The sequence below is a fragment of the Phaethon aethereus genome (assembly GCF_964289735.1).
Source record: "Phaethon aethereus genome assembly, chromosome: 1".
NCBI classification, from domain to species: Eukaryota; Metazoa; Chordata; class Aves; order Phaethontiformes; family Phaethontidae; genus Phaethon; species Phaethon aethereus.
Window position 1 is genome coordinate 13828292 of NC_138575.1, and position 121227 is coordinate 13949518.

The following is a 121227-nucleotide window of genomic DNA, read 5'->3' on the forward strand; positions in this document are numbered from 1 at the left end:
TCAGCTCCTGTTAAGAGGGGAAGTAAATCAGGTTAGTATTCAGTCAGGCACTGTATACTTAGAGGTATGATTGTTACCAGTTCAGTCGATTGACCTGCAAATATTCCTATTATGGGAGAGGAGGAAGAAAATACTTTCAGTTAAGGGGATATATCAACATAAACACAGACAAATTCAGTCTGAGTGCAACGAAATCCAGTTATAGCTGTGCATTTATTATTGCCTAGAAGACACTGGTTTGCTTCTGGGTACTATCTACCCAGAAGGTGAATATTAAACATTCTATGTTAAAACTTGATTTCATCAGTTTCAAGCAGTTTGCTGTATTTATTATAAAGCCAGTTTGTATTCATAACTACTTACTGTGATTCATTCAAACTTTTTTTTTTTTTTTTAAGGTTAAAACTGATCCTTAATATCCCTTGTGTTCCCTTCTGAACACACCTCCAGGGCAGCAGTCTGGCTTTCTGTCCTTCCCACTCAGAAGTGCCATTCAACTACTCTGACTACGTCTCAGAGATACTCTTCTTCCTTTTCCACTCCTACTACTGCTCCCGCTGCCTTTGCGACACATAAGCCCTTTCATTCCAGTGCTCTGAAAGCCAGCAAGTCAGTTACTAAACTCAAATTACATTTTTCAAAGTTCTTTATTCTTTTATTGCCCTGCTGTAAGTACAAATCAGCACAGACAAAAATAACAAAAAAGGCTTTATGTCTGGGTCATTATACCTTAGGGTATCCTTGCCAGTGTTTGCAAGCTTTTCTTAACTCGGCTGAACTGCCAAATCAGACTGGGAGAAACACGGTCTTGTTTGCAGTGTGCTCGGTGTGGTCCAAGGCTTATCACCTGCTTAACACTGACAATCCATCCCCTCCTTCCAGCCAGGAAGTCTAAGGCTTAGCTCTCATTTCTTCTGTGATCTAGCAATGAAGAGAATATTTTCAGACTGCAAATATTAATAATAATAAAAAAGCAACTTTTATATTGTTTTTTCCCTGGATGCCACTCATGATGCTCACTTTTTACCAGGTTATGTTATTGCCTTCTTCAACAGTCATAATTATTCTGACCGATTGTCATCAGAACATCTTAAGCATCTTACATTAAGCAGATACATTAATCAGAAGTTGAATAAATTATGAATGGCTACAGCTGGACTGTGGGTGGTCTGCCTGGCACTGGGCCAGAGTCTCAGAAGTGTCCAGGCTACACGGAGCTTCCCTAATCTCAACTTTGCCTTACAACCATCCTCTCAACCACCCTCCTTACCACCCCTCTTATAACCATCTTCTCAATCCTCAGGTACACTGAAGAGCGGATGCTCTAAGATACAGTCACTGACCAGCTCTTCCTTTGCAACCCCACACTTCTGCTCGATTTCAATGAAAACGGCTTTAATTGCTGTACAACTCTCCTTCCACGTCCACCAAACACCACAGGAGGAGCCACTTGTCACCCACAGTACAGTATTATCGAGTATGTGAAAAGCACAGTGAAACAGATGAGATACACTATTGGGTTAAGAGACCTTGAAATAAGCCAGCAGAGGTAATGTTACTGCATTAGAAACATGGAATTTGTACTTGCTATATATTAAAGCATAAGTCACCACTTCATACCAAGTGCTATGTGGCACAGCGGAAATTATAACCTGAAACACACACCTTTAATTCTCAAATGCAAATATTTAAGCATTTAATTGTCAGAAGACTCTGTTTATAGTCAGTATAATCTACAGCTAAAATATTCCAGCAGCATGGGGTTATCACGCTGCCCAGTCACTTGTGTCACACTTGATCCGCATTCATTCTTTTAGAAATTTGTCTCCAAAGAAACCCAACCCAAAATTTGTATATACAAAATCCCAGAGGTAATTCTTTGAGATTTTTCTTTGTTCTGCACAGTTCCTAAATTAGAAACTTATTTAAGGAAAAAAGATGTAAATGCAAGAGGCTTTCCTAACAGATAAATAAGAAATAAAAATGCTAAAAAGTAATGCTCTAACCATGAAAAAGAAGAAAGCTACCTGCCAAATCAATACCCAACTTAAAATATGCTGCATAACAGAGATGAACAATGATATTAGTAGAGGTCAGCTTTCTTCTCAGACTTCGGTATTTACATTTTGAAAACATGGCAAACTCATTCCTCTCTTGATGTGATAATTTACTGCATTTGTTCAACATTAATACATTTAGGCAATTTAATAAATGGAATATTAGAAAAATACTGAAAGAACAAACAAGCCAATACAGTGGTTATTAATAAGAATAGCTGGGTTGAGTAGTGTTACTGGTTTTTGCTATAGTGGTATGTACGTATGTACATATATGTATGGCTTGACAAAAGCTGTTCTTTAGAGACTGAAGTTGAAGACTGCTTTCAGAAAAAAATTATGTGGAAGACTGGAGCTGAGTGAAAGGAAATATTACTCCATGATTGGTTTAAAAATATATATAAAATTACTTGGTCTAGATCTGTATTCAGTGATAATGTGCAATCTAAACCCCTTCAGATTGAATTTCAAATAAACCACAGGAAGGAAAGGAGTTGTTTTTTGAAGAAGCTGTTAGACCGGATAACATTTCGAAGTTATGACATGAAACTATCCAGCATATAGCACCCAACCCTGCGCTTATCTCTGTACCACCCACAAGTGTGGATACAGAAAGTAATGACATTGGGCAGGTTTCGCCTTGCACTTAAAATCGTCAGTTTACCTGATATAAAATAGGTGAAAAACATAAAGCTCAGATGAATGTAAGCAGGCAACAGTAAGACCTTTGACAGGTGTGTCAAAGGATACAGAAATCCATTCAGGACAATTGCAGTTCCCTACTGCTAAAGCAAAGAAAGGCTGAGAACCTTCTGTCATGAACTCAGTCTAGAATACTATTCAAATCCATGCAAATCTTAGGGGAAAAAATATGAACCTGGATGTACTTCAATTAAACGTTACCAGATGGCCTGTATCTAGTACACAGGTTTTTGTCAGCCTTTTGTGCTAAGTGAAATTCAGACATGGAAAGCAGAAAATCTACAATCTGCACAGTTCTGTATTTTCTTGGTAGAGAAATATGGAAATGATCCTTAAAAAGTATGTCCAAAACATATTTGAAAATTTTCTTATTTAACAATCGTTTCAAAAAGTTACACTGATTTGGACTGTCCAGACTGACAGCACATTGTGCATTACAAAACCCCAGGAGGTCTGTAAAAGTGAAAGCCTAAGCTAATCATTGTCAATGCAGGGGAAGGGGAACAAAATTCAGGCCAACTTTATTCTGCCATCTACAAGACATTCCAGCTGTCTGAACTGTTTACAGAGAAGGAATCTAGTTGATATAGATTATCCCAAATGACATATATCATTGAATTGTTTATTTTTAAATTAATAATCGCAAAACTATATCATGGGAAGCTATAAGAATTTATAGCGCGTACAGTTCTTTGAAAGAGCTCCCCAGCTAGGCAGTCTGCCATGCGTACCAAATGCACGGTGATTAATCCACAGTCAAAGACAGTAATGGCAAGTTATGCATATTTTGGAAGTTACAATAGGGCTGCTGCCTGGACATTAGCTCTCTTTTAGCAGAGAGTCCCTAAAGGTACAAATAGTAAGTTAGAAGTAATGTCTCTATGGCTAAAGTTCAGATTAATAGATACTTTCACTACCTAAAATAAACATTTTTCCTCTAAACATTCTTCTTCACTTCTCTGGCATTATTGCTAGCCAGAACTTTTAAAGTAGTTACTAAAATAAGGTCCTGAGGGTCATTTTGTTCAAGTACGAGATCCATAAGCTAAGCCAGACTGCTACAAAATCATAGAACAGTTTGGGTTGGAAGGGACCTTTAAAGGCCATCTGGTCCAACCTCCTGCCATCCTTCACTCTATTTTAGTTTACTTCTGAATATAGGTTTTTTCCTAAGAGTAAAAACACCCATAGTGAGATTTTGACTTTCTTTAATTTAAAGATTGTATTACAGAAAAGTTTAAGTAAGGAATCCTTATAAGGATTAACTCTTGACATAATACATTGCCAAGATACAGTGTAGCTGCAAGGGCTCTGTGTGAACCTTCATTAAGTTGCTTTCTTACATACACAGTCGCTGAACAACAAAAATTGTATTTACCATTTGTAAGAGAAGACAGTGGTATTTAAACAGTCCTTTTACCAGTGTGTTTTGGTTTTCCCAAATTAGAAACACACCATATTAAAACTGTAAAACCCTATTATACAGCAAGTTGATAGAGCGGCATTTTCTAAAGATTGCAACTGATGAAACATTAAAATGAAAACTAAGGAGTGTTGATTATGTAGAATGATTTCTCTTTTACTGGCAGGTCAAGTATACTAGAAATGTACAAATATTTTTGATAATCTAATTCCAGATGAACTCAAAACACTGAAGTAACATACACAGGCTAAGAGAATTCAATACTGTTCCAAGGCACTTACTGAATCTCCATGACTAGATGAAAACCAGAACAAATTAGGTCTGACAATTAAACAGTATATAATATAAAAATAACCTTTTGCTTACAATTTACAAAATGTATTACAATCTTTATCTCTGCTAACCTGAAATTCTGGCTGTATGTGTCCAGCAATTTTTGTAAAAAAACCCCAGAAACTATTTTCTAAAACTTCAGGGCAAATAATTTACAAATAAGGTACACAAAAAATTTAGATCATGCAGAGATTTCTTACATCTTCTGTTAATATTTTATGATTGCAACTTTATCAAATTATATACTTACTTGCCCTGTACATATACAAAATAATGCATACATGGTAATCAAACGTTAGCAAAAAGTAGTCCATAAACACAATCTGTCAAAAGTATTACTATATTAACATATGTCTACAAGCAGCGTGTAACAGGGTTAAAAGACATTAAGGCAATAATACTTGAAGTTACAAAATAAATCATATGTAATACTTTCTCCTAAGTGTAATAAGGCAGGTAGATGGCCCCAGCAAAAAGTTAAGTTGTACTACTGGAATCCACTGTTGTGAATGATGTTTAAGGTTTTGCATGGGATGTACTGTAAGAGTGTACCATTTGGTAGTTAGATCTACACTGCTCTGTGTTAGTCGCCCCCCAAAAGAAGTAGAATACTATTTTTCTAGTTCTCAGTGGCACTTGAGTTTTCCAGTATAATTTATTGATAGTGTGTCCATTGGTTCTTGGATCATGTCCATTCTGAAGGTGGCTCTCTTGGTCCTCTGGGCTTTCCACAGCGGTTACCAAAACCTAAAGAAAAAAAAAAAAACATTTAATACTTCCGTCCCCTCGGACAACACAGTGTCACAAATGTTGGCAGCAGTCAGAAAGATCACTGTAAGACATGCTCCAGCTCTTATGTAAAAGGTTTATTCTCAGGGCTCAAAAATGACTTTATAGTATTAGGAGTTCTAAAGGCACCATGGCCAAAGGAAATACAAATATGAAGAATTTGTATATAAATATAGTTCACTATTTACACCCCTCTTGGAAAGTACTTCTCAGTAAATACAGTATTAAAGTCTTTGTTACAATTTCTTGATTTTTTTCCTTCTCTGTATACCAAAGCAGTTTTCTCAGGTATTATTTCTGAACATTTATTATTGTTATATATATATTTTTTTTTTCACTCTAAAAAACAAAGTGAAGAATAACTGAATCACTCATTCTGGGAAAATCTCTTTCAGCAGTGCTGAAGAGACAAGGCAGGCTCATTTGGCTGGGTTCTGCACCTCAGCAAGCTGGAGGAAGGCAGCAGTAGCAGGTATCCAAACTAGTACTGTTAAAGAATCTTCTATTTACATTATCTAGTGATTATGTTTGGAATGAATTGTAATTACCAGTATCTGTTACTTCTGCAGGAAATTCCGAAATTTGAGCTCTGGTGTCAGTGGAACCAGAAAAAGAAATCTGAGGTAAAACGTCAGTTGGTGTTTTGTTGCTTTTTTCAGGACGATCTGGAAAATACACCCCCCCTTACAGTAACACTCACTTAGTCAGCGCTCTGTGAACACTATTTTTAAGTATAGCTCAGAACACAACTTACATCAAATATTCTTTACAACAATAAAGATTTAAAAGTCAATTTCTCATTTCTTAAAAAAACAGACTTCAAAATTGTTTATGAAGCAGATGTACAATGACAGTGACACATTCCTGTTCACCAAATATGGATTATTGTTGTTTTTAAAGTTTGTATGGATATTTAAAATCCCATGTAGCACTTATAGCAAAAGCTCACAGTACCACTTAATACGTCAATATAAATGCATCTGTTCATGTTCTTTCTAAAGTAAGGGTGCTTAAGAAGACACAGTAAGTAACTGTGTTGTATTACTTGTATAATCACCCTATTAGTAAAGCTGTAATACTTCTGAAAACTAATTTATTTGAAAAAATCTACCACGTATTTAACGTGCAGCTCCAAATGGACTGTATAAGCCCATTCAAGCAGATGCAGAAGAGACATGGCAGACATAAGCTTACAGCAGAAGCACATCGCTGCAAAGTTAAACATCAGCTGGTAGACTACACTTCTTACCAAAGCCTTTTCAGAAGATCAAAAATTAAAGACTTCAATATGCAACATACATACATATACATACACACACATCGTCGCTGAACTTATTTCAGGTTTAGTCCTGTCTTTACGAAATTGAAGAAATTAATTCACTATCTTTTACAATTTCTATTGCAGCAACATGGGAAGGTACTAATTAAGCTGAACAAAATATTGTTTGAACATGCATTTAGATTCAGTATTTTTGGTCTTAATTTTTTTAGCATACCCAAAGTTTAACATTCATTTTTAAATTAGACTTGTAACTTGCTTCCTCAGAAACCCTTATAAGCTTTAAAAACAGCAGACCTTTTCAGAAATGCCAGTGTTTTGACAATATACTTAGATATTTTCAAAGCAAAAGCCAAGTTCAGACAAATTTTTTTCAGTAGGAAAGCAAGAGATGCACTTGCTGCAAGACTACTGTAATTTTTAGAAATTTGCCAATGAAATTAAAGTATCATGGGTTGGAAGTAGCTTTTGAAGGTATCATATGTATACCTTTATTTCATGGTTAGATCATGAAATATTTGTGAATTTCCAGTAGAAAAGTTTCTCCCTGGTAGTTTCTAATCTTTAATAAAAATATTCCCCAAACAAAAACAATTTTTCAGTTCAAATGGTTAGGTTACTTGAGCTTTCTACTCTTATGGGGTTACTGGGCAGATTTAACGAGTGGAAAAAAACATTCCTTTTCCTATTTAAAAAAAGAAAAAGATTTTTGATCACTTACCAGGTAGTACAGGTGAAGTTGTTTTCAAGTCCTGTTAATGAGAAATTTAAAAAATAATTTTATAAAATGCTTCCAAAATATTAAAAGAACACCAGAAATTCAAGATGATGAAAACATCTTCAAAAAAATACAACATTTGTGGAAGTATCTACTTGCTCCTACATTTCCAACTTGCTAGAACACTGGCAAAAAAAATGCTACAGTAGTTAAGAACTTACTATCAGAATGTTACATAATATTTAATAAAAAGTTAAAACTGTCACATTACAAATTATTTGCACACTTTGGTAGTTTAATTGAGTCCCTGAAAATTCACATCTATCTTTTTTGTTAAATTTTTAAGTGCTGTGTAAAGGTGGCTGTAAAGTGTTTTGGGGGTGCATGAAAAAAAGGCACAAATGTAAAGAGGATTTTTCCACTTTTGAAGTTTTGCGAGCTGTTCACACTGGATGACTTTGAGCTACTAGTAGCCTAATGTGAGAAGTGAAATGTGATGGGCAGAAAAGAATTTGTTTAAAATAAATACGGATGTAAGGAAAAACTTTATCAGGCAGTGAAACAGGTTGCTCAAAGAGGAAATGAAGTCTCCGTCTCTGGAGGTTTTCAAGACCCATCTGGATAAAGCCCTGAGCAGCCCGGTCTGAGTTCCTGCTTCATGCAGCAGGTTAGACTAGAGACTGCAATTCTCCTCCAGCTTGAATTAGCTTATGATTGACTAAAAGCAGACAGCAGCAGTCTGTCCATAAAAGCAGCATATTTACACTCTTAAAACCATAATTTAAGGTATATTAAGGATGACTTTTGAAGGTATTGCTGAACTTAAGAAAATGAGATCGTTTTCTTTCTTAACACACCAGTTCAGCAGCTCAGGCAGAGGACAAACTGGCTATTTCTAGATGATCAACAGCTGTAACTTTTCACAAGTATGTTATTTGCTTTTTGCTGTAGCTCCCAACTGAACTAAAAATGACCGATTAGTACAGACTTGTCTCCTATACTTACTGAAGAGACTGTTTGTTCAGGGAGATGCTGATCACGCACTATGCTCCATTCAGACTGTGCAATCATAACTGGCTTCGGCAAGGGTGTGCCTAGGAAAAATTAAATCAAACTCAACATACTTGAGTTCTCTCCATGATGCAGCATTAGAAAAGTTCTATAAAGCAACTTTTTTTTTTTTAATTAAATGCTTGTAAAAACATCAATCTCTCTAAGTTAAGAGCTTTCAAGATAAGGGAAGACTCCGCAACATAACTCAAAACACAAGACTGCAGTGTTTGCATTGTGGATGTTCATTTGCTTCATTTGGGGGTTCCTAACCAATAAAAGAATTAGCTTCTTTTTCATTCTTTTAAAAGTTTGTTATACCAGCTGCGCAGTAATAGTAGATCTGAAAAAGAAATAGTTAGTAAAGAAAACACACAAGTCAGGGCAGCCACACCTATCCTTTACTGACACCACGCAGAAACACAATCAAAATTGAAGTGGTTTTAGTGATTACAGTCCCAAAGAAATGTTTTTGTTAAAAAAAAAAAATTGTTTTAGGAAAAAAAGTTTTGTTTCTTGTGTTCTCACCCAAAAGAAGCCAATCTATAATATCCAAAGAAAGGGTCACTTTAACTCTGAACTACCTATGCTTATGATGCTCAAGGGACATATTTATAAAACTTCAATGTTTTTATACTGAAAATACCTGTATTAACTACTTTGGTCAAAAATTTTGGAAAGTTTCAAAAGGCGAGAGCCTCAGTAAATAACTACACCACACTAGGTTTTTTGGAAGATACCAGACATGAACCTAATTTATCACTTGATTTCAATTATTTTTTTTTTTTTCCAATTCTTCTATTACTGGCTTGATGAATGAAATATGAAGCTATAAGCACATCATTGTAGGCATCAGCTTTTCTCCTTCAGTTACCCTTTTGATGTAGGCAAAGAGTAAACTATGTTAAACTTAAATAAACTGGGCTTGTTCACTAGATGGAGTGCGGTATAAAATTTCACCATCTTTCCTTTGCCCAGGAAAGGAGAATCAGATAAGCACTGTTCATGTGTTTTCCCATTCCCTACCTCGGAGCAGTAGGAAACTACCTAAAATAGTTGGGGAATTCCCTAACTGTATTGCATTTCCCCACTGTATCTCATTTCCATACCCTTCAGGTTGAAAACCAGCTCCACTAAAATCAATATTGAACTCTCCAATATAATTAAATATCATATAACAGCATGCTTCGTCAGGAAATGAGAAATAATTTGACTGTGTTCAGGGCCTTGTGGAAGTTAAATCTCAAAATAAGCCATTGCGCATGCTAGATCTCATGCCATTTTACAATTTGCTCCAGCACTTCAGAATTAACCAAAAAGCAGGGGCACTCAAATACAATACTGAAATGCATTTCACATTCCCAATTACCACAAAACATTAAAAACTCACTCTGTTCACTTGCTAATACAAATGATTCTGGTGTTCTTTCTGGCAGTGGGGGAGAGGAATCTTCACTAGTATCAGCATCTAAATCAAATATGACATTTAGAGAAGTTAAAAAACACACTTAAGTTTTCCTCCTAGATTTTTAGAAGTTGATCTTTTGATACATGATATTATCCTAAACTTGGTATGAAATTTAAAGCAGAAGGAAAATTTGCTCTAAATGTTATAAACCATTTTGTTTTACCATACTAACAATGCTATCTTCACATTAAAAGGTTAAGAACCAGTTTGTATGTGATGGAAGAAAGAAAAGCAGAATACATTTTCAGTCTAAATCCTTTGGAGACAAAAAAGCCTCAGCAACTCCAATCAATACTTTTTCTTCATTCTTTCAGCAACAGAATATAAGCAGAATTAACAGTCTGCACTGGAGGGGTATAATTTGTTTCTTGAACAAACTGTAATTTGACTGCACTTCATGACGTGACTATTTGCAGCCACTGCAAGTAAGAGTTAAGCTCCGCACAACACATTGGCTCCTTGAACTCCTCTGCAGATACTGGTAACTACATGCAGTTTGTGCCTACCAACTAAACCACTGATGAAGCTCCCAAACCATGGTAAGAAGCATGTTGAAAATATGTGTAAGACAGTAATTCACTGCTGATGAGCAGTGATTTTTATTTTTTCTTAAGTAGCTCTAGCCACACTTACATTTGAAGTCAATACAGCACAGCTAGATTGCACAGGTGCAAGGACATTAAGCAACGTTGCTTTTCGGGACTGCATCGTGTGACAGTAAGTTCTAGGGAAGCTCCACATTAACCATTTCTCTGAAGCCCAAAGTCTCAGTTTTGCTTCCCAAGTCCATCTTGGGGCCCACCCAGGCTGGCTCCCACATCATCGATATAAACTAGTTAAACAGTCTAGTGCAAGATGTACTAGCCAGAAAGGTAAATGGGTGCCAGAGGAGATGGCTACCGTTGTTGCCAGTAACACATCCTGTCCCCAGTCTGTTCCCTCTTGCTTCTCAGGAACGCACTAACACAAGCTGTTCTGGCAGCAAAAGCCCCACTCCTGCCTGCTAAGGAATGTGGAGTAGAAATTAAAGGTTTAAGACAATTCAAAGTAGCTGCTGTCGTAAGTCTCATCTGACAACTGTATTCTACGCAGGATTCATAAAAAGATCAAGACGTGTTCTAACAAAGCCATGAAGCTTGCCCCGCCAGCATGCCAGCAGCAGGGACAGAACTCCATGTTTTACAAGACACAGTGTTCAATGCGAGAGACTTGTTCCATCTAGAGTTTACTACACAGCACAAAACCTTAATTTATTGAAATAGCCTCTATAAAAATCCACAAATAAAGTCACTATGGAGTATACACTAACTGAAAGGGCTTTTTTTGGGTTTTGGTTTTGTTGTTGCTGTTTTGTTTATTTTTAACCTCAGGGTACAACTATTTTTCACTTCATTTGAATTAAAAAGAGGATTTAATTATGCGGTAAGATCATGCACACCAACAGTTATGGTTACGCAACTAGGGTGCTAGTAAGTTCATAGGCAAGCTTCATTGATGATTGTACCCACGTGCCCAGCTTCAGACAGAAGAGTCCTGAACAAGTATGAAAATGAAAAAGCCACTGTAAAACATGAAGTAGGAACACTCGTGCAAAGATACTGATATATTCTTGAGCCCAAGATGGGGTTCAAGACCTGCAACCCGAACAAAGTGGGAAGTGTTCACTCTCATACAAAAGGAAACAGATACACCCTCAATAACACGAGATAAATTATTAAAAAAAAAAAAGAATTTAAGCCATTCCTGTGAAATCAACATACCAGCAGCACAAAGGCTGTACTGTTATTTCAGGATGTTTCTCATATGCAGTTACATGAAACAAATTCTTGAGTAACATTTCTCCCATTCTTTATTGTATTTATGACATATCATTTATTTTATTTGCATGTTCTTACAGCATCTACATGAAGAGATGTGTAGAGAGGTAGCAATTTTCTAACAGTGATAAACAATGATTGCCCTGGGAAAGAAGGAAAAAAGCCTGGCTAAAAGCAGTGTTGGAAAAATACTGTAGCATGTAAATCTACCAAAAAGAAATCCAAGGAGGACTGCTCGGTATAAACGTTGAAGTAACTATGACAAAGGGCTTTGTCTGCTATGCGGAGCATTTTTAAAGTGTCGCAGGGTTAAAAACATACAGGTGTGTGCAAGTATTGTTTCGTGCATATACGTAATATCACAAAATCCATAGAAAAAGATTGTTTTTAAAGCTGCAAAATAGTTCATGTTTCTGAATCTCTGACTTTCGGTGAAAACTTAGCTCACAAAGCAAGTATTTTCAGTTCAGCTGGTTCTGTATCTTGCATCATACACTGAGACCCATATCACCTCAGAAAGTCTCATAGCCTGCAGACGCCCGAGGCAAGGCCACCACTGTAAGGAGCTCCTAGCACAAAAGTCTGATCTAAATACTCATGTTCTCCTTTCAGCCCCACAGCCTTACTATGCACTTTGTTGAGCTTTGCACAGACAGCTACCAAGGCCTAATTTGTTCTTCCCAGCTACTATGTCCTTCATCTAAGTGTGCCAGCCAGATTGAAATCTGAATCTGCACATTATAGGACCCTTTTGCTTTCAATAAATAATGTAACTTTTTGCTGAAGCAGTCTTGCAAACTTTCCTTGCTCAAAAAATTCCAAAAAGCAGTAGAAGATTAAAAGCAACTGAATAATTTTCAAAGCACTACTAAAGCAGAACTTGGATTTTTAGACGAATAGCAATATTGCTTTGTCTTCCACGGCCACATACAGCAGAAGAGGAAAATAGGGCTAAATATTTACAATGCTATTAAAATGCAGCAGCCAAATCATGAACAACTTCAAAGACTGATACACTGAAAGAGTTTACAACTACACTTTTAGGACCAGCACATCAACCAGTAAGCATGAAGCCTGTTTAAAATATTTCGACTACCTAAAACTGCCATTATTATAGACACTTCCATGAAATCAGACGCGGAATAAAAAACACGCCAACCAATAACACAGACATCTGCAATTAAGAATTCATTCATACCTCACAGTAAAGCTTTTGAAGCAGCTTATAAGGGTCTGTAGTACCTCGTAGCAGACATAGCTCACACGCAAACTGAAAACTGGGAAGAAAAAAGTTGTGCCCTTTCTGAAGTTGCCATACTGCACTGCTTAAATTTACATTTAGAAAATTGCACTGTAAAGAAATTCATGTTGTCCAACTCTATAGATGCAACCAGGTTAAAGAGTAGCACTTCTGAACCACAATGAAACCTACCTTTGCCATCTTCAGAACATGTTACAGTTGTTAAGTCTTGCCTAGCAATAGACATTGGCAATACTTTTCTGGCAGAAATGTTTTCAGTGTTAGTGGCAGCAGAAACTGTGGCACTTGCGGTTGAAACATTAGATGCGCTTTTGCTCATGGCTTCATCAAAGTTCATCTCATCTGTGTCGGAATCATCTGAATGAAGAGGATTAGTAAAACAGAGGGGTGCTCGAACAGAAATAGTAGTATGATCATTATTATCACTGGAAGGATGTTCAACTGTCATGTTTGATACCAGAGAGAGAGTTTTAACACCATGACAAAAGATGTCTGAAGACACGTCTTCAGACACTGACGTACGCAGTGCATTTTCAGGCCCATGAAGTGACCACGTGGCGTGTCCCTTTTCTGTCAGAGGCAGACGATCTGGTCTTGGTGGAATATCACAAGCCTGCTGACTCTGCAGACTTCCCGGTGAAGGTATTATTAAGGCTGTGTTAGACTGTGGCATGCTGCATTCCATACATGAGTTCTGAGAAGCATCTACAAATGAATCCCCTGAAATCTGTTCCTGTGGCTTAAAGCTCTTATCAATTACACAGGATGACACAGGCTTAATTTTAATTGCATGTCCCCTGTTCAACAGGGAGTTCCCATCAAAGCTTCGTGGTCCCTCCTGAAGAGGTACCTTCTTGATCTCAAAACTTAAGTTTCGCTCCAGCCTTTTCTCTGCACGTTCACTGGGTTCATTCTTCCCTGAATGTTCTGTTGACTTATTATAATTCTCGTTGAGGTCTGTTGAATGCTCTGATGAAACCATGTGCAAAACTGGCTTTGGATGGTATCTGTCATTGTCCTGCCACACAGTAGTGACTGTTGGATAAGCTGATGGGGGAGATGGTGTTAGGATTGGTGGTACTGGCTGAGGCTCTGGAGGCTGCAAAATTTCTTCTTTAGCATCTCCTTCTACAAGGCAGCTGCAAAAAAACCCAAAACACAGTTGTTTAAGTTCTCTGTATTTTGACAAAATTTTAGATATCTATTCATCTACCTCTGCAGCAGTAATGCTTTTATACCAATATTGAACTCCAAGCAGCACTTCTACTGCATACAGACAATGGTGATAAAATACGACTAACGGGGTAGGCAAGAACTAAGTCACCACACTCAAAATGTCTTCCAGAATATCACAGACACATGCATTCAGGCCACAACTAATCCTCATTGATAGTTCAAAGATTGCTCACATCCTTTCCCAGCAATATTTTTTCAGATTCTCTAAGGCCCTCTTGTGGCAGGATTTCAGTTCTTCCTTGCTTTTTTCTTCCCTAAGTGTCTCAGAGTAACTTGACATACGCAATTCAATATTCAGTAAAGTCAAGAAAAATTTCTTCTAAAAAAAAAAAAAACCCTTAAAGTCTGCTTAATACCAAATATCTTCCTTTATTTTTATTTTTCTGCACATGTCCAGGAGGATTTTGTTTTTATATTTGTGTATTTAATAGTTTTTCCATAGTTATAAGGCTAATGATGCAGACCAAATTTAGCTGATATAAGGTGCACACTGTATAAAAACTATTCACAGCAGAATATATGATCCAAATAACAGTGCACATCAGCAAGCTCACAGCACTTACTATTACAGTTCATCTTAAGCTATTTAAAAAGAGAAGCTCTTCAAGTATATGGTCAATTTACTTTCAGATTAGATGCAGAACATTTGACTTCAAACATTTGGTACAAGTCACTAAGGTCTTGCCTGCAAATAAGGAATTAGGCATTTTCATTCAGAGCCTTTAAAAATATTTCATTATGTAAGGCTAGTAACAAATGTGTGACAAGAACAGAAAAACGATGAAATAGTTTAATGGAAAAATACTTTCAATCCAAGCAGATAAATCAAAGCACAGTGGACTACAGTTTGCAAAGGAGTGTGATTTGGCCACATGCTTGAGCTGCAAAACCAGGCCATTTTATGTACAAAGCTCAGATCACATCCTGCTGTTGGCACAGATGTCCTTCATGGGGAAGTAATAAACCCTTTATACCAGCCAGCACATAATGTTCAAGACACTGATATTTAGAAGACAGATGCTCCAATCCACCCATGTTAAGGGAACAGACAGTTCCCAGGGTCACAGCGTCTTTACGGAGTCGTTCAGGTGGTCCCAGCACTGGAATAACCTTGAACAAGCAGGAGTCAGCCAAATCCTCATACACCTTTAGTTTTTGGGGATAATCTGTGTCAGAGGCACCATCAATGACCCAAACCCAGCTCTGCAGTAGACTTGGAACCTTCCCTTGGAGATAAGGTTACAGCAGGACATTCTCTTCCGTTGAAAATTAAGTCACTGGTAGACCTTGGATTGTACCTTCCTTTCACGATCCAACATCCTGAAGAACTGAGTCTATTCAGAGGAGTATTCACAGTACTCTTGTGAAACAGACTTTTATTTGCAAATAAATTCGAGGCTGCACACCAAAAGCCAGAAAACAGAGGCTTCCAAAAAAGCAAAAACTCTTAGTACCTTGTGACAGCATTCTCCTGCCGCATTTGTGTAAAACCTGGGAGATCACAGCATATCTGGCAGGTTTGGAAGAATGTGTACCAGTATTAACTCTCATGTTGTAAAGACCAGCAGGATGATATGCAGATTACATTCTCCGGGCCCTGTGCTTTCAGGCTATTTAAATGAAACTTCCGTGATAGCAGTAGTAGGTAATCATATATTAATAACTCAGATTAAAAATGAGAATATATTTGCAATTTACAGACTTGACAGATTCTGTGAAGGAAAAAGAAATCTCATAATGAGCTATCAACTACATAACGAAGCCACACCTTCAGAGCTTGTAGGTGAAGTCTGGCATCCAAATAGAGGTTGCCATTCAGCTTGGAACAGTTAGAAAGCATCCAACTCTACCACTATCCATCTTGTTCCTACAAACCTTTCACAGAGGAAGCGTAGTCTGAAGCCAGGAGTCTAAACACAGGCCTAATAAATTTCAGCAACTGCAGGGGAGCTCCAGGAAATCTCAGATGGGTTATCACAGTCAGACACACATGTAATATGATCAGAAATAAGAGGCATGTCTTTCACATCCTTTGTAATCAGACAATTACCTAGACAGAGAAAGGCTGTCACTACTGACAAAACATTAAGAACACTGTTAAAAAACCAAAAGACAAGACCAAAGAAAAGGCTTGCTCTTAATACCATATCCTGCCTGACTATAAAGCATCCATCAGTGGGCAAGGGAAGAGCTACATATGTCGTCTGCCTGGACTTCTGTAAGGCCTTTGACACAGTCCCCCACAACATCCTTCTCTCTAAATTGGAGACATATGAATTTAGCGGGTGAACTGTTCAGTGGATAAGGATTTGGTTGGATGGTTGCATCCAGAGGGTAGTGGTCAACGGTTCAATGTCCAGAGGGAGACTGGTGATGAGCGGCATCCCTCAGGGGTCCGTACTGGGACCAGGACTGTTTAATATCTTCATCAGTGACAGACAGTGGGATCGAGGGCACTCTCAGCAAATCTGCAGACGACACCAAGCCGAGTGCTGCAGTTGGCACGCCTGAGGGACAGGATGCCATCCAGAGGGACCTGGACAAGCTTGAGGACTGGGCCTGTGTGAACCTCATAAGGTTCAACAAGGCGAAGTGCAGCGTCTTGCACTTCGGTTGGGGCAACTCCCACTACCAGTACAGGCCGGGGAATAAAGGTATTGAGAGCAGTCCTGCCAAGAAGGGCTTGGGGGTACTGGTGGATGAAAAGCTGGACAGGAGCTGGCATGGCCCAGAAGGTCAGCCATATCCTGGGCTGCATCAAAAGCAGCATGGCCAGCAGGTCGAGGGAGGTGATTCTGCCCCTCTACTCTACTCTGCTGAGACCCCACCTGGAGCCCTGCATCCAGCTCTGGAGCCCTCAGCACAGGAAAGACATGGACCTGTTGGAGCAGGTCCAGAGGAGGCCATAAAAATATCAGAGGGATGGAACAGCTCTGCTGGGAGGACAGGCTGAGAGAGTTGGGGTTGTTCAGCCTGGAGAAGAGAAGGCTCTGGGGAGACCTTATGGCAGCCTTCCAGTACTTAAAGGGGGCACATAAAAAGGATGGGGACAGACTTTTTAGCAGAGCCTGTTGCAACAGGACAAGGGGTAATGGTTTTGAACTAAAAGAGGGTAGATTTCGACTAGATCTAAGGAAGAAGTGTTTCACCATGATGTTGGGATCACCCTGCAAGGACTCGACCTTAAGGAGAAGGAGCTATGGCATTGAGAAGCTGGTAAACAGCTGGACATCTGCACAGCTCAACCTTGAGGAGAAGCAGCTGTGGTAAACAACTAAGAGGAAGCAAAGGAGCACAAGGACACAGAGGCGACCAATCCTGCCTCTGAGAGAGTCGCGTGGACTTAAAGCAATAGCCAACCGGATAGCACTTTTAGGTGCGTGAACAGGCTGTATTTGTATAAAAAGCAAGCTTTACTAACAATAAAGGTCTTTGGCCTGAATCTCCGCCAGAGTCCGTGCCTTATTATTCCACACCATGAGGGTAGTGAAATACTGGCCAGGTTGCTCAGAGAGGTGGTAGATGCCCATCCCTGCAAACAGTCAAAGTCAGGTTGGACGGGGCTCTGACCAGCCTGGACGAGTTGAAGATGTCCCTGCTCATTGCAGGAGGCTGAACCAGATGGCCTTTAAAGGTCCCTTATAACCCAAACCAGTCTATGATGCTGTGATAAAACATTAAAACTTTAAAATAGACATTCTGAAATTTGGTAAATCAATCATTTCACTTTGAAGACTGACAAAGGCTAGCATTGGTCTCCTGCACTTGTTAAGGCATTTGGCTTTCCAAGACAAGTCTCCGTCTTCCTTTTCTTGCCCTTATTAAGTCTGAAAAAGCCTGTTTACTTGAAAGAATATGGGCTCGTAACATAGCTCTAGGGCCAAAGAATCTTCTACCTTCTCAGCCAACATTTAGAAAGTATTAATTAAAAACAACAAGTAGAAAGGGTTATAAGAAAAACGCAGAGTACCAAGTTATACTCCGTATGCCTTCAGTATTGTATTATCCAGCAATCCATGGTCAGGCTCTTCTCATACTGCTCACATATGCCAGCCTATCTTTGTCAGACAGCAAGAGAGGAAGGAAGAATGATTCAGAAGTCTTTCAGAAGTCTTAATCATATTTTCAAAAAGGTTACTGGGGAGCGTAGCGGACAAATAAAGAACCCTGACAGCTACAAAATTGAATTGCTACCTCTTCCCCAAGGGCATTATTTAAGTGAAGCACAAAAAAGCATTAAGTATCAAACACAGTTTCCACTACACTGGAATAAAGCCAACAGCAGGCTTGCTTTTTAAGAGTTATAGGGCTAGAGACCACACAATTGCACAAGAATTCCTGAGTGTCTATTCACAACTGAAAGGCATCATGCAGACAAGTAATGAGAGCCTGTCTGTCATATCACAAATAAAACTGAAGTAATAGTATTATCTCCCCTAGTTGGAAACAAGGCCTTAAATGGACTTAGCCAGTGCAAAGTCTTCAGACTATCATGACCTATGTAAAAGAAATTTAAAAAAAATAAAATAAAATAGGGGACTGCCTCACACTTGAATCTTCTATGGAACTGAAAGCATACCTGTCTTGGGACAAACTACAGCATGAGTTTCATCCTTGTGATTTCATTTCACGCCATAGCAGTATGGGATGAAGAACTAAAATCCTTATACAAGGGATTCCAAACTGAAGAAATTGTTTGGATTTTCAGCTTATGAAATCCCTACCCACTGAAGTACTGCAAGCTCCCCAACCTCCAAATTATCTTTAAAAGTTACTATATCTTTGTATCTGGAAGACCCCAGATCCCCTTGCAGTTCTCCCAGGTGCTCCCTTCCACTCCCTGCCTGTCTGACTCCTGCCACAAAGGGTTAGGCCTCAAATTCCTTCTCTTCCTTCCCTCCCTGCACCTATATATTGCTATTTGGCTTTATATTAAGATAGGAGGACTACAAAGCACATCAAAATAATTTATTCACAAGTAATTTGGGAACTCTTTTGCCTCTAGATGTTCTTGAAAAAACAAACAAGCTTGAGAATAAGTTGTTTGCTTAAATTCGTAAAGATAACCCTGGTTGGTGGGGTGGGGAGGGGAAGCAAGTCTTACTCCAATTTAATACACAGTAAGAAGGACAGGAGAATTCCCTTCTTGGATTTCTCTCTATTCCGGGGAAAGAAAGAGAAGGAGTTCACTTGCAGAAATGTTTACGTGCCCCCTTTACCAGCAGTGATGCTCATCAGTAATCTCCAGGAAATCCTCCTACTGAAAACGAGGTTTTTCCCTTATTGACCTCATTTTCCTGACCCAGAATTATACATGCAATCAGCAAAAGTAATTTCTTATCTGGTACAGACATACCATTAAGCATTACAATTAGCTTAAGAAGCAAATTAGCATTAAACTAGATATAACAAGATTATAGGCCCATACTAGCACTGAAAATTCATGAAGTTCTTCACTGATAACTGTCTAATAAAATCACTCTCCTATTTGATTTACTAGTAAACAGCACCCCACATGTACGCAAACAGCCCCCTTAGAAGTATTCAGAGAACTGATGAGACAGGAAATACTGCACAAGTCAGCAACCCAGAAGTTGTTTAATGATCTTCCTCGTACACAGCTAAACAGAGCTATTAAAATGTTCCCCGTTGCATCTGAAGTTAAATTTCATTCCTTAACTCTTAAATGAGACCTTACAGTGACCAAATGAGAAATTCTTTATTAAAATCATTCTTTGCCTTATTAATATTGAAGAATATCCATCATCATAAAATACGATGCTGAAATAGCATTCTGTTGTAATTTTTTTAAAAGGACATAGATGCCACCTGGGATTTCCTGATTTTCCTTGAATATGTAACAGTTTTTCCGTTTTACTGACATCATAGAATTATTATTTCACACGTTCTGCACTGCAAATAATGTTTTTGTTTCTTTTTACAAAGCAGAAGTAGTAGGATATGTATAATTTAAGAGGTCCTTGGCAGCAGCTTTTTCTAAAACTCTTGCCAGAAAATCTTGGGCATTTTGGGCTGCTGCATAATGCTTTCTTTGGGCACTTCCTTCAACAGCTGTGCTCTATAGACACTTCTCCCCACAGAGCCAGAAAATTATCTGAAGATGAACTACTAATATTACAAACAATGGGAGACAGTATAGTAAAAACAGCTTGATTTAAATTACCAGGAAACTAATAGAAAGCTCATGAGAGAGGATATTGAGACAGGAAAGAGTCAGTGAACCAAAAATGCCAGACCACTTGAGAAAGAGATGTAAGCTTTCCTGTATTAGACCTTTAAATTAACCCTGCATTGCTTTTATATATTGCAAAAGCAAGCATTTCTCAAGGATATTTGTAAAAATCACTGTGCAATAAAAAATAGAAAGTGTTCTCATAACTCAGCCTTGACAGTGTCTCTTCGTATAAAACTGCTACTGATTATCGTGTAATTCCACTACCACTTTCCTCGTACAAAGTTGTATAAGGAATTTCTGTAGGTTATCAAGGCAGCTTTTTCATATGCTTTTATTGCCACACAACCTAAGCAGCTGACACAGTGCCTTAGTGACAAAGGTCTCAGTTAATGGCTTCCCAGCTGTGAGGTAAACCATGCATTAGGTAATAATAATTTCAAAAAACTATTTGTAATAATAAAAATTAATTAAAACTTGTCAAACGTACAATAATTTGTCAAAAAAAGGCCTCCCACAACTTTCCACCAAAAATGTACACATAGGGAAAAATAAACGACCACAAAATGAAGTGATGGTAACACTATTTTTGCTTTTTCTGCAATATATTCTAAATTTTTAGAATGTTTTAAAATCTAAGCCATTCTAGCCTTAATGGAAGAGAGCTATATTATTAAAACAGGGCAGTATGGGTTCAGATTTAAATGGAACTTGGCCAGTGTTCAAAAGAGAAAAAAACCCCACACTTAAGTAATCCATGGTTATTCTACACAGCATACTGTAGGGTTTTATTTTCCAATAAAAGAGAGTGATGCCAAGGCCATGGAATGCAGCTGTTATGATCAACCAAAAATAGATACCAAGCTCTACATCCTCCCTCATAATTAAAATAGGAAAATGAAACTCAACGTAAGCAGGCTGAAGCTAGAAAAGTACATTATTCTACTTAAGCATTAAATCACTGCCATCCACATGAAAGAAAAGCTGGAGTTCAGTGAAGCTGCTACAAAGTATGCTACAGATACTTTATAAAAAAGTATAAGGACTGAATAAAAATAACCAACTGGTGAATTTTTCCGGTAAAATTCAGTTACATGAGGCTTTTTGGTTTTTTTATTCTGACATACAAATCAAACTGATAACTAAGAAGGAACACCAATCAATGTTTTTTATCTTAGCTTTGCAGAAGATGCAGTTCTGCAGGGCTTGAAGTGAAACAGAATTTCACATAACCATTGAGATGGATTTTAACATCATCAGATTGAAGTCCAAGCATAATTGGAAGAAAAGTGAAACTGCTACAGTATTTCACCTTCTCCTTCAGACAGTAGCACATAGCTCTTTATTACACTGCGGACAAAAAAGTTGTTACCTCATTTTTTCTGAGTTTATGTCTCAGTTTCTCCATTTCTTTCAAGTTGTATTTGAACTTGAAAATAAAGAATTTTCTGTAATCAAGCCTGATTAAAATAAACAACCTTTTTTTTCAAATACTTTAGAATGAGCTACTGAACACACAAATATTTCAAAGACTATTCCTTAAAGGTATAAAGATGCTCCCTCTGAATTCCGAAGTTCCAATCATTGCTTCCAGATTTGAAGTAAAAGCTCCAATTGTACACTTAAGTAAAATCATATACAGTCCAAAATTGTAAATTTAGAACTTTGGTTCTTCACTCTTATATCCAACAATAAAGTCAAAACATACTTATGCCCTCTTCCTGTCTTAACCCAAAAATAGTTGAACACATCTAGCAAAGAACGTTTTACACCCCCCAAGTCCTCCAAAGAAATTTAACACAGATATAAGTTCAAGGTGACTTTCACAAGAAGTGATCATAAACTGCAAAGCCAAACAATTTATAGTATAAGGTGCTGATGTATGGACTCATGAGTTATTCTTGCTACCTTTGTAATAATCAAGGAGTATTTTTTATGTTGACATGAAATGCAGATAGGCATTAAGCTGAATGGCTACATTCCCATATTGTACAGCAAATATGAATTACATTAAAGCATTACAAGGCAATAAAAGGTTGGAAGGCAACACAATTCCAGAACCTCTGCAAAACAAGTACAGCTAGATGCTTCATGGTGAGTTAATAAAAGTAAACAAAATTCCAATTTAATATTGACTTAATATCAATAGCCTAAAGATACTTGTAACTTCCAAGAACAGACGGACATAAAAGAAGCCTAGAAAAATACAATTAGAAGTTATACTTTGTAGCACTCCTTCCCCAAGACATCCCCAGGCCAACGCAAGTACTAAAAGGATTAATTATCCCTCTCTGAGTAAGTTTCCTGTCTTACATGGCCAAGGTCTTCAGTGGCATCTCATCCTTACTTAGTACAGACATGAGAATTAACTTGATACTTAACTCCACTTTAAAAGGAAGAAATCTACAAATTTAAAGGTAATACAGAGATGACCTGTCCTACAATCCTGTCAAAAACAAGAGAAGAGACAGGTGAGAAAGCCACCTTTATAGAAAAAATTCTACAATGCACCGATGTGGTCAGCCATATCTCCTCCACTGTAGAGGAGATATCACCATCTCATCCAGCAAACAGCCTCAGGGCTGTCAGAAAACAACTATCAGGAATCATAGGTATTACTATCTAAGCAAACATAACCTGGTCTGATAGCAATATGGAAGACAAGCTCCTGAGGTCAAGAGATGTAAACCAATTTTCCTCCTGCTCAGTCAGGATCATCTCAGGCAAGTTCACCTGAAACCAAGCTGGCACACAGTACTGGTCAGTATTAGTCCCTGTAGCCCTTTTTGCTTTAGGGGAAAAAGCAACTGTTAAACCTTCCTTAAAAAAAACCAAAAAACAACCTGCAAGTTGCTTTACTAATTACACATTCTAGAGCCAACTACAACACAGAATATAAAGACTTTAAAAGTCTTCTTCCTTTTAAAAAAATACCAGCTTTAACAGCATGTAACTTTAACATGCTTGTAACTTCTTCAAAGACAGGGCATGTACAAGTCAAGTACACCTTTGGCTGGCAACCTAAAAATGTTACTGAACAAAGTATTTTAAGCAAGTTCCCTGAGAAAATTCTAAATCAAACTAAAAATGTTGGTTGAACTAGATTATTTCAGAGTGCCTACTGAATGTGAACTTACCTGTAAAGGCAATGACTCTTAGAAATCACTTGAAAACATTCACTACAGAAAAGATATAGACAAATACTTAAAATAGTTGTACCAAGATATTCTTAGTCACAGCAATGTAGAGAAAAATAATAGAAGTGACATGAAGAAAGTGTTAAGAGAATGTTTTGGGGAAAAAAGCTACAGATGCAATAAGGAGATGTACCATGTTTAACAGTTTCCTTCTCCATACAGAGATTAAATCAGGATCTTTCATGGATTCCGCTCTCCCATCCTCCCCAGGAAAAGGATGGCAACCTTTGCCAGAACATCCACAATACGCAAAACCTGGCTCTAAGTCCTGACTGAATCAGGCTGCAGATTTGTAAAATTACCCCCCACATCAAGAAAAAACATGCTCATTAGTGGGTATTCTGAGCAGATATGACTAATAGCAAATGAAGTCTTTCCTGAGAAGTGTCTTCCATAAGGGGTGTAATTAATTGTTTTTCAAAAATAACCTCCATTTGAAAAAGACAAAAGCTTTGCTAAAACCTTCCATTTATTCACCTCTGAGGAACCAATCTTCCTGCCAGTGCTGGCAGATGGGAAAGTATGAGTTTATGGAAGCAGGTCCAAAAAAAGACCAGGTTTTAAAAGCGTAGATTTAGACTATAAATAAGGAAGAAATTTTTCACAATGCGGGTGGTGAAACACTGGCCCAGGTTGCCCAGAGAGGTGGTAGATGCCCCATCCCTGGAACCATTCAAGGTCAGGTTGGATGGGCCTCTGAGCAACCTGATCTAGTTGCTGATGCCCCTGCTCACTGCAGGGGGGTTGGACTAGATGACCTTTAAAGGTCCCTTCCAGTCCAAAGATTCTATGATTCTATGATTTTAACTTAATGCAGCAAGTAAAGAACAACGCAATGCAGGTAAGACAGATGTGTGCTAAAACATGAATTACGCATATATGATTATTACATGAATATATAAAAATGATAAACACCTAGGTACACACCTAAGATGATTTCAATGAACACTAATAAGGAAATTACCTATTGGACAGAAATCATATCTAAGTTCGGTGACTAAGTTTCAAGAGCAGCTTGGAACTCATCATGAACACAGGTTAACAGACTCCTCTGTCATCACCTACATAGTTGAGTACATCACATCACCATCAATCTAAATAAGGTGGAAATGACGTTACCTGCATAGCACAAACTGTGAGATTTGTTTGTGAAAAGCCCCAATTCATTTCCATCTCTCTCTTTCAACGCATTCCCCTCTAATTTCTGCTTGACAAAACTAACGCTAAGTTAACTATAACAGCCACTCATATTCTTATCCTACTGTATCATTAAGTTGTTATCATACATTATTTCCAAAGTTGTCTTATTGCAAACACCATCCCCAGGGCCACTAAAGTAGAGCAACAGGCCCATTTATGATAGTTCTCCAATATCCTCATTAGAATGGGTGCTAAAATCGCATGCAATATTCCAGATCTGGTCAAAATTACTAGTTGATAGCCAAGTGGACCACTTCCATACCCAGTTTTAAACTAAGCTTATTCCTATGACAAGAAGATGTTGCAATATTTAATATACATACACACTGCTGCCCATTCTGAGTCACCAATTTTCAAATGGCTTTCTACATCCAACTACATTTTTTATATGTGTGTGTGTATATATATACACACACACACACACACACACACACACACTTAAACCTCCTCCTTTACCAAACCTATAATATTTTAGGATTTAAAATTCATTTTATTGTGTAGTCACAGCTCTCATCTTGCTAGCCCCTCAAAAATGGGCTCACTTTACCAGATCATTTGTGCTCTGCCAAATGCAGTACTGGAAAGAAGTGTTTAATTCTCATCTTCTACCTTTAACCATTAAAGTATAGAACAAATAGGAATTCCCACTACCAACCTGACCTTGCACTACTCCAGTTTGATTATATTTTAAAGCAGTAAAACTACTTTCCTTATATGACTAAATGTTATGCAAGAACATGAACTGGCTGGTAGTGTCTTATATCATTCTACAACTTCAAGAAACCCAAGTGCTTACCTTAAATGTCTATTTAACTACAGGCAATGTAGCACAGGCAAGATCACCTGCAAAAGGTCCCTATAAGCCTTCCAGAAACAAGCTAAGGAACCTAGGCACGCACTTCATGAGAGTTGCTTCTTTAGCTGTCCAACACTCAGGTTGGGTACCCATTTTAGGCAGATCAATCTGTTAGTTCAGATTTACTTTTGGCTTTCTTAAAGTCACAGAATCACTAGGTTCGAAAGGACCTTTAAGATCATCAAGTCCAACCATTAATCCAGCACCACCATGTCCCCTAAACCATGTCCTGAACAAGTCAAGTCTATGTATTTTAAGAGCTAGAGAGGATTTTCTTTTTCCTCTGGTGAATGAAAGGATTGGTGAGACCAATTTTTCTTTTCAGTAAGAAAACCATTCTGTGAGCATACTCTAGCAGTACTTGTCTGTCAGGCAACATTTTCTTGAATAAATGGATATGTTTCATTATGTTTTTGCCTCCAAAAATGAGAGTTCGGTCATTATTTGAGCCTATTTTGAGGTATGTTTTGCTACTATCACCTAGCAGAATTAGAGCACAAGTAGATCTAACATATCTGACTACTGAAGTGTTATGCTTGTCTACTCACATGTAGTCATTGCAAGATTGGTATATTCAAACAAAGACTTTGCAAAGACATTCAATCTTACATTTACAATTTAGTCAGTTACAAGACTTCCATTGGTATTATTTTTATTCATAAATAGAAAAAACTGCAACTTAAAAGTCTTTATAGTATCAGTAGTTTTATTCTACTTTTTATTTATGAAGCATGCCAATCTGTCAGCTTAAAATAGTATATTAACACAGTTAACTACCTGCGGGTCCGTGGAGGCTTTGGTGGAGGAGAATCCTGTTTCCCAGCATCTGGAGAACTGACAGCATTCTCTGTATTATTTTCATCCTGATTAAAAGAAAAAGTTTTCATTCATGACTGTAAAGCTGATGCACACAATACTTAAACCGTAAGGTCCAAAGATCTAGAATTATAGTTGAAAATAATGTACAACAATAGTACATATTTTTGGCTAGCATATAGAGATCACTTTCAAAATTCTACTCTAAATTCACAGTATTATTTTATATCTTGTGTATCCAACTTCAAATTTTTCTGACTAAACATTTTGTTTCGCATGTCATTGTCCAATCCACTAGAGAAAATTCTCAAAAGTTAATCTTTCAGGTTAATAGTAAGCAAGGTCCCTTATGTCCCCCAAATTATTCCTATTGAAAGCATTTATTCTCCAGTCAGTCTAATTATTTTCACTTGTACAATAACTCCCATGAAGATAAGACTAATCTACAGTGCAGTAAGAAAATGAGGATTTCAGCTACTGTAAAGTGACAAGTGGGTAAGATTTAATGCCTTGTTCTAAAACACTTTCAAATCATCTCCCATTGGTGTACAATGAAGTTTAACTCACTCAGCAAAGCATGAAGATTTTTATTTCATTTTAGGTGGACCATAAATAAGAGGTATTTTATATATGTATATATTTATAAATATATGTATCCATGCACATTTATATGTATATACATATAAAATATTGTTGTGGGTTAACCATAGTAGGCAGCTGAGCACCACAAAGCCACTTACTCATTTCTCCCTCCCACCCCTGGAGTGGGAAGAGGAAAGGCAAGAAAACTTGTAGGTCAAGACAGAATTGTTTAGTAAGCAAAGAAGTGGGAGAACAGAGAAAGAAAACAAACAACTGATGCAAAATGCCTATGCCCAGCCAAGGAGGACCTTAATGTTATTTTGCGTTTAATATGTATTTTACCTAAAGGCTTTTCTTGCAGAGTTTTCTTTTGAAAAGCAATTTTTAAAAAAAACAATCACAAACATCACTGAAGCTGTGTAATATCAAAGCACAACACCAGATTCAGGCAACAGGGTCTACTATCTGCCAGCCTACCTGTTCAGACTGGGTGACGGAGACTGACCTTCTCTGGTCTTACAAAACAAAAGGAAATTCCCTGTTTACTTCTGCTTCAAACATGATAGTTGCATTTGAATTTGGTAAGCCATTTCAGCTTTGGAAGTAAATCATAACTAAGTTATCTCAACAGCTAACTACCCTCACTTAAATTTATATTCATTAGTTACATGTTTTTAATTTCCATTATTAGTCTTCCAACAATCATCGTATCACTGTGTGAAGAGTCTATTACCAAATTCTATTCCTCAGTGTACTGAAGTGAAGCTTTTCATGTGAAGAAAAAAATTAAATCTTTTAATCTTTCTTATTGTTCTTCACTAACCTCCCCCCTTAAGTAGCTGTCCAATACAATATTCCAGAAGTTCTCCAGCAGGAATCCCTATTGTTCCTGTATCAATGGCTTGTGTTAGCCCTTTCAGAAAAATTTCACAGGGAGTTCATTGTCCTGAAGACCACTGGCTGTAACTATGAAGTTTGTTTTGGAGTAAGATTCAATTAGCAGATAAAAGCCACTTACATTTAGATGACCACAACTGAAGCTCCCACTGCAATCAAAGCTTGTTGGTTTTCATACAATCACATAACAGTTCAGCTTGGAAGGGACCTTTAAAGGTCATCTAGTCCAACACCCCTGCAATGAGCAGGGACATCTTCAGCTAGATCAGGTTGCTCAGAGCCCCTGCATTGACTATTGAAAGGCTGCAATAAGGTCTCCCCAGAGCCTTCTCTTCTCCAGGCTGAACAACCCCAACTCTCTCAGCCTTGTACTCACAGGAGGATCCTGTGAACTTCACAGGTCCTCCTCTGGACCGGCTATAACAGGTCCATGTCTTTCCTGTGCTGAGGGCTCCAGAGCTGGATGCAGGACTGCAGGGCGGGGTCTCACCAGAGCAGAGGGGCAGAATCCCCTCCCTTGACCTGCTGGTCACACTTCTTTTGATGCAGCCCAGGATACGGTTGGCCTTCTGGGCTGTGAGCACACATTGCCGGCTCATGTACAGCTTTTCATCCACCAGTAAGTGAACAGTCAATAAGCTGGGAATGAAGGCGACAGATCAGTTGGCCACACTGACTATATTTGGAGCTTAGACGTGTAGACCACACGCAATGCATCCGTTCCAAATCAAACTCTGTCCCTTTTTGTTTCCAGGTCTGAACCTTTACATTTTACAACATTGAAGCACACTCTTGCTCAACTTACCAAACAGCCCAGACCTTTTTTCTATTTGTGTCACAATACATTGTTTCTTTAAGTCTGTGTTGCTTCTATTAATAATGATTTTTATTTTCCTGGTGTAAGGCATAAAAAACTAATAGTCATATCAGGTCAACTGATCATGTTGTACCTTTACTGAACTAGGATTATTATCCATCAGTTGACTCTCAAAGTGAGGTGTACTGTGAACTATGTTTTAACACATTTAATGTACTGGCTTTTGTATCATTCTATCTTCTTAATAAACAACATGTTCCAAGTAAAATACCTTTAGATATTTATTGCATCAGCACTACCTTAACAATCAATCATTCTCAGCAAAAAGTGCTGTCATCAAGACAGTGTCCAAAAAGTCACTGTCCAAAAAAGTAGAATGACAAAAACTGCTAATGAGATATTAAAAACAAGCATGAATGCTATGCTTGATCCGTAAACTGAGTGCAGGACTTCGTTACCTTATCTAGGAACGAAGGCATCCTTTTAAGCCCTTTGTCAGTTTTCTGTGACTTACTGAAAAACATTAAGGGCTCAAGGAACTTTTAAGATCTGGCTGCAAATTATTGCAGACATGCTAATTAAAAAAAAAAAAAATCGTATTTTTTTTCTAGTCATTGATGGAATGAAACATTACCATGGTATTTGGATATCCAACCCCTCTACCCTCCTCAAATACACAGAAAAGCAATTTCCAGCTTTTTTACATCAGGTAATGGGTGACTGTACAGACCATTTTGCCCTTAACATACATGAGAATAAACGTTATTGCCCTTATTTAGGCAGAGTACCCCTCTGAATGTTGGTGCCAAAGATGCTGAGGCTCACAGTGTCCAACAGCAGCAATTCAGTTTCCTGCTCAATGACTGTCATGCTCCTCCCTGCTTCCCCGAGTTGTGCAAAGTAAATTCTGATTCTCTCCCATATACAGTCATTACTATGGATAGCATCAAATGCATTGATACTGTACTAAAAAGCCCCCACTTTATCATAAGTATGAGCAACTAGAATTGGAAACTAATGCAACTGCATCCTGAGAACAGAGCATGCTATTCGCCTTGTTTCAGCACCACAGCACATCCAAGTTTCATAAGGCAGATATTAGAAAGAGTGAGCTCCACAGGAGGAGTTCCTCCTCCTTACCACCAACTTCATCCTACAACAGATCAGAAAAGTATTCCAGTTCAGTTCTGCCAGCACAGAAGTTTTGAGGAACAGACTTATTTATGCACTCAATTTTCTAAAAGGTACTGGCAAGGAAAGGTACTGGCAAGGAAAAGGGTGTGCCTGTTGGCTGTGATGTAGACTAAGTTGTCTCAAAAACAAACCAGCAGCTCCATCCCTGTCCTTCTAAGTTTGTAAAGTGAAGTGTTTGTGAACAGAACGTTTCCTGAGATATGCTTTTCTCCCAGGTGGAAGAAAAAGCCTATTAAAGAAGCTAACATACGTCAAAGTTTTTTTAAATATATGTATACAGTAAGAAAGTGTTTCTAGTTGAGACAGGCAGAAGTAGCTGAAGAGGCACTGCCATTTTTGCTACTAGTAATAAAATGTATGGACATACCTGGCAAAAATGTATATAGATTCAAATATCTGAGGCACATACACAACTACAGAGTTTACAAAACCAATTCTGTTAAAAAAAAAAAAAAAATCAAAAAACAAAACGGAAAAAAAACCCCAACAAACAACAAAAACCACACACACTAAATGGCACTTTTACATTCAAGCCCAGAAGAGAAGTCAGTGGTTACTCCAACTTCATATACTGGGAAGGCTTCCGGCAGATATGTGTTCAAAAGCTTTCACTTCTGCATTAGGTTAAAATCAGGATCAGTTCACTCTGTTCTAGTCACATTAAATCAGGAGGCAGAATGTTACAGGAATTATTGTCACCAAAAAGAGGTACTTCATGACTTTGCTTAATTAGCTCAATGGACTGATGTTTCTGTGACGTCTTCATTTACTTTTAGACAATTTATTCCCCAGTAAGTGAAGGATTTTTACTTCAAGGGCTGAAGATGATAAATGTTTATAGTAGTAACCAAATGCACTAACCCAGTGGCAGGCAAGGAAACAGTGCCTGTATCACCCTTATGCTGCTGCAGTATTTTTAAGTAATCATGCTCAGTTACTACTAGATCTCTTCTTGTTTTTAACTGAAGAAATACCGCTTGCTCAACTCTGAGCAAGTCTGTTATTTGTTCTCAGTTCTGTGTCACAAGAAATAGTGAACAACCAGTATTTTGAGGATGCTTGAGTGATACCAACTCACAGATTCACCCTTCTGTCATATATCAAAATAAGTGAATTGGCAAACATGCAGAACAACTAGCACTGAGCAGAACAGAGGAAGCTCAACTGTAGAAGTGAATATAGGGTATCTCACTGGGATGACCGCATCCGTTGAGAAGAGCAGATGGCAGTATTAAGAAAAAGCCTTCCAGCCTTCCTAATCACAGCTTATTGGCATCAGTCAACACTCTCTTGCTTCAACAGACAGATGTTGCATTCTCAGGCAAAATACAATTTTAAAAAGTATCAGCTTAGAAAAACCAGGACAACATATGTAGTTCACAAGGGTCATCATATAATTTTCTTTTTTTTAAATGGATTAACAAATGTGCAATTCAGTCAAACAAATGTTCAGTGCAGCGCCCTGCTTTCTTACAGAAGATACCTATCCTGTTGTGGCAGGCTTCTCACTATAAGAAAACATAAGCATTAACAATACAAGGATAAAAAAAAAATAGGAGCTTTCCCCAACCTTTGCCTCTACATGCATCAACCACGGAACAGTTCCAATGTCCATGTTGATCTGAAGGAGCAGCTACTCGGATCAAGTGAAAATGCACAGTTAGGCATTTCTAGGTACTCTGTTGAAGCACACATATACATACACACACACATATACGTGAAATGTGTGTTTATCCATCTATGAAAGACTACATTAACAAATGAAAAGACCATAAAGTCAAATTCTTAGAAGTATAGGTTACTTCTGTCTACAATAATACAGAGTAACTCATGTTAATGCAGAGGAACAAGGAATTCTTATGGCGGATGCAGTGTCTGAATTCCACTTAGTTAAGGTGACCTAAATGGCGCTGCTCATCTCCCAAGGGTGGGTCTTTTCCCCACCTACTTCCTCCAGTGGCTGAATCACCAAATGCAGCTGTCACTAACTTGGAGCAAATAGAGGAACACAGTTTCAGACTGTGATTTCACAGGCATTGCCGACAATTCAGAACCTTTTGCCCAAGAATTGCAATGCATCATTTTCTTCTGGAACTCACAGTGGAAATATTTCATGTCATTCAGAAGCTTTTTGTACTGGTAAAGTACTAGAAAATTTAATGCAAAGACTCTTCCAGAAGTAATCTCATGGTTTCCCTTAAAAGGAATTGAGGCATTCCTTTTTCCCTTATCGTAAAGCAGCATGGGAACCAGCTGAGCATCAGCAGATAAATACTTCAGACTGAAACGACACACTCAGATAAAATAAAACTTTCCAAGCATAGGCAACAAGATCTCTCCGAACACATATATGATTTTTTAGAATGTCTTTTCACTTAAGAGTTTCCAAATCACTAATGCTTTGAATACCAACATTGTTCTTACAGCAGCCGATTCCTCTACAGCTTCTAAAAGTGCAATCAACTGCAGCAACAGAATTCTGTCACTTTTACAGGAAGAAATGCAAGAAATAGGAAAGTACTATCAATGCCATATTTTGGGGAAAGTGTTTATTAATACAAGCTTCTATTAGTGGATAAGGGTAAAACAAGGACTTGCAGTACTGTAACTATACATTCTACACATCCACAATATGTATAACTGCGATAGGAGTATATAGTTAATACATTATACTATATCACATGTGCATTTTCCACATGGTTTTGAATCCTTCTATCAAATTCTAACAGAAATTCTAACCCTATTATAAGTCTATTTTAAAACACTGCATGTGTTTTTTTGTTGATTTTTTACAGTATTGTTTCCAGCAGGGCAAAGCTGGCAAGTTCACAGGAACACATGCTCAGGACTGTGACTAAGCTACTTCCCTATGAATACTGCTACTCGCTGCCAATCAGATTAACTTTTTACTGTGATGTTCCTGGCAAACACTGCATGCAAAGCTTAGGTAACTCAACTCATTTCAAACACTGCTTGAAATGGGAAAAGCAATTGGACAACAAAACCATGAAAACAACCCTACAGAGTACTCCAACTCTTCAGAGTACTATCAAAATATAATACAAGAAAGATGAAAGAAAACTTGCTCTTCAGTTCAGTACTATCTCCTATATGGCTAACATTAATATATCCAAAGCCCATCCTTTCATTTGGAAGTTTCCCCTGAACATAATTAAAACCCTTCACATGTACACTATTCCATAGTTGCTGTAGCATCTGCAAGCAGAGTAAGATCTTGGAAGGAACCTTAGGATATTACAGTATGTTTAATAAAGTTATTTGAAAACTTTCTGCATCAGAGTTTGTTTCCCTTTAAAAAACAAACAAACTTTCTGGGATGTATCTTAGTTAAAAAACTAACTAGAACATTTCTGGGGAAAAACAGATGTTATATACAACAGATGCTATGTAACACCCTCAGAGGTAAAATGGGAGATTTTTCAGAATAGCAAAAACACTGTCTCAGGTGAGCCTCAAAGTTTTGAAAAACAGGTTAAAACTACAAGCAGATATTTAACCGGATATATGAGGTAGAAGACTACCTTATAAAAACAAAGCAGAAGCTAAGCCTATGCCAGGAAATTTGCCTTCAGGGAATTAACTAACTAACAAACAAATAGTAGCAAATTTGTTTAAGTACCGAACTTTTCGATACAGGAACTTTTTACCTATGTGATTTTTTCCTCAACCTCCCTGCAAAAATGTTCAAGCTACAATATGAAGAAGCATCATTTCCTAACACAAAAAAGGCTGTACCTAGTCAGACTGAAACATTAATTTTGCCCTGTTTCCAGCCACGACAAAAAAAAAGCAACAACAAAACAAAAACAACCAACTTACAGGGAAGAATAAGGACAGAGCAGGCATGCAAGGATCCTTCCCTAGGATGTTCTCCAACAGTTTGCAACTCTGGAATTTCACAGGTCAGAGGTTGGGCAAATTTACGGAAGAAGATTCCAAGATGATGAGACATTCACCTCAAAGCTACAGGCTTTCAGCTGCAAGGAGCTCTGCAGTTTCATGTTGCATGAAGAACTATCTCCTTTTATATTAAGTCTGCCAGGTCTCACTGATACCCTTTAGGAAACGTTAACAGAAATCAGCTTTTCACTGCTACTAAACCTCTATCATACCTAACTTCAGCCATTTCTTTTCCAGCTCAATCTGGTTGTTCTTTAAATGGAGCCTTCTGACACCTTTGATCCTTCTCCAAATTTTTAATGCTTGAATTCTGTAATACACTTTTGAGATAAGCAGACCAGACCTGCAGACAATATTCAAGTTGCAGGGTATCCACACAATGACATTATGTTCTCTGCTCTTATTAGTTTCCAAATAATTGCTGACATTCAATTTCTTTTAATATTTACTGATTATAACCAAAATCATATTCAAGCAAAACTCACTCACACTCCCACTGATACTGCATATTCAGAGTTGGGATTTCTCCCTGACTCACTCCCATGCACATTATCTACCCATGATCCATTTGCTCTTGTTTTATTATTCAGTCACTCAAATCTCCTAAGATGTGCTACAGACAGCCTTGTTACAGATACGGTGTCACGTCCTTACTCAGATGTTCTGGAATACACATAAATAAGAGAAATTTTTTGATTCTATGTAAGAGTGCTGACACTGGTCAGATCAAAGTCAAATAACCAGAAGATACAGTAGACTGATCTGCCTATTATTTTATGACCAAAACTCAAGTAATTAGGAATCTGCACATTCCAAACCCCATCATGATCATTCCTCATAAATAAAATGAAAATTCACAGACCAGCTAGGCTGAATATCAAACAAACAACAAATGAAAACAGCCTGCCCTATCCATATTCCATTTAGTCCATCAGGTTTGCCATCATGACTGAAGACCTCGGAACTATTGCATGAACTGTTATAAATTCTTATGAGTTAACAGTAGAGTAATATGCCTTTTGTTCAAGAATGAAAAACATCTTAGGCTTCCTAGAAAGCACTGTATAGAATAGCTAAACCCCTAAAATTAAAGGGATGTTTATTAATAAAGGCAGATTTAAAATGCCTTCCAGAGATTTCAAAGGGTCCTGAAGATACTAATACTCCCCTCTGGGGAGCTATAGCACCTACAACAATTAGGTACTGAAGGGACAGATAAAATCAATGAATAAACAAAACACAGTCCGAGGACGAAGTGTGGTACGCAGTTCTGAACTGTGGAAGAGAGAAAGAATATGTTTATACAAAAACCCATTTTTCACCTACTGCCCAGTAATAGCCAAGAAAACATATCTGAACATAAAAAAGGGAAAAAAACCTAGGGGACATGAAATTTTAAGTGGAAGGACAGAAAGACAGACAAATCCTCAAATACCTTGAGAAAAATAATATTCTTCATTGTTTGTAGGGTTTTTTTCCCCTTTGCTAAAAGGGTAGAGTATGAAGCTTTCTGAAAGCTTTATAAATGAAGCTTTAAATAATGAAAGGCATTTTTAAGCTGTTTTTCTTTCCCCCACTCTGTTCGAGTGCAAACACTACTTCAACACAATATGAGAACTCAGTAAGATCATTCACTGCCAGTCCTGCTCAACTCCATCAAGGCTGTGTTGGGCCAAGACCAAAGTACTATGCAACAACATGTAATATCGAAGTCTCAGTTGAAGAGTCAGATCAATGCTCATCTACTGGTTTAAAATTGGGCCCAACACCACATTGCTGGGAAGGAAGAAAAGAAAACTCCAGTGAAGTTTTTCCCTTTCAAGATTTTAAGCTAAACATAGATCAGATAGAAGTCATCTATATACACATATGTCTATATTTATTTATATTTATATGTGTATATGTAGGCTGGAGTTTTGTTTTTAACTTGCTCTTTATCATACTGTTTAATAAGTAATTTGCAGAAGGTCAGGCTTAGACAAAATTTCATTTGCTGCCAATGTATCAGAATTGGGGTAAGTACTGCCAATCAAAGCAACAGATCAGCTTGTCAACTATTGCCACCTCACTAAGGTAAGGTTCACAATTTAAATATTTGAGTCCTGCATTTCACCCATACTAGAATTCCTTCTATTGCTTCCCCCATTGCAACTGCATTTGGTATATGTGGTAAATATCCCTTTAATTATCCAACTCAGCTTTTCCAACCAAGTCCTCAGTGTTAAGTACAGGCTAGCTGTCCCTACTCAGCAAAAACCACTTGTAGTCCAAACAAGTTCTGTATGTGCCTAAACACCACTGAACACTTAACTTTAAAAAACAGACTTTACCGAAGAATCTTGATCAGAAGGTAACAGCTACAACTAATTGAAACTCATACAGGAAAGACACATACCACTCCATCTGCAATCTTCCAGTCCGCACAACTTTCATATTTTTGCAGTTGCTTTTCAAACAGTTGTGCTATGGCTCGATGGACAAGTTCATACTGCTCCTATAGTAAGTTACCAGATAAAAATTAGTGTATGAAATCTTTACAAAGAATGATGGTATATTATCATATGATAAAAATTCCTTTTAAAACAAACTATACCTTTGTCTGCACTGCAGAATGCCTTTGTGTCCTCATTTCCTGTATTAAATTAAATACATTGAATTCTTCAGGTATTTTCTGAAATATAGAGGGAAGTCAATTACAATGACATAACTGTTTGTGAGAACAGCAATACAAAAGCTGTTACACATAAAGTATGTTTAACTTTTGCAGGTAAAGCCCGTCTGTTCTCCACATTGCAGCTATTCAACTTTTTTTTAAAAAGCAATTCCTCTCCAGAACTGGGTTTAAACATTTGATTTAGACCAGATGAGAGCATTTCCAGTATTTTGATAATGAGACATCCAATTAAGGCATTAATACAATACTGCAAAGTTAATGGTGCTTCATAACCTTAAAAAATGCAGAATGAAGTTATTCCTGTGTATATGAAATATCAAGCTTTAGGAGCTGCAAGATTAAGCAGAAACAGAAAAAGTTGAATTCGAAATCACTTCATATTGAAATATGTTAAAAAAAATTAGAATTTTACGGTGACTTTTTTTAGATAAAAACTTGCTGTCAAAGGAAAGTATGTTCATACTGAAGCATGAATGCAATGAATCTAAACATTCAACCTGTCAAAAGAGTTCCCAAACGTCTTAAACATTTCACTATTTTAGAATATTTGGGAGCTCAATCAATCACTGTTATGAAATGACGGAATGCCATAAAATTTCTTCTTCTAAGATTCCTTACCCCAGCTTTAAGCAAATTCCATGTATAATCTATGGCACAGATGGCTCCTGTTCTTCCACACCCTGCACTATGAACATAAACAGTTAGGTGTGTTAGAAATTTTAATTTGTTAAAAACACACTATAAGCTTTATATTTCCAGAGGCCACGTGAAAAAAAAAAAAAATCAAAATCTCTTGACTATCATTTTAAGCTCACTCAATCTGACACTGTAGTGTCTTAAAAATAAAAAAAAATTACCAGTGCAAGATAGAGCTTTGAAGTTTTTTATGCAAGTTTTTCATAGCCAGTTGGAACTACATCATGAAAGTTGCTTCAATGCTGACATTTTTATTGCCTCACACTATTCCTAGTTGCCACAGCTTCAGCAGTAGGAATTTTGTCCAAGTTTAATGATAGATATGTTAAGTGGCAGAACAGAATACATTTAAAGACTTCCCATGTTTTTCTGATTTAGTATCATACTGTATTTTGTTTTTCATCTAAAAAACTTAAAAATGAAATTTATAAAAAAATGGCAAACTATCACATTTATTCTTCCTTATAGTATGAATTTTTCTATTTTACACATAAAGAGTTATAATGCATGCATATTTATTACATAATTATATTGTTGTAAAGAACCAACTTTCACAACTGTATTGACATTGAAGAGAAACAGGACAAAGTGAAATGGATTTCAGTGCTAAGTTAGTAAGACCCAACAATTTAACATTTCCTGGCTTAAGAATTTGAATTCGGTTTTTCCTGACATATAATACATTAACTTTTGTTGCTTTAAAAAGTATCAAATATCATAGACAAGAACTTTACAGAGAGACTGTCAGAAACGGTCAATTCACCAAAACATTTTCACAGCAGTTTAGTTTCAACAGTCCTTCTGTTAGCCAAATTTCAAGTCAAAGACGAGACTGCTGCTCAGAAGAAAAAACTTACCAATCGAAAACCACAGCCTGCTGCTTAGAGATCTTTTTGTCATATTAGAGGACAGACAGAAAAGTTCTTAGGTAGTGATGCACCTGGTCTGTAGTCTCTCCTATTGAGAATGGAACCTTCACTCCCATATGTGATTTGCAATGACCTTCAAAGTCTATTTTGTCTTAATGAGGATTTAAATATCTTAAGAACCACAAAACGGTTTCCCTTGTAAAGACTAATTATTTTCTGACTGATAATCTGGCTTAAACTCAAATTTCACTGTGGCACAAGTTTTAAGACAACGAAGACTATATGATTTTGAGCATGATATATATGATTTTCTGACATGAAGAAATACTCCTTTTTAGAAAACTAAAATAGATAAATAAATTCTGATTTAAAATCAAACTAGTGCATCTTATACCAAAAGTCTAGACAAAAAACTTAAAATGTATAAACTTAAAAAAATAAAAATATTTGATACCTGCAGTGTATGCAAATTGGTACATCTTCATGTTCTTGGTATTCTCTCATCAAGCTGATCATGTCCAGTATAGAATCAAAAGATGAAGGGACATCATGGTCAGGCCAGTTAACATAATGAAACTGATAGACACTACGAGTCTCCTAAGGGAGAGGGAAGAAGAAAGGTGTTAATGATAATACATATTTGAGGAGTTTGTATGAAATAATTAATTCTATGCATCTTTACTTTTTACATGATTAAGCGTGGACAAGCAAAGCCATTTACTGTATAAAAAAAACCCTACTAAGCTTATACCACTTAGAAAAACAAAAGGGAAATTCTGGAGTAGTATTGTGAATCCTGCTAATGTATAGGAGAAAGCACTATGGGACAGTTCACAGAAGTCCCTCTCTATAATATATGAGGACCCACAACGTTGTACTGTGTTAAAAGATGCTACATTCTTACAGCCTTAAACTTTGAAAAAGAAAGAAAAACCATCATGAAAGGTTCTCTTTCCAATTGTACTGCAGTAGCTTCCATTGGAATAAAATGGGTGCGTGGGTGCTTTGTGACATTACAAAATAAAGTGTGTGCGTGCATGTGTGAGCGCACAGAAGGAAATTAAGTAAATGAAAGAAATAATTCAGACCGTATCTAAATATGCAACAACAGTAGGTACACTTTTATTCTAGTTAGCCTATGTTACAATAGTACTGAAGACAAGGCAAGAAGCAGGCTTTAGAACAGCCTAGTTACTCAGCTCCCTGAATCCCTGAAAGACTAAAGCCTCTTTCTCATCATTATCTAAACCATCTGCAGTACAGCTAGATCTACTGCACCCTTCCATGCTGCTGTCACACCTCTGGATTCTAGTATACCCTCAGAGTAATGTACTAGAGAGGTGTATGAATCTTTTGATCAACGTTACAGGTTATAAGTTTCCACACCTATTCTGCCTTCTGTTTAGCTATTTGAGAAGCAACACAGTGGGCCTCTTGAGCATGGAAATTTGTATTGTCTTCCAATGGAACCAACTCTTTTTGACGCTTTACTTTTGCCAGACCTGTGGAAGCACTGTAGCTAGTAAAAACAAGAGAAAATGCATCCTAAGAAAAGAAGTGTTAAAGATCCAACTGATTATGTAAAACCTATGTTATTAGTGAGGAAGAAAAAGTCACAGCTGCCTATTAAGGCCCACCAAGAACTTTCACTTAATTACATTTAAAGATACAAACCCAGTGATTTTTCACATTAGCAGAAATGTCAGGAAAAAAAAAATAATCTGAATTTATGCTTTTTATATGGAAATGAAAAATGAAAAGGGACCTTCATAGTCCTTTTTTTACTACCACTTTTTAAGAAGGAACCTGGTGTTTTAGCTTAAAATAATCTTCAAGTTTCAAACTGGCTTTCTTCCTAGAACCTAGGATAATTTTGTATACTTATATTAATTTTAAATTCTTTTCCATAGTATTTTGTATGATAATCCACTGAAAATTTTACAAAGTGACAAAACTTTTCATTATTCTGGAAAAGCAGAAAGTGAACTTAAAAGAGTATTACTTTATACCACCAATACATATCTTCCTCGCGAGTTCAAGGCTACACCTAGAATGCTTCAAAGTAAGATGAAAAGTCTGTAATTCATTACAAAAACGTGTGCTCACAGAAACCCTGAAGCAAGTTTGCTAGGTAAGGCTGAAGAAAAATCATTTTATCAGCTGCGTAGGTTGAATAGCAACATATCTTGTTAATCCTTTCAATTGTATTACTCCTTAACGGAACACAAACTTTGGGCTCTGCTAAGATCAAAAGCATAATGCAAACTGTAGCTTTTTGTTACTACTGAAGTTTTTATGTAGTACACAGGCACCCTATAAAAATTAAGTGGAACAGAAGTCATGGAAGTCAAGTAGCTAAACATGAGTTGCATGTATAGTATATGCAAGCAAAATATAAATTAGCTACTGTTTCTGAAGTAACCAGTTCTCACGATATTCAGGTATTAAAAGTAATGTAGGTTCTGCTTTGGGGTTTTTGATATCTTTTCCTTTCTGTTTTTAAGTGCACCATTTCGAAAAATGTTGCAAAACCCACATTTGTTATGCAGTTAATTTCTGCTATCTAAAAAGTTTCATAGAACAGTCAGTTATGAGCATTCAGGACACACTAACAGAAATAAACTGATTAAGTTCATGCATCCCACTGCAAGCACCTAGCAAGCTACTGCAGACAAAAATTACACCCCAAAATTACCCCCATCATGACTAACCAGTTTTCGTAACTGGTGTAATATCAGTTGTTGAAATGGAACACAGCATTGCTAAAGAACACATAACCATAAGTGAGACTAACCTGTAATAAATAATTTCTTAAAATAGAATGCCAATTAAAATTACAGGTATTCTGTAAAACAGACTGTCAACTTTCATGTTTTTGCAGGACAGCTCTACACTTATTTTTATTTACTGACATTTGCTTTTCAGAGAATAGTCACCTCAAATCTGACACTTAAGTGTAAGTTGCAAGAAAGGCTTAAACCGTTCATTCTTAGTCACATGAGAATGCAAGTGCTCTTCTCTCACTAAAAATATGACAATTTTCACAATTAACATAACATTCAGTTTATGAATTAGGTCTCATGTTTTACAGCAGTTTGTGTCATACGTTTTCACTAAGATGAATAAACTCCATTTCTTCTATAAAGAGATTAATCTTAACCATTTACAGTTGCCAACTTAACAAATAGTGTAAATGAATTTGTTTACCAGAATACTTGTCTGGTAAGCCACTTCTACATCTTGAACACTAGGATATCAAATCTTCAAGAATCCAGAAGTCTTGAGCTCACTTTTAGAAGTACATTTCTACCTTGACCCCTGAATATATTACATATAATTCCCCCATGCAGAAGTTCTCCAAGCAAAAAGACAATGCAAATCAATTTAATCAAGAACATTCCATATTTTTCATATCTATTTCAATTCCAAAGAGAGTAACTTTACAAGCTAGAGTGAGAAACTTTGGGGGAAAAAAGAAATCATTAAGTTGTTGTCATTCTTGCTTTATTTTTATTTGGCAATACAAGTACATGAACGGGCATCAGAAATATCTTTTAACATTGTAAAACGCTCTTGACAATAAAAGAAAGTATAGGGCAAACTGTAACAAGTACACATACTTCACCCAAAAAGAAGCTAACTACAGGAAACAGGTTTTTTTTATAAGTTTGATTCCGTTTGTCATCATATTTTCAGTTGGGGTATACAGTGAAATTCTCCTGGGGTGACAGAAGCTTTCTAGTTGCTAACACATGGTATTGAAAACCATCACACACCTTTGGCTAACCAAGAACATACATAAAAGGTAAGTAAAGAGATTCACTACTCTTTTCTTATATACTAAGCTTTTAACATCACTTCTAAACTTGATGATTTACATATGTACAGAATCAGCACCTAAAAAACTGAAGATATTTTCATGAGTTTCCTCCACTGTATCATTTGAGAGATCTCTGAGCAACCATTAAGTTGAGACCAGAAGCGATCATATACTTACATTCTGAAATTCAAGTAATAATGTTCTAATGAAGTAATCTGTTCTTGCTTGCTCAGCTTCCTAAACATGAGAAAAGAGTAATGAATTGGAAAAGATCAATATACAGCATACAGGATATAACTAAAAATCCAAACTTTAAACTCCGGTGTCTTTTTTTTAATTTACTGGTTTTGTATCTATGATTTCACCAAAAGATGGGCAATCAAAACATTGATTTTAAACAGCAGCAACTTAGCTTGCTACATAAGATATCTGTGAAAGGTGTTACTTGTACTTAAAATAAAAACGTGAGTTTTCAAACCAATAAGTATACACCCTGCTTCTGAAACCATCAATAAAACTTGTAATAGTACAAGTAAAACCTTGTAAAAGTACTTCTTTTGCTTTATTTCTCCATACATTTATTTAATTCCCAGATTGCCTTCCACAGCCATCCTTCTATAATACTTCTGCTGTATAAACTTCAGCCTCTTCGCACTCTATTCTGTGACATCTCCTTTCATTTTTTTCCTTCCATTATTTTCAATTAAAGGTGCATCTGAATGGATCATTGTGATTATCTTCATTGTGGCCAAAAAGCACAGCTTCTTGGCTCCCAGAATTTTCATATCTGCCTTTGGAACATCAAGGAAAGTTTATACTGTAGACACCAAACAATATTATTGTACTTAAGATATCAGTTATATCACACTTTGAAGATGCCTTTGAAAGGTTAGCATCACAGCTTCTCACAGGTGAATTTAGGAAATAAATTATAAATATTTTATATATATATATATATATATTAACATGTTCCTATCTACTACTGGAAATTTACCATGAAAAATGATTGCAAAAACCTATACTGTATACTGTTGTGTGATGCTGAGATGACAGGTGCCAAAGGAATGACTACTCTCAATTCCCTGCTGTGCTTGGTGTAGCAGATATCCACAGACCCTCTTCCTGCCTATTAATATGCCAGAAATCCTTATGTTACCATTTATAAGCAAGTATCAAAACTGGAAGAGGTTCTCAATAGTTACACTTAGAGATCAGAAGTCCTGATAACACTGACACAACATGCAACGGAAACATTCAGGTTTCCTCCATCTTTCTGGAACCACAGCTTACTTGACAGTTACCCCCCGGGAATCCTCCAGGAAAAGATTGAGACCTCATGGCGATCTGCTACTCATTTTTGTTTTGATTTTAAAAGCAACAATAGAAGCAAAGGCAGTATTTTCATATAAATCTGTATCTGTTACCAACAGAAACAAGCTAAAAAAAAAAAAAATTAGTTCAGTTTCCCTTTTCTTTATTCATGCTAATTAACTTTATGTAACTTCAAGAAAATAACCTAGTCCAGTGTTACTTTCATTCCTCATGCATATCCAAAACGCACAAAAGTAATAACAGAGAGAAACAACTGCTTGAATATTATTTGATTTCTTGAGTATGGTACAGACATCCAAACCTACATCATGTAAAGCTAAAGAAATGACACAAAGATACTAGACCAATGTACGCAGGTTCCTTAAAGAAAAACAATTATGGAGGATTCAAAAAACCACACAGCTTAGATATACACATTGTTTTCCACTGCCTTTGTGCAAAAATTGGTACCAAACAATTAAAAAAAGCATTTGTAGAACAGTTATTTTAAGTTATAAAAGCATTAAATACTTCAAAATTAATTTATAAAGCTTTATACTTACACAAGAAACACGAAATGGTCCAAAAGTTACAGCTGCTTCTCCATACAGAGGCCAGTAACGTTCACATTTTTTCTGTTAAAACAAAGAATCCTAATTTAATTCATGTATAGCACTGAAAGATGATGATTAACAGAAGAAGAGCAGACAAAATTATAATCTTGAATGCCTTATTCTCTCTCTATTCAGTGTTTTTCCTTAACATCTGCCTACTGGTGCCTTGCTGGACTTCTTTTAAGATAGTAAAAGATCTTTTATTTTGGATACCAAAAGAAAAACAAAACTGAAAACGCAGATGATCAATAAATACAGCCAAAATACACTTTGTAAAGTAGGACATGAACTTCATGACTGCCTACTTATGCACAAGCACACATCATACAGAGGGAAGTCATAAGAGCTAATTCAGTTTTTGTGTTTTACTTTGGAGTTCACAATTCTGGACCACATTTTTTTTTTTCCTTTTCAGCACATAAGATTATATCAGACATTTAAGATAGATTGTTTTTGCAGCTGTATCAATTGACAGGAAATTGACAGACTCAGGATTTTGATAATTGGCCTACATGCCACAAAGACAGATTTTTTTTCCATAATGACATGACCAGAAACAGACCATAGGTACAGTTCTGTATACAAACACATATATTCCACTGAGATGACACCTAAATAATCACGTAACACTATAAATGGAGCAAAGAAAAGCAGTCACATTCACTGTTTTCTATGCATACAAATGTAAGGACAGGCATTCACATTCAACCTGGCAGATTATTTTTAGTTATGGATTTGGCATATGAAGCTTCACAGGTATTGGCATATTGCCCTGCATGGGCAATACTCATTTAGTTTTGTATTTAGTATACATACCCTTCCCATTTCAAATTCTCGACAGGCCATGACAATTATCTGAAAAGAAAAAAAGATGCTTGGAGTTAGCTGGTTTTAGATCAAGTAAATTCACCAGCACTTCACTGCTTGTTTCTATCTGGGCAGATACTGGTAGTCCTTAATTGGTTACTACTGAAGAGACTAATTAATACTATTTTTTAATATTAATAGGTTTTTTTACTATTTTTACTACTAATAATTTACTACTGATAAAATAGTCCCCAAGTTTTATCCTGCACAAAATAATCTAATCTAAACACTAATACAACATTTTAAGGCTACTTAATTTGAATTCACTGCAATCCTGTACAAATACCTTATTTATTCAGCCTGACTGTAAAGTCTAGACTTGATCACAAAAATATAGAACAATATTGCCAACTGGAAGAAACACGGGTATATTTGCTTAAAATGACATAGACTACTTAAAATACATGCAAAAACTGAAGGTATTTCAGATAAACTAATGTGAATAGCACAATAAAAATACACTAACAGGTAAGTTATTTGTTACAATAAGTAACTACGATTTAAGTGTCTGATAAAACAAAAAAATATTTTCAGAAACAATATGTTGAACATATCAAATTTTAACAGTACTTAAAAGTAAAAAGCTATTGTCAGGAGTTAAAACAGATATAAAATATATAAAACAATAAGTAACCCAAAATTAGCATAAATAGAAAGGTAGGCTTTTATATTTTTTGTTTCACATGCTGCTTCTGTATCCGATTTCATCAGTCCACATTAAGTCAGAGTTGTACGGTCTCCTACAGGACAGATGTAACCAAGCACCAACCTATTCATAAATATGCATAATTTTATTGAATGAATACAAAATTATTACTTTGAATTTACATTATTAGATTGAATAAATAATATTAATCATATATAGAATGCTATTTAAACTACAAAAAACAAGATTTGAGAAGTAAATGGACTAAATCACTGTCAACATTCTTGATAATAATAGCCAGCTCAGGCAAGACATACATTATCACTGTGCCATGAATTAAGGTAATACCCAATATTGGTTTTTAAGTAGGTACTTACGGCAACATTGTATTCCCATATCATCCTCCAGAAGTCTATTACTGTATTTGCTAGTGGTCCCTGGGTAGCAACATATGCTTTTGGCCCATGTACTCCCTAGGATTGCACAAAAGAACCATTAATGTTTATAAATAAAATTTATCTGCACTGAATAAAAAAGGCTTTAGGTTATAATCATGTAAAATTAGAAGGGGGGGGGCGGTACAACAGGAGGATGAATATGAAATACAAGTCCCATTTACATTAGTGGGAATTTTGCTGGTGATTTCAAGGGGCCCCAAGATTATAACAACTACTATGCTGCCAGAGACTGTAACAGAAAATATTAAGTTTCTGTGTGTTCAGATTCTGAAGACTCCCTTTAAGGCTGCATTTTCTTTGTTACACAAACATTTAATAATGAAAATTTGAAAAATCTTCCTGCTATAAAGCACCCCCTTGAACAAATTTAAGTTCAGATAATACTACGTTTCAAAAACCCCAAGTTTTAAAATTTGTTTTATATAAAGCTTGAAGACATTTACAATCAGGTTTTCAAGCTAAACATTCAAGAAGTAAGATTTACAGGAATACCTGTTTCTGAATAAGCATTACTGTGTAGAAGCAGCATCAGAACAAGGCTACAAGGAAAGCCCAAGACTTTGTTTACACTCCGAAGCAAGTGTAACAGGCTTTTAGCCAAATTCTGGCTTCTCTTTAAGAATGTTAGATATACTTCCATTGCCACATTTCTGCCATGAACAGCAAGAATTGCCTATTAACATACAAGATATGTCAAATGCCTCATTTTTGATCCCTAAAAACAGCCTCTCTTAAAATCTGGTATTTTTAACACTATCAACTGTTAAAATAATTGTAGCTGAATTTTCCCATGGTACAAAGTTCCAGTTTGGTTGCCTGTCACTTCAAAATTAAGTATTTTATATTATATTTACACTTAGAATAATATTAAAACTTAAAAAATTGCTTTATAAATGGCATCATGTTCGAAAATTTATTTCAGCCATAGTAAAGTAAAATCTTCCCTCACAGCTTTAAATTCTTATCTCAAACTGTAATATTAAACTGCACTGATATGAAATAACATCTTAGAAAGAATGTAAGAACTGTAAAGATAGTAATACACACCTTAATAAAGTTTGCATTGATGTAGTCTGAATCTTGGGGGGGAGTTTTTAAGGTCAGTTTAACCCGGCTATGGTCAACTGAAAGAAGAATTGAATTTTATTTTTTAAACAAGAATTACAACACATGTGAATCAATATGTAACAGTAAATATAATATCTATAGTACTTATTATATCTATAGAAGAAATTAAGCATTAAAGAATGTTTCCCAAAGATAAATCACACAATCAAGTCAGTCAATTTAATTTATAGGTAAACCAATGCAGGTCAGGATAAGCAGAGTAGCCCATACTGCGATGTGCTTCTGATGCTCAAGTTTACAGAGTACCAACTACTGGAATTGCAAAAGCGATTCATTAAAAAGGCAAAATTCTGTTGATCAAAAGTAATCAAAATTGCAGTTTTGATTCACGTAGTACAATATGAAACATGCACTGGCGTTTACTGCTCAGGCAGACTGATTTCTATTCCCCAAAGACCAGACTAGGCACTTTGCTGTGGCACTTCTAAACTAGAAGCAGCAGATTCCTTCATTTAGGAGGTTTTGATATTTCAGGTTTCTGCCTCAAGCACTACGGACTGTCTCAAAGAATGCTTCTTAGAAAAACAGCAGTTCTTTGGAGACAAAAATCCTCAGCAGTCTTAGAAATAGCCTTTATTACTTGTTGACAGAATAAACTAAACATCTTGGAATTCTTTTTGGCGTTGAAAAAAAATGAAGCACATCTTTAATACAGAAACAACTGGATGATTCTTACTAAGAAGGAGGGTAGGTCATTGGAAGGTTCACCAGTCCCTCCAGCTCTTGTTGATACCAACACTTCCTTGCTATCACATAAAAATAATTCAAACTATCTCTACAATAGAGGCTGTTTTAGTTGGAAAACCAGATTAAAAAATTATTGATGAACTGGGGAACTAGAGGTATCTCCAGAAACAGCATCTGCTCAAGCAATTTCTGTAACTTTCTGCTCTCAGAGTCAATTACTCAACCACAGAACAGCTGCTAAAACTTTTATTAGAGCTAAGTTCAAGAAAAAAGCATAAAGAACAAGCCTATTTAAAAAGAGGAAATATGATTGGGTTTTTTTTTTTTTGGTCAAAACTTTGCTGGTAATAAAACAGGGAACCATGCCCACAAGAAGTGGGCTCCACTAGAGAGCTATTTTTATACAGAAAGCTCTTCCAAGAAGCTTCCAAGATACTCGCTTCCAAGATGGTGAAACTTTCTGCTACAGTTCTGATAATATGATTAAAATGTTTATGTTACCACATAATGCTTCCTAAAAAAAAGCACAAGTGCAGATTACAAGACATTTAGACCACAGATCTAAAGACAACATACTCTCACATAAAGGCCTAGAGAAACCCTTAAAACATATTACACTCATACATATAATGTTAAAGCAAGAACACCTTATAAGCATGTAATGGTGTCACAGACTTAATAATAAAAACTACTTTTAAACAGCAGATCAAACTAAGTAAAGTGGGAGGCTAATGAGGGCTCCTAGCTTCCCACCACAGTAGATCCAAAATTCTAGAGCAGTTTCCAAGTGTCAACATTTCAAGCCTGCCTGTATCTGTCACAGCTCAGCTCTTTCCGAGTTTCAGGTCTGGAAGAGAATTCTCCAAGAAAAATCCTATTGCAGGTTCCAGGTTCAGAAGATTAAGTGCTTGGATATTCATACATAGCTTAAAGGTTCAGTTCACAATTACTAATTGGTGTCTTCAGGTAACCAGTGAACACCGTATTTCATTTAACTATCATTTAGGATGGCTTAGTAAACTATAATGTGAACAAGCACATTTTTTTTACTATTAAGCCAGTACTGAGTTAATATTGAGGTACTGATCTCTGTTAGCAGTAACAATTTCTGATAAATACAGCACTAATCTCCAGTTAAGTTACATTTCTAAGTTCTTTTCCGGATTTATAAAAGATAGGACAAGTATCATCCCCCTTCCTCCTCCAAAACATCTCCTGGCTTTCATTTCTGTCAAGCTGGTCTCCCATCACTTTATTGCTGGAATCTTTGGATATTTGAAGATATTCTCACTTTAACTGAAAATATACCTTCAATTTTCCTCAGTGTCAGCTTTGAGGTTTCCTCATTTTCCCCACTATGATCTGCGTACCCTTTCAGATCCAATGACGCAGCTTTTATTTTTATGTAGATGAAAAGAAATGCACATCTACCGTTCTGGTTGCAGCAAATCACTACTGAACTAGCTATTGTCTCATCGATTCAGCCTAGGTGCTACCAAGATTTTGCTATATTGTTCATGATCTACCAAAATGCTAGCACAAGAGAAAGCGTAACAACTCTTAACAATAACAACTTCCCCTGCTTCACCCCATCCATGAAACATGCTTCCTCCCAACTAAAAAAAAAAAAAAAAAAAAAAAAACCACACAAAACACAGAAAAAACCCCAATGATAGTTAACTATTTTGCTGCAGTTGACCTTAGTACCACGCTACTCTTCAACATGTGATGTAGGTCATACATATATACTCCAGCAAAATTTTAATACATGTGCCTTTCTTTCCTTGCAGCAGCAAGCACTATGCCCAGCTTGTTAAACAATCTAGGGCCTGTGGCTTTAGGGCACAGTTTACTGCTGGAAGCGTTGCTCCAAGCACTAATCAACAGTAAAAATTCCAGTGCTAGAAAAACAGAGCACACAGGTATACAACAATCTGAAACATGCAGTAATTCACTGGAGTTTATTACTAGAACACATTTTGAAAATGAAAGGTAATGATGCTTAAGATCATTTTCAACTTCAAGTTGGTTATAAACCTCCTAACACTTCTGAGAAAGCTAAGCAGAGTAAACCATATCTGTTGCTTATCTTCTGGGATATGAAAAATGGCATTTGTTAGAAGACTATCCTTTAATCTCACTGTCAGCTGTTCATATTGAGAAACACAGTAAGAGTTGCTGAAATACATGGATGGCCTTATGAGCTACACAAAGTGAGCTTGTAACAGGCAATCTTGTCATTACAGATCACTGATCTGTTATATCCACTCACTGGTGGTTTTAAAATTTAAATTCTGCTCTGGCACTTGTCTTCTGTGTTTGCACATTAAACAGAATTTCATTTGGGCTCTAGCAAAATACAAACCAAAGAATCCAGATGTCAATTTGATAGGGCTTGGGACCTAGCGTACATTTTATCTCTAAGTGATAGCTCTCCTAATAAAATAGACAAATGTTCACTTACTTTGCTTTCCAAGTTAAAAATAAATTTTGTATGAAAGTTGTCTTTCAGCAAATTATCTCCAATTTTGCCTTTCAGTAATAGCTAAACAGTAAATTCAAAATACATTAAGAATAAAAAATATTTGCTTTTGTCTTCTATTAACATGTAAATCAGACTCACATGGCAATATATCCTTATATCTATTCTTTTTAACATTTTCTTCTTTTTCTCCAGTAGCTGTTGGGTAGATCTTCTCTGTTCTGTATTTTGTTGATAATCTTCTTAACCTCTGAAATAAAACATTCCTGTTATATTTTCAAGTCTTAAGACAAGAGAAACATTACTAGGTATTAGCTTCATCAATGAAGTGTAAGATCACTGAAGAAATACTACTTCTCTCCTTTTACAATATTCACTACGACAAAGTTTATAAACCTAATTATTCAGTACTTTTGGCTCACCAGCATTTACAACCAAGTTGAAACCAGCTTTATACATCATGAGACATGGAACTTTGGAAAAGTCACTACAGCAGCAGTATGGAATATGGCTATATTTTATTTAGGAAATACCCTGCCCTGTTAGGGAGTAACAGCTGCATTAAGAATACCTGTAAGAAAGAGAAAAATCTGTTATTGCTCAGAATACCTAGAGGAAGTGCACAGAGCAGGCTGGCTCAGGAACAGTTGTTAACAGATGGTACTTTGCTCTGAAACACATGGCCTCCAACACACTGACAACTGAACAGAAGGCAGAATCTCCCTCTTAACAGGTATCAACTCCTAACACCCGACTCCTGTTGAGTTTCTAGCACACCCAGAGAAAGGAGATCCCTGCCTCTCAGGTACAAGGTATTCGCAAATGAGATGAGTGACAGGAGGTCTGCAGTATTCACAACAATATGTCATTTTTTTCCCCTCAATCTATTCCAAATCTGAGAAATTTAACACAGTCAAAACCTCTAACAACAAAATCCAGCCCATGCCTTCCAGCAACACAGGAAATAAAAAAAGCAATACAGCTTTTATCATCCCATTCAAATTAGGTCTTTGCAACCTTAAAACTGAGGAAGAGTATAAATTCTCTTTATAGAGGAGGAGGAGCCAGCAGTGCTTGTTATTTTAGATTCTGTAAACATCCAGATTTAAAAAGGAACCTGAAGAACTCAGTTAACTCTGGCTTCCAACTAAAGATAGGTGGTCACAAAACCAGCCACTCTACTGACACTGACATGGTGGTGATATATAAGACAATCAATAGGAGAACAGAGCTTCAAAGGAGTTTAGCATTTCCATTGAGTGGTATTCTGCTCAGGTAGAAGGATAGATGTTGTTCTTGTTCCCCTCACTCTATCTTTGATACTTGATAATTATCCTTGAAGAAGCAAAATGTTCATGGATTACTTTATTTTGGGGAAGGGGAAGAATGGGGGATGGTGGTTGCTAGTTAAAAACATAAGTCTTGTTTATCACTGACTATGCAACAACATACAGGCAGAAGGATATCGTGTCAACCCAAGTCCTCCAATAATTCTTCCTTTCCAAAAGGAAAAGAAAAACAACACACAAAATTCAGCATTTGTTACATACAGAAAAACACATTCATAAAATTTGTCTGTATATAGTGAAAAAACAGCAAATTTTATGTGCAAATGTGAATAAAACTCTGCATTTAGTTGAATAATATGCATCTAATAATCTTTAAAAGTGGCATGTACCGAGGAAAATCAATGGCAAGGTACAATTAAAAAAAGCAAATCAAGAAGAACCAGTTTTCAGTCAAGTTATTTTTTTTCTTCTCTGAGGATTTTATCACAGATTAAAATCACTGAACACTAAAAAGAGTAACAGAACTAGCATGCAGGGGATTTTCTTCTTCAAGTGCATTGCTCTTGAAAAACTTGCAATGTTAGTCAATGAAGAAAAAACAGTAAATATTTGGAGGTGGGACAGTAAGTCTCTGACCACACAGTGATTGAAGTGCTAAATATATTATCTGTAAACATTGCTACAATGAAGAATAGGAAGATTCAATTCTTCAAGGACACATGAACAGTTACACGAAGCTTCCACACAGACTACACTCATCTTCACAACACTAAAAACAAACTCACAACATAGCGTGTATACATAGCAGGCAGAGAAATCTGGTTTGTAACGTGGTACAGACATAAAGAATACCACTGCATATGGGAGACATACTGTCCTAGGTAACACTGCCCTTACCTGTGTCAAAATAAAAAATACTGCCTGTGCTAAGACTGAACACAACTAGGAGTCTAGAAATAGCAAAATAAATACACATAATTTAGCTATATCAGCTAAGAATTGCAAGACTGAGAGGTAGTTTGAAATAGGCTATAAGTCTCCAATTTGGGCCAGGGAAAAAAAGGCAAAGAGAAACAATGATACTTTCCAAACATGGCCATCAATATGATTTTGTATATTGTTCCACATCTCAACCTGGTTGTGAGTTTTTTGGATTTTTTTTCCATCTTCCTGATTTTTATGGGACAAATGCCATGACTCTGCTTAGAAAAAGTAACAGAAGTTGAGAGAAAAAAATGACCTCTCAAAACCATGAGTAGAAGCACAGTTATTTTGCATGAGAAAGGATACACTTCCTCAAGTGTATCAAGAAAAAGGTTGGGCATCAAGAAGCACCCTAGGAAGATGATTCTTTTTGCTTTAGCCCATTTTAAAGGCATGCAGGAAAAAACACAGGTAAAACTTGGACCTATCATAAGCCAAAAAGGCTAGAGTGACTAGTACCAGCTTCCATTTTTTAGAAAGCGATGCTATGAGAATTCAGCATAGCCTTCACCCCTGCATGATTCAACAGCTGTACAATCTGCTAAACAGACTGGAAAGTAGGATTAGCATAGCCCAGATCCAAGGGAAAGACAAAATGAAATATAGGTTGACTTCAACACGCATCTGTTCCTAAAATACTTTAGGATCCATGCTTTTAATGCCTGTTTGTCAGCTGTCCTGTGACGTGGGTAATAGAAGATAAGGAAGTACAGTCCTGACAGCAATCAAAAAGAGTAAGTAGTACTCGTTATGATTTGTAGTAGCATCTGCTACATAGAACAGTACCTACTTCATGCTTTGGAAGAGAAAGGATTGGCTAAAGAGTAAGGAAAGAATTCTAAAAACTGAGCTTTGCATGAACTACCACAGGAACGGAGAAGTGCCAGACTCAGCAGAAGATTTTGCCCTATACGCAACAGAAAACTTCTGCAGAAAGCTACTGCAATGTGCACACACAGCCTGCTGTGGGGTGCAAGAGATTCAGAGCTTCCTAGGTTACAGCCTAGAGTGACCAGAAGAAGGAGAATGTACTCAATAACAGAACAGGGGTAATGACAGGGCAGAAGAACAAAGAATTCTGTTCAGACTATGGTGAGTTGATGACAAGATAGCCAGTAAGACCCGTCACAGTCCAGTTTCATGCTAATTCATAATAAACAACTGTCTACAGTACAAAGCAGCACTCATTTGGGTTAAGTCAGTAAACTGCCAAATAGCTTCCCAGAAGATACTCAGATGCCAACAGCAGAGATCCAGCCTGGTGCCTCTGCAGATAACAGTGTAAGTTTCCATGACCCTTGCGTATTCACTGGAACTGCTATTCTGGTACCACAAAAATCTTCATTTATATATTCTTTTAAGAACAAAATGGTCAAAAAGTAAGTGTATATTCATGATTCATCATACTTAAAGAATTACATTCACAAGGCCTTAAGTTCCATTCTCATTAGAAAAGCTCAAGTTTAATTCCGCTTATTCACTGCATGACAGAAGTGGTTTGTGGGATGGTGACAAACACTTACCACATGTGACAGTGTGGGGATAAGCCTTTAAGTTGAGCTTCAGAAATATACTTCCAGTTTCCACAGTGGTTTTACAGTCTGTACTACAAATCTACTTCAGTGTTTTCACAAAAAGACAAACCAGCTTTTCAAACTCAACTTGTGCAATCCTACCATATTAAGAACAACTTGGTCTAATCAGTTCAGGAAACACAGACCTCTGACTTTCGCAGTCAATTTATTTCATCTTTTTAACACTTCAGAAAGCCTGTAAAGACACACTGCTTAATACCACAGAAAAGGTATTAACAGATGAGAAGGCTGAGGTACTCAATGACTTCTTTGCCTCAGTCTTCACTGGCAGTGTCTCTTCCCACACCTCTCAAGGCGATGGGCTGCAAGACAGGGACTGGAGGAGCAAAGTCCCTCCCACTGCAAGAGAAGATCAGGTTCAAGACCACCTAAGGAACCTGAACATACACAAGTCTATGGGACCTGATGAGATGCACCCCAGAGTCCTGAGGGAATTGGCTGAGGTAGTTGCCAAGTCACTCGCCATGATATTTGAAAAGTCCTGGCAGTCAGGTGAAGTCCTTGGAGACAGAAAAAAGGGAAACATTGCACCCATCTTTAAAAAGGGTAGCAAGGAGGACCCTGGGAACTACCAACCTGTCAGCCTCACCTCTGTGCCTGGGAAGATCATGGAACAGATCCTCCTAGAAGCTCTGCTGAGGCACATGGAGGACAGGGAGGTGCTTTGAGACAGCCAGCATGGCTTCAGCAAGGGCAAGTCCTGCCTGACCAACCTAGTGGCCTTCTATGATGGAGTGACCACATCAGTGGACAAGGGAAGAGCTACCGATGCCCTCTATCTGGACTTCTGTAAGGCCTTTGACGCAGTCGTCTTTGACAACATCCTTCTCTCTGAACTGGAGAGAGATGGATTTGATGGGTGAACTGTTGGGTGGATGAGGAATTGGTTGGATGGTTGCACCCAGAGGTAGTGGTCAACAGGTCAATGTCCAGATGGAGATCTGTGAAGAGCGGTGTCCCTCGGGGCTCTGTACTGGGACCAGGACTGTTTAATATCTTCATCAGTGACGCAGACAGTAGGATCGAGGGCACCCTCAGCAAGGTTGCAGATGACACCAAGCTGAGTGGTGCAGCTGACACACCTGAGGGATGGGATGCCATCCAGAGGGACCTGAACAAACTCAATGAATGGGCCCATGTGAACCTCATGAGGTTCAGCAAGGCCAAGTGCAGGATCCTGCACCTGGGTCGGGGCAACCCCCAGTATCAACACAGGCTGAGGGATGAATGGATTGAGAGCAGCCCTGCTGAGAAGGACTTGGGGGTACTGGTAGATGAAAAGCTGGACAGGAGCTGGCAATATGCACTCATAGCCCAGAGGGCCAACTGTACCCTGGGCTGCATCAAAAGAAGCATGGCCAGCATGCCAGGGAGGTGATTCTGGCCCTCTACTCTGCTCTGGGGAGACCTTATTGCAGCCTTTCAGTACTTAAAGGGGGCTTATGAGAAAGATGGGGACAGACTTGTTAGCAGGGCCTGTTGCGAAAAGTTCTTGTGACTCCTTTCCTGGCTTCTTTTCAAGGAAAGCATGACAAATATTTCACCAGGGCTTCACTTATTTAGAGTCTTCAAATTGTCTCCTAAGCCTTATCTGACATTTCCTATGGCTGAAACATCCGTTAGTAAAACAGTGATGTGATGTTTGCTTGAGTCTCCTTTTTGACCCTACCTGAGCAGCAGTACATATCATAGTGTGAAACGTCAGCTGCTAGAATACTCCACGGCACCCACAGTTCATTTGCTATGTGACAACAAGCAACAGCAACAGGTTTAGGAAGCTCTACATGGGCAGCTATGGCAGCAGAGTCATGAGATGACATCAAACACACAAGAACATATTTTGTTTTGCAAAATTTCCTTAGGTATTTTTATACCATCTGCATTTTAATCCCAGGCTAAATTAACAGTACTATCAATTACAGTGGCAGTTAATTTATGTTCAGCATAATAGTTAAACAACATACCTACTGCCAGTGATGGACTAGCTTTACAAGGATAGAAAAAGACCAAAGTATTTGGTCTGTGGTGTATTGATGAGCAAGTAAATAAGCAAAGCAAAACATTCAGTTTCTAAAGCATAATCCAGTTTTAGTTAATAAATTACTAATGTATGTTCTAAGACATTTTAGAAAGCTCTGCAGCATACTCATCATGCATCCAAGAATTGCGATTATAACTTTCTATCTCTGAACCATACTGTTTCCTTAGCACACTCAGTTTATTGCAAAGACTACTATGAACACTTTACATGAAGTGAAAATGTGCAGGACAATACAGCAGTGACAGTTACAGGCTATGAGTGACGAACATGAAAACTTCTGTTAGTCTGAAACCACGTGATTAGAAAATAGACTGCTTCGAGTTGAAGGCTGGGAAGCATGTCTTGGTGCAAAACCAGAAAATGCATTTAAAATTATCACGCACTACAAATAGCGGGCTTCTTAACAGTGTTAAAGCAATTCAGGAACAGTTCTTGGTAATTCAAAACAGAAATAAGCCTCAGATTTTTTGTAACAGACTACAGGATGATTTCCAGAACCAACCATATAAATACAAATAGCACAGGGAAGCAAAGCTCTTAAAGAAACAAACAAGGAAACAAAACTCATAACCAGGGAACCACCCTGCTATAAGCATAATTTCCAAGTTACTAGATTCACTATTTTCCTCTTCTTCCTTCAGTCCTAGGTTTCAGTGGTTTTGTGCATGCTAACAGAACAAGTATATTAAAAAAACCCTTGCATTTAATCTTGATTTTCCCTCCAAGTCCTTCTTTGAACATATACAGCTCTTTTTCATGTTACCTTTTTATGGAATTAAAAGGGAAGATGTTCCTAAAGAAAGCTATGATGAATATTTTTTAAGAGAATGGTTTTCCACTGAAACATTTCATCAACTAGTGTTGTAATCAATCAACATACCTGCAAAAAAATCCAACGGCTTGTTACTGAAGAAAACAGCTACTAAATATGGCAAAAAAAAAAAATCAGTTGTTAACTGTAGCATGTGAAATACACCATCTTCATATTTAAGCCTTCTATACCAGTCTCCTCACTGATTCATTTCTCACAAGTAGTTGAACTTTCAAGTCAAGATAGTAACTAAAGGCTTGAGTTGTTCTTCATAAAATCATCCACAATTTTTCAAGACAACTAACACCATTCATTTTAGGGAAAATGAATGATCATTGTTTCTTACATGAAGATGAACTACTAATATCTAAAACTTTTTAAACTCTTAAAACTTGCAGAATAACTATGCATGCCAATCTACTGAATACAAAACATCTTGAAATAAGGAAGCAAAAGACAGTTTTCCCCACCTCCAGACCTTTCTGTCACAACGCTATAGGTATCAACTGCATTAGCAGCTCTTGTACAATTTTACTGCCAGCATTTCACTAGCTTTGCCGATTTGTTCAAGAAACTGATGGATGCATATTTACGCCTCATTTAGGTTGAATCTGCATTCAGGTCAGAGTCAGAAATTTAAGGTCTTATCATATGATGGCTATAAATAACTTGCAAAAAGAACTGTCAAGCGCAGCCCAGTTTTCACTACATGCATATTTCTTTTGTAGCATGAAACTGCTGTACCATTGCACAGCAACGGTACAAAGACGTGTAACCCTTCCACCTTCAGTGGCTTCCTACAGAATAGGGTTTAGGGAACAATAGGTAAGGTTATGTATTATAGCCGTTCTCCAAGACATCAGCTATATGTGCAACCAATGCAGGCATTCACAGTAAAAGCAAAACAAAACTGGGTATCTCACCCTAGACCATGACAGCCTTCAGAATCTATGGGGGAATTCAGCAGCACCACAATAACAGGTCAGTTGGGAGTGTCCACAAACACCTTGAATTCAGAGTGTCTTGCTACAAGGCATCCAAAACCAAGACGAAGATCGCTCAGTCTTGTAATGGTCCCAATGATTTGAGCCACTCAGTAAGACAGTAACCGGAATTGAAATCAGTGTTATTAAGTGGAGATTTAGCCTTAAATGAAAAGATGTAGAGAACAGTTTAAATGGCCACCTCATTTCTCACCTTGGTCAGCAAAGGCAAGCAGAAGTAAACCGGCAACGCCAACACTGCCATAGTAGAGCTCTGCTGAAAAGCCTTGCCAGGAGCAAGTCTCAGAGCAAGTATGAGACACGTGGGATGAACTTTCCACTCCAGTGCTGGAGGTGGGTTTTGTTTGTTTATTTTAAAACCAAAAACTGGTTATAGGTCCAGGTAAACTTCCTTTCAAGAGCCACCCTTTGACTAACCCAGGAGAGATGTCCACACTACAGTCCCCTCTATCTAGACATACTAGCTCTGAAGTAAAACAAGTTTTCACATCCTGCATGTGACGCTGACATTGTCAGTGCAACATCTGAATTGAGAGAAGACTTTTATGGACTGTGCCCTTCACCTGAAATAGAGATGAAAGGATATGCTTGTCCTACCTCCCTTACTCCAGATTTAAAGTTTCTCATGGAAGTCAAAACCCAACAGCTATGATGGAATAAGAATGGATACCAAAGCAGCAGCATCCCCAAGACAAGCCAATGGAAGCACAGATGAAATTATCTAAAGGCAAGTTGAGACTTTTTCCACAATGAACACCCCAAAGGCAAGAGGCTTTATTCCAGCTCAATCAAGCAGCTAAAATGAACATAAGCAATGCTTTTTTCAGGGTCACATGAGAGGGGCTGGACCAGTCACCACTGGTTATGACTCTACAGCTCTTTGGTTTCAGTGCTCATGGCGTAACATCCTTACACAGTCAAAAGCACCCTGTGACAAGCATTCAAAGAAGAGCTCTATAGCCAGTACAGATCAGGTACAATTCATATAAATAAGCAGCATAAAGATCTAAATGGGTATCAGCTAAACCTCTTGTCTTTGAAGACTATTTAGCTTGTTTTACCATGTCAAATCTCCCTGGGAAATTTCATAATCTATTATCATCAAAACTTCCTTCTCCTCACAGTCTTTAGCATTGCCTTGCTCTTGACCTCATAATATGTGAAATAAGGTATTAAGTTCCATGGAGAATATACATTGTTTTTGTTTCTGCTCAGCACTAAAAAAAGAAGAAAAAAAAAAAAATCAAGTTCTTCTCCTCTTCCTTCACAAGATGCAAAACTCTTCCTCTTTTCCCACGCCTTGGAACACATTTCCTTGAGGTCAGTGTTTGTTTTGAGCTCAATTCATACTAGGTGGGGGGGGGGGGAAAGCACACCACAACTGAAACAGGAAGCATTGAGCTTTCACTCTAACAGAAGTAAACAAGAATTTCCTACCTGCTGGTCCCTAATGCGAAAGCTGCTATAAATAAAGGCAGAGAGTAGTCTTAAAGCCTTTTAATAAATCTGCACCTCCCAAAAAAAAGATCTGCTATAGCTGCTATGTCCTGCCTTCCAAAAAGGCATCAGGGCTTTTTAACAGCTATGTCTTGCTGATATACCTGAAACAGAGATTCTGCCCTGTAAGACTTTGACCAAAATGACTTTAAGCTGAAAAGCTGGAGCCTAACAAATGCTCTGGGTAAAAAGCATAGCTGTTTGTACAGTCAAGAAACATTGCAACTGACAATTGGTTTGGGGTCCAAATTACCTTTCTGAAACACCTCTAGAACTCAAAGGCACTGTTCCTTTCAGTTATGTAACATCCTTTAGCATACAGTTGAATCGCTATGTGATGACATGAGTTCAGTGTTAAATATCCTCATGTCAGGCATGCAAGCAATTCCATTATAAATAGGCCAGTTTTACATTTCCCCAGAAGTCTAGCTTTTTTCCCCCCCTCCAGAAGCAGGCTTGAACCTTGTATAGAAATACATTATCTGTAGACATTTTCAGTAGTTTAGAACCCCCAATATTCAGCAGGCAAGATTAGGATACTACTAATACAGTTATGTTAGTTCATAATTGGCAAGTAGAACACCCAAACGGTTTTCAATGACTATCCCCCCTCCAAAAACCCGCAATCTAAAACCTTCCCAGACATAAATACAAAAAAAAGATAACTTTTGACAAGCACCAAATCAGTACTTCTATGTAGTAACATATACACTGGGAATGTATAAGGTAATGTAAAGGAAAAGAGAAGGTAATAGAAAATACATTTCTACTAACTGGAGAAAACATGCTTACAAGTATTTTCACCCATTCTTTGAGGCTGTGTCTGGAAGCCAAGGAATGTGCTAGTTATAAAGAGGCCATTTATGACAGAGTTCAATAGCATTTTAAGAGCCAGAAAGAAGTAGCCTCATTAAAGATACAAATTTGTACTAAGATTTCAACTGTAATAACCCTAGCTAATAACCAGCCCAATATTTATGGATAGGCAAAGGAATTTTTGTGTCATAATTGTTTATCTTTGTAGTATCTGCCAATTTTTGCCTAACAAATGTGTCCCCGTCAGTTCAAAAGCACACAGCTTCCAACCAGGTTATGCCAATTACAGTTTCAAAAAGAGACAGAACAGGGAATGCAATGGCCAACAAAATTCTAGCAGAAAGAGCTATAAAGCTCAAGTGAAACCAAACCAGGAATGGCTAGTACAGAACAACAAACCTAGACAGTAAGTTATTCACAAGAATTATTTTAGATTATTTCTCTCCATTAAAGTTTTTGTTTTAATGACAACATTCAAGAGCTGGAATTATCAGTGCTAAACAACTGAACAATATAAAATCTACCATTTAGTTTGTTTCTGTTGAACTAAAAAAAAAGCCCTTAAGCCTTCTCCACAGAATTTTATGTAATTCTCTTCTACAAAAGTAACATCAGCATATATGCTGCATTTTCTATGGCCTTATAGTACGACCGCTCATACAGAAGATGTTTGTTTCTTTCTTCATATTTTGTTCAATGACCTGCTTCAAAAAAAAAAAAGGGAAAAGGCTATATTTTCTCAAATATAACCGCTTCAAATATACTGTTTGACGTATCATTAGAAATTAAAGTTCCATGGTGATGTTAATCACAGGTATTCTCAGGTCATGCAAACCCAAAAGTGACTAGCAAAAGAAATAGTTGCCTCTTCTGCAGCCCTATATCGTGATTTCATTAGAACACCCAGAGTGAAGTTTCTAAAAAGTAAATGAAAATACTGTTTTAATAAAATTATTTGAAGTTTAACCTTTTAAAATCATGAACATTTTGGAGGAAATTTTTAATTCCAAAGACTTGTAAAAGCTTGCATCAAACTAAAGGGTCAAGCAACAAATGTATTGTGTATTCCCTCTTTTAAAACCAGCGTTGAGAACCTAAATCCCTGATACTTCTAAAATAAAGCCTTTATATACATTTTATTGCCTTAACACCAAAGCTTCAAGTCAAACTTTAAATTAACTTCCAGTTTGTAGGATGCCGTTATTACATTTATAATGTAATTACTTCTGAAACTCTTCTATTTTGAAGAGCAAATAAATGTTTACCTCATAGGAAGTATACACTCAATCACATAAAGGTTTCTAAAGTAGCCTCTCATTGATGTTTGTACGCTGCAGGCTATGTTTGTTACAGAGCTAATTTGCAAAATACAGTCCTACAGTGCCAAATTTCAACAAATAAAAAGGTATTAAAGCCAACTGGTAAAATGAATCTGGTTGAGGCAAGTGCCTTGTCAATCAAGCTGCTGATAAATTTAAAATAACCCTCAACTGTCATCACTTTAAAAAGCTGAATATTCACAATCCAGCATTTAGAAGTCAGTAGTTTGGTTAGTAAACAATAGAGAACCCTCATTAAGTTTTTCTCCATCTGAAACACAAACAACTTTATTCAACACCCCCAGGTTCTGGATGATAAATTTACTTCCAGGTATTTCAGTAACACGCAGGAATGCCTTCAGATCCAGCTCAAGATTCTTATCTATAATTCTCATCTATGTGGAAGAAGTGACAAAGTAATAAGACTACAGTTCCTTTCTTGGGAAAGGAAGTTGTTCTAATCTGAGCTTCAAATAAGTATTTGATATGGTGCCAATTCAAAAGAAGAGTATGTGAATTTTTACAAGAATTCAGGCAAGATAAGAGTCTCTTTAGAGTGTTTTTAAAAGGCAAAAATATTATTAAAAAAAAAAATTCTGACTGGAGGAATTTCACAAGCAGAGTTTCTCAAAAAAACTTCCCAGGCCAATCAGGCATTTTCCTTCATGACTTCTCAGGAAAAGCAGAGCACAATAATGGACATTTGATAACAAAGCTAGAAAAGAAACAATAAGAGGGGAAGATGAGAATATTACATAAAGCAAGCAGACTTCTCTTACCCTGAAAGTCTGTAAGACTAAACTTAAAGAATGCCAAATAAAGTTGTATACTAGAAGCTGACAATGAAGGAGGCACACATGCAAGTCATCACAAATTAACTAAGTAACAACTCATAAGTGTTTACAGTAGTCATCAAGGAAGTAAAGACACAGGATATTTTTACTGATCAGCAGGCTGTATTCAGTAGTAAGTCCAGCATGCTGGGATATTTCGAGAGATGAGACAACAGCCAACAGGAGATAAAAGCTGTTTTTATCTTTCATCTTAATTAAACTAAACAGGTCAGCTAAGGCTGTGATTTTTAATTTTGGATGGATTGTATGTTCTTACTTTCCTTCATGGTCTGATATTAATAAAACTGATTCAACCTGAAATTACTGAAATTTTCCTCTTAGGACAGAAATATTCATATTCTACTTTATCTCTTGCTTGTATTGCATAAGTGCCCTTTAGCACAGAAAAAGCGTTAGTAGCCTTTACATTTTATTTTATGGTGTTTCATATAAAAAATTAACTCATTCTCATGTCAGTGTTTTTAGTTGTGATAGTCTGGTTCTACCTGAGGATACAGATGTCTGAGACAAGCTGCAAAGCAACACTACCACGTGTTACTAGGCTTCAAGTTTCATTGAAAGGCAGGCCCAGAACTGAAGGCAACTTAAGAGGCACTACCTGTCTCAGAGGTGAGAAGCTGGAACACCTGCCTCTTCTTGCTGTGCTAGGCAGGTAACTTTTCTTCTTCACAGGCTGGGAGGACAACTGGGGAATGCAGTATCTTAAATAATTTTATTACAAACATCTGAGGCTCACATGCAGGCTACTTGCCTGAGAAAAAAAAACAAACATCAACAACAAAAACCAACCAGTTTGACTGCACAACCGTTAATCTTTAAACCCCAGAAGTTAAACAAAACTGGATAGGCTTTTTTTTTTTTTCTTCCTTCTTCCAAACAACCCCGAGGATCTAAACAAAAGCAAAATTTAGGTAAGAGTCCAGAAGAAAGATGGCCTTAAAGCAGCAGTTTGCTTGCCCTGTGTCTGTGGAACCCATCCACTAGATGTCAGTGTCCTCTTGGGCAGAGGAAAACCTTCTTGGATCCCAACAAAAAGGCAGCAGCTGATAGTCCTTGGTTATCAGGTCAACTGCAAAGGAGGAAATTCTTATGAAGCACCCCTGGGCATCACCTGGGCCACAACAGAAACAGCCAGCAACAGTAACATTTGTGGATACCAGATATAGAACATAAACGTAATCCTCAACACAAAGTTTAGCCAGTAAGGCCAAGAGCTGTTTCATGCAGCATTACTAATTAAAAGTACGGCACATTGGTCAACAGATATTAAAGCACACTGAAAATGAGTGATAAAAAGGCTGCAAGATGAAAGTATTTGTTTCCTATTTCCTAAAATACCCCAAAACACAAAAAAACACTTCTGGACAAAAAAAAAAAGTTAGACACAAAAATGGGCTCTGCCTCTAGCAAAATTCAGTCAGGTCTAAAGAGGCTTAGATTCTGGAGCAATAGAAGAAATTATTACAGCACAGTGTGGAATCCTCTGTGATAGGCATAAAACCACCACACCCTAAATAAAGGACAGAGCAGAAGTCAAAGTTCAGGCACAGTAAGTGCTTGTTGCAGGAAAAAGTACGTAGATGTTTCTATTCACCTGCATGAAATCTAGATATTAAGATAAACTATGCATTTAGAATAGAATATTTCAGTTGGAAGGAACCTACAAAGTCCAACTGTCTGACTACTTCAGGGGTGTCTAAATTTGAGTCCAAAAGGAGAACACTGATATAAAAGGAATCTTCAACTTGACAGCAGGACCATGTACTGGGAAACTAATGCCACCCTACAAATTACGGAGGACTGATGGACAAGGGCATGCCTGAGGGGAAGCAGCATCATGCATTACAAAAGCAGACAGACAAACAAAAGGAAGGTGAGAAAAAAATCAAGCTAAGTTTCTGTAACATATTTTAATGTATAAGACCTATACTATCAAGGAAGTAATCACAGTAGTGGTAGCACACGCAAGAAACCTGGTGGTTCTTGTGGAAGAGACTGGAAAGGTTATGAAGTTGAAAAATAAAAAATTAAGAATTTTGGACAGGGTACAAAGTATAAATTTCTTTCTTTTTAAAGATATCAGATCAATTTGCCAGAGAACTCTCAATCTCCCAGCAAGAAAAACCACCTTGAAGCAGATTTGAGCAAACACTGGACCTGGCTAAAGACACAGCCCCAGAAAAAACACTTATAGTTACCGCATACTTATATCTGGTATCCTTGCCAGACAGGAAAAGGCTAAAAAAAAAAATTCACCACAACTTTTTCCTTTAGAAATAGGAACTTTAAAAAAAAAAAAAAAAAAGAAAATGAGGAAGTTGGATGAAAGGAAATTATACAGAGCTAAAAAAGTAAAACATTTGCAAGCAGCACAGGGCTTGTTTAAACGTGCCAGGTAGCAAACAGTGCCTGCTGCTATCCTGGCTGTCAGTATAGCAGTGATGGGTCCTGGTGCCCTGCAATCGCCAACCCGCTGCTACCATGTACCACCGCCTGGGAGCTTCTACTCCGAGTCTGCCACTTAAAGAAACTGCGAGGATGGCTCCCTCTCAATTCTTACATTCTCTCTCTCACTAACCACTGGTCAGAATAAAGTATTAGACCAGGCACATATTTGATTTGTCACATTACAGCATTTTTTTATATTCTTGAAGAAACCAGAGAGTATCATGATCCTAAAATTTATCTACTCATCTTTCTCTCCCGTTAAGAATATACTTATTGTACCATGTACAGCAGATTATTTTTTATCCTTTCCAGGCAGCGTAACACAATCTCATTGATGTTACTGCTTTGTCCCTCACACAACTGTAGTTATGATCACTTTAACTGTTCATGGTTTTATAACCAAGTAATTTTTAAGCGACTGTCTGTCTTCTACCCAGCTCCTATTTGCCTGAGCAAGTTTCAGACAGTTTCACCTTTCTGTTCTTATGCTGTGAACCCAAAGGAATCTCAAGACGACTGCCCTCAATATGGAAATAACTCCAGGTTTTTCTTACCATGTGCATATATGCGCTACAAGAATACTGTGCTTGCTGGTCCATCTCTTTCCAAGGTAACTGTTTTAACAATTTTAATGAACAAGTGGTCCTTTAACAGCAACAAAGGCAATATAAGGGAAGCATCCTGGCCAAATACCAACTCTGGCAAAATTTCCTGTGAGTCTTATTCACATCATATCTCCATGCTGACATTCTTGGTCAAATACATGTTGATGCTGAGTACACCTAACTAGTCCATAGACTCACGTACTGATCTTTCTCCCCAGTTACGAATACACCTATTGAACCATGTGTGGCAGATTCTAATGTTAACACCACTGAAAAAAACAGAACTAAAATTTTTATAACACTTAGTCTTATGCTGCCTGGAAAGGATTTCAATCTCATTCATATTATTCCTTTGTCCCAAACACCACAATTCGAATTATTAATATTCAACTAATTCACTGTGTTCAACTAACAAGCCCATCACTTCAGCATACAAATAGCCTTTACAAAGCAGTACTTCCTTAGTGGTTTATTAATTCAGATTTAATAATTATTAATTATGTAGTTAAGTTTTTAGATACCGTCAAAACCCTGTAAATTACAAATACTAGTGGATTAGTGGGACTGATGGAAACTACAAGTTTCTTATCTTAAGAAATCAGCAAAAATATGGTAAAAACAGCAAAAGTAGATTCTAGGCCTTTCCATCTTTCAGGGAAAGGCAAGTAACCACTTTGGATACAACTCTGGCGTACTTCAGATTTTAAAACTTTCCCTCTAGCTATAACCATAAATGGCTATTCATCTGCTTCTTTCCATCATATGTTACAGAAGCTAACGAATGCAATACAGGAAAAAAGTAAACAGTTTTTAATGATCTACAAGTTTATAAGATACGGATAGAGGGATTTCCTACTTCTGTATCTTTGGGATTTTTTAAGTTTGGTATGAGCCATGCTTCTTTAATGCAAGACTGTTCAACTTCTGGTACAATGAACTCTCACCAGAACAGTTTCACACTCACCCCTACAGACAAAGTTTAGCTGGACTGTTTTTACAGTACTGGAGACAACAGTTAACACAAATGACAACAGCTATTTATATATCAATCACTTAACCATTGCACCAAGTTTAACAGTTTCCCACCTCATTACTTTTATTCCATTTCTCTTTCTTTTAATCTTATTCTGTAAACCACTAATCTCCTTTATTGCCATTCCTTCCCCATATCAGAGCAAACACTGTTTTTATAGCGACTTGCTACCGACATTGGCTGCAGCCCATGCTTGCCCATCTAGGAACAGGAAAGTTGCTCAACACTAAATGAAGTATTCCTCTTTTTTCTATTTACAGATACATTTAAAAAAATTCTGAGAAAATACTACATTTGTGGTCAAATTCACATTCTAATTCTGGAAAACCGGAAGCCATTTCAGCAAAGCCACAGAATTAACAAGGTGACTGGGTGACACTCTGACTGTGGACATATCAGAAGAGGGGCAGCGAGTGGATTAGCATCACAAAGTCCACTGCCAGCAGAGACCAGAGTCAGGCCTTGTTTGACTGTAAAATACTGGTGGAAGAAATTCTGCTTGTGACAGTTCCTGGCACATTTTTACTGTCTCTTTCAACTCAGTATATTGCTCAACATACATTACTCACAGCGAGCGCAGCAGGCTGCTAACCTGCACACAAATATGCTACAAATATCTTCCTGTTTTAGCTCACTAAAATGCAATGTCATCTCCACAAAGAAACTCCTGTTTTTGAATAGCTTCCTCCTAACTTTTACTCTTCACTGCTTCCTTCTCCATCAAGATGTTTTTTTTAACCTCCCTCACAAAAAATTACACTTTGTAGCATTTTACCAGGTATTGAACTTACAGATCTAAAATTGAAGAATTGACACTTAATTACACTTGTAGATAATGGAAATGTAAGTTTGTGAAACTGCTAGTCATGGCTCTTCAGAATGACAAAACAAGTAGATGAAATACAGCAAATGAGGAAAGTTGCATTACCAAAGTTACTTCCTCAGATCTATGAAAGCCGCTCTTGGGAAAGGCTAGATAAGAAAGAATGGAATCTAAAATTTTAAAGATAGGAAATACTAAAAGCAAGCAAAGTGTGTGTTTCCTTTTTATACAAGAAAAAAAACTAACAACTGGGAAAGTGAGGCTACATAGCACTGAACAACTTAAAAGGAACAGGTTGCACTGCGGCTTATGGCCATGAAAAAACTACGTGACTTGCTTTGTAATGCAGAAACAGATATGCCTTCAGTCAGAAAAAAATCAAACTTCTAAATCCCTACACTGCCTATTGCAGTATTTCGAGCTTGGAAACAGGCTGGGGAGAAACGACCTTTTCCAAGTATAAGAAGTCCCTGCACTTACTAAAAAGAACTATTTAAGCACACTATAAGTAGGACACAAACGAAGTTTCTCAATTTTATTTTCCCTTGATAGAAGTGGCAGCATTTTAAACAAAATCAATAGCTTTAAAAGATCTCAATTTATTTTCAATGGGTCAGTTAAGTTTAACGTCAACCCCAATGTCTGCTGCAGTCTGACTTTAAGGAACAGGAGCATTTTTCTGAAGCAACGCCCTCTTTAATCCTCGCATTGTGCCTTCCCTTAAAGGCTACCTTCTTCTCATTCCCAGTTGCTAGCATTGTGCATCAGTATTCCACCGAGTAACCAGAACAGCTATTAATGCTAATAAGCCCAGACAGGAATACACATTTGTTCTAAAGAGACAGTAACTGCATGACAAGTAATAGGATGAGACATAGAGGATTGCTAAATCCTGGCTTTAAAATGCAAAATACAGAAATACATACTCTACAGCCAAAGTGAATTAATTCACAGGAGCAGTGAAGTATCACAATGTCTTATCAGGATGCAAGTGCTTCTCATAGATGCGTTGTGGTGAATAGCACGTTATGTGAGAACACTCAACTACACGCTACTTACTGGAAGATTGCATCATGACCCCAATGCAAGCTGCACTGCTATTCTCTCTGTATATTGACTGCATCCCTTGTAGCTGTCAGGACTCGACGTTTATTTCAAGATGCTCAAATTCAGCTTTGGTCTCCAGGACTCTCTGTATAACCAAGCTTAGACAACAGTTCAATACTACAGTTCCTCTTTTGAGGAGACTGGTCCCCATAAGCAATATTACCTGGCCCAGTGCAAACCCTGAAATAGTAATCCTGGTGAAACAAACCATAACACAAAAATGCATAAGGAACAGGCTGCATGATGATTCTTATAAAGACCGTTTCCAAAGAGAATCAAAAAAGTCCAACTTTCAGACATGCAGAGAAAACAGCCTGTTATATTCAAAACAGCTTTGGAGAAACCCTTTCAATCCCTGCAGTTGCTTTCAGACAGTCTGGTTAAGCCTCATTGTCCTGCTTTCCAGGCTTCTTGCCCCATTGTCCAGAGCTAACGCACTTCAAGATTTTTACTTATTAAAAAATGTTGATTATCAGAGCTAGGTAACATTTGCAAACTTAACTTTCTCTTTAAGAAGATAAGAAAGCCAATAAAATGTGTGACTAAACTATTCTATCCTGAATTTAAAACCAGACTCAACTAGACCAGCGAGTTCTACTTTGAGCATTGAATTAAAACAAAACAAAAAAACCAACAGAAAATCCAACCCATATACCTTATCTCTTATTATAACCCAACAATTGATCAATCAATGCTTGCACAGCTTAAAAGGGCAGCAAACTACACTACAGACAATAATTTGGCTTCGGTTCATTAAATCCATAACAACCTGTATAAAGTTAATGCAGGTTCTGAAGAGCTTCCAATCTAAAAGCAAGGTAGAGACAAAGTTGCAGACAGACATTTACCTTATTCACATGGTTTTCCATTCATCATGCAATGGGCGTCTCTCTTCCAAAAACAGTAACAACTGACGGTTTAAAAAAATAAGGAAATCATTGTAGCTACCTTATCCCTGTACCACACAAGCACAGGAGTAAAGGGGAGGGAAGAAAGAAAAAGTCACGAACAACCATAAAGAGAGAGAAGCAAAATGAAAATAAAATATCCAAGATAGATCAGAGTTGTTATGTGTTGAATCAAAAAATACATGTCGCAATTTGCATAAGATCTGACGTAAGTACTATGTCTGATGGAAACCTACACACTTTGCAGGGATGATTCAACCACTAGCTGACATAAGCGCAGAATTCCTAAAGGGTATATTGCTTATACATTGTCCAGAAGCTAGATCCAACAAGCTAAAGAAAAATCAAAAGACAGCAGTATGAACGCAAAAGGAAGCCCACACGAGCAAGTGTTTCTTCTATCTATGCAAAAATCCTTCCTCCATGGCGTTTGAAACACCCTTAAAATTCTCAGTACACCTTGCATAAGCAAAGGTCCCCAACTTTCTTCTGGAGGTTTTCTGAAGCCCAGTTTATAAATTAAAAGGTTTTATATAGTTAACTTTCCACACAATATGACAATCATACTCATTAAGCTGACCTACCACAGAAAGGAGGGAAAGTTGTGATCTGTGTCCAAACAAATCTTCAGTTCAAGCATATAAAATTGGTAAGCTACATTCTTACAAACAGAGCATTTGATGTTCTTGGTTGTTGCCAGTCAACACTAAATTCCAATACCACAGAATCACTAAGGTTGGAAAGGACCTTCAAGATCATCAAGTCCAACCATTAATCCAGCGCCACCGTGTCCCCTAAACCATGTCCTGAAGCACCACATCCACACGTTTTCTGAACACTTCCAGAGATGGCGCCTCCACCACCTCCCTGGGCAGCCTGTTCCAATGCTTGACCACCGTCTCGGTGAAGAAATTTTTCCTAATATCCAATCTAAACCTGCCCTGGCGCAACTTGAGGCTATTTCCTCTCGTCCTATCACTGGTTACTTGGGAGAAGAGACCAACACCCTCGTCGCCACAACCCCCTTTCAAGTAGTTGTAGAGAGCGATAAGGTCTCCCCTCAGCCTCCTCTTCTCCAGACTGAACAACCCCAGTTCCCTCAGCCGCTCCTCATAAGACTTGTGCTCCAGATCCCTCACCAGCTTCGTTGCCCTTCTCTGGACACGCTCCAGCACCTCAATGTCCTTCTTGTAGCGAGGGGCCCAAAACTGAACACAGGATTGGAGGTGCAGTCTCACCAGTGCCAAGTACAGGGGCATGATCACTTCCCTACTCCTGCTGGCCACACTATTCCTGATACAGGCCAGGACGCTGTTGGCCTTCTTGGCCACCTGGGCACACTGCTGGCTCATATTCAGCTGGCTGTCAACCAGCACCCCTAGGTCCTTTTCTGCCGGGCAGCTCTCCAGCCACTCCTCCCCAAGCCTGTAGCGTTGCATGGGGTTGTTGTGGCCGAAGTGCAGGACCCTGCACTTGGCCTTCCTCATACAGTTGACCTCTGTCCATCGATCCAGCCTGTCCAGATCCCTCTGCAGAGCCCTCCTACCCTCCAGCAGATCAACACTCCCACCCAACTTGGCGTCATCTGCAAACTTACTGAGGGAGCACTCGATCCTCTAAGAAGATTTATCACACTAAGAAGAATCTGTTAACAGGGAAAGAAGGAAAAAAAATCGTACAAATCTTACAAGCAAATATTGTCTGCTGTGTTATTATCACTTGTCTTGGAATACTTTGCAAGGAACAACCCCTGAAAATCTACACCATCAGTATATGATTCAGGAAACTCTTGACTTTAGGATCAAGTTCTAGAGGTTTAAAGTGGTAAGTAGTACAATGACCCCATAAAATCTAAAGGACATGACACTTAAATCTAGTAGAAGAAACTCATTTTTGAACTTATTTACTAAAGCCAATTCCAGTGACTCCCTGACATGCCATACAAGATCCTTTACCTAACTAAAATCACAGTCATGTTTAGTTCAAAGATACCATCTCTCTAGAAATAAATCAGTTCCCTACTTAATTATATCCCTGCACTGAGTTCCTTTTTCATTTCATTGCTACTTTTCTAACTTTTAAACACATCCTGGCCTGATGTACACCTAGTATGTCTGGAAGTTATCTTCATCATAAGAGCTAAAAACACAATCACTGAGATTTTTATATGCACATATAAAATTTCTTCACTGGATGATCATATTGCCTTACTTTACCAGACACAGAATATTTTTTCTATGAATACAGGAAAGGAACTCTATTATGTACACTATAAGACTGTACAAACAGGATGCTGGCTTCGTTTTCACACAATCACCAATTTAAACAGAGCTAAGGCTTTTTAAAATGCTGTGCCAGAAAGGTCTGTTGCTATAGGTTTGCACCAAAAATGCTATAGTGTTTAATAACATATAAATCACCAAATGTAAACTCTCATTCTCGCTATTCTGATAGATAGATAGATAGATAGATATAGAATATATCTATTCTAAAGTATTAGAATTAGTTATGGGATCAGCTAGCATTTTATCAGTAAATATTATTTCCCTGTAGGAGATCACAGTTTATATGTTGATTTATGGCAACAGCTTGCTGACTTTAGGATATACACATTTTGTCAGTGTTCTTGATCTTTCAATTTAAACAATTTATTAACAGGCTCTAGATTTCTGTAATTTGTAAGAAATACAACTAGGCTTCTCTCTGCCACAGTTTCATGTATTCAAGTTTCTACCTTTCAAAACAAAATAGGAAGTTGATACCCTAAGCAACTTGCAGGCTGCATTTTCACTGTAACAAAAAAAACAAGAGAAGAAATGAAAGCTCAAATTTCATCATCTTAATCAAATTATTAAGAAAATCTCTGGCACCAGCTGAAGAAGCAACTAGAGCAATGTTATTACAGAATATCAGGGCAATTCCCACAGCAGTTCTATGGGATAGCCTTTGGAAAAGTTCTTCTGTTTATAATGAAAATGTAAAAGGTTGCGATTGATTTGTGAGTGACTATATGGCTTAACACTCAGCTCAATGACAGCTTACTTCAGAAGATTCAGTTTTTCAAAACACTCCTGTTCAAAACTAATTGCAAAGCTCCTGTGTTCCAGTTTTATAGCAAAAAGCTGTTAAAATTCCAGGCCTACTCTTCATGAAGTAAAAATAACAGAAAAATAAAGTATCTGTTAAAAAAATGCATTTCTTTACTGAAATAAATTCCAATGAGTGCCTGAAGTACTTTCCAAGATCCTTCCACTTGCCTAAAATCATAGCCATTTTTCTCCATTAACATCTGCATATAGTTCCCTATATGTTTGTTAACATTTACACACAGCTATGTTTCAGCAACCTCACAGGAAATTAGTTAAAATTAGTTTTACATTATAATTTGGTCATAATAAAAATCAACTTGGCTTTGCGTAACCACCTACACTACTAAAAATGGAAGTCTTAGAAGAAACTGTCAAATACTTAGAACTATCTGGGGAGACTCGCAATATCCAAGAAATTATCTCCTTCCTTTAACAGCTTGTGTAATAAGGGTGCTGCCCTGCAGACAATTTATAATTAATTCATTTCTGCGGGAATTCTCAGTTTTTTTAAGCAGTTAAACTAACCTACATATGCCCTTCCATCCAAAATAGTGTTTCATTTCCCAGATTTATTTTGAGCTAAATGTTTCCCTTGAGTACTCCTACTGGACAACTGTATTCATTTCAATTAACAATTACCTATTTGCTAAAATTATCAGAATATACATGAGGGAGTAACTAATAATGAAAGCATAGCTTCCAGTTGTAATCCTGCTTCCTATGCAGGAAGGCAAAAATTCAAGTACAAAATAAAGGAAGAATTAAGACTTATTTTCTACATGTGGAAAAGCAGTAAAAAACCAACTATGCGCTGCAAAAACGCAGGACTTAGTACATTTACCACTGAGACATCCACTTTACTCACAGGGCAGCTAAGCATCAATTTACAAACGCAACTTATCCACGCTCTAAGTGCAGTGCGCTATTCATATCACTTGTTTTTCTTTGTTCTGCTTTCTATGTTAATTAATTTCTCTGTTTTGTGCAGTTAGACAGTGCAAATACTGGACAACTAATCCAATAAGAAAATCTGTCTAAGTAGGAATCTATACCCAAGCACCATATATGCTACCAGAACACTGAGTGTCTTGAGGAAAAAAAAGACTCTGTTCTACCACAAGGTTATGCATTAGAGAGTCAAATACAGTCAAGTAAGCAGTGAAACATTTAGGACAGAGTGGAACAACACTTGGGCTTCTTAAGAGCTGTGCAGTTCCCACAGCAATCAGTCATTTCAACATGATGCATAATCTACACTGGCAAGTCCCTTGAGCATTTAAAGACAGGAAACCCATATAGCATGCTTTAAACTAGGAACCCAGTTGTTCAAAGATAGCTGTCCTCCAAGAACTATCAGAGAAATAATGCCATACTAACATAAATGAAAGACAACACCTATTAAAAAAATTAAACTATGGAAACCGGCATGGAAATTCTGGCCCAACAGTCCCCTGAAACTCTGAAATGTGGTGAGTAGCTGAGAACCATGCCTACGGGCCTCTGAAGTCCAGCCAAAACCCGCATCAGCTAGAACCTTGTCTAAACACCTGCAGACATCAGCTCAGCACAAGAAATGGATTTCTCATCCATGATGTTGACCCTAAAGCAGATATGAAAGGTAGCAACAATAGCAGAGGTGCTAACTGCCCAACCTCAATAAAAGCAGGACCACTCATGTACCACATCCTTTTCAGCTTCCCATTGATTGTCCTTTATTAGCTGTCCAGCGGAAAAGTCTTGGTCCCTTGTTCCCACCATAGACCAGCTGCACAGCTGAAAGACGGTCATATACCTCTCCAGAACCAAAGAACTGCTCTCAATCTCACTGATCCACATAGAAGCTGTTCTTCCTGTGATCACAGAGTACAAAACATGTGTGTTTTCAGATGAAAAACAAAACGCAGATGTCATCCACATGAGGCAGTAAGAATGACAACACAGCAAGACAGACAAATGCAGCAAGATGTAAAATTGTTCAAGAGGACACCACTGCATTCTGACTTTAGAAAAACAAACAAAACTATCTACAATTTACAAGACTGCATAAGAAGGAAGTTAATATAAAAAAGTTTGTTTAAAATTGACAAGCCTGGTATTATAACTAAAAAAAAAGTTTAAAGTACTGCATGTGTTCTTTAAAGCAATATGGTTTTAACTGAGTTAACTTCCCCTCAGAGACTAATGCTTTCCAACCCATGACTTTTAGACACCAAAACTCATAGCTAAGATAATACACTTAAAACTAATATATTTCAATAATGTTTAAGAATCAAGGCCTCCTCTCCAACATATAAAAAAATAAAAGTATAGCACTTCCTCTGAAGAGAAAGGAACCTAAATTATATGGATACACTTATGAACACTTAATAACTGTGTTAGGATTTCTGCAAATCATAGCAAATTAAAAATTGAACAAGCCAACCAAGCCATACAACACATAACTTTCAGTCTACTAATGTAGTTGCCCTTGGCACATTCTTTTGTGTACTAGGCAATTCAATTCTTTTCACTGGACTAAGGAAGCTCAGAAGCAAAATAAATTAAAAAAAACCCAAAAAACTGTCAGAAGCATCATGGTAGGATTTCCTTCAAAATTACTGATGCTTCCTTCTAGAAATCTGAATGAACAAAACATGTATCTTTATTTGCTTCTGTTCCTAATGACACATCTAGCCCACACGGCAACATCATTCATAGCTTCAGTCCTCTAACAACAGCTAGATATTTTCCCCCATTGAAGTAACTGGCTACATCAGCTAGCTACTTTTTACAGCTGATAATTCAATTCTTTTAGGCTTTTCTTTCAAAAGACACTTCTGTTAGAGCAATATTGCCTTTAAGTCTTCCCATAAATTGACTACCACCAATAAAATTACCTTTTAAAGAAATTAAAAGTATCAGTTTATAGGAGGACAGATAGGAGGAAAAATGAGGTCAACCCAACTAGGTCATCCATTTATGCTTCTATTTATCTGGTACCTTTTGGGAAACATATCTCTACTCCATCTTTTTAGCCGTGTAAGGTTTTTTTTCACTCTAAAGCTGATGGCAGAAGGGTAACTAGAACAAGGCCTTCAGAGATACAAGTTTTAACTTTCCTACACAAACCTGGCAGTGACTGAAACATCCTGACATTAGTATTCAAAGATACTTTAAAACAACAGTTCCCAACCCAGAATCATGGTCTGTGCTCTTCTCCTCTTACAATTCTTTCCCTACCTTGCTGTTGCACTCTCAGCTTCCCTAGTAAAGCTACTAGCTTTGTACTTGTACTGTCTCAGCAGTACTGGGTCTGAACAGAATTTTGTTTCTTGAAGATGTAGAGTGAGTTGAGACAGTACTCTTAACAATACAGCCACTCTCTGGGGCTCCCAGTTCTGGATCAAAAACTCAACAGCTGGACCAGAGCGCTCTCCTTCCAGGAACACATTCTGACTGTTCAAATTTGAACAAATAATTCATGAGTTAAGTTTATATTGGCAAGGGTTTTTGCTACATGAAGCAGGAAAACAAAGGGCTTAATCTCTTTGCAACATTCACATGCTAGTTAACAGAAATAGAAATACATATCCATGCTTCATTTAGGGCAAATATACACAGCTGAGTTATGCGAGCCTGCGCTGGCAGAACCGTAGCAATTGTGGAGTACAACAGCCTGAGGAAAACACCAGGACACGAATACCAGGGTGCAAACACCACACTTCCTAACAGCACAAAGAGCTTCTGCTTTACCCAATTAACTTAGGCTTTACTCAATTCTGTATCTGACCTTTAACACTGATGCCTCTCCCTAAATGAAAGCTGTTTTATAAGACCAAGAAGAACAACATCATCTAGCTTGTGATTTCAGTTCTACAAACATGTAGAAGGTACAGCTACAGTTTACCTTTTCCCAACACTTGGCAAGTTCATTGCTCTTTTCTCTATGCCAAAATTTCCTATGTACTAAGCATGTTACAGTACAACTGTAGCAGTACACAACACAAAATCCACGCATTTTAAATAGCAACAGTGAAGAAAAATCAAACAAAATTTCTGTTTATTACAAACTGATGGCTTTAAGATGAATTTAAAAAGCCTCAGACTTTTGTTGCACTTACTATTAACAAATGTGCACACATTAGATAAGCAGATACTCAGATTAACCTTTCCCTGCTTGCAGAGCTCATAACTTCTGTTTAGCTGTAATAATATCAAGGAAAAATAACCTGAACCTATTGCAGTTTTAAGGTAAATTATGTACACATCAAACCAAGAAATTCTTACTATAGCAATCAGTCACACATACATGCACAGTAGTACATAAACATAATCCAGATATATACACATATATAAGTGTAATCACATACATAGATGTACAGAACTATAGATTAGGGTTTAGGGTTGATGAACTATGGTCATACAAGACATATCTCTAGATAGGTATCTATCTGTATGTATCCATCTCTAAATATGTATAACTATATACAGCAAAAGGCACTGTAGGATTGAGATCAGAATAAAAGTCATGTATTTGACATGCTATTTAAATTATTTGGAGTGCACGTAATATGCCACGAGGGGCAAGGTCAACATTACAGTTTGCTGCTCCTGAATCCTATAGTATTCAGCAAAGTAAGTACACAACCCTTTACTCCATAAGAACAGTAGACTTACACACTGCTGCCTTCAGAGACTGAGCAAACAGAACATATTACCACACAAGCTAATTGACACAACCCAGAGCGTTGCCTAACTGACTTATTTTAGTTTCGTTTGCCCAAAAGAACTACTGCAATTTTAGGCAGAGTTTGCAAGTTCTTATACCCTAGGGTCACTACAGCAGCTTTGTGGCTGTATTCAACCGCCCCTATGAAAATTCCGAATGGCATCTCTGAAACAACAGGAACGGCACTCACTTCCTCAGAAGGGGACAAAAAAGCTGACTATTTAAACTGAATGGTTGTTCACAGAAAGTTGTATTTTTGTATAATATTTAAAGAACAGTATTTTTGTAAAATTTCAGAAGCCTCTGAAGTTAAGGGTTACTGAAATTACTATTCAGTCATATTGCTCCAACCAGATGTAGTCTATGTAAATGCAGCTTTATGAACAGCCTGGATGACTACCACTGCCCACAGTGAATTAATCTGTTGGGGTGTGTGGTCCCAATCAAATTAACAGAATCTAGCTGAAATACAGTTAATGGAAATAAAACTTCAAAAATACATTAACACTCAAATTAAAGCATAATGAGATGAGTAGGAACAGACCCATTTTTTACTCTGAAATTATAAAAAGGTTCAAAGCATATCTAAAGTGACAGTTGCCTATGACCTATTAACACATCTGTAAGAGCAGAGCTTCTTAGAACAGATCAGCTGTACAACATACTTAACAGGTCATTTTCTCTAAGGCAATCACTCTATCACACTTAAGGGAAGAAAAGTGCTCAGAACTGTTGATGTTCATTCAAAAAGCCCCCAATTTACAAGAATTTCATGCAAACCTATCTTTACATGAATTAAATATTTTTTTTTAGAAGTTTAAAGAGATTACCATGTACTTGATTCTACCAAAGCGTTTTTCCTAGTTTAGCCTTAACAGATAAAGATTATTTCTCTTGAAAAGACTGGATGTATTTTATAATGTAAATGATAAAGCATAAGTTGAGAGTTCATGTTTCTGACTATGAATTAGAAGCATGAAACTCATTAAGTAAATAAATAGTAGAAAACCTAATTTCCAAAAATATCTATAGTTTTTTTAAAGATAATAATGCAGAGAGATATAATACTCTTATCTTTCTTCACTAAGTCTCCAGATTACATGCTTGCTTTATAAATCTGATAAATGTCTTCACAGATACTCAAGAAGTGCATTAATGGTATTTGAATCAGAGGGGTTTGCACAAATGCACATTACGACATAGATGAGCTTTTAAGAAGGGTGTTTCCCAAGTGCTATGGCTATGGTTGAATATAGTATTTGTGGTATCTTTAATGTTATTTCAGAACGTACAGGAATTAGAACAAAATCAATGTCACGACCACCATTAGTACATGGACTTTCACTATGTAGGTTAGTAGTCTTCATCAGTGATTTAGAACAGTCTAGTCTGGATTGTTAATCCATTTTTAGTAGTCTTAGGCATTTTAGAAAATACAAACTTTCCTGAAAAAAAAAAAGCAAAAACAAATAGGGGAAAGTAAGTTTTGTAACATCTGGTGTAGTACTGCATACGATCAGCTTAGCTTTTATCCTTCAAAGTCAAGCACATTCCACCTCCCCTTTTTTTAAATAGAATTTTCACACAACGATGAGGTAGAAGTACTTAAAAATGCCGAAAATAAAACCATCAAGAAGTTAAAAGCATAGAAACTATCTTTTTACCTGTTTCAAATAAATGACCCATTCAAACCTCCTTTTGTACTTTAGAAAACAGCACTTCAAGTTCTTTACTATCTCCAAACCCAAGAGTTTCAGCCTAATTGAACAGAACAAAGATATACAATATTCAGTTGTTTGAGTTAGTTACCAGTTCCCTCTTGCATGAAAGGTATAAAAAGATCTGAGAACAGATGTAAGTACCTAGAAACTCCTTGCAATGTTGTTAAAAATCAGTGTTATTTACTGATGATCTAAGACAGAATCCTGCTCATTGCAGATGACCTTTAAAGGTCCTTTCCAACCCAAAGATTCTATCATCCTTTGACACCACTACCTTCAAACAACAGCTAAGGGTCCCTTACACAGTGCCCGTTGCAAAAACCACACACACTTTCAGCCATTGTCTGTGTTCCATGACAACAGATTAGCCAGAGATATAACCCAAAAAATTAAGCAAGATTGTGATATACTACAAAACATCTGAAACAGAACATCTGATTTTTTTTAAGGTAAAGCTTTACACCATTCATATTTCAGTTCTCCTATAAAACTGGCAATATACATCAGACAAATGATAGAAACGAGTATCAGGATGCTTTTGCTGAGACTACTGCATATCCACTGTTAGTTATGGATAGATTAAAATTCAGCAAAAAGTATTTATTGAGGTCTTTCTAAAGTCTAGAATCTAGAAAAACTATTGTCTTTATCTCCATATGGAGCTTTGACTTCCAACCCTTGTTCGATGCAAGACACATGTTCATTACAGAAAATCAGAATCTAGACCAGGGTGGTTGTATTCATGCAACATGAAACACCAAGAGGAAGCAATCTATACTTACTTCCTTTCGCCCAAATAGCAACGTCAGCAGAAAACAAGGAAAAAGTATACTCTTAAATCTACTGTAACCACACTAGTAAAACCCTAACCTACATTAGTTTAGGAAAAAGCCCACTTACCCTTATATCCACAGATAACAGGCTTATTGGCAGAACACACAGGCAAGCCTACACTGTTCTCAAACTATCCACTTCATTTAAACCTAACTGTGCACACCTACAGTACTGAAGTGATCTACTAGTAAGTCCTGCTTACCTCCTAGTGCAAACTAATTAAAATTAGATATGTTTGGTTTCCAGTAACAAACTTTCTATTAGTGCCCAGATTATACAATTTATCTTGTAAGCAGGGGGAAAGAAAAAAAAAAGTCAACTTGGTCATCTACACTATGGACTTTCAATAGCATTCAGCCAGACTAATCAGTCTACCTGCGTGTAACTCTAGCTCCTCTGCCCTCTCTTCCCGCAATCCCTGGCACCTGCCTGTCAAGTACTTTTAGTTCATTCACTCAGGCCTAAATATAATTCTGTAAGCCTATTACTCAATGCATTCAAAGGCAATAAAGATGTGAAAATAAAGAATTGTTTTCAATTGCATTCACCCACTATTCCACTCCTATTTTTAGATTCCATTTTGACTTGGAAATGAAGCAATGAGTAACAGCAATTCCTATTCCACAAATCTGCCACTGCTTAGCAGCAGTGGTACATCCTGCACTTAAATGAGAAAATACAATTTCCTCCCTCTCCCGAAAAACATCTACTAAATCTTAAAACACAATACTGAAGCTTTTTACCTCCTTCACCTCTCTTTTCTTCTCCTTTTTCAATCATTTTAAAGAGCATCTAAGCATGGCTCTGTTAAAAAAAACAAACAACAAAAAAAACCCACCACACCAAAACACACACCCCAAAAACCGACAAAGTACCTCAACATGTTCATAGTGAAAAAATAAATAAATCTGTAATTATGATTCTTGTTAACATACTAATCTGCATCTGCTTTAGTACATGGAGGCGAATATTGAGATTAATGTGAATATTAAGGCCAAAGATCAACTTCCTAGTTTCCTGGTTTTCCTATAATTTATTATGCAAAAATCAGATGTGAAAGTTTGAAATAGAAAGTGTTAAGACGACAAAAGAAGTTTTGAATGCAATTCTTTCCAAAGCATTTAACACTGTTTCAGGTAATACATATTTCTCCTGAAATGCCTTGACAATTAGTTCCTACAGTCCTATTTTCCCATCGGCATTCTCTTTCCTTGCTGCTCTATGAAAGCAATGGGAAAGCTTACTGACCATACAGCTGAAAGGTATAGACACAACATGCTGTCAAATAGTGAAATTGAAACAAAAGCCATTTTTCCATACAGAGGTGCTACTACTTAGAAGAAAGGATGACAAAACTATTGCATACAATTTGACTGCTATAAAGCTAAAACATTAGGTTATTTATCAGATATGAAATGGTTGTACTAGGTCTCCTAACCCAATTCTAAGTATTTAATGTAAAGGCTATTAAAAGAGTCCCTCATTTTCCACTCGTCTAGGCCACCCTTTCTGTAAAGTACATGTAATTAGACAAGATGTCAATTTGTGTTTAATAGCAATTATATTACTAAAACTATCACTTAATGAAACGGTTCTGTCCAAGTATTTAACCTTTAAATTCTCATGTGAAGAGGCTCTATTCAGCAAAACAGATGTAGAAGTGTCCTATCACTCCAAGCCCGTTCTTCATTGTACATATTTCTCTCTTCCTTTCCCACACGCTCAGATGTTTCGGCAGCATATTTTCAGTATTTGCAAAATCCTGCCCAAAGAGCATGGCCGATTTCCCACGGGCTCCCACCCCACCCTGGATGAACTCGTTACTTCCCAAAGTCCACTCCGCTTCCTCTTCCACCCCTGGACCTGCCAGCGCTTCCAACGCCCCTTCGCCTTGCGCAACATCCGTGGCCTCCTCCCCACATTTCAGACAATCCATGATGCGATGCTTACATTCAGATTATTATTTTGTTGTTGTTCCCAGACCACTAGGAAAGCCTGACAGCTTAAAGGGCTAACGATGTGGTTTTAATCCCAAGGAGCACCGGATTTTATTATCAGCTACAAAGATGCACATATACGGAGGCTGCTAACCCGCTCATCTTCAGCTCTCCTGTGGGTCAAACTGTATTTTGATATTAAGTATCTAAACAATACTGAAAAGTGCCAGAGGCATCTGTCTGGCCAAAATTATTGTCCACAGCTCAGACCACCTATTCAAAAGATAAATCTCCTCAAACATTTTAACAGCTAGATTAAATAGCTAAAATAAACTAGGAAGAGAGCTAATTCTCCAGTAGATTCTTCCCCCGAGCAGACACGTTAGCCAAAGGCTGACGGTGATCTGCTTTGGAAGGAAGAAAGGACGAGGGATACAGGCAGGGCTGCGGTGGGGGATGGGGAGCGAAGGGAGATGTTGGAAAGACGAATATTCCTCCGAGGACTATTCAGTACATTTAACACATCTCCTCCGAAAGAAGAGGAATCTCAAGCAGGCGGCTACTGGGGCAGATAAAGGGGGAAAGGAGGGGAGGAGGGCCCGACGATCCCCAGATGACATTACACATGGCAGCCCCGCGAGAAGAGGGGCTGCAAGGGAGAGGAAGCGCTAACCGCCCTCCCCGAGCCGCCTCGGCCCCCTTTATCTGCTCAGGGCAGGGGCGGCGGGAGACTCCCAGTTAATTTTGCCACAGCCGATCACCCGCCACCTCCTTGGGAGCAAGGAAGGGCCGGGGCAGGGGGCTGCGGCGACAAACCTTCCCGGGTGGGGGCAGGAAAATGGGTAAATTAAGGCGGACATCCCCCAGCACACACACCTCGCCGAGCTCCAGAAGTGGAGGGGGCACGAGGGAGCCGACCAAGCTTCGGAGCCACACAATAGCAGGTCACTCACGGGGAAGCAGTGCTTCCCCCGCCACCTCCTTGCTGGCAGGAGGATGGGGAAGGGGCTGCGGGGGCAGCCCGGCATCTCGGCCCCCCCCGCCCCGAGGGGAGGCAAGGAGCCGCAGCCCGCCCCCCCGCCGCGCCGCCGCCCCTCACCATGAAGTCGCTGGCGAAGTTGTCCTCCCCATTGTGGTCCGTGTCCTTCATGGCCTGGACTCGTTTGATGAATTTCCTCAGGATCTCCTCCTGGCTCATCCTGCCCCGCCGGCCGCCCTGCGGAGCGGCAGCCCAGCCCCGGCCGCCCGCCCGCTCTCCGCCTGGAGTCCCCTCCGCCGCACGAGCCCGACACCCGGCTGCCTTCACTTCCCTGCCTCACTTCTCCCGGCTCCCGGGCCTGCCCCGCGGCCTGCTGTCGCGGCGCGGCTCCCCACCCCACTCACGGCCGCTCGGCCGCCCTCTCCATCCTCCCCTCCCTCTGCCCGACCCTCCCTGGACGCCGCCGACACAGGGACACGACGAAGTCCCCACCCCCCTGCTGCTGCGCAGGCGCGGCTCCCGCTCCTCCGGCGTTTCGTACGCCCGCCCCTCCTCGGGAACCGGCCCTCCCCCACTTCGCATCCATTGGCTAGTCTGATGGACGCTCCTTGCTATTGGTGGCCGCGCACGCTAATCACCGGCTAGCCCAGCCTCGAGGGAGAAGTACATTGCGCTCTTCGCCTCGCCCCGCTTTGCCAGCCTCTCCCGTTTCCCACGGATGGGACCTTCCGAAGGGCGCCGAATGGAGCGCTGGAAGGGACCACTTGGAAGGCGGCGGGGGGGGGGCGGGGCGAAGTGCCGTTTTCTCTGGCTGGAGTACAATGGGGCGGCGGTAGGTGCCGGCAGCTCTGGGGCCGAGAGGCAGCGGCCGGCGCTGCGGCATGCCGGGACCTGTAGTCGCGCCGGCACTGCGTCCCGCGCAGGGACTGGGGATTGTCGCCTCCTCACGGAGCGTCCCACTGAAACGCACGGAGGAAAAGGATGCCCTCCTTGGGTGGGAAGCCCGAAGCCGGGGAAAGTGTGCGGGGGTCCCTGCGGTGGTGGTGACCGAGGTGGGGCGAAGAGGTCCCCGCGGGGCCGAGCCGCGGGCGGCGCCGCTGTGGTAAACACCGAGCGGCGGAAAGATGGCGGGCCGGGGCAGGTGGCAGGCCGGGCGCCGGCTCCTGCCCGGGCACTGCTCGCCGCGTGTATCTATCTACATACACACTAATAAAGATGTCCGCACGCGAAGATGCAAGGCGGAAGTGCTGCCCGTCGGCGTTTGTGAGAGGCCGGGGGGTGGTTTTCGGTGGCCGTGAGCGCCGCGGCTGCTGGCAGTGCCGGGAGGCCGGCGCAGCGCTGGTTCAAGGCGTCCTGACGGGAGGAAGGTCCCCCCACGCCCAGTACTGCGGCGGGGACGCCCTCGGGCACCCCGAGCCTTCCTACTAGAGATTTTCTTTAATATGCGTCTTACCTGATGTTGGATGTTTTGGCAACGTCAAAACATGACGAGCCAGCAAGGTAAAGAGAGTGCTATTTCTGCCTCTCTTTTATGTGAAAAAGTTAAACATTAAAACGTCTTCATGTTTGGTGCCTGATTACATTTGTAACTTACGCTTCAGCAAAGCAAAACCATTTTAGAGGTGTGTGTATGTATAGCCTTATAGCATAATAAATATACTAAGTAAAGTCTTTCGAAGGATAATTTTATTGGTTAAGAGCTACACAGCCTTTATTGATCCAACAAAACTTTGTCACACAGACTAACGAGAAAGGGCTGTGCTGAGAAGCATAACCTGGTTAAGGCAGTCCTATCAAATCACCCATTTTCCACTACCCATTCCCACCCAAGCACAGCTGCTTGGTGGACAATACATCGAACCAGCTCAGGGAACTGATTCAGCTGCAATATAAGCCCATAAGAAAACTGTGGGTTTGGTTTTTTTTTTCCTCAGATGATTCAATTACGCTGGCTTTGCTACCGAAACAAACCTACATAAAAGCTTGGTCTTCCTGTGGTGGTGTAAGTTATTACTGTTTTAGATAACTGCTAAAGATTAGCACCTCTATACCAGAATTAGCAAAATGGCATGTTACCACCCTCAGCCTAATTCAGTGTCCATTGACTCCTCATATTCCTAGCGAAGGCAAGTTTTAAGCTAGAACGTAGGACCCTGAACTGTAGCTGCTGGTGAATGGACACAGGTTTCCTTCTGCATCTGCTGCAGAAGTGATCATCTTTGGCAGAGGGGCAGGTTGGAAAACTGAGAGGGTTAGTGTTCTTGCATTTATTGCAGACTTCAGTTATTGTTTTAGCAGTTGATGTTCATGGAGCCTAACGTACAGCAGACATAAGGACACTTCAATGAACTGGGAAAGGGCATCAGTTCTTCTGTGCTGAAGTTTACTGAAGCCTGAGCACCCCACACAAGCACATCAGCTGTTAGAGCTCAGTCTCCTCTACAGGTCCTTTGCATCAGCCTCCATAAGTAAGCTAATCCATCAGCTCTGAAGAGCCACAAAGATGCCTGCTTTTCTTGCTTTAATCCCTCTCTTCCTTCTCCTTTTCCTTCTCCAAGCCTCCTCTTTCTCCCCTACCAAAAAGCAGCATTAAAGGGAAATACAGAAATAAGAGACAGGTAGGTAGGTAGGTAGATAGAGCAAGCACAGAGATCACCAAGGATAGCTGTGACTTGCATCATCATATATTCTTTTCATGCCACCTTGCTTGATTTCCCTCTGCTTCAGGAAGGTTGCTTGGTTTGCTCAGCAGCTGCCCCGGCAAACCTGCTCCCAGTGCCAGATGGCATGCAACTTTAGAAAAGTGATACTTGGGACTAAGCAGCCAATTGCTGAAGTCTTGTATGGTGTATGGTTTTCTTCACTCATTTATTAACAGAACAGAGTAACAGAGGACTTGATTAGGAGAGAAGGAAAGATAATGATTTATTGCATTTGAATCTCACATCATTATTGCCTCACATTGAAAGGACCCAGTTATCAGTCTGGCCTGGTTCATAACCTATCGCTGTGTTGTCATAAACTGTTGTAGACTAGCAAGTGTAACAGTGACCTTTCATTTTGAGTTAACCGATAAGAAGGATATACAGTCTCAGACAGGAAGAAAAAGCCCCCCAAACCAGGCATGTGTTGCTAGCCAAAGTGAAGGCATATATGAAACAAAGAAATTAGAAATACTTGGGCGGATAACTTTGCCTCGCATTGTTTGCATATGCATGTGTACCTGTGAGAGCTGCCAGACAGTCCCGAGCTCAAACCCAATTGTGCCAGTTTTGTCTCCCTCAGCCTGGCAAATGGTGCATGAGGCTGTCTCATCTCCGTGCTACAAACACAGAAACCTAAACTTTCAGCAGCAAAAGCAGTGCTCTCACTGAGACTTCTGATCTGAAACTCAGACTGCCTGGGTTAAACCCAGACATCTGACCAATCTAGCATGTGTGCATGAGTGTGTATTTGTGTAGCTGTAGGAGAGAGGCGGAAAAAGAGAGAGAGATGCAGGGCTAATTACTCACCCTATAGATAGAACAGGAAGTTGCAACCAAAATCTGTAGAAGAAAATTGTGGCTGTGCCTTCACAATCCACAAGTATGGTCCTTGGAGAAAAGCAAGTAGATCACCTGCAGCTTCTCTGCTATTAATCTCATTTTGCCTTGCCGTGCACTGCTCCAGCCGCTGCAGGGAAGACAGCCAGTTTTTTCTGTTCAAAGGTGGCTTCTCATGTTCCCACAAGGTAAGCATGTGTTGACTGGTAAATGTGTTTCCCGGCATGCATACCACGGTTATGCCCAGCCAGTAGGCAGGAGTACCAAACGTCCTAGTTTACCAAGCTTCAGGGGTTTCCCTGAAGACTGAGACAGAGCACAGGCTCACCTCAAAGCTCTTTGGCTGCAATGGCCGTGTGGCTTGGAGCCACATCCAAAACCCAGTGCGTATCTACCCAAAACTGTTCCAGAAAGAAATCAGAGAACTGGGATGGGAGAGAAGGCTGAAAGAACACTGCAGCTCTGAGTAAGGGCATTGTCTCCTATGGTTTGATTCCTCCAGCAAAACAAGACTTGGTGTGTTCCTTGTAATTTGGCATGACTACATTACCATGACAGCTCATTTTATCACCAATTTCTCCTCCCCTTTGCAATAACCAACAAACTCTTAGATTTTAACTACCTATTTGGAGTAACTTATTAAGTGGTGTGTAATTAGTAACATATTACTGTAAGTAAAATTGAATTATGATCAATATATCCTGTACCTGAAAACCCAATTCATTTTATCTATACTGAGAGTCTGAAAAATTTTTGTGTTATCAAGATCATTTAGGATTAGATGCTAACATTCATAGGTTCTAAAATAATACTCTTGAAATGTATTTTATGTGCAATTGGTTGGAGTTTTTCTAAAAATGTGGTGTTTCAATGGAAAAAATTTTCCACAGGAAACAGTTTTGCCGAAGTTTTTCTGCTTTCTGACGAAATCGATGCACTGTTATACTTACAGATGCAGAAATGTCTTCAACCATTGAAGACAGCACAACTTGGGATAGAGACTCAGCACACAAAAGAACTGGAGCATGGAGTATAAATGCCAGGAAGCTGTTGAACAGCTCAAGGGTACACATAAAAACTAAGTCCAAATGAAACATTAGCCTTTGATCTGACAAACTGAAATGCAATGTGTCTTTCCACAAATGTCAAAATGTTTCATACTGGTTGAAAATCGTTAAATGAAACATTCAGGAATATCAGCACCAAGTACATTTTGTATACGCCGACCCCCAAAACATTTATAATTAGTATTATATTTATATTAGTATTTAGCCAGTTTCGTTTCCAAAGAGGATAAAAATTATCATATTGTGTTTTTTTCCAGATCCTCAGTTACAACTTGACCACTTAGATTATAAGTAACAAACTAACAATGAGGAATTGTCATGGATTCTCAAAATGTGCAATTTGAACACAAAGGACGTTGTGGACAAGAAATCTGAGGAAGATGCATTATATCCGTTGTATACAACAAATAAATTGAATTTCTGATTTAAACCCCAAACTAATCTCATTTTAAATGAGTCATAAAGACCTGATCAGCCTGTGTATAATATGTTCCATTCATACTAATTAAGTGCCATGTGACCACTGCATTTCTCGACATACACCTCTATTACTCTCAGTTAGGCAATGACAGACTCCTATTCTATAATTACCACTGAAAACACTACTACTACAATTTAATTTTACCTAGCTTGCTTAGTTTTTATTTATTTACTTACCATCTTTATTTTGGCTCTTCTGGGATTCATTGCACAATATTCCTAAAACACTTTAAATGTGACACTTCTCATACAGCTAATAAATATTTTAGATCATAATTACTGAGTTTCATAATCAGTGCATAATTGGGATTCCTCTCTAACTCTAACATACACACAGCCCTCTCCATATGTGCACAGTTTCCATACATAGAAGAAACTCTGTTCTTGCTGCTGTACTTACTGTAGCAGCATTCAGGTTTAAAGTGGGTTTTAGGTATTGCTAATGTGCAGCTGAAACAAAAATAAGTGTGTACATTGTGATCATCAACATAATCCTCTACTACGAGCAGTTCTAAAAAGAAAACAGCTGTGAAATATTGTCCAGACTTAAATCTTTTCTGCTTAACTTTTGAAATTTTTCATATGATTAAGGATGCACTCTGTTGACTGAGGTATTTTGTTTAATTTTTGTGAATGCAAAATTAGGGTTTTTTTTTTCAGAATACAATGAATATTTTTCCGCAAAACTTTAACAGCATTAAACTAAATAGCATGTGGACCCCTAATAAATTGCTGTGTGCCCTTTCCAGAGCTACTTATAAATCAGTGAGAGGCCTGATGACTGTTATTCATACAAGTCACTCGAATGTAGGATTTCAGTAGGATACCTACTTCGCACTGTTGGACAGAAGTTCAGGAAAACCGGGAGCCATTCCGTGTCTTTTGACGGACGACTTCTGCGGCGGGAGCACTTCTCCGTTGCGAGTTCGCCGTACGTTCGGCACAGCGCGGCGCGGCTCTGGCTCGCTGCCGGCCCGCGGCCGGCTGCAGCACCACGGTGGGCTGCTCTGGGGCGGCCTCATTTGCCTCCCCGTGACAAAGCTCTGGTCGAGGGTGTTCCCCAGGCACGGCCGCAGCGCGTCTGAAATGGAAACACCGGCAGCAGAAGGTAAAGCCCGTGCACGGGGCATGTTAGGTGTTTGTGCTCTCAAATCTTTGCCTGCAAGTATCAGAAAAGGCATCATTAAAAAAATCAGCATGTTTAAAAGACACAAGGGAAGAATCTGGGTTTTCTGATGGGAGGCACTCACTCAAAATTTGATTTTGAAAACAGGCAATTGAACAAAAATTAAGTTTGCAGTATCCCTTCAAAAAAAAATTTCAAAATCTTCGTACTAAAATCTTGCCTCAATGAATCTGAAAGGCGTGTAAAAACTGAATGAGCTTCGCATCATTTATCGTGTTTAGTTTCTGTGTGTCAGCCTCAAGAACAAAAGAATTAATCTGTTAGCGGTTCTGTTTCAAGGTTCTTATCCATTAGTGTAGCAATATTTGTATTATCCTTAAACAAACATCAAGCTAATGTTTGTCTCTAGTTTTATATTAATCAATACAAATGAAAATATTTCCACTTCTCTAAAACACGTTTTTACTGAAAATAAAACTAAAAGTGATTAGAGAAAATCTGAGCCGAAATGATTAAACACTGCTCTTTTACCTGGCATTAGCATTCTGTGGATGCACATACTATTCCATTTTATTCTGAAAATCCTATTAAAATAATAATAACAAGGACTGAGGCTGCTGCTACTAATGCATTAGACGTGCTGGTGAAACTGAGCTCCCTAAGAGTTCCTCCTGCAAAGTGCCTGCTATTATGACCATTAGTGGTCATAATGGCCAGTTAAGATTCTCGACTATTTTGTAGATTTAGAAAAAAATAATTGTAATAGTCTCTTAAGGGAAATAGTGAGCTTTATAGTCTGGGAAACAAAACCAGACGGGGAAAAAAAAAAGAAAACTAAAGACACCCCTCCTTCTCAAGCCCATGAAAATAGTACTATAGGGAGCCACCCTATATGTGACCAGGTCTGTTTTTATATTAACGATAAATAAATATGGGTACAGCTCTGACTTTACTCTCTAACATGAGTCTTCCCACAGATTTCAGTGAGAGGTTTGCTGTTATATCTGGCTTATAACGCTTTGTGCACATTTAACAAAGTGACGTAACAACAGCATATACTGTGTTCAACAATATTAATATTTCTTTACCGGAGAACACAACAATAGTTCTATTGTGTAGGGCAGCTCTCCTTGGAGGTGGAAGGAAGGCTGCACACAGGCTTCCAGAGTGGTCCAGAAATACGATGGTGACACCAGGCTGGCCTCATGTAAACAGGAAATCAAACCAGGATGTAAACTGGACTGCTTCCATATTCAGTAATACTCAGCTAAAAATAAACAGTTTGAATAGAGGTAGGAAAGCCAGTTCTCTCTGTAAACTCATTTTCCAACTTGAACTTTTCAAGACCTGATACAAAAATTCAAATAAAATAAGTTTTAGTGTTGCTTTATCAATATGTCTGTAATGAGATTGCGGTCACATCCAGAGGGGCTACTAGTGTGGAAAGGAGAATGGAAAGTCTCTCTTTCCAGAGAATAATAAGGACTTGGAGATGAAGCTGAAAAGGGGCATGACTGCTCTGTAAATATATCCAGGGATTAAAAAAATCAAGGAGAAAGAAGTTCTACTTAAGCTAAAACACAACATTGTCATAAGAATAAGTAAATACAGACTGAAATCTAGAAATGATTAGGCATCTTATGCTGAGAAGAGTAAGTACTTTCAAGCAGCCTTTGCAGAGTGACAAGGACGGGCTGTTTTTATGTAAGAGAATTATCTAATGCTGTTGTCTTCAAGACCGTCGTGTGGAGTTCACCTACGAGATCCCTGCAGTCCTTGGTTCCTTATGAATTCTCTGACTGCTGACCACATCTTTCTCAGAGGGAAAGTCTTTCAGAAAAGGAGGAATTCTTCAGAATTATTTAGGTTGACACGATGAATACACATTATACACAAACCATTAGCGAAGTTTCCCTTCTGCAGAAATCCATTTGCAGTACTGTTCTAAATTTTCTGATTCGATGCATATCATGTTCTTAATGAAAGCACAGAAAAAATGTGGCAATTCTTTTAGCCTTTGTTACTTCACCATCTTCATCAGATATGCCAGATACCATATAACAGGCTTGGAGCATGACCAACTATAAGTGACAGAGCACAAAAGGCATAACAGCCTCACAAACAGCTGAAGTCTGTGGGACTGAAATTAGGCACAACTGTCCCCCAACTTTAGGAACTGATGAACATAGAGTAAGAACCAGAAAGGAGTAGCAAGTCACCAAGTCCAAGCTCCTGCCATCACGTGTAAACCTCAATATAATCCGATTAATAACACTGTCAAGCTTAATCTCAAAATAAATCGCATTGTTTGCCTCCACTGGCCACACAAGAAGACTGTTCCAAAACTTCAATGCTATAACGTTGGGAGGTTTTCTTATTTCCAACCTCAATTTTCAAGGATATTTTCTCCTGTGCAAAATATCTCCTCATTGCAATCATCTTTGTCTTAATATATTAGAGAAGCTACACTTTTGCTCTCCTCTTATGCCATAAACTTATAATCATTTTTAACAGGTCTTCTCCATAGCTGGAGAATCTAATTAATTCTTTAAGCTGAATCAGTCTTTCTTAGATCAGGAAGATTAGATATGTGGCAAGTTCCAGATTATTGAAAAATTTCCCTAACCTCTGGGTCTGCTTGCCAGGGACGAAAGTAAAAGACACAATGAGTAGATGCAATTCTGAGGGAAAAGAAGCAAACACAGGAGAGGAGGCTTTGGTTAGAGTTTCGCTGCTTAGTGGTAAGCAAGAGCAGACCAGCATGTCACTTATAGGATCTATGATTGCTGCCTGAGAACAGCAGCGAGGAATGGCCAAAGGTACCCTAATGGGTAGCCATCATTATTCCCACTATAAACCATATATTGCACTAGGAATACAACATAGATATCAATAATCCATAGACATTCACAGCACACTCCACTAACAGCTAATCAAGGCAGTGGCATTGCCACAGACTTTGTGACATTGACATAGGATCTAGAAACCAAGTAAGTCAACTGTTCCGGCATTCAAGGAGGGCTATTTCATCAGAAAACAGTCCATATGATTCAGTCTTGGCACCTCAGGCCCACTGGAAATGCTGGATGAGTAAATAAATAAGGTGCACAGTATTTTCTCCCCAAGTGTAGAACTTCCTTAGAAACACGGAGGCTGAGGAAGGAGAAAAGCACAGACAGACTTGTCCATGAGCCGAACATCTCAGTTCAGGAGTCACAGTTCTGACCTAGAGACTCACAAAGGACATCCTAGATGGCAGGGGCAGAATTTAGGTGGCTGCAATGAGAAAGAGGTATCATGATACAGTAGAGGTGGTGCATGTTCTCATTCATGCGCAAGCTCTGAAGGGGAAGGATTTTTGCATCATCTAGAAGATGACAAGATGTTTACAAGATGTAAATGCAGACTCTGTGACAAAGGCCTGTAGGGGAACTGCCCTCCAGTGCAATGGAGCTCACTCTAACTTCCACCCTGTTCCTAGTCCTCATGTCCTCAAGGATTGCCTTTCTTCCTTCTTGACATACTTTAGCCTTCTGATCAAAAATGTCACAGAATCACAGAATCACTAAGGTTGGAAAGGACCTTCAAGATCATCAAGTCCAACCATTAATCTAGCGCCACCATGTTCCCTAAAGCACGTCCTGAAGTGCCACATCCACATGTTTTTTGAACACTTCCAGAGATGGTGACTCCACCACCTCCCTGGGCAGCCTGTTCCAATGTTTGTCGACCCTCTCGGTGAAGAAATTTTTCCTAATATCCAGTCTAAAACTCCCCTCGCGCAACTTGAGGCCATTTCCTCTCATCCTACCGCTTATTACTTGGGAAAAGAGAGCAACACCCACCTCGCTACAACCCCCTTTCAGGTAGTTGTAGAGAGCGATAAGGTCTCCCCTCAGCCTCCTCTTCTCCAGACTGGACAACCCCAGTTTCCTCAGCCACTCCTCATAAGATTTGTGCTCCAAATCCCTCACCAGCTTTGTTGCCCTTCTCTGGACACGCTCGAGCACCTCAGCATCCTTCTTGTAGTGAGGGGCCCAAAACTGAACACAGGATTCGAGGTGCGGCCTCACCAGTGCCGAGTACAGGGGCACGATCACTTCCCTACTCCTGCTGGCCACACTAGTGCTGATACAGGCCAGGACGCTGTTGGCCTTCTTGGCCTCCTGGGCACACTGCCGGCTCATATTCAGCCGGCTGTCAACCAACACCCCTGGTCCTTTTCTGCTGGGCAGCTCTCCAGCCACTCCTCCCCAAGCCTGTAGCGTTGCATGGGGTTGTTGTGACCCAAGTGCAAGACCCGGCACTTGGCCTTATATGTCATTAGTATATTCTCATTTTTGAATATTAATGAAGTTTATTAATAGAAACACTGAATGATACTGTGCCCAAAACTGAATTCTGAATTTGTGAGTAGCAACCCAGGTGGTCATCTTGCAAGGACAGCTCACTCTTTGCTTTAGACAGTTTCATGTTAACCTTACAATTCATGAACTAATCCCCATCTCCTTGCCATAACTAGTCATTAGTAAGCATTGCCTGACTGTTTATGAAGGTTAGATTTATCTCCTTTGGTTTTGTTTTGTAAATAAATAAATATCAGCATTGAAGCTAGATACTAACATATGTGATCATTTAAAAAAAAATTGGCATACAGTTTTGGCTTCTCTAACCAGACTATTATGATGGAATATTCTTTTTTAAAAGCTGATTTCTGTCTGCTGGCACCTATATTGACACTTGTTGAATTAAATTTGATGGAACAAAAGAATTGAGAGAATCAAAAATATTAGCATGCAATGTTCAGTAGTTACAACTGTTCCATTTTCATAGTATAGACTTTAGGCTTCTTAGTTTCATAGCAAACTAAAGTGGATGGTAAAATCTATAAATTTATGAACTAAAATAGGAAGAGGAAGAAAAAAATTATTCAGTTGTGATAAACGGAAATCTGCACAAAGAATGAGGGTAGAATACAATGCAGCTGCTACGTTTCAGCCTCACTCATTGAAGAAAAGTAACATGAGTGTCTTTTAAAATGATCTCTTTTCCTCCTTTTATTTAGCTCTTATGTACAAAAATGCAGTAATTGCTCAAATAAATCAGTCATAAAACTTTTGCACATGTATTTGGCCATAATTTTTGAGCATGCACTCTCAAAAGTGCTAACACTTCAGCATTAACATAACTTGGTTGCAGTATTGATTATATATATGTTTTCTGGTTATTTCATTTTAAAACAGCTCACTGCTTTTTCCTTACTGGCTGTACTTTGGACAAGTAGGGACCACCTCGGTTTCCATTCATCACAAAAGAAACTTTACTTGGTTAGAGTCAGAAACCATTATACTTGGTTATGTTTTCTAAGTGCAACATGTTCTCTGTACTTGGAATGAATGACATACCTGCTAAATTGCCAGATGCATAGTCAGTAGGCAATTTTCTGCCAAGATTTTTTTTTATTATTATTATTTTCACATCAGTATTAACCATCTCAACCAAAATGCAGAATTCACACTCACTGTTCGGGGACTTTGTGTTTACAAATTGAAAATGGCTTTCCCTCCTCTATTGATGTAATTTCACACACTATATAAGCAAGATATAAATCATCATTGAGTATTATACGATACACTAGGCATTTCCAAAGCACTATGTGTCAAAGAATGTAACTGGATGGAAATTATTAATATCAAGAAGGAGAAAGGCGGCATAAGCATGTGAGTAGAGCAGCAAAGATAAAGTTGTGCTTTTCATTACAGACAGCATCTTGTCATATGTCAAAGAAAGAACAAAGCCGATCTGAAAATGAGCATGACGGAGAACACACTTGAGCACTTCTAATTTATGATAGCAATGATCACAGGCAATGCACAAAAAATCTGTTTCCATTAATGTTTTTTGAAGTTACAGCACATGCCCTGTGATAGACACACTGCCTGGACCGTTGATATGTTTTACAAATGGCTATGGTGTCAGTGTGTTGGAAGGATATATCTGCTAAAGAAGTGGCCAGGAAGTCTCCCAGAATAAGGTGCATAATTGACAAAAATTTAATACAGCAAATCTGATATCTATATCTATATATATATACACATACAGGCTGTCTTATTGGAAATACCTGCAGAATCCATTCGAAATTCTGGATTACATTATTTTTCTCCCAAACAACCAAGAACCCACGAGCCTGTAACATAATAAACCACTTACTTTTTTCCATATCTATTTGGCATTCCATCTACCTGGCAAAGTCAATGAGTAGGTAATATCATGGCTGAATGCTTTGAATACTAAATATAAAAATAGAGGTAACTAAACTACTCTGAGGTCCACACACAACTACTAAAGCAGAATGCTCATGAAGTTAGCTGTACTCATGGTTTAAATCTGCTTTTAATTTTAGGCTTTACTTCCATTATACAAATCCAGTAAACTCAACGGTCTCAGGATTGTAAAACTAGTAGAATGAACTAAACAGTCTTTTAATATGCTTAGCAAAATTTGCCATTCCTGAAAAGCCTGATCTATAGTTAAGCTCAAATCTAGATGCTGCCTGAGCCTTTTTTTTTTTTTTTTGCCTTGTTTCATTCTGAATGAAACGTCAATGGTTGTCTTCTACATTGCTCACAGAAATGGAGATCCACACAAGAGAGCAAAGACTCAGCAGAATTTTTCTTAAGAGGTTTCTCAAACACAGTGATCCCAGCGTCACTGCTCAACCCATGCCTAGCACGGAGACACCATCTTGGAAGCTCCTCCTGCACATACTTCAAAGGCTCAGAGCTGCAGCAGCCTAATTGTGTCTCCATTTAATACATCTCCCATAAAAGACAGCTCAGAGAAGCCATTGCTAAACTCAGTGCTTATTATCCTGATACCAGTTTTTAAGCAGGACTGCAGGGCAGATCTTCAATACTCTGAACTAATAACCTGTACTGGTTAAACCAAAAGAAACAATAATAAAGATCAGAATTAGTAGACATCAGGATAAATATGGTACAATGAAGAAAAGTCAACATGGCTTTTCTAAAGGGAAGTCGTGCTTCACTAATCTACCAAAGTCCTCTGACAGAGTCAATAAAACATGTTGGCAACAGATCTGTTTGATACTATCTGCCTGGATTTCCAGAAGGCACTCAAAAAGTTGCCTCCCTTGAGGCTCTTGAGGAAGCTAATCAGACATGAAGAAATGCTCAGAAGATAGGAAGAAGGGAGAGGAACTAATAGTTGCCTTTCACAGTAGAAAGAGATCACACATGGAGTGCCACGTGGCTCTATGCTGAAGTCTGTGTTGCTCAACACAGATCAGAAAACAGTGTTGAAAAGGGATGAAAATGTTTGGTGATGACACTGAATTAGTCAGAGTGATATAGACTATAGCTGATTGCAAACTCACAGGAGAACCTCCTACCACGTAATGACTAGGCAACAAAAATTCACTGTAGAGGAATGTAAAATGAAGGCAAACAGTGCTAGAAATCACTACAAAAGGAATCAAGAACATAAAATATCCTTTTGCTGTTGTATAAATACATGATGTATCCACATCTTCAATAATGTTTATAGTATCCATCTGAAGACAGATATAGAAGTACTGTAACAGATACAGATAAGTGCAGCAAGTATGGTTAAATATATGGAGTGGTTACAGGATAAAGCATAATAAAATAGATGAAGGGTTTTGTTGTGAAAAGCACTAAGACAGCATATGCTAGAGATCAATAAAATCAGGAGTGGCCTGGACTGGGTGAATAGGGAATAACTGTTTCTTTCAATACAAGACCTGGTAGATATCAAATGAAACCAGAAGACGCCAGCCTTCTGGTGAACAAAAGGAGCCATGTCTTTACTCATCACATAATTAACCAGTAGATCTTGTGACAGAACATTGTGGATGCTAAAACTGTGCCTGAATTCAAAAAAGAATTTGATACATTCATGAAAGAAAAGGACATCAAGGGCTATTCAATACAAAGCCACAGCATCTAGTTTAGGAAGCCCTGGAATAACTGATCACTAGATACTCAAAAAATATTTTGGGAAGGGTCTCTAGAAGGTCCTTACAATCTTCTTGGGACACTCACATGGTGGTCACTATTGGAGACAAGGTGCAGAGCTAGATGAAACTCTGCTCTTACCTGAACTGCTATTATTCTGGTTTGAATTGGGGTTATGCACTGTCAGTTTAGAGTCAGTGTGCACAATAAAAGTCTTCTGTGCCGGACCTGCAGCATGAGCCTGGAATTTCTGGGCAGTGCCATCATACGGTGCACGCACAGCTGCACTTTTTGGGGGAACATTAAACATACTGTACACATGGAGCCACAATGTCCAGTGTATTGTGAATGTCTGGGGTTTCCAAAACTGTGTCAGTTCTCCACTCACAACTGTGCATGCTCATTGTCATTGCAAGACTGTCAGATTTACCAGGAAAAGGGCTGCTGCATACCTCGAAATCTTAGATAAACACAGAATTCCTCTGTGCCAGACAAGATTTCTGAGTGAGAAAGAAGACATATTCATGAGAACACAGAAGGATGGTAGTCCTACTTGGAATATCCTCTTTTATCTGGTGTGAATGTGACTTCTCTCTTGGAAGACAGGTTTTATATCATTTGGTGGTTCTTATGTTCATTGTCTGCAAAAGAGCTGCCTCTTTGTCTCTGCTTGGTGGTAGGATCTAAAGATCTGTTAGACAGTTCCTTTTATTTACCGTTGTCATTTTTGTCCTCACAAGTTGCACTTTCATAATGAGAGGTGGTTGAGTTCATGAGAACACCCTCAAATGTCTGTGTTTTTGCCAAACTGATCTTCCTGGTCTGTATTATCCATGTGAACGAAGCTCACGAATGGAGAGGTGTGGCTTTGTAGTGAAGTAAACTAAGATAGGGTCTTAATCATCTTCATTTGCCTTAGTGTTTGCTTTGCTGTTTCAACATCGCTTTCAAAGTTCATTGACCTCTGAATAATACAGGCTGCAAGCATGTCTATGAAACCTCCATACCTTTCAAATATTTGAAATTCCAGAGATATTTAATGTGTTCTGTTATCTGAAACAACTTTATCATAGATGATGTTGGCTAATGCTGTCCTGTTGTGATTCATTTCCTTGCTGACTAATGAATTATTTAGCTGAATTTCTTTTAATAAAACTAGTGCAATAGTCAACTTTGAGCAGGTCCTGGTTACCTCTGTGTTCAAATAATTCCATTACCAAATGCTTCCAGGCTCTGCTAGCTACCTCACAAATGAGCACAGGCTTATTGTAAGTTTATCCTTAATATTCTCTGTACAGTGAAAAAAAAATTTCTTCTGTTTCTGCCTTGTATTGGATTTTTTTTAATTATTCTTGCATGTTCTTTGGTCAGCACAATACCAGCATGAGTTCTGTGGGATTTTCCCCAAATCTGTGCATTTTCCTCAGAAGAACTGTTTCCTTTTCTTTTAGGACTAGCGCACTTCCTACAGCCAATTCTCTGGTTTTATTTTAGATATCTGTAAGAATTGATGACGTTTTCTAGCAGCCATCCAGAAGGTTTTTTGCTTCTTTAAAAGCATAGCATTGCTTGTAGATTATGGTAAGTGTATCATGCTTTTGTTTGTCCTTGGTCTTAAATCTTTTACATCTTCTGGAACTCTGAAACAGAGTAAGTGAGACATGTTTGTCCAAATGTAATGTAAGCCTCCAGGCTTACATTAAATTACAAGCTATATTTTTCCATCTTTTGAGTTTTCTCACTGAAAAGTTGGCAGTGGAGATACCAAACCTTCTACAAGAATATTTCCTAGGAATTGTTTGTACAATTCGCCTATACAGAGCTTGTCCAGAGTGTTAACCTTGCTGTCCCTATCATTGTGTCTCACTTCAAAGTTCTTGTAGACACATTATGATTTTCATGTGTCTCACAACAAAATATGGAAAGTTTTCTTACTATTACTAATGTGACTTCCTGTTGGGGGGAGGCTGGTGCTTTTGGCTGTTGCTCAATGACCACAGAAAAACTTTTTGACATCTAGTGACAATGTGAAATAATTATTTTTCTGCTTGAGCATAATTCTGCTACCTCAGCATCAGTGTTCTCCATTTGCTCCATTCCTGCCACAAGGCTGCTCCAAGGGCTGCTTATGAAGCAGCTGATAAACCTGCAGCATTTTCCCTTGTTTTGCACATGTTCAGGAATTATCAGGCTTTCCAGCTCACACTCTGCTTTCAGCAGTCAGCTCAGCAGAAGCAGTCCATCACCAAAAAGCTGGAGCCTCCATTGATTTCAACTGCTCGGCTTTTCTAAAAGGTAGCCTTATACATGGGTATAGATATTTATTACAGATTCCTCTCATTTCATCTCCTAAAGGCAAATGTAATTCATCAAACAGCCTAGTTTATATTTTACAAAGAGTCATATTTTAGGCTGAAAAACGTCCCGAGTGACAATACATGTTGATTGCAGACACCCCCAGCAGCAACTGCAACCCAGTTTCTGCGGGAGGTTCCTATGCAGCCAACAGCCTGCCGGGGACAGGGGACAACGTGGGAGCAGGTCTTTGTGGCCTTTGGTCCTATGAAGCATTTCTGCCAGAGGAGATAAGCCCTGCTTAGACCTCTTGTTCCACACGCTCTGTGAGGAGGAATGGAGGTAGCCAGCACGAACACTCATTCGGGTCAACCACAGGAGAAGGGGTACGGGGGATTACTGATAGCGCTGCTGGAGCCTGGTCAGCACCGGCTCTGGCGGGTATTTATTTAGAGTGTATCAATAGCTGCTGAATCCTGAACCTCTTCTTTGTGGTGCGGCCACAAGAAGTGAAGGCTTAAGACTTAAGATTAAGAACATTAATGTTAAGGGATTCTGACGTGCACTTTTATTCTGTCATTAGCAATAATTTACAAAGGCAGAAACAAAATCAATCTCATAAAAATCATAATCCATCTTGGCAGAAAATGCACACACAAGCTTTAACATTTTAAAATACTTTCAGCTTCTAGATGAAAAACGTTGAAGCATCTGTCTCAAAAGCCTGTTTTTTTAAAATAGCTTTCTGAAGGTCAGGTAATTATTTTTAAATATTATTATTTCATCATTTAGTTGAATGTAGATTATGGCCTATGAATGCCAAATACTTAATCCTCTCTCTCCTTTTGTGGTCATTTTTTTTGGTGGAGATTGCTCATCACATACTTGTCTCATGCAAAATTCTTCATTTTGACCTCCCAGTAATCTCAGTTGTTTTTCACAGGAGAGCCTACCCTTCAGAAATGTTCATGATAATACGTTTTCAGTTATTATTTTCTTGTCTTATCATTCACAATGGATTATGGTAGGTGGTTACTAAATGTAGATTTCTACTCACTAAGGCTTTTATTTTTACTAAAGTTGAATAAGAAAGATTTATGACCCAAGCTTTAAAAAGCCAGCATATCTTACTTTCTACATTTTTCAACAACACTTTGTGAGACAGGTAGGGAGAATATTTTCAGGTCAATTTTGCTATTGAGAGAAATAGTTCAACAGAAAAGGAGTTGTTCCAACAATGTCAGTTTAAATAGGATAAAATTGTAAGGATTAGGAATTGAGTGTAGAAAGTCTAGGTCTGTTGAATGTACCTGACATATTAATGTGCATGTTGCTACTAGCAACATACATTAAAATTCTTTCCCATTCCCCCCTCCCCTCAAATTCAACAGGTGGGCACGATATAGGTAATGGTCTCCCGCCATACTGGTCAGTTAATGGTCACTCAGTGGTATTCACTAAAAGCCCTAACATTAACAACTTGTCTATTTTTATGCCTCTTAATTTCTTGTACTAGTATTTGGTGTACACAGAGGTGAAAGAGTTAATTTCAGCAAACTTATTTAATTGTGTTTCTTTCAAAAATTTCAAGGAAGAAAGTATTACAACATTTTTTTGTCATAGTAGGTCAGATCACAGTCCATTTGCCTCCACGTCCCCCTGTAACCTATGTCTAAAGTGGCCAACAGTGGATGCTACAGGAATGAATGCAAGAGATGACACCTTCATAGAGTGGTCTTCCACAGGCACTGGCACTTAGCAGCTGAAGGAGATCCTTAACTAGAGTTTATATATTGACCGTCCTGTGCTATAGTTACCAAACAGTATCTGTGAATTTATCAGCTCCTCTTCTTAACTCTATATATTTCATGTCCAAAACATTCTGTATCAGCAATAGTGTGGCCAGCAGGAGTAGGGAAGTGACCGTGCCCCTGTACTGGGCACTGGTGAGGCCGCACCTTGAATCCTGTGTTCAGTTTTGGGCCCCTCACTACAAGAAGGATGCTGAGGTGCTGGAGCGTGTCCAGAGAAGGGCAACGAAGCTGGTGAGGGGTCCGGAGCACAAGTCTTATGAGGAGCGGCTGAGGGAACTGGGGTTGTTTAGTCTGGAGAAGAGGAGGATGAGGGGAGACCTTATCGCTCTCTACAACTACCTGAAAAGGGGTTGTGACGAGGTGGGTGTTGGTCTCTTCTCCCAACTAACTAGTGATAGGACGAGAGGAAATGGCCTCAAGTTGCACCAGGGGAGTTTTAGACTGGATATTAGGAAAAATCTCTTCACCGAGAGGATGGTCAAGCATTGGAACAGGCTGCCCAGGGAGGTGGTGGAGTCTCCCTCACTGGAAGTATTCAAAAAAGGTGTGGACATGGCACTTCAGGACATGGTTTAGTGGGCATGGTGGTGTTGGGTTGGTGGTTGGACTTGATGATCCTAAAGGTCTTTTCCAACCTTAACAATTCTGTGATTCTGTGGTAACGAGTTCCACAATGTAATTACATGTTATGTGAAAAAGTACATCCCTTTTAAAATTTTAAATCTGTTGCCTGATAGGATTTCATTTTATTCCTCCTACTCCCTTGTATCACAGAAAATGATGACTAGCCTCCAATGGCATTCACAAGTTCAGAGTTCTCTCACAACCCCCTCCTTAAATTTTCTTTTGTAAGCTCATCAGTCCGAATCTATTTTGGTTTTCTTCATACAGAAGCTATTCCAGCTGCTCAGTGTTTTCAATTTTCAGCTGTCATCTTTAGCCTTGACTATCTTCAGTAATTCTTCACCATTTTCAAATTTATCACTGGGATCTTCTCTATCTATCCAAGATTTTTTATAGCTAGTTTATTGAATAGTGTCCATCTCAGTACAGATAGTTTTCAGAGACTGCTCATAACTTCCTTCATTGTGAAGCCAAGAACCCTGAACAGAACTTTCTCTTTTATTACATGATACCTCCATTTCTTTCAAAGACTGCAGTGAGGAACCTAAGCTTCTAAAAATCTTGAAAAATCAGTTAAACACTAGGTGACCCTTGCCCATTGACCTCTAACATCTCTAATAACTTTGTGAAACACTGCATCACGTACAGAGGTTTTGTTGATTTTTCTCCAACATACCAACCTGAACAAGGTGTTTACTTTCTTGTATAATTTTGCATAGTTTCTGCCAATATACTCATATGGACTTTCTCCTCATATGGCCTTTCTATTTTACAACAGCACCTGGAAGGCTTCATTTCCCCAGCCTCTATCAACTGCAAAAGTAAACAAGGAGATTATTGATATTTGATTATCATTCAGATGTCTGTAGTTATATTATTAAAACATCTTTTCATTTTTTGTACTGTGTGCAAAACTCAAGAGAACTTTAACAAAAAATTAATATAATGCATTTGCAGAGCTCCAAAGATAAGTTTAGCTTTAGAGTTAAGCTTGAAGGCCCTTTGGAACCAATTCAAAGCCCACTTGCATCTTTTGCAACTCCAGTGCATTTCGATGGCTTGGTGACTGTGCGTTTGATACAAAGAAAAATTAGCAATCAAAGCTCTGCTGCAGAAAATGCTTATTACTGGTTATAATGTTCCTTGTAAGGTTGATGCTGTTCTATAGAAGACTTCCCACTGACTGCAGTGAGCACAGAATAAAGCTATATCATGCCCTTGCTGCTTTGTTTTGAGAAGCAAAGCCTATTTCAAGCAGAAGTAATTCTTCCATGAACTCTATGCCATGTTTTGGGAGAACCAAATCTCAAAGACTTTACACTAGAAAACTTTCATTGAAAGTAACACCTTAAAGCTAGGACTACAGAAGTCCAATTCTGCCCCAGATAATAAATGTCTAGCCTTAACTATTAAAAATGCTGCTTTAAAGTAAGGAAAAGAAAAACTGATGTGGCATTTTGTTGAGATTTATTTCATTTGTGAAAAATGTAAATAAGCAGTGACAAAAATGTCAAGGCTGACATTTTACCTGCCCTTCCTCCCTTTCTTACATATTTTTGCATATTCTACATAAGTCCTTATCAGTTCTTTTTAAAAAAACACATTTTATGTCTATTTTCCCAATGTTTTGACTCAAAACTTTCATGCATGCACTACAATTTGCACATTAAAAAACAATTTACAATGCAAAATTTCATACTAATTTTTATACATAATTCAAATTGCCAGAACAATGGTGCATACATTAAAAAGACTGCATTTTGAAAATTTAATCTTAGGTAGGCAATAGATTGCTATTGCACCTACAAAAGAACATCATAAAACAGGGAAACATGTCTCACAAGTCATAGCAAAAGACACATTAGCGTTCTAAGCAGTAGTTTGTTTGCAAGAAAATTAGCACTGAGAAGTTTTACTGGGAAACTGAGTGCTTGGGTTTTCCAGTAGAGTACTGAGGGCGAGATGTGGGGTTATTTCCATTGTTGTGTTGCTTCTGTTCTTCTAACCCACGTGGAAATAGCTAGTTACTTAGAATTTTCTGGAAAAATCCCACTGAATTTTGTATGAAGCTGTATGATGGATAAGATGTGTTGGGGGTGCCTTTGGGGAAGCTATCTTCATTAGTCCACAGTCAGGAATATGATGTTGGATCTCAGCAGGGATGTTCGGAGCTGCAGAAAGGCTAAGGGAACATAGAATTTCCAAGTCTACCCTTTACACCTGCCCTAGTCACTTCTCAATACCAGAGGATGATTTGTACAATGATCAAGGGTAGAATCTGGCCAGCATCTAAGCAGTTAGATAGTACTGCTACAGAAGTACTATGAAGGTGTTATTATTGTGAGACCTAAAGAAAGGCAGAAATAGTCACACTTTGGAGATCTCTGGTATCTCTGCAAATTGACTAAAATAGTGCTGCTTCAGTTCTGCAGCCTGAACAAAACGGCTCACATTGGAGATTCTTCCATAACTATGAATAAAAAAATATTCCTTTTTGTTAATGATTCCTGAAATTCTGAAGAGTCTGAATTTGTTGGTAGGTTCCATAAATTCCCCTTTAAATGACACAGACCCTTTGTGCAGTCTGTGTACGTGATAACCCTGTCTCAAAACATGTAGGGAGACAGGAGTAAAAGGATCTGCTGAAACATCCTTGTTATCTCTTAGAGTTAGTTTTGTTCTGCTGAGTTGCTCTTGAGCTTTTACTATCCTGAGCTTTTTACTATCCCCATTCACTACGCTTGCACTAAGTTCCCTGTACGCAGCCTGGAGTAAGAGCAGGATGACCACAGGCACTCTGCAGAGCTACAGTTTGTAACTTACACTGAGACTTACACCAACTCCAGTTGGTCACCGGAGTAAATACTTTTTTCCATTGTCAACTAAAATCCACATTATGTAGACAAATTAATATTTACCATTTACACAGCATTTCATGTTTCTGAAATTCTGAAAACATTTTAAATTGATCAATCCTGTCTGTCATGCACAATAATATAATTTGGTTTTTAGTGTTTACAAATATTTTAAAGAGGTTAAAACATTGAATCAAATTTTGTTGTGATCTGCAAAGCCATTGTTGTGGTCTTAAAGGATTCCATAGTTTTAAGTAATGGCAGGATCTACTTATTTTGAGGTTAAGATTGTGTAAGGGGTTACCATGTTTGTGGAATAAAATTTACACCTGAGACAAATTCACTGAACACAGGTATTTGCCGACACCCAAGGTCCTTGCTACATCTGCCCTACAAGTGTAAAAATTCTGAGCAGGGCAAGATGTTACTGAATTTACTCATGGCTACACCAGTGCATGTAGATACAGGCAGACACTCCTCCAGCAGAAGGGAGGGTTTCTCTTACTGCAAAGCAACACTTGTGGTCTGGCACAGAGAAAGGAGAGTGATCCTACAGACCACTAACTAGGTCCAATACAGCAAATCTGCATCCTACCAGTACTATTGCATTTTATCATCTTAAAAATACATTTAAATAATCGTGGATTTTAAACAATGAAATAATCTTTCCTTAAATGAAGAGCAGATGGTTAATTCTTATTCATGGCCACAAGAGGAAAACCAAGAAATAACTGGCTTAATTTATAGCACGGGAGAGTCAGCATAGGCATTAGGAAAATGCTTTCCAATCTAAAGGATTGTTAAACACCAAAATAGGTTGGCTCGAAAGGCCATAGACTAGGAAGGCTTTAGGAATGTGGAAGTTTTAAGAACAGTTAGGCATACTTTTGTTGAGGATGGTCTAGGATACAGCTGACCAGCTCAGTCTAGGGGAACGGACCGCTGATGTCTTGAAATCCCATCCAGCTTCTCAGTACTACGACTGCAGAGGGGCAGGACTGCCCTTAGAGTGGTGCAGTGCAAACAATCCTGAAAGTAAATGACTAACTTGAAACAATTGTACAACTGAATAAATTTAAGAGAAAGGAAATGTCCTTACAGTTTTCTGACTACTCTTTATCTCAAAGTTATGTATTGCATTGGGTCAGCCAAGAAAACAAATACCATATTCTGACGCAATCCAGTCCTGTCTGTCTTGCCCACATCACTGTTTCTTTTTCCCTATCTTGATTACAGATCAGAGCAGTAAAGGCTTAAAATTGCAGTTGTCAGAACAAGAGGTCACTTGAGTCATTACAATTTTCAGAAATGTGGCTTAAGCCCTCAGAATTTTCTCTGGGAACATTTTATTGTAAATTAAACATATTTCATATCACCCTGTCTTTGCGAGACTTTAGAACAGTTGACAAAGTGGGATAGAAAGGCTGAAGGGTTTCTGCTTGGGTTTTTTTGACTGCATAAACATTAGAACAATACATTCCTGGTTTGGCCACTTCTATGGCTGACTGCCTGCACTTCTGGTAAAGAAATAGTTTAAGTGAACCGCACTGAAAACTGATGCCCTGTTGCAGTCACGTTGTCTGCATCACCCCTTTAGAGAGCGCAGATCTTTTGAGTAGCCAGAGCTCAGTCTCTGAACCAAATTCTTCACTAGTGTAACTTCACTAGTGATGTGTATAAACCTGACTTTCACTTTCTTCAGCTTTTGCAAATTTGTGACTTGAGTTTTTACATGCATTTTTCATGGTACAAGTTACACTGGTCTGTAAAAATGCAAACTCTGGCCTGAATGCAGTATTGGCCATTTAATACTGTAAAATTAGAAACTGAAGGCTGAAATGACACATTTGAAAATGTACAGTCATTCTAATTAATATTAGAGGAAACAAAACAAAAAAAAGCAGCAGATAAGTTTCACTAATGTTCCCCTTAAATCCTGATTTTATTCCCACCAGCAAAATTGCCTGTCTAGCTAGTGTCTAGAAAGCTAAGAGTTGATTTTCAAATGTGCACCCATAATTTGCCTCTAAGCATAATCTGTAAAGATGCAAATGGAATGCAAATATTACAACCATTATATCATACTCTGGTCCTAACCAAAACCAACTTATGTTCCAGTTTTGCACCAGTAAATCCCCAGCACAGGTCAAAAGCATAGCCAACAGAATAAGACTAGCTGAGCTCTGAGCAGAAGCTTTACTGCACCAACCACACCGAAGCAGGACTAAAAAATACTAGCATAAAATAACAGTAGAAAGTAAGCTAAATTTATTCTCTAAATAGCAGAAAAAACAAGTGCATAGTATTTGTGTTTCTCAAATGCTTCAGAGGATTGCAGAGTATTTAGTGGAAATCTTTAAAAATTGCCAACTAAACTGATGGGCATCTTGTTTATACATGTTACATTACCGAAATAGGGCATTACTATATTTAAATGAGGTTTTGTGGAAGTTTTTCACGTCCTACCAGTTTTAGACAAAACCAAACAGTGGTTTATTGAAATCGAAACATTTTCCAGTCAGTCTGGCCTGAAGACAAGCTTTAAGTGACTTTAATTCTGGGATTGTTTCAATTAAAAAAAGAAAGTTTAAAGATGCTACACTAATCATGTTAATTTATTTTGCTGCACAGAATTTTTTCCCAGCTTTTATATTTATTAGTCGTACTTCCAAGACTTTAATATCTGCTTCTAATTCTCTTTGCATTTGTTCTGTATTCTAGATGGGTTGGGAGAGCTGGAAACCTAACCAAAGATTGGATTACGGTGTTTAGAAAGTATGCTGTAAAATGTAACTTGTAGTAGCTTCAATTATATACTTGTAGGGTAACAGTAGCTGAAATATGAATCTAGCATCTGGAACAGTTTGAGACCAATAAGCCAGTTAATTTACGACATTGTCTTCTCCATTGGGCAAATAAACTTAGAAGATACTTACCGTGGTACTTACAGAGCCTAACATATCTACTTCTTACTATGCGACGATACCCCATTTTAAGCAAAAATGAAACACAGAATCATAGAATGTTTCCAGGGATGGGGCATCTACCACCTCTTTGGGCAACCTGTGTCAGTGCTTCACCACCCTCATCATAAAACATTTCTTCCTTATATCCAATCTAAATCTGTCCTCTCAGTTTAAAACCATTGGCCCTTGTCCTGTCACCACAGGCCTTGGTAAAAAAACCTTTCTCCATCTTTCATGTAAGCCCCCTTGAAGTACTGGAAGGCTGCAGTAGGGTCTCCCCGGAGCCTTCTCTTCTCCAGGCTGAACAACCCCAACTCTCTCAGCCTGTCCCCACAGGAGAGGTGTTCCATCCCTCTGATGATTTTGGTGGCCCTGCTCTGGACCTGCTCCAACAGGTCCATGTCTTTCCTGTGCTGAGGGCTGCAGAGCTGGACGCAGTGCATGCCTTACATGTGCACAGTTGTGCTAAAATTTGCAGCTTGGTCTTTCAGGCCCAGCACTAATTCCTGTGCTTTTCTGCTTTTGCAACATTTATACGCCTGTCTAGTCCAACCCCAACAAACCCATAAGAAAAAACACACGTGTTTCTCCCACCTTTATGAAAACAATTCACCCCTGCAAACTACTAAGCCCAATTTAGTTCAACAGCAGCCCCAGCTTGTCGTTGCAATCGTTTTGCTAGCCAAGTTCATTATTCTTACACATTGCTTGCATGGCTTTGTCTTACAGGATTGACAGTTGCAAAGCACCTTGGGGGGGAACAACTCTTTCTCTCCTCCTCTGCTGGCTACATAGTTTCACAAGTTTAGTTTCTTAGGTAATTTGCAAGGACTTGGATGCTTTCATTAGCCTTTAGCTATGTTTTGAAACTTTGTAGCCCCCACTGGAGAAGATAGAGCCTTCTACCTCACCCTCATCCCCTTCAATCATGGGGATGACTCTGACTTCACTCGCCGAAGTGGCCACATAGTTACTCCAGATTTTGTGCATCCAGGACTTACAAGTGAGTGAATGGCATTTCACCTGAAAGGACCAGTCTTGCTCTGATTAAAATGGTCTTCCAGGATCAACAGCATGTTTCAAAACACTGAGCTTCCCCTGCTTCTGACAACCGTAGGGCTGCAGCCCTGAATGAAACGAAAGCTAGCAGACACAGAGCTACCCTTAAAGTGTTTACAGTCCACGGAAACAGATGTGCTGACACTGACTGTTTGTACGTGAGACGTAAGCCGTGCACGCCCGGTGAGCCCATCAGGTGCTGGAGAAGTGGCAGCTTTACAGACCGATGCCTCTGAAAATGAAGCACTGAGAGGGTCCCTACAAATACCTGCTCTGTGCTCTCCACGGTTTGGGGAAGGTGATGTCTTGAGGATCCCATCTTTAGATAAAAAGACATAGGATGAAAGGCTGAAATACATTACTCATGATCGTTAGCTTCTTGATCATGGGAGAACTACAAAAAGTACAAACGACTGGTTAGATTTGCATGTTGTGCATTCGTACAGTGCTCCTCAACCGACTTCCCAGTTGCATGAATGGAGCCTGGTCAGCGAGCTGGAAGTGTGGCCCTGCAGGATGCTGCCTGCCCTCCTCGGTGACCCTGATGATTACTTCATTGAGTTGTTTTGTGAAGACAATAGCAAATTTTCTAACTCTGCCTAGATTTTAAGAAAGGTTCCTCTTTTACAAACTTTCCGTACACTAAACAACTTCAAACCTCTTCAGAAATGACAAAAAGCAGATCAGCAGTAGGCTGTATTACTTTCCACTGACTTCACTGGCTTTAGTTCAGGCAACTTGAGATGTACTGATATTTAAAATGACCTATGAAGCTGACCTTTACACTGAGAGCCAAAAATACTATTTCAGGATTTTGAGAAAAGGAGACTAATATCAATATAGAGTATGTACTGGTAATTACAGTGTAGAAAAAAGAATAAAACTGTGGTAGTTAAAAAAAATTTTTTTTTTTTTAAGTCCAGAATATTCAGAGTTCAGGTTAGATATAGTAGAAATAAAATAAGCTAAAATAGAAATGTGTCCTTAAGGTGCCTAAGCGATTGTAACCTCACTTCAGAGGGAAGTCACACAACAACTGTTGAATTAAGGCATTCTTTGGTGCATTTAGCTCCTAAATATTTAAAACTGTTTTTTTAAAGCCATATTTAGATTTTTGATGTAAATGTAGTTTTCCAGCCTGAGAATAGCACTCAAGGCTATTATTCATGGAGTTCATCAAATAAAATTTTGTAGAAAGATTCACTCTGTGCAACATGGGACATGCAACTCATTAGCTAACCTCCTTAGGCTCTCAGTCCAGAAAGCAGTTCAGAGCATCTAATTTGAGTCCCTTAAACAGTTTAGAGCATGAAAACTAAGGAAGCTTCTTGTTCCCATAACCAGGAACCACAGTCCCATTTCTTGTGTGCCCAGCACTACCCCGCATGTTTCTCTACCCAGAGTCCCCACTGGGACTGTGTGAACATGTTAACCCTACTGCAAGCGCATGGCACTGCTGTTTTGTGTGGCCGCTCTCTTCCTGCTGGGCAAGGAGCAGGTAAGAAAATAAGTTTGGCAAGTAGCAAGTAGCAGAGCTGTTCCATCCCTCTGATCATTTTGGTGGCCTCCTCTGGACCCTCTCCAACAGGTCCATGTCTTTCCTGTGCTGAAGGCTCCAGAGCTGGACGCAGGACTCCAGGTGGTGTCTCAGCAGAGCAGAGGAGAAGGGCAGAATCACCTCCCTTGACCTGCTGGCCACGCTGCTTTGGGTGCAGCCCAGGAGATGGTTGGCCTTCTGGGCTGCGAGTGCACATTGCTGGCTCCTGTCCAGCTTTTCATCCACCAGTACCCCCAAGCCCTTCTCAGCAGGGCTGCTCCAAATCCCTTCATCCCCTGGACTGTACTGATAGTGGGGGTTGCCCCGACCCAGGTGCACTTGGCTTTGTTGAATCTCATGAGGTTCATGTGATGCTATGGTGTCTTACTACCAGGGTTGAGGAATTCGGTTCATGTTGATATTCTGAAGCCTTCAGTGTGGATAGGGCCACATACAGACTGTTTCTACAGCGATTTTGCTGTCCCCATCAGCCTGCTGTCCTAGACAGCTACTACCTTCCCTAGGGCTAAAGCCAGCCCTGACAGGTACACAGGGACTGCAACAAAACACCATTGTGTGAACTACAATTGATAATTAACATTACATGGCTTTTGTGCCTGTGAAAAGCAAACCACTGATTTACATGCCTTCATAAAATATACTTATGGAAAGTGAAGTATAAAATGGAAATCAGAAGAACTAGATGAGAATTTGACAAGCAAATAGGCATTGACGTAAGACAAATTACAGGGAACTTTATTACAATATTGAAAATACAAATTATGGATCCATGAGACTCCCAAGAAAATAAAAACAACAACTGCAAAGAATAAAGCCTCTGTATCCCACTTTAAATATAATATGCAATCATAGAAAAACACAAAGAAGCGTAATAAGGATGGTAAGAGGTAGGGGATAGATTTTACATGAAAAGGCATTAAATAGACTCCTTACCTTGGAATAAAGAAGATAGGGACGGAAAACATGATAAATTTATATAAAAACCTCCTTAGAGAATGATTATGCACTATTTTTCTTAATATAAAAACTAGAGTACATCACACAGAATTATCAGGCAGGAGGATTAAATACATGGATGTACTTTTTCATATTTATTAAACCATTAAACTAATTGTCACAGGATTTTTTGGATGCCAGAAGAATTAATAGGTTCCAGATAGTTTTGATCCCTAATTTTTATAATCTGCAAGAGTTACAACAGAAGGCAATATAATCTTTTATGTTTTTATATACGCCTTCTCTTATCATCTTATCATCTATTACTGGCCACTGTCAGAGGCAAGATGCTAGTTAGATGGACCTATGATCTGATTGGCAAAGTTAGTCTGAAGTTTTATGCAAAACAATCACCCCTGTTTTTTTCCAGCAGAGAACATCAGTTAAAATCATATTTTTTTTGTAATAAAAATACAACAGCAGCAGAAGGATTACAGAGTAAATAACACAGATGTTAATATAAACTGATAAATTTAAAATACAAACCAGGCAGGACACATCCAACCACACTTTAAGAATGAGAAAGTTCATGAGTTAACATACAAATGTTCTCATTTAAATAATTGAATTATCTAATAGTATTATAAATCTGTAGCATGTGTATATATCTACAAAATTAAGGCAAAAAAAGATTTCTAGGAATTATAAGATGAAAGTCTTTCACAAGGTCAAGTGATTGACACAGTCTCTAATGACAGACTTATAAAAGGCCTAACCATAAGCATGGCAGGACAAACCGATCTGCCCATGTAAAGGAAAACCATGCTCCTTATACTCTAAGTGTGCTGACAAAATAGAAAAACAAGAGTAAATACCCTATTTCTGTTTTTTAAAGAAGGTTTTCCAAAGTCCTTCTTCAGAAGACATTCAGGAAAGATTATAAGAATGATTCAGAGCATTAAAGGCATTAAAGGCACCTTCTCTGAAGACAAATTTTAAAGATTAATTATGATTAACTTAGCAAAGAGCACAGAAGACTTAAAAAGTGCTATAGGGAAGATAGAGCAGGAGTTTGAATTTAATTCAAAGGAATTAAATGATGTCTGTTTCTTAAATAATTCTCTTTCTCACTTCTCTCTTACTTCTCATGTACCCTGTAATTAGACTGGTCATTGAGCCCAAAAGTTAAAAAGGAATGAAACATTTCTATGGATTTCAAGAATATGCAGAGTTCTAATTAATCTAAATACCCTGGAATATTAAATGTTAGACTTTAAGGCATAAATCACTCTCTGACTGTTAGAGATTGGAATGAAACTTAACATCCAAGACAAGTGCGCGATATCTTTAGTTGACAACTGCAAGGTTTCTTGCACCTTTCTCAGAAGCATTTGGAACTGACCACCTCTGAAGGTACACCAGTGCAATCCATATGCAATTTTAAATACATTTTCCATTTCTGTACTCCTGCCACAACATGAACAATTAAGAGTGCTGTAGGAAGAGGTCGAATCAAGCCCAGTTGCAGCATTCCTCAGTTTGGCATTTGTAGTGGAATGAGGAGCTAGTAGCCAAAATAAGAGAGAGGAAGCAGCAAGGAAAAAAGGCAGCCTTTGGTTAAAAAGCTGGGTAGATGGGCAGCTGTAAGCATGTCAGATATGATGATTTCAATGCTTGTGTTTGCTGATAGGGGTTAAAGGCAGAGGAAAAGATGGAAGAGAAGGCTGGCCAGTATGTGCTTGTACTTGGCAAAGATATCTATGGCAGCTGTGTTTCGGAGGGAATGGCAGGAAGCTGGACACCTTAGAAAAGAAGAAATGACAAGGCATGAAGATATTAGGGTCAATGGCCATTAAACATGAGGACTATATGAAGGAGCTGGAACAGATAGAAGTGGTGAACCCAGGTCTAAGAGTAGTATTTATCCATGTGGAGCCTTCATACAACTAATAAGCAAGCAAGTCCCCTTGTAAATACTGCTTGTAAGTATTGACCTAGCTGACAAGAATTGTGCTGGGGTGCAGTAACAGAACGGTCTCTGATGCCAGTAATGGAATAGTTAAGGCAGACGTGGTCTGCTTTCCACCATGGCCTTGGCCTGGTCTTGGGAGAGAAAAAAAGCTGAGCCTTAGCTTTCAAGATGGTTGATAAAGGGCAATGCCTTTCTGCCCGTGTCCCTGCTGTTTGCGGGTCTTCAGAAGCAAGGAGAGATGTATGTGCCGCTGTTTTTTTTAACAGTGAGTTGTGGCAATTACACTCATGGTGTGAAGAAGCTAGGAACAGAAATAAGAGGAGAAGGGTGCTAAACTCTGTATGTCCTGTAAGCACCTTCTACATGATGTCCAAGCAAACCTTGAAGAAGTTGCATTACTATCACGATGATCAAGTGCATCTCACTAAGCGTATGGAGGAAGGCAACTACTGTAGAATGAAATGCTGCCACTTAGCTTTGGGGAGGTATCTATCTATACTTTATAATACCCGGGAAAATAAATATGTTGTACATTGGCAACATTTGCAGATTACCAATTTTTTTTACAAAGTTCACTTAGAACTATAAAAGAATACAAAAAGCTACAAGGGCTGATGAAACTGGGCTAACTGGCAATACAGACACATAAAGCCATGCTGCTAAGTGCGTGATAGTGCTGACTGGGAGGAATTCCTTCAATTACTGATAACATAATGGATTCCACCTTTACTCTAACTACTCAAGAAAAAGGCCTAGGCATCGTAGTAGACATCTAACTGAAGACACCTGTTCATTGCACGCTTAATATTCAAAAGAACAAATAAAATGCAGGAGCTACAAAAGATCACCATATAATATACTGATGATTCAAGTATATAATAAATACACTTTCACTATGTATAATAAAATATAGGGAAATAAAAAGACGTGGTTCAAATGCAAACAAAAAGAGCACTGGGGACTTAAAAAAGCACCTAAAAAGTTGTACTTTTCCACTTTAAAATGAGAAGATAAGAAAGGAAATGAAAGAGATATGTTACACAATATATGTTGGAAAGAAGACACATCAAGTATGCCTATTTATAATCTTTATAATTGGAAGAGTCATTCAAACAAACTGAAAGATAGTAGACTGCTAAGAGGTTTTTTTTTGATACAGACAAACACATCTTGTTACCCAGCTCCAATAATGACAAGATACTAGCTTCTAAAAAAGTATCATCCTGTATCAGAATGAAGAATAGAAAATTATAAGGGACTTTGGTACTAGTTACAGATCAAGAGTTTTTTAGATGTTACAGAAGCAGATGCAAAAAATACAGAAAAAATTTGCCATTGTCATACCATGCTAGTCTAATCACCTGAAAATGCAACAATATTCTACTTAGAAACAATTGCATCTTGCTGAGAAAAAACAACTACTTTATTTAGTGATAATTGTTATGATTCAGAAACTTAGTGACTGCTTTCTTCTAAAAATATATGTACTCTCTTCCAAAATAAGAATTCAATGCTTTTATTTGTAGCTGTAAAAACCTAATGTAATTACACTCAGTTTAGCTACATATTTTCCCCTTGTTTTTGTATTTAAAACATTGTAAAAATAATATATGCATCCTTAGGACTTGATTCTGTGACATTTACCAAGTCTCAGTGAGCTGGGAACCAAGCCTGCAAAATCATACTCATGAGAATACACTCCCCAAGTCAGGTCAGTGAATAAAAGCTCCTCACATGAGTAAGGCTGTAAGAATAGACTACAGGAGGTCAAGGTCAGTGGTGAGTTTTGGCTGAGTCAGGGTTGGAGGATAAGGCCCTTATGAATCCTATAAATAGTTCATTGTTAAAAGAGGTCAGATTGAATTCTGGAAGTATTTTGGAAGAAACCACTGCGTGACTAATGACGTACACCTACCCAACCCTCTGCTTATTAATGTGACATTTGTTTGGAACAAACACATATAATAAATAAAAGATATTTTTAGGCTGTGCCACGGAAATGTATTCAGATTTTGAGAGAATAATTTGAATGTATTTAAAGTGTTGCACTGTATCAAAGGAATGGTTGTTACAGCATACAAATAAGGTATTAAAAACTATTCTAAGGTTTCTATTGATCCTGACGGAAACAGGAAAGCCGAGAGAAGCAGGTGCCTCCACAGACAATTAACCCCATCCTAAGGCTGTAGTATGGCACAAACTTAAACTGGTCTAACTGAACACCAGCACCAGGAAAAGCAGTTTCCCCAAGGCCCTTTGCCCAGCACGAGCGGTTTGTTCCCAGACCTGTAGAATACCCAGATGATCACTGTAGGTCCCTTCCAACTGAGCTATTCTATTCTATACTAATGTTAATTTTTGCTGGCATAGGGGTTCAGTAAATGTGATAGGTAGCTGATATTACTGAAACCAGCTCCTCCTAGCTCCTCCATTCTCCCCTCAAGGTTATTTTGCAGTTGGATCAGCTCTTTGGTCTGGAAACTACGCCAGTGGCGGCTGGGCAATGGACAGGAGCAACACTGGGCAAAACCAACTGTTTTTTTCAGCCTGAGAGTCAGAGGAAAGTGTTTGGCTCTGGATGATCTGTGCAGGTCTACACCTCACTGCTGCCAGTACAGGGAGGTTGTCTTCTGTCCTTCTGTTCCCCTCCCTGCTGCCAGCAGCAGTCTACCACCACTTCCCTTTGCAATGGCTGTGGCACTTCTAAAAGCCTTCTGTGACCTGAGACTCCTTCATAACCTGGTAGAAAATGAAACTATTAACAAAAAGTAAGTAGATTTTAGTGGGTTAGCGAGTAGAACTGGATCACAGAGGTGTCAGATGTGCAGCAGAGCTGGCAAACAAAGAGGCTGGACGACCCGTGGATGAGGGTAGGGAGGAAAAAACGAGAAGGGAAGGAAGTCTGGGACCATCCGTTCAACAGTCATGAGTTGTTAGATCAGCTGCTCATCAAACCACACCCTCAGGGCCCTCTTCCATATTATGTTGTATGTGATCTAATTGCAGGCAGACATGGAAAGGGACAGTCCCGCTTTCCTCCAGGCCTCCAGCTGCACATTCCTGGCATAACAGCAGAAGGGAGGGGACAGGAGACCCAGCATCCAGAATTGGGTTGGATTATGCAAAATGCACCCTAAAATAAGTAGCAGAAGCAGGTTGTATCAATTGCCCTCTGGAGTTCTTACCTTTTTTCATTAACTGAAAGGAGCTTAGACAAAGAACTCGTACTAGAACCTTGGTTTCAAAATGGCTTAAGCTCAATGAGATGAAATTCAACTGACTCGTTCATATTTGCTGTCCCTGTCTGTAGTCCCCACTCTACCACGCTGCAGCCTTATATTTTGAACGAATGCATTTGTGCTAAGTATTTATTTTCTATTTTACAGTAAAAATTACAACAAAAATGAAAACACATCTGAAAACTGAAAGAAATTGGAACTGATCTGCTGATAAATGCATTATTATATCTGTTCCTAAAAGAGTTGCAAGTCTGTTGCAGAGTATGAAGACTGTCCTTTTGCAATGCAAAATGAAGTCAAAGCAGAAAGATCACAAAGGAAAAAAGGGCAAGTTTCTAAACACTACTGACGAGTCCTAACGGTGCTGTAGCTGGAAGAATAAACACAGAGCAAAGAGCTCCTTCAACAGCTGGTGAGACAGTGCGCGCTCACAGAGCTTTCATCGGCGCTAGCAGGGTTTAGTCTGTGGAAAGAACAAAGGAGCCTCAGAGCCTGAGCCACGGAGGGAGAACCGGCGGAAATAAAAGGCCACTTGGATGACAGTCAGGGACTTCGTTAGGGCCCGTTCTCTTCCCCTCCCTCGCTCTGAGGAATACCTTAATTGTTTCAGAAGACTCATTGACTTGAAATATGTTACTGGCTTGAGCATGTTATTGACTTCAGTGAAGCTATTTAAAAGAAGAAAGTGCCGTTCAATATAAGCATGAATAGCAAAGTGGAATTTTTTTCCTTAGTAGATAAAAGACTATTTCCTATGATTAATTATTAAACAAAGCAAAGCAAAGTACATCCAAAAAGCACTGGCATCTGTAACAGATGCTGACTGACTTCAGTGAAATTCCTGTGATTTAAAATACTGAAAAAAATGTTATTCTCACACACTGAAATAAAGATATTATATTCTACCACCCTTGAATCGCAGCCTTTATTTTTACTTCCAAAATATGGATTTCAAATTGCATCTTATTTATGTTTCCTACAGGGTTTAATAAACATATTGACCACCTCCTTGAGGAAAACAATTTATTTATATATTTTGTGTTTGACTGGCTGTAAACATTCTTCAAGGAAACAACTGTCTAGACACCACGACAATAAACCCTCTGTTGCTGGAATGGCGGGAAAAGAGGTTGCCCTCAGTACGCAGTACTTCCCAAAGAAGTCATGAGCTCTTTGCCAGGCTGTCATGTGTTTAAATAATTATTTCAGATATTCATTCTTCATAAGAAGTCTTAAGTATAATTTCCTGATGCAGAACACATCAACGATTTATGGCTTCATATGTTTTTTTCCATGAATGAAGTTTTACTCTGTTGAGAGAGCTGAAAGGGTATGTTACCCCCATCAATGCCAGGACGGGGGGCAATGCCTCATCAGCCCCACACTTGTTTTATGGTATGATTTTGTAATTCCTGCCACATGAACTGTTTGAAAAGGGGTGATAGGCACATATGCAATTAGCACAAAAACTGCTGTTAGTGGTAAAAAAATGCTGATGCTGATTATGATGTGATCAGTCGGGCCACTGCCGCTTTCTGATGATTTGCCTGACTACAGCCAGGACCCACTCCAGATAAAAATTCAAGGGAGATCCTTCCATTACTAAGGTGGGAACAGATTCCTGATAAAAAAAAGATAGAAAAAATTAATCTGTCATTTTTTTCAAAGAGCTTTAGTTTCACATCCCTATCCCAGATGTTGCTCCATTGGGATCAGCTCCTGTGCCTGCACACAGCTTCAGCCTGAATTTAGAAACGCAAACTAACGGAGCAATCAGAAAGGGAAACTGAATATAAATATCATTATTAAGTTTCATAGTGCAAGCAAAAAGGAAGCGAAAGTCAGAAATGGATTATAACATTAATTTCACTTGGCAAAGATAAGAACTTGGGTGGTTGTTTTTTAAACTAAGAGCTTCTTTCTCCATCTTAGCAAAGGTGGCAAATGTTATCTGGAATACATCAGGCCCTCTGTCTTAATTCAAAGCGTGCCGAAGAAAGTATAAGGAGTTTTTTAGATGCTTATAGCTTTTGCATCAAGCTTTTAATTTTATGTATCAGGGTTGAGGTGGCATGATACACTGTACTGAGTTATTACTTGAAGTATCCTGAATGAGTCAGCTTTGTGGTTTCTGAGGAATGTGTTGGGCTTCTAGGAATTCAACCTGGATCTCTGGGCCTGTAGATATAGCCTCTAATGTGCATAGCCAGACTGACAGCTCAGGGAACAATGAGTTTTACATAATGCGCTCTAAATATGTCAATTATTTTTTACAGTTGTGAAGGAAATAGACATTAGAGATAGAAATGAGAAAATAAGATAACAATGGGAACACAGGAAGAGAAAGCAGAAACCCCATCCCACTTGGAAGTATTAGGTGCTATTCAGGTGACAGCAGCTGTAGCAAACACATAGTGGTATCCTGAGGAGAAGGAGCAGCAGTGGATTAAGTTTTCTTCATGGTATTGCAAATTCTTATGCAAGTCCATTTCTCTTGTTCCTTAAATGTAGGACTGCACCGCCTCAAATCTGCGATTATCTGTTTCTTGAAAGACGGGGTGTCTTGTACATCTTAGTAAGCAGGCACTCTGAGTTTCATTTTAAGGTTAATGCTGACATCAATTGCCAGCATTTTATGATGTTTCCTGTGATAATTCAAAAAGTCTGACTGCTGAAGTTAATCAATTCAGCAACTGCATCACTTTCTCCATCTACTGTGAACCTCATTCGATTGCAAGTATCTCCTCCAGACTATATAAACACACAACAGGCAGGCAAACCATCTGCTTTCTCTTAAATACATTTTTGGCAACTGAATGCAGATATATGTACTCCTAATGTATATCATGACTGTAAATTAAGCTCTCCAAAAAAAGAGAAATTGCCAAAAAAAGCATTGTTTATACAAGCTTAATTAGTTCTTTTTGAAATATCATTCATCTTGTAGTATACAATCCATTTTCTTTATGATTCCCCTTTTATTTTGTTCATAGCATGGATTATGTTTTAGCAATGAAGGCAGATACAACAAATGAGACTGTTATCTAAACCAGAAGTGGGTTTATTGTCATATTTATATATAATTGTGTGTTATTTTTTGAGAAAGCACAGCTAATTACACCATGGAATCATAATGACATTCCCAAGGGTCATCAGCAGTGTTGGACCTTTAAGACTCCCAAAGAAACCTTTACCACTTGAACCAAAGAAACTGGCAGAAGTAGTATCTTGTCTTTTTATAGGGGTAAGCTGCTAGAAAACTATTTCTATAGTCTAATTCTGGATTTCAAGTCATTTGCTGGACAATAGAGGAACTTAGGAATCCCGACTTCAGTTCTGGGAAGACTTACTTCAGTTCTATACAGGTTATAAACCTCTGTCTTGCCTTTCCAGACTCCCTCTTCCTCATTCCCTTCTGTTGTGGCTCCATGCTCCTATCAATTCCTTCAACTCATGCTGGTACCATCTTCCCCAGCTCTACATGGTTGCTCTTATCATGTTTCTGTATCTTTAAATCCTGATAGTCATCATGAATCACCTCTTCCCTTCCTATTTCTCAAATCTCTTCACCTGTCAAGCTACCACTTCCTTCTTCTCACTGAAAAGATAGGGAAACTTCTGAGAGGATTTCACTTGCCTCAGTTTCAGGGACTAACATCAGAGAAGCTTCCAAGTTCCCAGGATGGTGCACTAGAGGTGAGGTCCCACTCTATGCCAGGAGTCTCAAGAAAGCGTATTTATAGACTTCAGTGAGATAATGCAAACATATTCAGCATATAAAAATAACAGAGTCCTTTGCAGTGAAAACACAGTCTGGGGGGAAATTTTGTTGCTATTTCCTCAACAAGAAAGGTTTTTCTTATTGCACACCTGACCATGAAGTCTTCACTTGTACAAACTCTTCCAGCATCTTGTACAAACTCTTCCAGACCTTTCCCAAATAAGCACTGTGGAATGGATCCTATGCACAGGCCATGAGTGAATGCATCTCCTCTACACCCACTTGTCTGCATAGCTACTCACCAGCTCACATCACATAACATTTCCAATTTCCTTTAACCATGTAGCCAGCTTAAGTTCTACAGCAGACCCAGCAGTTAGTCTGGTTAACTCCATGCAGCTCCCACTGTCCCAAAGGCCTTTCACATATTGTGTAAGGTACTCTAGTAGAACAGCATCGTCATATGATTCTCAGTCTGTAAATATTAGAGAACAATTCATCCATCAGTTATGTGGGCTCTCTTTCAAGAACTGTAAGTGACATGGTTGATTTTGAAACAAAAGAACAGTGACAGTTGTTTTGTTTTTTAAATGCAGGACCATCAAACTAGGCAGCTATATTTAATTTTCTTTCTTTTCCTTTTTCATTTGGAGTGCCTGCTGTTATAGGTAGACTCTTTGTTGCCCATTTCCACATTTCTTTTTGGTTTACTTTAAGGCAGAAGCAAAATTTCTGGCAGTTGGCCTCATCCTGGCCTTAAATGCACTCTATAGTTCTGGGCACAGGAGACTTTATCCATGTGACAATTTCCCTTTTTGCACATGCTTACAGAATAAGTCATTTCAGTGGCTTCATTTCTCTCCTTTGCTTGCCTCTCTGGTTGTGGCATTCCCAAATATTCATAATCATGAATTAGCCCCACCTCATCTCTTAAAAAATGCATCCATTTGGGACCTTCTGTCTGTTTTCTACTTTTGTCTCTGAAATAAATATTCCAGCCACATTTTCCAGGTTTATTTCACAATGGTGAAAATATAAGCTGAAATTCTTGCACAATCACTTGATCCAAGGAGCTTTAAGAATAATGCTAATTATAAAACTTGTGATAAAACTGTAAAAGTTGGCAATATGGAGTTTGAGAGAAAGCATATGTCTGCGTATTCATCCGCACTTTGCAGGTGTACCTGATTCTCATCAGGTCTTTACATAGCTTATTCCAAAGCTTAGCAATGAGGGGAAAAAAAACCTTGGTACTGGATTACCTCTTAAAACCAGCTCAAGCTGATCTGTACTCGGCGTATGTCTAGCTCAGTGTGTGCCCTTACAGCCTATCCACTTTTATGCCACTTTTAGCTGGCTGACATCAGCATGTCAGAAGGGAAATGGTAATCACAGGCAGGCTATAGATAACCATGGAGTAGCATCTTATCAACACTACAGATATTTTCAAAAGCTAAAAAAAAAACCCCAACCAACCAAACCACAACCCCCCCCCTAAGATTACACTAAGCTTTAT

At 38.4% G+C, this 121227-nt stretch overlaps 1 protein-coding gene across 1 annotated transcript; it reads right to left on the reverse strand.

Moving 5' to 3' along the window:
- Positions 1–4784: 4784 nt before the first annotated feature.
- Positions 4785–82679, reverse strand: PTPN12 (protein tyrosine phosphatase non-receptor type 12; the record flags this gene model as incomplete). Its single annotated transcript, XM_082007541.1, has 18 exons — positions 4785–5262; positions 5853–5969; positions 7305–7335; positions 8307–8395; positions 9742–9819; positions 13069–14036; positions 26357–26442; positions 36202–36300; positions 36400–36477; positions 37099–37165; positions 38500–38642; positions 42043–42102; positions 43740–43811; positions 44607–44645; positions 45681–45776; positions 46809–46885; positions 50200–50308; positions 82581–82679. 18 exons carry the CDS (start codon positions 82677–82679, stop codon positions 5201–5203), a joined length of 2370 nt encoding a protein of 789 aa, XP_081863667.1. The 3' UTR covers positions 4785–5200.
- Between the last annotated feature and the right edge of the window lie 38548 nt (positions 82680–121227).